The sequence below is a fragment of the Corapipo altera genome, unplaced genomic scaffold, assembly GCF_003945725.1.
Source record: "Corapipo altera isolate COAL_440 unplaced genomic scaffold, ASM394572v1 44, whole genome shotgun sequence".
NCBI lineage: Eukaryota > Metazoa > Chordata > Aves > Passeriformes > Pipridae > Corapipo > Corapipo altera.
The window spans coordinates 15075854-15220032 of NW_020884880.1; the positions used below are offsets into that span (position 1 = coordinate 15075854).

The 144179-nt window shown below is 39.5% G+C and overlaps 1 protein-coding gene and 1 long non-coding RNA gene across 9 annotated transcripts; one reads left to right on the forward strand and one right to left on the reverse strand.

The window, feature by feature from the left end:
- Window positions 1–9856: 9856 nt before the first annotated feature.
- SATB1 (SATB homeobox 1) lies at window positions 9857–101700 on the reverse strand. Of its 8 annotated transcripts, none has more exons than XM_027639150.1 (13): window positions 82868–84154; window positions 82706–82775; window positions 79774–80009; window positions 75823–75999; window positions 74931–75057; window positions 74080–74203; window positions 56134–56245; window positions 53336–53790; window positions 45049–45261; window positions 36599–36754; window positions 14661–14864; window positions 14065–14160; window positions 9857–11573 (listed from the first exon to the last, which is right to left on the reverse strand). In XM_027639150.1, exons 3-13 carry the CDS (start codon window positions 79982–79984, stop codon window positions 11091–11093), a joined length of 2358 nt encoding a protein of 785 aa, XP_027494951.1. In that variant the 5' UTR covers window positions 79985–80009; window positions 82706–82775; window positions 82868–84154; the 3' UTR covers window positions 9857–11090. The 8 variants fall into 8 exon arrangements, with proteins under 8 accessions (XP_027494951.1, XP_027494952.1, XP_027494953.1 ...); XM_027639151.1 differs by having other exon boundaries at window positions 83460–83534; XM_027639152.1 differs by lacking the exons at window positions 82706–82775; window positions 82868–84154 and adding an exon at window positions 101574–101700.
- A 132-nt stretch (window positions 101701–101832) lies between these two features.
- Window positions 101833–107737, forward strand: LOC113945408. Its single transcript, XR_003527075.1, has 3 exons — window positions 101833–101927; window positions 102924–103109; window positions 106386–107737. It is a non-coding gene; the product is annotated as an uncharacterized LOC113945408 (long non-coding RNA).
- Window positions 107738–144179: the final 36442 nt, after the last annotated feature.

Here is a 144179-nt window from a genome sequence, read left to right on the forward strand (position 1 = left end):
TCTTTTTTAATCTGAAAAATTTATTTCTAAAAGAAATATTTTTGCTGAAATTTACTTTATGTGTGAGAAAAGCATTATATTCCAATGAAAAAGTTCAGCTGCTGTGCAAGAATGCTCAAAGAAAATAATTTTTTTTGAGTTGACATGACTTTTTTGTGCATGTATTTTGAAAGACTAGTACAAAATCAAATGCAATTTTTAATTCCTCCCCTTCCCATGAGACAACAGTATTTTTCCAACAAACCAATTATTTTTCCACTGTTTTTAGGGTTTTTGTTGTGTTTTGTTTTAATCAGCTTTAATAATGATTAATACCTGACATCACATTTTCTGGTTCTTTATTGGCATGTGCCACCGTTAGCACATACATTACATGCTGGCTCCAGAAATAACCAATCCAATCCAGGCAACATTAGCCTTTGCAGGTGCTGATGAAGATAGGACAGGAAACGCTCTGCTCCTCGGACAACTCAGCTGCTCATTGCCAAGGAGCTCTTGTAGAGGGGGCCTGGCATTGCCAACTAGCCAAACTTCTCCTCAGCTGAATCAGTAACGCTGCTGATATGCCAGTATTTGTGGGCTCCCAGATTTTTGGTGGCCTTCCTGGTCACTGATATCCATGCTGAATGGAGGCCAGCTATTTTCATCGGGGCCAGGGCAATAGTTTTCCAAAGACAGTCCATCCAAGAGACAGTTGATATCTCCTGTATTAACTCCTTCAAGGAATTTTTATCCAACTTCATTGGAGCTGAGTGTTGGTTTGATTTCTGCTGCACATTTGTCTCTGTGTAAGGATGAGGCAGGACTATTTCTGAGCCAAGGAGAGGCCCATCATTGCAGGAGACAAGAGAACAAACATTCTCACAGTATAATCAATCTTATAGAGCAGATGGATACAGTAATTAGAGCAAAAACAATTTTGCCAAGAATATTAACATTTCAACAGTTTATCAGAAAGGGGGTGTTGACACCGGTCAATAATTTTCTGATTATTGCAAAAACATCTTAAGTTGTTGACTATTTTGTGCAAAATAGGACAGACTAATTTTGGCCTCCTGACCTTGTTTACAGCAGTGGGAAGTAGCATTGCCACCAAAATCTTTTTTAAAAAAACAAACAAACATGTGTTTTTCCATGATTTGAAGGTATTGTAGGCCATAAAAATGTATAGGGTTTCCAAAGAGCATATTTATTTATATTTTACTCAGTCTCATGATACTTGGGTGCGTGTTGCAAAAAATTAAACAACTGTTGTCAACAGTTAGCACAAGTCAAGCCTACCCATTCCTCCCCCTCTTCCCATACGTGGATGAGATAAACATCATGCGTATGAACCCAAAAGAAAAAATAATAATAAAAAAAGAAGTTAGAAGAATCCAAGTCCATCAAAGTTTAGAACACTCTCTTCACTGGGGAAGAAATAGCTTCTATTCATTTTTTTTTCCCTCTGAGTGTAAAACTGGCAAATCTTTGTAAGACATGAGAGGAAATACTGGAACAAAATTAGTATAGTTGAAGGGTAGGAGATTTTACTGACATTGTTCTGCATTTTAGTAATCTGCTTGTATTTTATTTCTTTTCCCTCCTCTCTTTATTGTTTCTTCCATATTTTCAGTATCAAGTCAGTCCTTCCTGTTCATGTTTTCTCCCCTGTGCTGTTCCTCACTTGCTTCTGATGCTATTTTCTCAGGGCACTTTCAGTGGTGGGCCTTTAACACAGTGTTATACAGACCCAGTGGACTGGATCATTGCTCTGTGCTGAAGGACCCTCTCATCTGCCTGCTGGAAGGGATCCCTTCATGGGCCATCAAGGTGCCTTGATATAACAGTCGCTTACACAGCTGCATATGAACATTTGAGAAAAGTCAGCACAAATCCTCTGAAACAATTTCCTCACCCTAAAGGCAACCCTATAGCTCACTTCAGGGTATTGTGAAAGGACTGAGAGTGTGGATATGAATTCACTTTGTGTCTCACTTTCCCTTAATGAATCACATGAACTGGGCTCTGGCAGAACCCAGGAGGGAGAAATGAGCAGAGGGAGGGAACTTCCTTGAAGTTGAGAACACCCTCCAGCCTACCTGCGAGACCCCAGTACTGAAGAAGTGGATAAGGGACCACATGTCCAGGTAGAAAACTGCAGTTACAGGTACTTGTCTTGTATATAGCATATAACTTCTCATTAGTACCAGTAGCACTTTGCAGCTATAACATCATACCCCTAAACTATGGCAGTACAGATTGTTTAATACTGATGACCAGTGCTTGCAGCAAAACCAAGGAGCGGTGGGGTAATATGGCCTTAAATTAACTATTATTATCCCCAGTCTCAGTGCTTGCTGAATATAAGGCAATTCCTACCATAGCAAAGCAACACAAAGACCCTTTCAGATTTTGCTTCGTGGCCCATGACCTCTGTGAGGCCTCAGCAGATTGAGAGCTCAAGTGGCTGAGCCAATGTTTTGCCACACACTTTTTTTTTCCCAAATACATTCTTATCCTTAGTTGAAGAGGTGCTGTCCAGTGGCCATGAATATGGCTTGGAAAGTGTGAAGGTTGGTATCAAATTGTTTGGTGGTCCTCAGTAGGATAATTATTTCTAACATGTAGCATGTTTACTCCTTTGTTTTTCTTCTTGATGTTATTCCAATGGGCTTGGTGAAGCCATGCCCCAAGGCAGATTGTGAAGTTCAGGAGGCAGGTTTGAAAGACGCTGCCATAGACCCTTGCTCAGCAGACAAGTCAGGAGCCGTAGGATCTCAGGTCTGAAGCTGCTCCAGGTTGTATAAATATCTGCCCCAATGCCTCTTTACAAAAATCTCAGACGTGAAAACTGACAGGTGGGAAGAGCTTTCCTGTTGTGTCTTGTGCCTTTCACTCATTTACTGGCTGGGCGCAAGGTAGTAAGGACTACCCCAGACTACTCTACATCACAACCATGCTGGGTTGGAGCTGGCTGTGGCATTTCACCTCCTTTCTTACAGCAGCAATGAGCTAAGCTTTTATATTATGATGTCTAGAAAACAAAGTAGTTTTCCCCCTTGCTGTTGCAAAGTAGCCAGAGACTATTAGGAGAGTGGCTCAGCAGCTGCAGTAGAAAAGGGGCAGCTGCTACTCAGAGCTCTTGCAGCAGCTTCATGCTGGACCCTGTGGGTTAAAAGTCTGGGCTTAAAAGTCCTTGTGAGAATAATTGTCCCATCTACTGGTTATCTGGCAGTGGTTGTGATCAACAGCTGACATTGATTAAGCAGGGGAGGCAATGGTTAAGCAGAAAGACTTATACTTCCAAAAATAAGAGCAAGTGAAATTGAAGGTAAATCACTGGAAATCTGCCCCTTTGAATCTTTAAAGGTCAGGAGTGTGGATCAAAGATCAAGTAGTGCAAGAAGTGGCAGGGGAATAAATGCCCTGAAGGGCTTGAAGCAGGTTGAGTTTTGGCCTTCAAAGTTTGTGCAAAGCATCTCCCAAAAGGAGGTGAAAAGGAGGAGGACAATCTGAAGCCAAGCCCTAGGGCAGATGGTGGCAGATGCTGCACACTGGAGCACTGCTCTGTGGGACATGATGCCAGCCTGAGGGTCTGCCTGCACAGGAATGATACATTGGATTAGGCTATTCACCCTGGCTTCAGGAATGAGCTCCATCAAACGTGAAATGCAATCACATTGCTTTGATCTGCTTTCCCACGGTGCTTTTTATGTCCAACAGTGTGCTTGCAAGTGGTGTCAGGCTCATGTTATGCGGTGCCCTGGGGAGGTACCCCCAGCAGTGATCATCCCTCTGCCTGTGGCTCCCCAGAGTTGCAGAAAGCCCAGTGACAACTGGAGGAGACATGGAATCAAACCAGTACTTTCCTCTGATTTATCTCCCAGGCATCCTGTAACACGTCCCAAAAACCTTGGGAGCAACGTCTCATGAGGTGATGATGTAAGTATATACAACATTTAGGTTTTTTTAATCCTCTGTGAACCTTTTCAGTGGGCTTTTGAAGTAGAGAAAGGAACAGGTCAGCTAAACCTGAATGATAGTGAGAGGTGCACAGGGAAGGCTGAAAGGAAGGTGGTACCAAATTATAAAAAATGTCCCGGTTTTGCCGGTAAGTGGGGTCAAAGGAGCCTTACTTTACTCTTGCTGCAGTTAGAGCACAGTTGTGAACAGTAACTGCACTGGTGGTATGGCAATGACCAAAATGATTTGGGTTTTAAATTTTTATGCTGGCATGTGTGGGAAGGAATGTTTTGTAAATATGAGGTGACCTACTCCTCAATGAAATTATTCAGATCTGTTGTTTTAAAATCTGGTTATGAACAATATAGACAATAAAGTACACAAACTGCATTTAGCATACCTGACCAAGAAAACAGAACAAATTTCAGCCCACTCAAATTTGTCTCACTTGTGGCTATGGACGACTCAAAGCAACTGACTGGATGCTGGACACTGTCCACATGGGATGCCGGACACTGTCCACATGGGATGCCATCACGGGGTTGTGGGTTGCCCAGCACAAGAGCAAAAAGCAATTCTTGGCCTGTTCAAAAGAAGGTCACATCAACCGTTTGTTTTCACAATTTTCTTTGAACTTTTTTTTTAAGCTATTTGTGCTTTTTGGTTTGAAGGGGGGTGTATAGCAGTGAGTTCAGTGTTTAAGTGTGCAGAAAAAAATGCTCCCTTTTACTGTTTTTTAATCCTGCTGATTGATAATTTTCAACACTAGTTCTAGTTGTGTTACAAGAAGTTTTGAATTTGCTTTCTGTATTCACCTTGTATGCATCACTTACAATTTTGCAGGTATTTGCTGAAGAAGCAAGCTGCCACGACCCTTTTACAAGGGTCTCTATTTAATCTTTCCTCTGAAGCAAGTCTGTTATTGTGTTCGCTCTCTGCATTTTTGCAGGACATGAAGTATGTGAACCACAAAGTAGTCCTGACTTAGTTTTTCCTGGTGGCTAACTCAGATCTCCTTCAATTTAAACTAGTCTTGCAATTCTCCAGGCATCTCTGGGTATGACAGCCCCTAATGAGTTTTTATCTAGATATTTTTTCTCACCTTTCCTCCTTTTTTGCCTCCTTCAGTCTCTCAGCTTATATTAAACCCTTATTAGACTGGGGGTATAGCATTTTGCCTACTAAGGCAATCCAACACCTGCACTTATTTCACAGTCCAAGCTGCCTGCTGATAATGATAAAGAATCATTTTTCCTTCACTTGTGAAAGGACAGCCTAGTTTACCTTTCCCTGCCCTGGTTTCCTCTAAGGTAAGTTGTTTTTTAAATTGCTTTCCCCAGGTGAAAACATTGACTACAGATGAAAGGCCATGTTTAAGTTGATGATGGGAGAGTGAAGAAGAGTTAAGCCGTTTTGGGGCATGCTATGTGCAGGGGAACCTCCTCGAGATGAGGCAAGATGGGATGCAGCTGTGGGCAGTGCTGGTAGTTATCAGGATAGTGGCCTTCTTTAATGTGGATGGGGAAGAGCAATAAAGTTTGTACTGCAAAGACTGTTCATTTTGTAATGCAAATAACAAAACAGAGTGCCCTGGTTTTTTTAAATTCTGTTCTGGGAGAAAGTCCTCTGCAAATTCAGTAGGATTATGCATGAACTTTTCTGGCTCCAACAATTTCAAATCATTGCAACTGACTATATCAGTATGAAATCTCTCTCTGAGGGCTCCTGAGGCTTCTTACTTGCTTCCAAACTTCTGAACTGTGTGTGCTTTATACAACTCTGTGCACCCACAAAGGTCATGTTTTTTCTGTTCTCTTACACTATGATAAACATCTGATCCATACTACACATTTTTTTTTCAACTCCTGTGGCACATCTGGTCTGAGGAGAAGCAGGACTGTAGGAGACAGCTCCGAAAAGTAGGTTTGAGGCTGCAGACATACTGCTTGCGTTTAGATGTAATCCTGGAAGAAAATGAGAGGGTTTACAGCCTGGATGCTACTTTAACACATTTTGTGTGTAAGCAAGTTACCTAGAGAGTCCCAACTGCATCTGCCATGGTAACATGTCAGCAGCTGATGAAAAGAATCCTGCATGTCTTACACATAGGGACAGTACCAGAGGACAAACTGATAGGGGACCATTTTTGCCATGGACATTTGAGGCTTTTGTGTTGCCCTAGATACTACCTGCCAAGGCAAATCCCACAATTGGAGACCGTTGTTCATTTTAGATCAAGAACGTTTTCCATGGAGTCTTGGCAGTAATTTGTAGTACTTTAAGTATTGCTGTAGCACAGCTTGCAAAAAGAGCTTGTTCCCCCATGCAAGGGTAGCTGTTGTGACCTTATTGATTCCCCAATCTTTATCTGGCACTTCCCTCTTTCCTTTTTTTTCTCCCCTCTGTGATGCATGTCCCCTTGCTCCCTCTACTCCATCAGCTCAGAAACAACCTGGCTCCTGTTGGGTTTGCTCCAGTTATCACTCTCTTTCCCATGCAAGTGGCTTATTCTGGCAACTCTGCCGGGGTCATAGCATAAATGGTGATGACAAAGGGTAGGTGACATCAGACACACACAGTCCTTGCTGCCACATATACCTGAGTGCTGGCATGTGACCAGGAGAGATGGCATTTGGGAGCAGGAAGAGCGCCCGGGTCAGGTCAAAGCGAAACAATACCGTGTGAGATAGTGGGAGGGCTGCCAGCAGCAGAGTGGGCGGGAGGGCTCCCGTATGAACCTGAAAGCAAACAAACTCACTGCCAAGTAGCACTACTCCTGCTCCAAGGAGGATCACTTATTGCAGTTTGAATTATTAGCTCATTTGTTGTAGTAAAAGACTGTGTGGACGCAAGGCACTGTGAGGAGACCAACCTAAATTACCTCTGTGTGCAAAAAAAGGCCTGGGAGTATATTTATATCCCTGCTTTGCTATGGGACTGTTATTCAAAGCACAATATAAATCATTATGTAAAAATCAAAATACCTTTGGTCTCTGCAATGTACCTGACTTCAAAGCACAAGTTCAATAAGCTAAGCAGAATTGGTAATACTTGACGTTCAAGTAGAGCCTCTATAATATCTAATTTATACTGCTCTTAACATATGGGGCATTTGCTTTGGCAAACGAACTTAGTAATATCTGGTGCATTCCCAGCACAAAACCAAAGTTCTAACTTAGTAATTCACTGCAACAAAATCACTGGTTTGGAGGAACCTTCCCCTCTTTCTCCATTTGCTGCACCTTCCCAACTTTACAAAAAAATTAAGTAGAATAATTTAATACATGGACAGTTTTTGCTGTGTCATCTGACCAATTTAAGGTAGGCATACAAAACACAAATCTAAACCACTGAATTGTAGGGTAGCGACTCTTTGTAATGATAAGCAACTTCTGTATGTGTGACTGGGGCGTGAGACTGTCCCCACGGCATGGACTTCTTGGAATCTGGGGCCTCTTTGGGTTTCTTGTAGGGCTGAAAAACACACACTGGGGACTCTAGCATATACATATAAATCTTGTCAGTTAAATACAGATTAATGGGAATTATCAGGGAGTAAAAACACTTTTTATGGTAAACACCATAACACATGGTAAATACGTAACATCAGTTTTATAGCAAAAGCTAAGTCCTGCCATCCCCTCTCAGCACTTGCTTTCCTCATTTTTAGGCATTTGGCTTTCTTTGCAGCTTAAATTCTATTCTTAGGAAGTTATATTCATTCCTCATACTAAGTATATACAAAATACTCATTTTACATACACTCAGTGAAGTCCTACTCAGTGAATTTTACTAACTTCCCAACTAATAATGTTTTGATGTCTTAATTTCTGTTTTTCATTACTGACGTGCAGTCTGATTTTTTAATCTTTGCAGAAATGGAAAGTTGTGGTTGTGGGTTTGGTTTTGCGTTTTTGTTTTTTGGGTTTTTGTTGTAGGTTTTTTGTTTTGTTTTGGTTAGTTTTTTTTGTATTTTTTTTTTGTAGGATTTCACCAGACAGTGAGAAAAAGGAACAGAACAGGACATAAGGTAGGTAGTCTAAGTGGACCATGAGTCAAGGTGACATATGCTTGTCATAGCTTAACTCCTAACAGTATAAATGTCTTGCATTCACAAAAAGCTGGAATCCTTAGTACCCATATCACCTTTGAAAACACCGCTAAGGATTTAACAAAAATGCTTTTGGTCACTTAGGCCAAGTTAAAAGACTGTACTCACAGCCCACCCACCGGGACACAGAAAGGCAATGGTTCAAACCCCTGCACAGGTAATGTGCGACTACAGAGGCTGAACTACTTGGAAGATAACCTCAGCTACACTAGGAGAAAGAAAAACGAAGATAATGGAAAAGAAACAGCTATAATAACCATCTGCAAGAACACATGGCCTCTACTTCAGCACCCATAAAACTTAAAAGGATAAAAGAAAAGGAAATTGGCAGCAAAATAGCAAAGACAATTTTATAAACATTTCTTCTTATACTTTTGTAGGGTTGCCCTGTTTCTGCTATTAGGAATACTGTGTGTATTAGCATTTAGTGTGGAGAGAGGGATATTTCAAGAAAGTCTTCCCTGCAGCTTCTCTCTTACCCCGCCTATGCACACACTGCTAGTTTAAAAGTGTACCCAAGGGTACCACTGGTATTGCCCTGCACATCAGATCAGCTTTCATTGCCTGGGATATGTATTATCCTGCTCCTTGGCTGTGAACAAGGATCTGTCCCAGCTTCGAGCGGCTGCAAGGCTGTGCAAAGCAGTGATCCCACTTGAAATGAGGGAAGAAATACAATGTTGATCACAGTGACTTCTGTGGACTAGGAATTAATTTTGCCCTTTTCCAACCAGCATAGCTTTGGGCTACTACAAGTCCCTTAAGTGCGGGTATAGTTTGTCTTTTTATTGGAATGCAATGCCAAATTACATGTATGTGTCCCTCCTAAGGCTTCTTTCCCTCCCAGACTGGTTTTAAGGCTCTTTTCTTTTAACTGGACTGGTTCCCAAGCCCAAATCATGGTGCAGCTCCAACACAGTCCTGGGAGCAGCCAAGAGGTGCTGCAGCTGGGAGCCGCTCAATGGACCCAAAAGAGCACTGAGACAAAGGACAACCTGCGTCAGTTTTAAATGAAAACCTGCTTTGTTGCCTAATATGGATATTCCTAAAGAAGTTAACAGAACTAATCAAAGACATTTTCTGCAACCTAACAGTCATTTGTGTCTTTGAAACTCATGTTGAGTTTTGTAAACTTTTAGTAATTTCAGAACTGAGCTGAATTCCAGTCCCAAGTCACACGGGTTATAAGCTGTTTCTCTCCCAGGAGAACAACAGTGTGTACTTCACAGCTTTCAGCTGCAGACTGCTCTTTAGCCTAGACATGAGCCTTGCATAAATTCAGAGGTCACCAATTATTATGACTTTATCAAGAACCTTATTAATGATCATTAAAAATAATCTTGCTTAGAAGGGAACCACTATGGGAAAAGCCCATCCTTCCTATTTATGACTATTAATGGTTTTTTTTAATGTTTATACATTAGTGCAAGGAACAGTGTTAGCATAATTCTAGTGTAAAATAAAACCAGCTGTATCCATTATAAGTGCATTACTGCCAGGAACTGTAAATATGTTTATGCCTGATAGCCTTCTGACTCAATAATATCCTGCTATCTCTGTTGGGCAGGCAAGTTTTGAAACCAAGAAAAGACAGGTTATGATTTTCATAACCAAACCAGGTTTCTTTTTGAAGTATGTTATCTAAATTCAAATTTTAAGAAGGTCATTAAAAAAATCTGCCTGTGATTTTAAAGGAGAACAATTGAAATGTCATCTTCAAAGTGGTGGCAAGAAAGTATGATGTGCACTAGGAACAGGTTTTTCCTCCCAGATATACACATACGCAGACAAACCCTGCCATATCATACCATACAAACAATTTTAATTGTGTAGTTACAGTCAATAACCACTCCTAGTCAGAACATTTCTGCATAAAGAAAATTGTGATACACTTATAAAAACAGCCAGCTGTAACAAAATAACTGGTGTTTTCATAGCAATAAACTCATAAAAAAGAAATACACCTTTATACAGAAAATTTATACAGCTGTAGCTTTAAAATTGATTGTAAACCAAAGGAAGACACATTGCAAACATCAATTATTTTCACATTAATTGCATAAGTTTCTAAGGTGATCTATTAGTTTTATTTACCTAAGCTTATTTGCATGATAGTAAAAATTGCATACAACAATAAGAGTGAAGCTTATAGTATGAATTGCTTGGATAACATAGAGCACTTTTTATAGGCAACTGTGTAAAGCACATTTTCTCTATTTAAAACTTTTAAGACACTTTGTTTTACTGCCCATCAAAATACATTTATAAATAGAAAAAAAAATCAGTATGATAACAAGAGAAGCAATATTACATTTAACGGAAACTTCCAAAAAAATTAATTACAACATGATGCTGCAGGATCTACAAATAAATAATGAGGACTAAATTGTGTTTCACATTTTCTTTTTCATTTTCTTTAAAACCATGTAACAATGAGAATGGAAAAAAAAATACAGTGACCTTTATTTCCAAAAGAAAACAAATCTGAATTACGGCAGTGCCATATAATACAAGGCATTTGTTGGCATATGTTATCTTTAAACTGCATTCCACAGTCTATAGTTCTTTTGTAACATACAATAGAACAAGAGTAACAAACTCTTTTTATTTTATTTTTTTAAATAAATGTGAGTTTCCAAAGATCAAGTGTGGAGTGCTACAGTAATAATTAAAAAACAAGAACAAAACAGAAACAAAAAAAACAGTAAATCACAAAAGTTGTAATGCTTGTCTGAAGGCTCCAGAATCAAAATCACTGGTATCATGCTTATTGGGTACACTCACAGTGTATCCAGTGAACACAAATTAATATCAAACAATCCTCAACGCTTCATCTGTTGCTGCGAAGCAGTTTGTAAAACAGAGTAAAACATCTAGTGCAGTCTGCATTATCCTTTTTTCAACTTTTGTGCAAGTTTTGGAAGATTCATTGGCCAAACAATGAATAATAAAGGTTTTTGACAGAACGCAAGATGGAATTTTCATTTCATTAGTAAATACCAGTGGCACTGTTGAAAGAAAATAATACTTTAGATCAGTCTTTCAATTCGGCATTAATCTCTGTGTTCCCTTCTACTGATAACTCTTCTTCTAGTTTAACTGAAAAAAGCGTGTTTGCATTTTTGTCTTGGATGCTGTCTTCCAAATCCTTGAGCAGCTCTTCTTCCTTGTATTCTGCAACATCCACCTCCAAACCAGAATTGTCCTTCAGCTTCCCATGGTGCTTGAGATAGTATCGCTGGTTCTGAAAGAACTTGATAATGGTGTACTTGGGCAGGTCAAGCTGAGCAGAGAGAGTCTGGATTGCTTCTTCATCTGGATACAGGCCTACATCTTGTATGAAACTCTGTAGGATCCCCAGGGCCTCAACAGAAATCTTTGTTCGCGGTCGGGGTTTCTGACGATTTTCATCCTCAGATTCAGCTGGTGATGCTACTGTCGGTTGCCTTGGGGGTAGTCTGGGACCTGGTTGTTGTTGCTGTTGCTGCTGCTGTTGCTGTTGTTGCTGCTGCTGCTGCTGCAAGACAAAGAACAGCATTTTTTTGTACATGAATTCTTGCTCATATTTTGTTACCAAGAAAATCCCGGGGGTGGGGTGGGGGGGGAATTGAAAAGCTATAAACAAGGGCTTAGTAAGTTTAAAGAACAAAAAGAAAGGAAAAAAAACCAAAGAATGCTTTGTCTGACTGAAAGCAGTGATGATACAACATCGGTGTGGTTTAGCCGACAAATTTTAATGAACATGCTCCATGAGTCAAGTGCAGACAAGACAAAATGCTAAGTAGGTGACATGGTATAGGATTAACTTGACCAGCTTAGCCAGAACTGTAGCAAGGGCAAAGTGAGAAAAGTGCCAGATGAGGGCAAATGTGCCAGAGCTCTGCCAGCAACAGCAGCTGCTGCCCAAAAAGAAGGGCTGCAAATCTCTAGCGATAGCTAGATGAAGGGATGGGGGAATCAGGGAGAAGGAGAGCATTTTAGCTAAGTATGGAAATATCTTACTGCTGATCTGACCTCAGCATGCACTGAAGTCTTGTCAAACTTGCAAACATTACAACAGAATGCCTTGGCTGGGAGTGCCTAATGTCACCCTGTCAAACCCAGCCTTGGCAAGGACAAAGAGATCTGGAGGTAGGAAATCTCTATTTCCCCTTCCCCTGCTCTGACCTCTCTTGCGTGTGGTCTTGGAGCAAGCCTGTGTTGCCTGTGTCCCAAAGTATAAGCAGGGAACAGACCTATTTACCTGCCTCTGTGTTTGTGCTGGGGATTATTTAGTTAATATTTATAAAGCACTAAGATGCAAAGCTCTAAATAAGTTGCACTATTATTATTAGAAGGGAACATGCTGCATTCCAAAAACTCAGGCAATAAAAATGAGTCAGTATGCACATCAGAAGAATAAGATAAAGGAAATTATGATGTAAATAATTAACAAGAGCTTAAAATGAAATTTTGCAAGCATGGATTCAGAAACATTCTTAAAAGGTGAGGCACTGAGCCCTAGGGACAGAAATGTTTTTCTCATCTACCACCAGAGTACAGTACACTATAAGATCATGTTTAAAATCAAAAGTAAATTTATCAGCTGCTGTTTGCGTTGACAGTTCTTTTGCTGCACAGCACAGGAAGCACTGGTTAGTAAGATATTTTGGATCAGCAAATTTCTTGTCATATGGTGCAAACCACCAGTTATTATTAAAAAACAACCGCAGCAAAACAAGCAGTTGCTATCACTACATTTCATTTCCCTTTGCGCGTCTGCCCTCGACAATTTTTTGTGTGTTGGTAGTGGTTTCCAAGCTCCCAGTTGCAGCTCTTTGAGACACTAAAAAGCACAAAATGCTGTACAAGTGGTATAAATACTGAAGCATAATTCTGTCCACTTTCATAGGGCCACTTATGGTTGTGGAGGCTTTGCAGAGATCTTCACAACCTGTTTAGAAGCCACTGCTTTAAGTGATCTTCAGATTCTAAGGTCTGACACAAGTGCTAGTGGAATTAGGGCTCTGTCCTCATCCCTATTCCTGCCCTTTCATGTTTTTTATGGTCCGTGAGCAGTCCCATTCAAGGCTCCAATCCTAAAGAGACTCAAGACTACTCCCAGCATATTAAATTCTTACAAGACTTGAGGTTTTGTATATACAGTGTGAAAACTTGAGACTGAGCTACATATTTATGCATCTACAACAATTACCATGTACAAGAGCAGAGACAGAACTCAGCCCCAATCTCCCAATCCTTACTCTTACAAGTCATATTAAGAGATTACAATGCAACTGCCTATGTGAATAATATTTGTGAGATCAAACACACAACTTTTATCAACAAGGCAAGAAAATCTAAGCGGCATAGTGGTTGAATGTTCATACTGTTCATAAGCTTCTCCTTTTATCCCCTTAAGAAGCGATTTTATTAAAAACAATGTACATTTTCAAACAAGTGCTGTTTTATTACTTAATATAGATCTTTCTCTCTCTTTTTGCTAAATCAAACACCAAGTTTCCAGGCTTTCACAATTATTTTAGTACTTGATATCCTAAGGGATTGTCTTATTCAGTTTGCTTTATCTTTAATATACACTCATGTTGTTTCTGGCTGCAAGATAACTCTATCCTTCCTAGCTTTGTAAATATTTTTCTGTATAGGTAATACAAATGATACACAGGGTCTCAGCTGAGGTTGGGAAAGCATGGGGTAATATCTGCCCTTTAAGAAGGAGCAGTTACAAGACTGACCTCAGGCCTTTTGTGAGAGGCGATTAAAGAGTGCCCAGCTCAGAGAGACACCAGTCCCTACTGACAACCTGGGCAACAAAGCTCAGCAAAACAGCCAGTTCTGCTCCCGGCTGGCAGCGTCTGTCTGAGCAAAAAAGGGTGGGTGCAGCCCCTGGAGGAGGGGGCACCGCCAGAGCTGCCCTGGAGCGGAAGGCAGCTGTTTCTAAGCCACGTGGTGTGGGCCTTGCATCCCCTCCTCTCTCTCCTTGACATGGTGCCCTTGTGCCAGCTCACCTGCGGAGCAGCACCCAGCCAAGGTCCAGCGGTCAGCAGGCCTGGTAAGAAAGCGCCTCTATGCTCTCCTTTCCCAAGGGTGGTGGGAGAGGGGCTCTGAAGGAAAAACAAACAGATATTGACTCACCCCAGTCTCAGCTGGGGTTAAAGCGGGATGAGGAATCCCCTTCCCGTCGCTCCTACCTGGGGCGAGCCGCCACTGCTGAGGGTTCTTGTTTAGTTTTTGAACAGCAGCGCAACAAGGTCCTCCCACTTTGCTGGGAAGACCTTTGACAACGGGCGCCACACGGCCCTGCCTTTTGGCCCTGGCGCCTGTCCAGCCAGGGACAGCCAGCGCAGGGCTCGCCCTGCCCCGCACAGAGCTGCCTCTGCACTGCCACCACACGCGTTCACAAAACACCACCGCACCAAAACAAAAACTGCGGGTGGTCGCATGGTCTCCTTTGAACCCCGGTGGTGGACCGGTAGTGTGCTCTTATCTTGTATTGGGAGACCTGCATTTAGCCTGGCCGGGAGGAAAGAAACACTAATTTCCTCTGCTCCGTTTAAAGCTTTATTTACTTAGCGCTCTGCGGGATTGGCCAAGGTAAACTAACCTGAATCTGTTCTGCTGGCACATGGATAATGTGGGAAGGCCTGTCACCATGGTGATGAACTGCATTGCTTTCTTGTTCATAAATGGCATCGCGTTCAGGCTGAGGAAGACTGAGGAACCTTCGGATCATGGAGAGATTCTCCCAGAGGGTCCTGTTCTCTGGTGAGGGATCTTCTTTCCAACGTAACAGCTCACAGAGCCACCCCTTGAAGATAACACCAGCAAAACATTAGTTTTTTTCCTCACTTTGTGAGTGGTAAAATGAGGGTGAAATGTGTATTTTAGAGGCACTGCGTTCTCTCATGCTCTCCCCCGATACCAAGGTGCTTTCATTGTGCAAGCTGGGCTTAAAGCAAACACAGATGCGCTGAGAGGCTGCCCTCCTATTTTACATACTTTTCCAACTACAAGCATTTTGGAAAGCACCTTCCCCTGGTTCCACACCACAGTGCTGCTCATTAGCTTAGAAACAAACCAGTTGATGAAGGCAGAATCCCTTACACGCTCCCTGCTTCAGAACAGGGGGTTCACCAATGCCAGTATACTCTCTGCTCTGCCTATGCTCTTTCATGCAAGGCTACACCCATCTGACAGCAAGGACACCATATTTCAGGAGCCAACAGATTGTCTGCTGAGCAATTTTTACATTCCTGGTACTACTACTCAAAACAAGAAAGTACTTCAGATATCTGCTTTGACTGCCTAAAATAAATCACAGCGGTACAGGAGCTCCCTAACATCCATTCAAAAGACTGGAATCCTTTGACCAGATGCAGCCAAGTAAGAACTTCTTCATTTCTGCTACAAGTAAAGGTGTCTCAGTAGGTGAACTTATTACAAGTGATACATGACTCTGTTTCCAGATTGTCCTCATAGATCCAGAAAAAACCATTCTCTCAGTTTTACATACAGTATTATTAGGGCTTGGAGGGGAGCAAGATGTGCTCAAGCTTCTGATACACTCTTTATACCACTTCCACATCACAGGACAGCAATGTGCCCAAGAGCTTACCTACTCTAACTCAGACGTGGTTTTGGAATACATAACATGAAGGCTACAGAATCCCCTGCAAGAATTGTAGCAGTTCCTAATTTGCTTCTGAAAGAGACATATGAGTTAATCTTGAAAATTTAATGTTTCCTTACGTCTTCTCGAAAATTTAATTGAGGATTTTTTTCTTAACTGTGCATTGGTAGTTTGAAAAGAAAAGCGCAAACCCTCTAGCTAGGACAGTGTGCATCAGCAGAAATTTTCTGGTATATTAAAATTTAGAAACATAATATTACATGTATAAAACATGCATATTTTCTTCCTTTTAGCTTCAAGGATCTGTTTTCAAAACTAGGTCCATGCAATTTTATTTCTTAATGCTGTAGGAAAGATAATGTGACATTTTATTGAATCAACAAATAATATAAATGTACAGAAGCTTTTAGATCCTTTTTACGTGTACTGGTAGTAGATTAATGGTTTATCCAGACTAGTTTACTAATAGATACAATAGATACATAGACACAATATAGATATGTATTTTCTTGAAAACATTCATACATATCTTTAGCTAACAGTTAATAAATGCAGTGTAAAAATATTGCCACGACAGGAAGAGGTGAAAGTAAACAATCTTAATGCATTCATAGTGTATACAAAAATATTTAGTGAGGTGTGTATAAAAATTCAAAGTATATTCGCTTAGATATAAGTGGAAAACTGAACAAATGACAGAGGAGAAAATGCCCCTGAGAAACAATCAAAATGACAAATGTTATAGAGATGGTGGTAGCAGAGCCGAGAAAGCAAAAATTTAAATGGGGCCAAAATCCGCCAGCTGCTCACAAGGTGTGCTAAGGCGAGAGGGGAGAGGGCAGAGAATGGTAGCAGCAGAAGGGCTCCCCTGCAGCCCAGGGATGGAGTGCACCCCATTCCTTGACCATGCACTAAGGGGGCTGCTGGGTATTCCTCCAGTAAGGTGACTGGGAAACATGGTCAAATGCCTTCATATAGAGCTGTCCCAGCTGGAATCACATGGCATGCTCTCAAAACAGTAGCAAGGGTCTGTGGAATCTCACTGGAATATGTTAGCAGGGTAACATGGAAGCTCTCCATGCTCCTAACAAAATCAACATGTTAGTCAGGGGTATACGCGCCGGCTTATGCTCAACAGTAGTATTAGTTTTCTGCAGTAAGTTAAAAAAGGTGCAATCAGAAAGTAGGGGTAGCTTGTTGGGGACGGAGGAGGGAAGATGATAAAGAGAAATCAATCTAGCTATTTTAACTGAAAAGCAGTTACAAAATTCTTAAAAAAAAGCAACCCATAAACCAGCCCCTGCCAGAGCACAAAAATTTTCCTTTGGTTGTCTACAATCTTCACTGCTTCACACTGAAACTGTTGGCCCTATTTCTAATGGTGGTGAAATAAAGAGCAGAGCTGACTATCATGACAGTTTGGTGAAAGTAAAAAAAAAAAAAAAGACAACCTGACCCTCCCATGACACCTCTCTAAGGCATACAGACAGAATGGAAAGGTAGTTGCACCATGCATTCAGAAGCTGGACATATTTTGTCTGCTGAGCATGTGCATCACAGGTTTTTGGTTTTTTTTGAAAGAAGACAGTAGAAACTCTTTATAATTAAAAAATATCCAATAGTAAAAAATTCCTAGGCAATCACATTTTACACTGATTAAACATGCTACACAACAACAGCTTTTGTTAACTAAGAAATACTTTCTCCCCTCACTGTCTTTTGTTTCTATATTTACTAGATCAGACCTTATTTTTACTAATTACTGATGGCTAACATTGTACTTCCAGTATTTTTCTGTCAACTTTTGCACCGAAATAATACTTTAGACTTCTTATGTAAAATTATTTGATTAATTTTAACTTGAAGCAGGTCCCTTCCAGCCTTTCAGAGAAGCAGCAATTTTGAGATACTGAAGACACATACTTCTGACAGGGTACACAGAATGTATTGCTATTCTACCAAAATATCTCTATTCCACTGGGTTTGTCACACTTGTAAAGAAGCAGATACACTCTCATGAAACATATGATGGACAATATGGAAACAACCAACTGAATTCTTCTATAATTACACAGATAGAAACAATTTTTTGGTATTTACTGCTTATTTCTGAACATATTTATGGAAGTTGATCTCACCAATGTTCTCAGAAAAGACAGTGAATGGACAGTAAGAGAGGCTGTAGGGGTTTTCTTTGTTAAGAGACTAAGGACTTTATACCAATACTCTTTCTTTTGGTTCAAAACAAGCAAACAAAATGATAAGTATTTCACTTAGTTTCAGGTTCAGAATTCTGTATATGAAATAAAACTCATTCATAAAAGTCAGTTAAAGGAGAGTGTATGAAAAGTTTTTATAAAATTTAGGAAAAGTAATCATCCAGACTTTTCTAATGGTGAATTTTAAGTTCTGGAAAATTTAAAGTTTTTGTTTCCATTTGATCTAAAAAGGTATGAACTGCTGCAGATAATGCAGTTGAATTTACAAGTGAACGCAACAGGGCTGATTTTTCTCCTCTTCTGCCTTTTTAAGTCTAGAGCAAATTCTGCCTAGTTCAAACAATTTGTTCTGCAGGAGGGCTTGAGCGACTGGTTGGTTTTTTGCTGTTTGGTGGGTTTTTTTGTTTCTGTTTTTTTTTACCCCCCTGACTTTATCGTCTTACAGGAAGTGGAAATGACCACAAAATAATAAGGAAATATTTATAACTCAGATTAGATCACAGCCGGTTTATACAGCATATATACTACATTGTTAAAAAAACAGACTTAAAATAATGAAGTGGATACATTTATGCAGCAAGGCAAACCCCCCAAAAACTCTGCAATGACATTGGGAACAACCTTGATTTTAAAACAGAGTAAATTTGCCAGGCAACATTACACTGAATATAAAGAGAGTACAAAGCAAAATATAAACATTAGCCACATGTAAATATGTTTGGAGAACTTTCAGGATGTTACTACTTTTCAAACTGACAAAGTTTAATTTGACACCTTCTGTTCTAAAACCTTTGTTTCTATTCAAAATCACGCCTTTAGCTGCTATCAATCACTATGCTCTCCCTATTACTTAAAATACTGGCATGGGCCCTGGATAAGCTGAAAATGCCATGCAGATGAATTCTGAGATAATATGTTCAAACCTGTTATATACAACACAAATCCTGTAAAGTTATGTATTGTAAACCTACATTTATTGGGAACTAAAAGTCTTAAATCCATCTGCTACAAAGAAAATACTGTTATGCACTTTCAAGTAACCAAGTACCATCTGCAAAGGTCTTGCTACAGTAAGCAAGAAAATGGTGAAAAAAAAAAAAGATGCTAAACCTAAGATATTTAAAATAAATAAGAGTCTTCTGTCTGGTTTTCTGATAGGGATTTAGTAAAGAAACACAAGACATTAAAGGAAAAAAACCTGTGAAAGCCGAACTGCCAAACTATTGCATGAAAAGCGCAAAGAGGATAACTGCCAAAACTTGGGCTCTGCAATACCCATGAGCATGCTTATTTTAAAGAAAGCATCTATGCCTTTTATCTATAGATCCAAATGCTATTTTATTCTGACCTGTGCTGTGTATAAATAAAATCTTCTGCTCTTTCACATGGTTTCTAACAAACTATTTGTGCATTCTGGTATCTTTCTTATTAAAAGAAACAAAAATACACTTAAGGTGTAAATACCTACCCTAATTAGATCAAAGAGGATAACATTACAATAATGAAAAATGTTCTCTGGCCAAAGCTTTCCAAATCAGCAACAAACATATCTAGTCTGGGAAGAAAAGGTTTCAAGGTAGAGCAATTGAACATGTTTGGTCAATTTGTTACAGTGGTACTAATTTGGCAAATGATGAATATTTCTTACAGAATAACAAAGACTTCAGCATTTTTTAGAAAGGTTGTAATTTGAATCGAAGAAAGCAAAACATTTTAGAGTATCAATGCTAAGATATCATCAGTTTTTCTTTTGTATAGTATATCTAAGATTATTTTGTATCATTCTCTGGGGCATATAGTATAATAAAAATATATGGTGTTAAAAGAAATGAGTCTAAATAGGGAGGTATTTGATATAAACATTTTAGCAGAAAGTGTGAATTGCATTTAAGCATCTACTGTGAACAAAGACTAAGTACATAATCCATTAAACAGTACTTCTAACTAAAAAAAATTGAGTATTGTAGACTAAACTAAAGTAGGCATTTTGAATGAGCACATTTTCAGCAACTAACTAGAAAGCTAGCAATTTATCATTCAACAAATAATTTCCTACTTTTAAAAGAATCTGTAAGTGTTACTTATGCTAATGAAGACTGTTTTTAATCTGCCCACAAACACGCTAATAGAGGGCAATTTTTTTTTTATTTACAATGCTGAAGGCACTCCAGTTTATAGAACACAGATATGAAATTACACTTGGTAAAATGGGCTCTTAATTGTCTGAGCAATCTAAATCCTTCACCTTTAACAGGAAAGCTTATAGACAAAACAAAGGAAAAGAACACATGGACTAAACTTTAAATATTGACTTTTGCCCCTTCAAAATCAATCCAACTTGCTTTACAATCTCATGATTGTTCCAAATGACTGTGTTCACCTTAGCTATTTCTATTTCTTTTCAAAACAGAATCCAAATAAAGAGGAGAAGAAAAAGGGCCAACATAGCCACGGCCATACATGCATACAGTCTTAGCCTTTAGTATTAAACTTGTAAGCTGCACATTGCACAGAGAGGTTGCTTTTGGAAAAGTCATAATACTTTGAGCGAGATACATAATGGTAGCAAAGGAGTACTGAAAGCATTTTAAATTATTTACTAGGTTAAAAGGGTGAAATGGTACTTTAAATACATCAAATTTCATCATCTGGGCCATTTTTTGGTGGCAAAGTGGTATTGATCTTTCCAAATGCTTAAAATTAACTATTTCCAGAAGGTCATTATTTGATTAAAGGCATTAAAGTTGAGGGCAAGAAATGATGCACTTTGTCTTCTTTCCCATTCAAATAATCATGTAATTTAATCAGAACTATCCCTTCATGTCCTGTAATAAAAATGTTTGTCTTAAGATATTGTTCTTTACCTAACATATTAACCTTTAAATGTTATGAAGTTCTTAAGAATAATCTCTGCTTAGAGAAGATTCTTCCATAATGCAATGAAAGGATCTCCAGCATTTAAATTGATAAGGCCAAATTTCCCCTACATATTGATTGGAAAATGCATTAAATCCTTCAACTGAGATTCCTCAGAGTGTTCAACAGGATCAAAAATTCAGAGAGATCTGAATCAGTAAACTCATGCATATGGCATTGAGAAGCAAAAATAAGCAAATGTCACTTCAGCACAAACATACAACAAATAAGTAACAATGGATGCTGCTTTAGTTTATCTGGGAAAAGCCGCTTGTGTTACATTTGTATTATCTGAAAAAATATAACAGGCACCACCCACCACAGCATAAGAACAGAGCATTTGATTCAAAATTCATTTTCAGGGTGAGATCACTTAAATTTGACTTCTTTCTGTATGAAATACTTGTGGGTTCAGCCATGGGAACAAGCCTAGATGATGAGAACAGTCCTTTTTAGACTTAGATGTTCTTCTGAAATTTCCTGACTGCAGGTTTATCTTTCCTAAAATTCATAAAGTGTCCTGGCTATCTCCCATGCAAAGCTGAATAGACCTGAATGCTTCACAGAAGAACTGAAGTTTATTAAACTGGTATTTTTATAAAAACTTACAAAAACGAATAATCTACAAGACTTAGTAGTTTTGGATACTGACCAACACATTTGTTAGTTAAAGTCTTTTAATTTTAGCTTATATTTTCAAGAAATGATAAGCACTGATTTCCTTCTGTGAGGTACATGCTTTTTAAATTTTAAAAATTGCAGTGAATGTTCAATACTTCGGGATTTCCCTATTTTTCTGAAAAAAATGTCTATCTTTAATTCAAGAAGCAAAAGCTGGTTTTCAGCTAATTCCAGAAGATTAATAGAGATCTTGATATGTGGCCTAAAGTGATAGTACGTGTCCCCAGAAAGATGGTTGCCTTAGTATTTTATTTACACTAATCAGCCTTAAGTTTCAGGCTTTGCCTTTGAGCATTCCCCTAAATCAGACAAAGTTTGAAACCTTTATCTCCATATATTTCTGGTTTATCTATTTTATTGGCTTTCATTACTAGAACATTGAAAAGGGAAGCCAGATGTGAATTTTAAATAAATCTGTATCTGCCATCATCATAGATGAGATTTAGCAAAACAAACAAACTGAAAACCCCACAACCTCATAGGGCTTTTCAGAAGAAAGGTAAACTTCACTAGCAGGAAAAACTTCCTTTGAAGAATACTGAAACAGATTATGCCATTTCCTCAACTTTCTTATCCTACCCATTATTCAGCTACACCATCTGCCTGGATGTTATCTCCACCTTTCTCTGGGTGGTGAAAAACAAATGACCAAATAGCTAGCAGTGGTACTGATACTATTTCACCACAGTTTTTTGGTGGTATTTTAGGGGAAAGGGATTCCTAACATTTCTTCATCCCTCTGCCTTTTCTTCTCTCTAGCTGTAGCATTTAGAAATTAAATACATGGTTCTTATTGTAAACATCCAAACAAATAAAAAAGAAAAAGAAACTTGCTAAAGCAATCTCTAAAATTCAATGACAAGCAACAAACAAGTATAGAAGCAAAATGATCTGGAGAGCTGTTGCTCTGCTCCGACAGTCTTGTCTGTCATATTGGACATCTGTTTCTACACGGAGCCACGGTGAGTGGCTAAAAGTCAGTGCTTCCAAAAAACTTGCTGGATTAAGGTCTGAGGCTGTATCAAAACTGGTTGGTGTGTTCCCTGTGTATGAGTACTGGAGACATACCACCAGCTCATGGAAAGAAAAAACCTAACCTGTAACACTAAACCTGATTGAAAACATAAGTATCATTATTTTTTAGCTGAGTACAGAGAGAATTCAATAATCTAAATGAAGGGCTTCTCCCAAGCTTAGTTTCTCTGCTCTCAGCTTCCTCCACTTTGTCTTTCCCTTGTTCAAATGCATGTTTCTTACAGTATTGCCTTCAATTGCCTAGCAATGATAGATAAGCATATGCCCTAATCAAAACAACAATGTGGACGCCTTTGAAAATCTTACATAAAATGCAACTACATTCATATGCAAAAAGAAGGGGGAAAAGTAATAGATGCAAAAAAAAAATAAGGGGTGAAGCTTTACTTTGCCCTCTTCTGCTCTGGATCCTTCCTCTTTCAGACATACAATTCAACTGTTATTGTAACTGCAAGATAACGTCTGACAAAAATGGACTTAACAATAAAAAACCCCAAACTAAACAAGAAAAAACAAACATCTGCTAATTATTACATAAGTCACTTAGTTTGGTACATTACTTTTTATAATACAGTCATGTGAAATGGGTCAGTGGGTTTCACAGAGGGTGATTGGCAATGTATGGCCCTTTATCTTTTATTTAAGTAGATAGAAATACTGATTTCATTGCAATACCAATGTGTCCCTTGAAAGTAAATACAATCCTAAATCCAACCATGACCCTTAATAGACCACATTTATCTATTCTTAAACATGCAATCAATTTTGTATGGCAGCTATATCTGCAGTTTAGTTAGCGTCTTTAATAGAAAGAGCTTGGCAATTTTAAAAATCTTCTTTACTACTATCAGTTTTCAAGTGAACAGCAAATGTTTGCTATTAAGTTGCTTACAGAGATTTAACATTTGCTTTGGGGGAAGGACCTCCAGTAAAAATGCCATAGGGGCAAAGCATCACTTCTGTAATTACTTATATGCGTGCCTATTGTGTTGTTAGATACTTTTTTTTATATATTATAATTTCCCAGACTGAGTAATTTAATTTTGTGGCTTCTCGTCACATGTTTTTTTCTTTCTAGAATTCATTTTGGATCAGGGGAAGATCTTCCACACATTGAGGAATAACAGGCTCACAGATATTTGGACGTCATTGTAAATTCAGTTCTGCTGACAAGATGTTCGAACAAGTGACATCATTCCAAAACATACACAGCTCAAATATGTTCTCAGACATCCCTTCGCATTTTCACAGCTTAAATAAAAGTTTTCATATAGATTTGAATTAGACATTTAAATATTCTGGGAAAATTTCTTGTCTCTTGCAGTTAAGCTGAATTCTGTAGCTTTCAGTTTTATAGTGAAGAACACTTAATGCTCTGATAATGTCAAGGGTGAGGGGAGTCTTAAGTAAATTGAAAAGAAACTTTTCTCTGACTTTCCTGCAGATTTTTTTAACCATAGAAATAGTCAGAAAATTAATAACATCCATTATCTCAAAGCAGTAAAAAAAAAATAAATCTTTAAAATCCGTATCTGTGAGAGGTAGATGCCTCCCAGCAAATGAGAAGGGAGCAGCCAGAAGTGTCTGTCTGATCCACGGAAAAAGAAAGGCAGTAAAGCCCTCAGAAAGCTAAAAAACTTGTAGCTTTAGGAACAATAGGAAAGCTGGATCAAAAGGGAAGCTGGAGACATCAGGTTTCTTACTCCTGGGTGGGAACCCACACCAGAGTGTTTCCATATAGTTTGCTGTCACAATGGGGTCAAGAACAACCACAGGGGAAAAGTTCCTAGACAGCAGTTCTTAGTGTTAAAATTTTCCTCACTGGCCAAGAAAAGTGCCAGCCCACCTGAATCTCAGCCCTAGCCATATTTCCAGGCAGCAGTTTCGGCACTACCTTCTGCCTTTAAATGAGGGGCTGCATGGAACAAGAACACTTCTTCCTGCCATGATCCTTCCCATCCTGTTCCTCAGGTGAAAAATATCAATCCTTTTAGTCTCTCTCCTTGTAATAAATGAGACTAGCAAATGATTTCTCAGAGGTAAAGCAAACTGGCTGCTCCAAAGCAAAAATAAAAAGAACCTCATTTAAAACCTTCTTAGCTTTTCCCCCCCTTAAATGACTGCTTTTACATAAACAGTAGAAAGTTCCTATATCAGTAGAGCTTTCTCTTGCATGCTGTATGTACTAGAGATGCTAAGCACCAGATGTTAATGGATATGTGTGAAAGTCTTGCTTAGTTGGGGTCCAAAACTTCAGGGAATTCTGCTAAGGACTATTCAGTCCAAATATCTTTGCTTTACAATGATCCTGAAAACTATTTTCATATGCTTCTCAAATGCCATCCTGAAGTAAGAGAACATGATACTGCACAGGAATAAAAATGAAATTACAGATAGAATCTGGCAGATTTGATATTAGATAAATATTTGCAAATCGGAATTTTTCCTCACTTAGCTAGCTGCATGCCTGCCCTAGACTATTCAGTAGATGCCAACAGTTTGAGGTAATTCACAATCAAACATCTGAAGTTTGACTTAGAAGCTAAATTTGAAGAAAGTAAAAAAAATAGACGCAATGAGAAATTGTTAGGAACAGTGAAATTAAAAATTATCTGGAACAGAACATCATCTTTCTCACCTTCCACCTAGAAATTCTGTAACATTCTTTCAGATGTTATGTGTTTTGAATTACCCAGTTTAACATTAACGGAGAAAACACATATCTATTATTTCTCACTCCTGCCTTTGCCCAGCAGCCCTTCACCTGATTTGTAATTTGTCACTCCTTTAACAAATTGCTTCTCGGACTGTTTCTGTATATTTGTGTTTGCACAAGATGCCTTTATACTTTGCAGTTATGTGTTTAGCAGCTCTCATTTTTTCAGCAGGAATTTTACCCTGTCATTTCCTGTTTAGTTACGGGTTGAGCTTGCTTTTGTTTTCTGCGCTGTTTACTTGGTACCCTGCTTCCCCCACAGCCGGGAACCACAGGCTGCTCACTAACTCCTCAGCCTCCTCCTCGCCTCAGCCACCACAGCTTTGTTTTCGTTTATGTCTGTCATTAACTCTCATACAGCTCACTCAAACTTTCCTCCTTTTTTTTAATAGTTAAAACACTGATATACTCAATCTTCAAAAGCTTCCTGAATAAGTGATCTGCGTACAGCAGGCATGAGCAACCAGAGAAATCAAGAGTATGGCTCTATTCCTGGCTAAATCCATGTCACCACACAGGGAAAGGAATGATGCTTCATCCACAAAGCCAGTAGTGCTGGTGACCAGCCCAGTGAAGGCCAAAGGCATAGGGTGCCCACACTGTGCCTCATGCACAAGGGGATATTTGTACAAAGGGATAGTGTGTGGGGGGATGTGCCTGGGATGGGACTCCAGCAGCCAGGGGACAGTGGTAGGGCAGGAGAAAGAGGCAGATGGAGTGAGAGTGTATGGTGAGGGTGTATAAGGGACAGGAAGGGGTGGAAAAAAGTCAAAGGAGGACTAAAAGGAGATCCATAATGAGAGGAATAAGGGAAGGTGGTGAGAGGAAAACAAAACAGAAGGTGAGGGTATAGAAAGCAGGAAGAGAGATTAAGAAAATCCATCCTGCCAGAAACAGCACCTCTTGTCAGGCAGACAGCAGGTGCTGCCTGGGGAAGAGCTGATTCATGCATCTGGAGTGTAGGAACTGAAACAACTCTACCTAAGGAAAAAACCCCTAAAAATAAAAGACTCAACGGAGGTGGGAGAGGATGCCACGCTTTTTTCTTTTGGCAATCCAGTGCATGACATTTTTTGAATGGTTTTGCAAAGAAACGAGAGCTGTATTTCGAGAGCCTTGCAAAAATCTTGATGGTTCATTTCATTTTCTCATCCAACATGAGCCCTTCCTGCTCTCCTCTTCATCTTAGTTCAGCTCATTTTTGAGACATTTGCAGACACAGGACCTTCGGGGCTTTGGCTGTACCTCTAGGACAAGATTTTCTCTTTGTTTGGGGTCTGCATGGCCACTGGGGGAGTCGCTAATGGAGATGGCACTGCCATGTGATGAGGGACACAGAAGGTACACCCGCACCGACCTACTCCAGCTGAGCTCTGGGGAGCTAGTAATGCAGTAACTGCTGGCCAAGTGGTATACAAGTATGGGTCTTTAATCCTCTCTGCAGCAGCCTGGGAGGCCAAATTTTCTGCTACAAACCATGCCTTTAGTGGCTTTCAAAATCTGTCCTGCCCACCTTCTTCTGACCGACTTTGAACACTATCTTAGCTTCCTGTCTCCTGCGCTTTCGATATTGCCGCTGCATCACAAATCACTAGCAACGGATAAAACAATCTCTTACTAAAGCTACCTTTTTTTTTTTAAACCTCTCCTGGAAGTCTTATTACAGATTTGATGAATTTCTATCTGAGGCACTACATCAGTCCTCCCACCTGACAATACCTGCAACAGCTTTTGGGGAATCTGCTCAGTTGCTTCCTGCACACTGATATTTTTTTTTCCTTGCTGTAAGAATTGTTTTAGTATCTTATAATTAAAACTTTCTATCAAAATTGCATTAATTTTTTCTTTGTGTAGAAAAAGTAGCCAACAGTGGTCTACTAAAGAGTACATGGTTTAAAAAAACCCACCAAGTATGGAAGGCTGTTTAATTAGAGAAAGATGATGAAAAAAAGCAAAACAATTTAGAGACAACATGTAGTTTCATTTTTCATAATCTATTTTCATAAGAAGTACTGGAATATTTTAATAAAAAAATAATCAATTTTCAATTTGCCAAAATTCTGAACACTTTTTGAAAAAGAATCTTTTCCCCAAAGCAAGAGGTAGAGGGAAGAGTTAGCAAAAAGACAAAATCCATGGTGAAAAACTTTGGCATAAAATTTTATTTCTACTAAATCTAGGTAGCAGTGAAGACTACCTTTTTCATTAGAAGCAAGGTGTTTGCTGGCATCTTATTTTGAAAACCAGCACAGGAGAATGACTTTAATAAATGGGCATAAAATCTAGAGATTAGGAAGTCTCAGAGTGAGTGACAAACCCCCATGAGGTATCTGATTTCTTTGCCAAAGTAATGAAGGTTTTTAATAAAGGTCAGGGAGAAACAATCTCCGAAGACAGCAGTGTATCTACCCCCTATATGTTTACTCTTTTATTTCACCCCTTTACAGTAAAAGGCAGACCTTAACACACGCACACACACACACACAAAAGGAAACAACAACCAAAGAGGAGGGAAAAAAAAAAAAAGAGCCTGAAATTTTAGTTACACCACATGTGGTTTTCATTTGTGAAAAATGAACAAGCTGTTTGTGGTTAAACTGTCTAATCTGCTGTTATCAATCTAGCGCTGCATTCAAGATTTACAGGATACATCAGCTTCTGTGCCACATTAGCTGTAAAAGGGAGAGGGGGTGGGAGGAAAAAGGAGGAGGAGAGAGTTTATCCTGAGGAATAATATTTCCAATGCAGCCACACTCACACTACATCTGGTTGTGCTGGTAGCGGCAGTTAAATTGAAATATTTCACAGCGTGTGTCAGAAACATGCAGAATGGTAATTATGACAGATCTGATTAAGCCTGAGTGCCACTAGCTCCCTGGCCAGCTCCGGTTGTGCAGGTGTGACCTTGTGCGTGCCTGCGTGTGTAAATAAAATTAATTACAAGCGAGAGGGCGAAGGCTTCGGTGACATCACAAAGCGGAGAAACTCCCAAGGGGGAGACCTAATGGAATATTTTCCCTCAGTCTAATAATACAGTTCATATTGACTTGAGGTAATTAGTGGGATCATTAAAGCAGTTTTCCCGGCGTATTTGGCTGCCTGATCAGATTAGTGAAAATGTTCTTCAGAACAAGCCCTGTGTGGTCTGCCAGAGAAGGAGGAAATAAAAAGCAACAAAGCATATTTTGGAATGATAAGCAGCACTGGACTTTTCGCATGGCATTTTGCAGGGCCAGTCCTGGGAGCCTGGGTGCCCGACTCTCCTGACTGATTCAATCTTTCATCCCAGGTGCACGTGCTCCTGCTGCACGTCACCTGAGACTTTTTAATTTTTGTTCCTCTAAACTTCAAAACTATGCCATACCTATCCCTCAATGCTTAAAAAAAACAGATAAAAGGCTTGTAGGACTGCTAGCCTTAGAAGAACTACATTAACATAACTGGGGAAAGGAAGAAGAAGAAATATGTGATCAGCTCCTCCCCAGGTCTCCCCAAAAATCCAACAGAATCAATAACATTTTCATTTCCTAATGAGCTTACCTCAGCAGATAAAAAAGGGGAAAAAAAAGCAAAAAGTTTAACTATGATATAAAGTCTTCCACAGTAACAGAACACAGAGCCCTAATCAAGAAATGGACCATTTGTTTAAAAACAGTCTATTGAGCATGCTCTACCTTGCAAATGGAATATGCCAAGCTCTGTCACAGATGGCAAGCTTTGACAGTTCCCATCCGTAGCGTCGATACTCGACAGTTCAGCACAAGATCAGTGACATTCTGTCTCATTAGAGCCACGCTAATTATCACAGCTAGTTTCAGGGGAAACCATGTGTTGCAATGGTCAATTTGAAGGAGTCTGTGCATCAACAAACTGGTAATAAGGATCAGACACCTTATTATATGACAGCATGCTGCCTATGATCTGATTTACTGAATCAGAGGTACTGAGGCAACACTGAAGCCTGATGGGTTATGGAATCGTGTGTACACAATTGTGTTGCTGAAGTATGCTTTAAAAATAAAAGGGAGCTACACAGAAACAATACAAATAAAAATTTTAAAATGGTGAAGTTATAATGTGGAGTTTTTTCATTTGTCATTAAGACATGCAGAGATGTTAGAGATCCTGTCAGCCAGTTTTATCTTTAATCAAATCATATAAGATAAATAATTCAAAATGAAAGCTGCAAAATTATGGATTATGCTAAATTATAATTCATTCCATACTCTGATTTTTCAGTTTCAATAACATGTACCAAACATTCCTTATGTTGTGCCGTCTTGCTGCTTTAACATAATTTTATATTTTGTAAAAAGCTTTCTCTTCTTGCCTTTTTTTTTTTTCATTTGTGCATTTAATGACTTAAACTTGCAGTTCTCCTAGGTTCTCTCACACATTTATGCTCTTTTCACCAGACAAAAACCATCCAACCAAGACCCACTCCCCCACTTTGCTGTTTCTGGACACCTGTGGGCTGCACACTGCCAGGCACCGAGCGGTCCCAGCCCCAGTGCCTCCCAGGGATGCGCCGCAGTCTGTGGCCGCAGGAGCGTTAAGCATTAACTCCCAACTTGCACAGGGCAGGTGTGCATCGCATCCCTCCAGGGAAGCTCTCCTTAGGGCTCAAACACACTCCCTTTCCTGAAGTTGCTACCAGTCCTTTAAACGGTAGTGTTTGAACAGCTCATTCTGCCACCTGCCTGGCTGGGAACCTCTAGCCGTGGCCGATTTGACCCCATGTGTAAAGCAGACTCAGGAAGCACACTTTCTCATTGATGTGTCAACAAATCCAGCCTTTGCCTTATGTGTTGAAAGGGCTGCCTGGCCCCAAGGAGCTGTTTTGAAGACGTCAATATAATCCTCTTACCATTTAAGTATTTTCCATTCTGTACCTTTTTCTTTGGCTTGAATTATTACAGGTTTTATTGCCTTTTTTCCCCCTCCTCTACGCTGATATACATGGGCATGCTGATATGAACTACCTTGGAGATTTTAAGGTGGTTTCTCTTCAGTGCACCTTTGTTGATTCAAGGAGTTGCTGTGTACTCCTTACTGGCGGGAACCCAAGGCTCACCGAAGTTAACCCACTCAACAGAAGTCTTACCAATAATGTGGGATATGGTCAGGATCAATGCCAGCCCTTTTTCAGGTCTACCCAGATCAAGTGATAAGAGAGTCAACTAAACTTAATTTTTATACCCACTTTCTGAGAATTAATTAAAAAAAAAAACCAAACCAAAACAAAACAACAAAAACCCAAGTAAATTTCCTGAGGTTTTAACCTTTATTTCTGAGAAGAGATGTTGTAAAAGAGACTAGGACATGGGGCAGAGGAAGGACCTGGAGCACTCATTTTTTTCCCCCAATGGAAACCTGAAAATCTTTTTCCCTCCAACCTGGGCAAGACAGAACACACTATGACTGTAACTTGATATTTTGTGAAAGAAACAAATCAGCTCTATCTGCCAAGTTTCACAGTTTCACTGAATGACACGCTGCTTTATGGGGCAATTCTTGATTGCATGCAAAAGCCCATCTCGCTCTCTCAGTTCACACTCTTCCTCTCCCAACCCTGCTGACACTCGATCCCATCCCAGCTCCTGCTGCTCATGGCACCTCTTCAACTGCCAGAGCAATCACCCCCAGGCAACGAGGAGGGAGGAAAATAAAATTAAAAAATAATAAAAAAATAGATGCTGTTGTGTGGTGTACTTCTGCAGCTAATGTTTTCTATTTTGCCTTTGTACCGGGGCAAAAGTTTATTTCCAGGTGGTCCTGTGAAACGGCAGACCTCAGAGTACATTGTGTTTCCACCTCGCGTCTCCCTGTGCAGCATCCCTCCCCACTCCACAGAGAATCCATTGTACACTGAGGAAGGGGGGGGGGGGGGGAGAAGGTTTCGAAGCCAAGATTTAAACCCAGGAAGTGACTCAGCTGCTCTGAGGGAGACAAAGGCAGGAGAGGACTTGACAGAGACGCTTGGTGACAGGTGAAGGACCGAGCCCCTCCTGCCCCCCAGACGGGACCCCACTGGGTAGCCTGAGGTGCAGTGCCCTGAGGAAACAGCTTTGGAAACAAATTTCAGGATCCCCTCCTAGAGCCACATTATTACCAAAGGGTTACTTTTGGTGATAAAAAGGTTTCTCTTCCTCTCGCTGGAAAATAGTTGAATAGATTGTTCTATATCTGCGGTAATGGCATGTTACATCTCCGTGCCAGATCCACAATACCGTGCTTGTTCAGTGTGGGAAGCTGTTTAAAAATGACTTTCCTATTAGGGTATATAGCTTAGTCTCTAGATGGAAAAGCCCAGATCAAAGATATAGCATTTATAAAACTGCTGCTTAAAAAGATAAAAATGAGATAACAGACATCAATTTTTCACTATAAATCTCTAGGTTTACTACAACATTAAAATTTCCAGTAAAAGCAGGGTTTTATATACCTGAACTCTAATGGCCTATTCCAAAAATATTTATGTCAGGAAAAGCATGGTATTTACATGCCAAAAGCAATTTTAGTGCCAGTGTTTAGCATTCCCTTCCCATTTAACTCCTTACTCATGAGTGCTAGATGCTCTGCCTAGTGCCTACCCACTGGATCTTCCCATGCAATCTCTTGGAGGGGGATGTTCTGGGTGCATACAAAGGGAAAAAGTCAAACACTTTTAATAGAATACCACTGCACAAAATGCTTGCCTGATGGCTTAGGGTGGACTCTAGCATGGTCTGAAGTCAGTGATTTTATCTACATACTTCGCATGTGAAACTGGTTTCCAAGGGGTAACTGCCTCACCAAAGTGAAAGGCAGGGATGGAAGGACAGGAAATTGGGCCACACAATGCAACAGCTCAGAAGTAACAGGTCAAAATTCTATGTAATTAGATGAGGTTTCTGAGGTATGGGTAGTACTCTATTAGATTTATTCTAAAATTAAAATCAAAGCATGATTCTGTGAGAGCCAAGTGTCTCACCTTCTACATATAGGCATTTTTATTTGGTGAGAAGGGAGGGCATTCGGCATCTACGTGGTCATGAAGAGCCATCAGCAAAATCGACACTGCAGAAGAGTATTGATTTCACCTGTTTATTCTACAATAAATTAAACTTGTTAAGGTAAATAGTGCAGGCTAACAGCCTTACACTGTAGTGCATGGGACTCTCAGAAGTATGGAGCTTGATATTACTTTAATTCAGTTTTTGCAAAATGTAGTTTCCTAAATTTAAGAAGCATCTGTAAGCAGATTTTCAGCAAAGTTTTGCTTTCTTCCTTGCTCGGGCCTAGCACGGGCAGGCCACAGCTTTTCAGGATAAGCCATAATATAAACATAACTTCTCAAAACACAGCAAACATACAGAAACACTACAAGTCTCTACTTGCCTTATCTCTCAGGGCTCTTAGGTTGGGGTTTTTGTTTGTTTGTTTGCCTGCTTTTATGGAATAAAATTAGATTTCAGCATCTGTCACCATCAAGAAAAAAACTCATTCCTGGTTCCCACATGAGAACATCGTAACCACTGCACAGTTACTGAACCATGATGCCTTAATGATCATTACACAAATCAACCTTTTTTTTTTTTTTAAATAACAAAATTAAGAACATTCTTCCATAATTACTTGACTCAGACTGTCAGGTCATAAATTTAATAAAAATCCAATATGATGAAACATATCGTATCATAAAAGTAACATATACCATACAATTTTATATATGTGTGGATTCTTTTGATTTAGACTTATTCAGGTGTGCTGATTAGGTTTTAGCAAATAAAACTGTTAGCATTGCCATTCTACTACTGAAAAGCAACAACCTGGGAGTAGAGACAAAACACTTGGTAAACCTTTCTCTTTTCCTTTTGCATACCTTTTTCCAAAGCTTTCTTTTCAACATAATCGAAAAAAAATATGCAGGCCTATTAGACAGACAACTTACAATAAAAACGTAAGATCTGAAACACTGATATTAGGTGCTTTGCCAATTATAGTTCTAAAATTCCCCAAAGATATGATGTATTCCAGGAATTCTTATTATAGTATCTTCCTTAGCTCCTCAGTATAACCATATTAAATTTAAAAATATATATTTTTAATTTAACAGAATTTGAATTTACCCGGTACATAATGTATCCATTCTTAAAAATACAGAAACATAAAAAAATATACAGAATACATTCATTTCTACATGGAAAAAGAATTCAACATTTGAAGGAATGTCCTAGAGCTAAGTCCCCAAACCTGTTCAAACCCATATGCCAGACAGTCCTTATCTTTGGGAAAGCCAACAAGCTGCCAGCAAAGTGCAAACCTCTGCCTGATCCTGTCACCCTGTCCTTGTCCTGTGCCATGACCTCTGTCACACCGGGCCCTGGCAGCCAGCTGGCTTGTTGAGCATCAGGTCCACACCCGATTCTCCATCACTCAGAAGGATTTAAAAACAAAACTGTTAATCAAAGCATTATTTTCTAGTATGTGTCCTTCTGACTTTTCACTATAACTGGAAGAGATTATCCCAGGATTTCCAGCTCCACTCTTGCCAAAGGCACTAACACAGCACAAGGGAAGATGCTCTTTTTTTACCTTGGCTCTACTCAAATAGAAACTCCTGTAGCACATCATTTAATAGCAATCCTGTACTAAGTGCTCTAGTCAGCAGAACATTATCTGCAGTCTCCTGGCTCAGGCAAGCCCAGCCACCTTGCAGATGCTGGCTGCTTAGACATGCAATCTAATGTTGACCCAAATCGGTTCCTTAAAAAAAAAAAAAAAAAGCCCTCCAGCAAACAACTACCTTTGTCCACTCACAGCACTGGTTTAAGTCACACACTGTTTTATGCCGTAACTCCAGAATACACTCAGAAGTTAATCAAGTTTTTATCTCCAAAATAAGATGTTCAATTTTAGCCATTTTAGAAAACAAAACTGTTAACCAATGCATCTTTTTCTAATATGTGTCCTTCAGACTCTTCACTATAACTTGAAGTGATTATCCCAGGATCTCTAGTTCTGAGCACGGACCTAATATCTTCAAATTAAAACAATATCAGCAACAGATCTTTCTCAAGAGATGTTCTCTTAGAAAATATGTTTGGACAAGCCTCGTTTTTTTGTGCAAGGGAGACTTCTTTGTCCCAGGAAATATTTATCTGTACCACTGACAAGCTCCAATGCATAATTTTTTACAGTACAGGTATCTCCTTTAATATATGTGGTGTTGCTACATATTTAAAACTTATTAATTGGGTGACTAGTAGTCAGCTAGTTAGAGAAGGCTCAAACACATCCAGTTTACCTATGAGGTTACTTCTGCAAAGCAGCTTTCTACTACAAATGACACTTTGTCTAACTACAGACCTGAAAGTTTGTTTGACACATAAATTAATACTGCTTTGCTGAAACTGGGGAGAAAAATAACCTCTGGCAATATGAGTTTAATCACTATAGTAAAAGGGAAAAGAACTACATGTTTGGTGTTGTTTTCTATACTTGGTAGCAAAGTTTGTTCAAGAATCTAAATGTTATACTAGTGCTCAAATAAGCCTATACTACATCCTCTGGAAGCTTTTGGACTTCACTTCGATTACGTGTCCCTTTTAAGGTCAGCATTGGAAGAGCTGTCCCACCTCGAAATTTTAAGGCTTTGCACTTAAATAAACATACTATCACACAAACCAGATCACAACAAAATTATGCGGGCTGACAGGTTGGCTTCATACCTTAGCTTTGCAGAGAACTGCAGTGGAAAGGGGAAGGTGCAGAAAACGGACAGTTCTCTAACCCCAAGTCTTGACATGTAAATAAAGACATCTGAGGAGCACACAGGTTGGAAGTTGCTGCAACATTCTATCATAATTAGAAACATTTCAAGAGCTCTGTAATTTCCAATCAAAATTACAGTAATTTCCAATATACAAGCCATGATTCATGACAGAATTTTTACATTCCATGGGAGATTATAGTGGCCTGATGTATGACACACTGAATACAGCACTAACATAAACAATTCAGTTTAATGTTTAAACAGCACTTGGTGTTTAGAATCCCACAATAAAAGAAACATATTATTGTTGAAATTATCACTTTGACAGTGATTGAAGGGTAGGCAGGCATGTGGCCTATAAAGCTATAATTTTTACAGTCCGCAGCTTGAGTTTAATCATTTTGATATAACATTTCCAAAATATCCCTTTAAATGCTCCTTACACCATATAACTTAAGAGACAACATCCTTTCCGTACAATGAAGTGAATTCCAAAATGTGAACAATGCAGAAGTCAAACATTAAAGGCTTGTTAAAAAGAAAACCAGCATTAAAATGTTGACGGCCTAAGAAACTATGGTCTAACTGAGCATCATCAGCTTTTCCTGGAAGATGCTGAAATTTTCTATGAAACAATTTTAGAAAAGTAAAGGAGTAGTGGATTAAGTGGACTTAACACTTAATCTAATGTGAAAATTCAACATTAGTGCCTTTGCCATTTCTTTAAGTTTTGGTCTAAACATGGTTCTAGTCTTTCCCATTTTTCTGTATGTTTTTCCTTTACTTCTTGAGTACATTCTCACTTAAATCAATGCTTTTGCATACTTCAGTGATCTTTCTCAGAAGACATGTCACTTATGATAATCACACCCAAACAGTGCTTGCTGATTTCCCTCTTGCCACTAAACTTGACAGAAACTCTTAATCTGAAGAAAACAGAATAGGAAACCACACAAGAAAGGCTTAAAACTGAATATGCAATATATATGTATGCACACACGCAATAACCAAGCAGACATCATATTCCACAAAGACTATACATGTTTTCTCAGATATAACTTGTATAACTGTAATTTGTTGAGGGTTTTTTTGGGGGGGGGGGGGTTGACATGGACAGTGCTGTCCACCTTCCATGCACAGCCTCACCAGTGGGTCTGACTAAATATTTTCACAAAAAACCAGAACCCTAGGAACTCACTGCAGCACATGTAATTGCAAAATACCAAAGCCTTGAGATGCATTTGGCAGCAATACACAGACCTTGCCCAAAGCTTTTGCCACGTACACACCAGTTAAGAACTCATCAACCTGATGCCATCTGAGCCGCACCAAGACCCATGGGTGCACAGGGAAGGTGTCTGGCTGGTGGGGAAAAGGGAGTGAGTCATCTCGGGAGGCCGCTTCGCAACTCTGCTGGTCCAGGGGGACCAGATGTTACCTCCGGACTCAGCAAGGAGCTCCAGGTTGCTGTATTGGGCTGATATGCTGACCTGGCCACTCACTTTAACTCACGCAAAAATAGATCAAAACTGGGGCAGGGGGAATAATTGCACAGGACACAGAGTTCTTTACATCCTGGGAGTTTTACCTGGCTTTTGGTTGCCGCAACCTTTGCAAACAGTGCTTGAGACACCTTAGCTCTCTTCATTTCCTGCTGAATCTCATCATAAATGGAAGCATTAATGTTCATGGAATTGTTTTCTGGTTTTCCATTCCTCTCTGTAGCAATAGTAGCAGTTTTGACCTAGAAAATATGAGACATTTTTCATTATGAAAAAGTTATTTTCCTCTCTTTCCCTCCCCAAGTAGTTCCTCTTTGCATGTTATCCCTTTTATTCAATCTTTCTCTGATATTCTTTCAGCTTTTCAGAGACTAAAAAATTGTATGTTCAAGCAACTGGGAAACAAGAAAATTCAGCACATTGTAACGGGTGAGTGCATCTGAAATATGAACTATCACTAAGTGACCACTGCGAATTTCAGTGCCACAAAACAAATTAGGTGGAAACTTGTCAAACAGAATTGTAGAGACTTTTTAAACTTTACATGATTTCTTTGCCCCACGCAAATAAAATAAAAATTGTGAATGCAACATAAAAGAATCTCTAATGAAATAGAAACCTGAGAGATATATCTTGATTCATCTTATGTCCAGTACACTCAAATGCATGATAATGTTGAAAAGTTGTGGCTTTAGACTGAACTTTGAAAAATATATCTTATCAGTTTGGTTCTTAAGCTGTTTTTAAGAAAGAGGTAATTTAGAATAATGCAATACTTTAACCACTCTTTCATGAAACCAAGATAAAACTTTGTTAAAACTATTGATTCTAGTTGTATTTCACTTACATACATCAAATATTTATTCTTCTTGCAGTCCAGGTTAAATAAACACCAAACACACGTAAACAAGACAGAATGATTACGGTACCACCTCTATGCTGCATCTGCAGCATTAAGGAAAACAACAAAAAAATACATTAGTAGTGACATGACGTGCAGGAGACTATCCTTTCCTTCCTCCTCTGGAAATGATGAAAGTGATGTTTCAACACCAAGCATCATCCCACCAAGGTTAGAGTGCAGTTTCTGCAATATCAGTTGAGAGGTACAAAAAATCAGCAGGTACTCAGCTTATCCTACAATATTCTCAGTAGTTAAGGATAACGTCTGTCTTTAGCAGTTACTCTTCTAATGCTTGCCCAGGATTAGTGAACCTAATAAACCACTAATCCTAAAGTGGACCAAACAAAAGGAAAAACTGGATTCCTGCCAAGAACCTAGAAGGTGACAATGCAAAATCAAACCTTTACATTTCAATTCAAACCTACTGATTCATACTGAGGTCATTGAGAACTGAATTAATTTAGTTATTCAAAAGTTACACATCTAGTTTAAGACAGTCATTTAGCCTAACTCTAAATCTAATGGACAGAGCCTGGCATTTCCAGAAGATGATTCAGCCTACTCTTAAGTACATGTCTAAACCCACACTTTCACTATCAGTTTGATCCAGTGCAAGTCAGCATCTTCCTGTGCTCTGAAGTCCCTTGAGGTTCAAAGGGAAATCATGACAACATGATAATTCATTTTCTAATCTCACTCTCTATGAGCTTTCATATGTCACAGGTCTCACGATACGAGAGTCAAAGGGTTTGAGTGAGAGACATACTTAGGCAAATCAGGAGCCCATTTTTTCCTAGAAGTGCCGTGCTCAATTTGTGTTAGCTATCCTCCATAGTGCTTTTAAGACAAAATAATCTAGCCCAGAAACTGGGAGTGCATGCCACTTTTGCCGAGCCCGATTTGTCTATCAGACTGTTCAGGAGCTGCGCTAACATAAGCCCATTAACTGCAAGGGGTAATACTCCAGCAAGAACACAAGGTGTCTACAAGCATTTCTCCTTGCCTCCATTCTGGCAGGCATTAGCGCTTTTTGGGATCTGAAAACAGGGGTCCTAAATAAAAAGGGAAATGAAGAAAACCCCCATAACGTGGCATACACTTTAATCATATGATTTGCTTTCATCTGAAAACAACTGGTACTTTGCAGCCATGCCCTTTTCTGCAGTGTGACATTTTACCAGCAACACTGCAGCAGAGGATGGCCAAGCCTGGGCCAATGGCTGTTTAGAAACATTTGAGGCAGTGGGCATCATGAGGAGCAGCAGCACAAAACTCTCTCCTTCCCACTGCAGAGCAGGAAAAGGCACAGCTCACACTGGGCAAATCGTTATGGAGCCGCAAGAGCAGGTGCATCTCCTGAGCATCATACAGTGAAATCATTTAAAAATACAAAATCAGTGGCAAATTTATAACCTTTAGATGAGAGTGACTTGCCAAAAGATAACTGACAACCAATGGGGATGTTAAACACGCAACTAGAAACAGACCTCTCTGCGTGCATGTAAAAATCAGGTTAAGCTAAATTAGAGAATGAAAAAGTGATGGCTTTGTTAACATGCCTTCTTGGACCTCAAGTTTAAATTTTGACAAACAGATTTCAGCCCTTCCCCAAAAAAATAATTTTAACTTGTAACTAGTCTTTGAATGACCCAATGGGAAGATAAGAAGATGAAGGTATTCAGCTCGCATACACAAGTCTTTTGGGAAGGAAACACTTTGCTCTTGTGATCCTGAACAAATGTCTCTCTTCTATAAGCACACTACCTTTTTGATTGCTACTCAGCTTCAAAAGGCAGCTTCACATTGCAGTAGTACTTCATAGACCACTTAACTGAGCTCTGAACACCCAGATCATCAAAAAACATCACACACCGCGCTGGAGACATAATTTAAACTATGCATCTTGGTCCACACTTCTCAATGTCCAATTTAATACGGATATGCATTTAACCCAGGGGAACTACTGCAAATCCTCAGTCTGGTTCACAAATCACATCTATCTTTATACAGGTACAATGAATTCAACAGCATCTAATATGTCACTGAAGTTAAAACAAACTCCTATTGCCTTCTGTTGGTATTTAATTAGGAAACCCTAACTGCATTCAGAAAACAGTTGTATTTGCATCAAAAAGCCATATTAGCCCAAAGATCTTCCGAAGAATAAAAGTCTTAAAGTTATAAAATGATGGGTTTGGGGATTATCAAGAGTTGTGGTTCACAGCCATACCCTCTTCCTCTCCAATTTACATCATTGGCCAAGTATAAAAATTCTTCCCCTGCCTCTTAATAATTTCTCTTCAAGGATCAGGTATAGACTCTGGCTGGACTAGATGGACTATTGGTCTGCTCTGGTCTGATGAATTCCATGTAATAATGCTAATTAACCTCTTGGAGAATATCCATACATAAAACTGTTTCATAATTTATACATAAGCAAGCATCTAGGCTGTTGTGTTGAATTTAGAATTGAGTTCAAGACAGAGGCTGTTTGAAGCTCGGTTGAAAAAACAACCTCCTCCTCAAAAAAACCCAACAGAAAACAAAAAAGCCCTCAACGATGCCACTTCAGGACTTTGGAGAGGAGGTGGAAAAAGTATTCATTTTGGAGAGAAAAGCAAAACAAAACATAATCTCTCATCTCATCCACTCTTAAACACAACCTCCCACCCCACCCACACTTACAGCCACATTTTCTGTTTAGGAAAGAAACCATAGATCAGCTAATTTTTTTTTTACAGTAACTAAACTTTGCAAATACTAACTGAACAGAGGAGCATTATTTTACAAATGTAACACACTGAGAATCAAAAATTCATTTAGCCATCTTCCTATCACCAATCAATTTAGTCTTCTAAAAATACCTGAAAAAATTAACACATCCATCCCCTCTTGGCCAGCCCAGATATGTCCTGTCATCAAATAAGTACTGATCACAGTAGCAAAAAATTCTGGATTAATTAATTTTTCCTAAAAAAAAAAAAGGACAGGTTTTTATAGAAGAAATAACCAATACGAAGAGGTTTTCACAAACATGGAAGCTCATTCCTTCCCCATTGAAACTGAAACAAAAAAATCTTATATAACACATTCTCATAAGTACTGTTTTAGCTTGGGAACAAAAATCTTCTTTAATCCTGGTTTAGCTTTTAATATTACATCGTACATTAAAATTCATAAAGTAGTTCATTCCAGGCAAAACAAACTACTTTTCAGTTCTGCTCTGCAAATAGCAGAGGAGGTACAATAAATGCTGTTGCTTTCAGAACAGCTTTTATCAGAACAAGGTTTACTACTCCATTATTACAGTGGCGCCTGGAAGTGCAGTTATAGTTAAGTGTCAGGGTTTCCATTAACTCTCCTCCATGGTGGTTTTTGCGGGGGTGGGAGGAGATGGTTGTATTTATTATTTCGTTCATTTTTACTTTCGTTAGAATGGAACTTGCCACAAAGACTATCAACCTAAATCTCAAATTTTGGCACCTTAAAAATAAAAATTTTGCTGGTGCTGACATATGGCATGTGTTTAAACTCCAGGGTTCCACCTTCAAGTTTCATGGAAGCTGGTGCAAGAGAGTTCCTTGCAATGGAGGTTCATTGGTCCTCAAACAACTCAAAGCAGTGTCCTCCTTGAGACCAGTCTTTCAAGAGTGACATCCTATCTCTGAGACTCAAGCTGAAATTGCTTTAGCATGAAGGAACTGTAATTTATCTGGAGTCAGAGGGAGGTCAGGATTATATTTATGAGATGAAGGTTTTTGTCAATGAGTACCTAGAACCATGACTCATGTAAGATTTGCGGATACGTCTTAAAACATTGTCTTGTTGAAATTATATTCTGCTCTTGACATTACATATACTCTGTTTTTACATAGGATGATGATGGGCCCCAACAGTTAACACAAATTTTCTTTTTGGAATATGGGTGGCAAGAAGGATTTCTTCCTCAGCTCTGTTGAAATGGAGATTACTTGTCCTGAGAAGGAAGTGTTCATAACAGCAGGCTAAAAAGCTTTAAGCAGAATACTTTGGAAAACAAAATATGTAAATTGGCCACCTGACTCCATTCTCCCTAACAATTCATACTGAGAAGGAGGGAGTCCTCTTCCCCCCACATCCCAAACTGCCCTGATGGGACAAAACCACCATCCCTAGCAACTCAGCATCCTCTAAAGCATCCCCGGATCCTCTCATTCCTATGTAGCATGCAATAGATTCATCCTCTGAACTTGATCAAGGAATATCTCAAAACGACCTCTGTGGGGTGATCTGCAAGACAAAGATGTTGAAGAGTGGGGGGAAATTAATAAAAGAAGTAGAACGTGAAACGACCTTTTTCCCTCCTTCTAGCAGAGGTTAAACTATGTCTCCATGCAGTACCCACCTGATGGAGATGCTAATACTTATAAACTCCAGTACCCCAGGAAAGAGCCTGGCAGACAGGCTTCTGACCCCTGGAGTGGCAAGACGAACAATGTCCAAGGGAAAAATTCTTGTGTACACTGTCTCTTTGTGCTCAGTCCACCAGTGTGGAACACAGTAGCAGACTTTTACAACTTGACCAGCTTAGAGGGCTATACACGCAGACCAAAAGCTCATGCATTGCAGGCTAATGATTCCAATTAAAAAAAAAAAGTAAGATTTTGCATTTTGTTTAAGTCAGAGAGAAAGGGAGAAGTAAGGGGGACAAAGAGCTTCTTAAAGGATTTCAAAAAAGAACTGGAAACAATCCAGATACATTAGCTCAAGTAGCAACTAGTAAGAATGCTGTAAAAATGAGATAAATTCAGCACAGTTTGTTCTAACTCAGGCACTAGGGTTTTATGCTTGGTGGGTTCCTACTATCCAATCAGACCTCCAAGGTCACACTTTCTGCATACAACAGTATGCAAAATTTACAGAGAACAAGCTCAGCTGCTAAATGGTTAAGTCTGCTCTACTGTCTGGCCACCAGTTGGCAACACAAAAATGCAAAATAGATCCTTTTCAGGATGTTTATTTTCACATCCTTCCGAAACTGATAACTTGCAATTGCAAAATAAACCTTCATGTGTGGCATATTAGCTCCCATTTTTCATGGTTTCATAGTTTAATTGTTTCAAATATTACACTGGTCTAAAGATTTAATATTAAATATGTTGGCTCTTGCGTAAATTCTGTTGTCAGGATAAACGGTCTGTTTTCTCTTTCAATGGTTATCCAAGAAGCTCACAACCAAGCTGGAAAAATATTATGCTGTATTCCTGCACAGTGAACTTTAAATAATTGCTTGTAATAAATTTAGTAGTAAGGATGCTAGTTGTTTTATTCCCTTAGTATCAAATATTCAATAAACTGTGGACATTTTGTGGGAGTCATCAGAGTAGTAGCTTGCATTAATAATTTTGCAGTATCCTGACTATAATTTATTTCTGCGGTGATTTGTAAAGTCATACTTGCCAGTGTTACAACTAGGATAATTTCATTATTATTTTTAGCATTAAGTATTGTAGTTATGCTACGAACATAGATATCCCAATTTTCAAGCTCAGGACTCTGAACACTTAGCAGCAGGTGGAAAGTGCTTTGGATGTTTATAGGTGGGTAATTCCGGAAACATGTAAAAACGTCATAGAGAATCCCAGCTGAGAGATTTCTACATTCTCACTCCATTTGCTAGGGCAAGTGAATATGTTTTGCTGAATGACAGAGAATAGTAAAAAAAATTGGAAAAATAACTGCTTTGTTCTCTAGACCTCAAGTATTAGTCTATCAGGTTTCCTTGTTAACTTGCTTTCCATCTGAAAAGGATTAAAACAAAAACCTATGCTGTTTCCACTTTGAACTGTCGCAATTAGGTTAACTATACTCCTGACTCACACTAAAAAAAAATGAAATGTAATTATGAACAAGATCATAGTAGAGACAGATATCCACCCCCACCCACCCCACCCCCCAAATCTGGACTTACAGTATGTTTTGTCAGTTAAGAAAACCCCTAAGTCTCACTTTCTTTCTGGCTGCCAGGGATTTATACAGTTTAAAGTGTGAATTAAAACCAATACAAGGACTACCTCTGACTTGACATCCTTCTGGAAGGTCCTGTAATTAACTCTGTTCTTTAGCTGTGAAATTGCCCAAGACCACTTGAGACAGAGTGAGACATTACCTTGGCAGAAAGAGATAAGTTAAGAAGCAGGGTTAGCCTTTGCTCTGAATTACCTGGGCTGTGGGAGCAGGTACAGATATTAAAACAAACTCAAATATTATTTTAAACACAGTTATCTCTATTTAACTATCTTCCACTGAAGCATTACTATGTAAATAGATTCTTGTCTTGAAGAATATCTATAGTGGATTTTACAGACTAAACTCAGTTAATGATAACAAAACTACACCATTAGCACAGTCTGTTCTTTCCGCTAAAATTTTTTTCTCTTCTTGTGAAAAGTACTGCAGCAGGTCAAGGTGATCTTCTGTTCTCCATTCTACAATTTTGTTATTCGTTACTTTAGTGTGGTCCTTAGCATCCATTAGCTGCAGGAAAATTAGAAAAATAATCTCGAGAAATTTATAGCATTCAGAATGGGTATGGAACATAGTCATAGTCACAAGCCTATGACTGGTTAATGAAAACCTGCTGTTTATATACTCAACCATCACAAAATTCCCACAATCCCAAAGCCTTGCTTTGTATAGTAAATCTGGACTGTGTATAAAGCACGATGCCCACATATCTGCAGATCAGATTTTTTCCTTGTATAGGTACACCTTTGAGCCACAGCAATGTAGAATATTTCAGAAAAGATACAGTTTTTGGAGTGTTTAACTCACAACCACATTTCTTCTTTGAGGAAATCCTGTGCATTCCTATGGCTCACACATGTATTTACCATGTACCTTAAAACAAGCATCAGAGTTTCCTCCATAGACACAAGGACTACACCACTAAATTTCTGGATGTCACTCTACCAAACTTTATAATTTCTGCAGAATTAAATAAAATAGATTTTACAGAAATCAATAGGAGTTTCATTTGAATATATACTAAATGAAGCTTTAATGAACATATCCAAATCTTTCAGAGTGAGCAATATAGCAAGTCTGTTATGTTACCCAGTTGTCAGCAGCTCAACCTGGTGAAAGCCTGCCTAGCATTTTGGGATGGAGTCTTCTTTTCCACATCACTTCCATTTTACCTGTTTGATTTCTGGAAAATAATTTTTAAGGCACTACAATGTACTTATACTTCTGCTTTCTTTCCCTCTCAGTTTAGTGGTCCAAATCCCTCAAAATCCCTATCTGAACCTCTAACATTAGGAACCTGAGAATTGTAGGAAAAGATGACAGCTAAAAGCCACCATCTTTCAGGCCCAGCAAACCTCTTATCTCAACAAAATAAGAAAAAAAATTCTATAGGGATCATAAAGGACAGAATTTATCTTAAAAGTAGAAAACAGGTAAAAATTACTGCTACTATCACCCATTATATTTCTTAAACTTAATTTGTAGTATGCACTGCAAATAATGACACTATGAGTGTTTAAAAAAATGCAATAGTAAAAGCTTTCTTTTTTTGTAAAAAATGTATCACACAGCAGGACAGTGTGAAAACACAACGAGCAAATCTCAAAAACAGAGAGAGCAGTTTACTTGTGGAGGCCGGCTGGGTGGTGTGCTTATGAGAGGTGCGGGGCCCATTGCAGAGGCTGCGTTCAAGCTCCTTTCCCTTTCGTCCTGGTAAATTCGATCCCGTTCTGCTTCTGGCAGCTGCAAGAAGTTCTGCATAGCCCGAAGGTTTACCAGTAAGGACTGCGAGGCAGTCTTGGGATCCTCTTCCTTTCGGAGGATTTCTGAGAGCAAGCCCTGTAGGGAGGGAAGAAAAAAAATAGGCTCGAGAGTTAGCCCAGGTGAGCTCCTGTAAAACTGTGCCCTGCAAAGTCACTGCTTATCAGTCCTTGTTCTTCTTACTGCTGGGCTGAGAAGAAGAGCAGCAAATGCACTGTTTGCTCCACATAGGAAGTATTAATGGCATTTTAGGTAGCAGAGAAGAGCCTCAATTGTACCCTTAATTTTATTAAGTACCTGTTTTACATACAACATAAACTGAATCTGCCTAATAGGTCTCCTTCCTTTTACTGGCTTAACTTGCCATGAAATCTTTCACAGTCGACAGACAATCACGAGATGTTAAGAATAAGTGAAATACACTGGGGTGTTCTCAGGCTTAACAGACAAAATGCATAACTAACCTAAAAAAAAAAGCCTTTCCACATTTCTAGCAACTTATACAGCTCTTTAAAAGGAAGTGATATTTCATAACTTATCTGAGATGATAAACTAGCAACATTCCTAAAGTACTGCTTAACTGACTCAGGGCCATGTTTTTGAAGTCAGTATTTCTTTCTAAGAACTGTATATTGGAGTTTAGCAACAAGTGAGGAAACTCACTGTTGGATGCCCTCCCCTTCCTCCTTCTTGCACCTTCCCCTCCCCTCATCAGGACAACCCTAATCCTCACTCAGTCCATCGCCTGGGATGTTTATTTGAGAACCTGCTGTGCAGGTCTCATTTCCTAAGTCCATTTACCATCAGAGCCCAGCAATGACACTGGGAAATGAAAAGAAAACTGTATACAAGGCATCGGCAGCAGCAAGCCTGAAGTGGGTAGGCTGCAGAGGATAGCATGCTGTCAGCAGCTTGTACACACCACACCAGGTTTTCTACACAATTATTTCATCTCGGCTTGCAGCAATGGAGCAGGCCTGGTGGTCTGGGACACCTAATTCCTCTAAAAGATGAAATATTTATGAAACTGTGAGCGCAACTGCAACTTCAATGTCAACAGGTTCTTGAAATCCACCCTCCCTGCCAAATTCTCCTTTTAAATATGTCTCCTTTTAAAAATGCTCTACTGTCTTGGAGTAACAAGATAGTGATAAGAAAACTAACTTTTGCAAAAGCAGATGTGAACTTCTTTTTAGAATAAATGCTGTTGCTTGCTGGGACAAGGTGAGGATTAGTATGGGAGGCTTTTACCGCCACTGTAACAATGGAACAGGCATGTGAATTTAAAGAAATAACACTGTTGTATCCAGTCAGAAAATATGCAGAAGGTACAATGACTTACTGACAAAAGTGGCATTTGGGTCACATATAAGTTTTACATTTTTTCTTAATGATTGGTACAGTAATAAATTTCCCTGTTAGCAAATACAGAAAGTAAATTTGTGTCTACCATTTTTTTCTAGGTCTGAGTACACCAAAATGGAGATATGGCAAAGCTGTCTGCAGAGCACAGGATGTAGAGAACAGAATAGAATAATTTAGGTTGGAAAGGACCTTTAAAATCATAGTGTCCATCCGTTAGCCCTTTACTGCCAAGTCCACCACTAAAACATGTTCCTAAGTACCACATTTACACATCTTCTAAATACTTTCAGGGACGGTGACTCTACCACTTCCCTGTCAGCCTGTTGCAATGATGGATAACACTTCTGGAAAAGAAATTTTTACGAATATCCAATCTAAACCTCCCCTGCTGCAACTTGAGATCATTTTCTCTCATCCTGTCACTTGTTCCTTGGGAGAAGACACCCACATCCCTACAACCTCCTTTTGGGTAGTTCTAAACCCATGGTTTCTGACTGCTACAGAGCTTAAAACAACCTCACCAGGAAAAAAGCGTCAAGAAAAACTAAACTCAAGTGGACTGATCATTGTCAGGAAGGAAGACTCCTTACAAACAGTAAGCCCACTGTCAGCCACAGGAAATGTCCTTGAAAAATACTTTAGCTCATAATAGAAAATATTCGCTTGTATAAGCCTTTGTCACATAGTGGGCAGCTAAAAAAGGTAAAAAAGGCTGGTTTTCTTGTATAACTTTTCCCTCTTCAGTGAAATAAGGAAATAAAGAAAATGGGTTTTTTTGTCTTTTTCTTGCATTTCCATTGCTGTGGGACACCTTTTGGTAATTAGAAATGTCCATAAGTATTCATTCCCTTCTCCTTCTCCCATCTCTGCCTCTTTACCTGAGATGGGAGCAGGGCAGAGAACAGAGATGTGGAGAGAAGAGGGTAGATGAAAGAGCTGGGAAAAGGCAAGGAAGAGTTTACTTCTAGGGCTCTGAACCTAAAGATCAGAATATGTGAGGAAAGAACGTGAAAAACAAGATATAGTACCAGCTGCAAGCAAAGTCTTAGCATACAGTTTGCCCGCTTCAAATATTACTTTATTGCTACTGCTTCAATTTTTGAACACAACACTTTGGCTAGAAGTTGTTAGACAAAATGTACAATGGGAAAAATCCTAGAAAGAAAATGTCAGCTCTCACATCCTGACCCCTGCTAATATGCAGAGATTTACTGTTCAATTTACCAGGCTTGAACCGGTTTGCCAAGATACTGGTCTTGGTGTGATCTGCTCATATTGCACCTCGAGTTGTTTAAAAACTAAATCTGTTTTGCATAGAGATTATAAACACCATTAGGCTCGGAGCCCTCCTCACTGTTCCTCCCTTGCATTCTTTTTGCACTGGAAATGTATTTTCTTAAAATGTTCCCAGGTTTCATAGAAAATAAAGACAGTTTACATGTTATTACAAGTATAATTCATTACTAATGGCACAAAAATGTTCAATAAATATTATCAGGGCTTTCAAAAGCTCATTACGAATTCTTTAAAAATGGAGATAAATTAAAGTGTTTGCCAATATGAACAAAAACACTGCCTGTCTGGCCCCCAGTTTGTCTCCTCTTTGAACGTAATCACTGATTCAGATAGATTTTATCAGACTGATAGAACTTCAAAGCTCCCAGAAGAAAAATGCAATTTGCCCAAACCTTCCCAAAACATGCAGAACATCCCTGAATGCTATCCCTCTAGGTTGCAGGGTGCTCCTATCCCATGTCCAGGTGGCAGATTATTCACAAGCTCCACCCACAAGCCTGGATCCCTGCCAAGTAAGTTATAAGCAGACACATTTATCTATGTCGTTTAGTAGCAAGAGGAGAGCTGTCATGATAGTGTAATAGCACCTTTTACCTTTTATTCAATAGTGATATGGATAGCGTGCTTTTTCTTAAATTACACTACGAAGAATTATATGAATACAGTGGCAATTTCTGTTATACTTAAGCAGGCAAATTTCTCTCTACCACATAATTTACAGAACTCAAATTCAATAAAACATTACATGATGGTCCATTACTGTTATCAATTTTGAATAATCCATCTTCATTTTTCATTTTACTGGAAAATGAAGTGTGCCAAAGACAAAAGGGAAGGGAAAAAAACCAGTGCCTGAGAAGGTGGTTTGTGTAAACTCAGATTTTGTTTTACAATTACATGGAGCTGTCTACTGCACCCAGGCATCCTCCTCTGACATAGCAATTGCCCAGAATTAGCATGAGCACAGTCCTAAATTCACAGAAGTTTTCATATATGAGAACAGGCATTATATAAGAATGAAAGGCAATGTGTCCTGGCAGCTGATATTTTAAACGAACATAGGGCTGAAGTAGAAAGGAGGGAGAGATAAAAGTTATCCAGCAGAAACACTGGGAAGTACTCAAAAACCTTCAGATCAAATATTGCCACTGCTGAGAAGAAAAATTACAATAGTCAGACATGGCAAAAGAAGCAAAGAGCTTTCTTTTGTGAAGATGGAGCCAAGAGATCACCTTCATACAACAGCACCCAAGTTCACACAGTAAACCTTACGGCTGAATGTGTACACAAACTGAGACAGGCAGCCTTCAGTTATAGTTCCAACCACAACCATGACTAACACAATTCCTTGCTCGCGCAGCGCGGACTCGTCACCCTGCCATGCACCAGGCTAAGTTACACCTTCGAGTCAAATGTCAGACTTGCTGTGGGAACTCAAGCCTTCCGTTTCCTGACTCATGTTTACGTTTACAAACACAAAACAGAAATGGGAGAGGAGTTTATTTATTTGTTTAGGGTGCTGAAGGTGGTTCAGCCCAGCAAATGTTGGTGCTTTGCTCCAGCTCTAAGAACAAAACAGAGCAGAGAAACTCCCGGTTTAATTGCACATGTAAAGGGGCAGGCAGAGCCTCTCTGCTGATGGGAGGCTGCTGCACCATGCTTTGCGGGTCTGCCCCAATGCATCGTCACTGTCACCCAACAGCTGCTCAGGGCTACCCAGGACAGCAAACTGACAACAATGCCATTTTCTGGCCAGCAAAGCACAAGAAAATACTGAATTTGCTCTTTCAAAACAGCAGAGGTGTCTGTAAAGTGCACTGATACCAGCCAGAAAAAATACCATGTTTATTCACTCAGTGAACTCACAATTGAAACATAATTTACCAAAATTACCCTGGCAAACAGAGAGACCCTTTGGTAGTCTTGCTTGGGGTGAAACTCAGATCTGCTAGCACAAATTGTGACTCAACAAAATTTTCCACGGTACACTGCAAAGAGGTGCTAACAGGATTCAACCTATTTCTTTATATCCGGTGAACTGGAATCACAACTCCTGACAGACAAGCAAAACTCCAGATCTGACTGTACTCTGAAGCCTTCCTAGAAGGAGTACAGAGAAATTTCTCTTGTGGAAAGGCGCTCCGCCCTTCAAAATTTTTTCTGCTTCCGATAACAGTTGTTCTATTGTGCCTGTAAAGAGGTGAATTTTCATCCAAGTTATAAATATCTGGACTTCAATTAAAGTTGACAAGACATATTCCTAAAAACTCAGTTTTGAAATTACCATTTGGAACTTAAAAGTTGGGGGAAATTATTCAAGAAGATATTAAAGTCATGCCCTCTCTTTCTTAAGGACGCACTTCTAGAGCGTGGCTAAGGGTTTTTTTCTGCTTTACAAATAGAAAATAATAATAATTTTTTTAATAGACACTCTAATTTTCAGAATTATTTTTACTAATTTCTTTCCTTTGACTGGGGAAAAGTAGAAATATTTCCAGTCAACATTTTTGCCCCCAAATCAAAAAATCTTGAAAATTAGGTCCAAGTATTGAATTACCACACTAAGTTGGTAGAATTCTCCTTCCCACCAAAAACCACCACCAAATTCTGTATTCATGTTACAGATAATAAATCTGCAAAAACAAGAGAACATCTTCAGCTAATTTCACCAAAGTCCATTTTATTGCCTAAACATTAAGTTAAACTACTCTTAATTTATAGATCATTTCCTTCCTTAACTTTTACACTGAAAGCAAATCTCTCCCCTCATCTGAGACTGTATCTTGACACCAGATCTTTCTTGCACAAAACTCCTAACCAATTTCAGTGAGTTCTTATGCCTTTAGAAACTGATGGCATGATCCGGTCCCTGGACATGGCTCAAATATACTTATGATAGTTTCAAAAATGTCAGTGGTAAGCCTGAGTTAGCTTTTTATCTCAGAAAACAGTAGATGAATTTAAACAAGCATTTTCACTTGCACTAGCCAAACAAACAAACAAACAAAAGACAAGATATTACATCAATATTAGAAAATAACTTCTAAATAGAATCAGTTATTTAAGTGCTGCCCTAATTGCAGCTAACTGTGATGTATTCTGGAATAAGCTGTGATGAGTTCAGAAGTACAGTAAACAGAACAAATCTAACAGTTTTCATCTAAGAATTGCTGGTACCTGTGTTTATCCTTGGACATTAGTTGTCACTGTGGGTAAAATTAGCAAAAGGTTTGCAAAGGTGAAATGTGCCTACAACAAACTCCTATTTCAGTGGAGCTCTGCTTCATATGAAAAGTATGCTGAGATATTTCTTGGCAAAACTGAGACTAATACTGTCTAGGCTCCTACTATTTTTCCTTTTTGCTCATCACATTTTCCACAATACATAAAAAACAATGCAAAATCTTATGTATCTAACTGCAAATGCTAACTTGATTAACTAGCACAATTTGTAGGCTATAGGGATACTATTCTGTATTCTTTCAAGTAGATTTGGTTGAAAATTGTCAAAATATATATATCTATTTCATATCTATATCTATTTCATATCTCTTCAAGGGAATTGTTTTCAAATATCATTTCAGGGTTTCCTCCCAGTTTTGGGTCACTTTGAACACCTTTTACCGAGCTAGTTAACCACAACATCTGTGGAAGAATTGAACTTTAAACAAATATCTAAGAACATTTGTAGTAAGAAAAATACACACTAATATATATTTTTAATATATATTAGTGCAAATAATAATACAAATACAAAAGTAAAGAGTCAGTATTTGCACTAGAAATCTAGTTCTACAGTTGCATTCATCACATCTAAAGAGCATCTTCTCATACTGTGTCATATAAATTCAATGCCCAGTCAGAATCAACCATCCTTGTATTTCAGGTAACGAGTATCGCTCATGCACAAAGGATATGCCAAAAGCTGTATGCAAAACTAGCTGACAACAACCGAAAAATTTGCTTCAGAGGGGGAAGAAAGTTGAGAGAAAACAATGTGCTTTTAGACAAGTCTGAGAGAGAAGTAAATATAAAATAAACTTTATTTCCTGAATTGCTTGCTTGGCTTTTTGTCCAGGTAAGATGGCAGCTGCAAACCATTGTAACATGAAGCTACAATTATTGCTTCAATACTTTATAGTATCAATACTTAAATTTTTAAACGTTGTATTAAACAAGACTCTATGTCACTTAATTTTAAATATAACAACTGAAACTACCTGGACCTAACTTAAGCAATCCTTGCATGAGTTCATGTATCTCATGAAATTTGGTATGAGACCCAGATCTTGAAAAGCTCCTCTGCTGTTAAGAGGAAAGACACACTAACAGAGAGCTCTACAGAGAATTCACACAATGACTCTCTTTTAGCAAAAGGAGTATGCAAAATTTTAAAGCAATAGTAATTCAGAACAATTACAAATGACATGCTGATTCAAACCTGGTACCAGAGCATTTGAAACGGAATTTTTATTCTCTAAGCTATGCAGGGAGAAACAAAGCTGTTTCAACAGAAGCCCAAATTACAATTTTTTTGTTATACTATAATCTGCAATGGACAAATTGTTCCCTAAATACATGTTTTCGTTTACAAATGTGGAATCCAAAGCAAATTTACCTCTGTATTTTTACCATATTTCCTATTAAAAAAAAAACACCATTAAAATATTTTATTTTCTGTTAAAACATACTTCTAAAATGTTGAGATCTTATTATTTGCATTGAATATACTGACATTTCTTCCATAATTTCTGGTTGATTAAATTCCATGCAACATGGCATTAAGTTAAATTCATAGAGCAGAATAAATTATAACAGGGTTAGCTTCTAAAACAGGTGTAAAAAATAACACATTTTAGTGTTACTTATCAGCTTTGCTAAGGCTAGCTTTTTCTGCATTGAAGAGCTGAAGTATATGTTCTGACGTGGACAGTGGCAAGCTCAGCAACTGCTGTTTTTACAACAAACTACAGAAATACATGTAAAGAGTAGATTCTCTAAAGATAAAGCTTTTGATTCTTAATCTTTTCAGAAGCCTGAAAAGATGTTATTAAGACTTTCACTAGAAAATATTAAAAACAAATGTGAACATTAATAAAAGATCATCTCCGGTACACCTGTGTATGTGGTCAGTAGGGGTACAACTGCAGCACAAAAGGTAATCTGTTGGGTGACTTTGTGAATGGTTCTGCACAAAGCTTTTCATTTCCTTTCCAGGGAAGGTTCAGTTAGTCATAAACCATCACATGGTTTATGGAGAAAAACAAGGGTTTCTGTAAAAACAGTGGCTATTTCCACAAACCAATCCCTGAAAATTTCGGTACTGTATCAACAGGGACAATGGCCCTGCAAGGAAGCATGTTTCCTTCAAAGGAACTAAGCGACAAGGTAGAAATGAGGAGAGAGACTTAAAGATGGCAATTACTAGCTGGACAGAGAGAAAAAAGGGACTCTTAGACTTTAAAAAAAAAAAAAAAAAAAGACAACTGACCTGAGTTCGGTTAAAAGCCACACGTGCAAATACTGCCTGTGAGATTCCTGCTCGTTTCAGTTCATCACGGACCCACTGGTAGATTTCGGAAGACACCTCTGTGTTTGTTGAGACCTGCTGCTCCAACGGCTTGTTCATGGATCTACTGACAGGAGGAGGGTGGTTCAAGTACTGTTGGTTTAAGGACTGCTGGGCTAGAAGTCTGTTCACTGCATACTGCTGGTTCAGCAACTGGGCCATAACCAGCTGCTGATTTACCAGCTGAGGGCTAATGGGAGTAGATACAAGTCCAGGGTGCAGGTTTGGAAGTGGGGTCCGAACTGATGGCTGGCTACCATGAGAAAGCTGAACAGGAGATGGAGGTTGTTCGGCTGTGTTCCCTGGGACTGGCTGCTGACCGAAGTTGACATGGTTGGCACCTTGCTGGGATAGTTCAGAAAGGCTATCCATCTCAACTACAGTGGAAAAGAAACATTGAAAACGCCAACATCAGACTGAAAATCACAAACTTGATTGTCCTTGCAAGACATGCTATAAAAAGAAACAAATACAAAATGGCGCAATGCAACCCAGTGGGCTGCTGCATCCCACAGTGATGGACAAAGGGGACTTTGGACAAGGCAGCAACCTAAAAAAGATAGGGCAAAGACAAGAGACAAAAAAACACTCTGTGTGCTGCAGATGATGTAGGTCAAACAGTAAGTGCAAACAGTAAGTGCATCTGTGCAGGGTAAAGAGGACTGTTATGGGAAAGCATGCCCCACCCAGAGAGATAGAAGCCCCCAGTGACTGTTTTTGTTCCTCCCATGATGTCCCTGACACGACATCTGCAGTTCCCAGCCACTGGAAATCTGTAACAAGCAGGGTGAGGTGCGGACCTCCCCAGGCTCTGCTAATTTCTAGATGCTGCATCAATTGTATGGGACTGCTAGGAACTAGTATAATTTATGTAAATTACACAGATGGGCTGCTTTATCTTGCAACCATGTACGCATGTTTTTTTTCAGTGACTTGCAACATGGTTGAATTTTTTCTTATATTAACTCATCTGCCTTGACACACCCTCCTTTTTAATTAACAACATAGTTTCTTAAACTACAAGAGTTCTTCCAGTTCCCCTCTTGTGCATGATTAAACAATTTAAAATAACTCTAGGCTGATATAAAGGAGTTTCCTTTTTATCAACATATGTTATTTTTTTTATTTTAAACTATCTCACTTCTAGAGCTTTAGCAGCTCTGGTCTGAAAACAGCCTTAAGAAAATATGATTTATTTAAAAATTCAAATATGATTTTTTTCTTAAACAGTAAAGGTTTTTGGGTTGTTTTTCTTTTTAAAGCAGTGTCTGAGCTTTTCATAGTAATTACGATCTTCACTAACAGTCATCAGCACAAGGCCACCCTTTCCTCCACAAGGATGAGAGCTGGATGAAGAAATCGGCACCTGGATTGCCACTCACATCTCTGTCTTCCTCCTCTGTCCTATCACGGGCAGAAACTTAATAGATAAAAAACAAACCAGTTGTTCTGCAGAGAGTTCTATTTTCCGTAGCCTGGATCAGTCCCCAAGCAGAGACCCTGTTACTCCTCACCCTGGTGGCTTTGGTGGCAGTGCTGCCTCTCCCCCCAGCATTAGGTTCCACAGGAATACACAAAAACACACTTGTTTCCTATTCCCTGACTTTACTGTCCCCAGATGAATGGATGGTGAACCTGTCTTGGCAGGCCACATAAGGAAAATTTTACAGGGATTGTGCCATGCAAGAGTGCTGCTGCAAAGGAAGTGGGAGAGGCTGCTGTGGAAAGATCACTCTCCCATGCAGGCACTCTGGTGCCTCACACATGGACCACCTGAAACCAACTGAAGTCTTACCACCAAATTTGGTGGTCTCAGAAGAAGGCTTTTAGTGTTGCACAGAAGGCACGAAGTAGATTAAGGAAAGAAGTTGCCTTTTTTCACTCGTGGAAAGTAGAGACCAATCCAAGTGGGCCATTCACTCGGAATAGTAATTCAAGCAATTATCACAAAAGTGATGCATTGTCTTCATTATAGCCTTAAGCTATAAAAAGGCAAGGAACCCGTTTTGGTAGATTAATGACTTTGCTTCAAATACTGAAAGCTAAGTCAAACTCAAAAGTCAATCCAAACTGAGGACCCCCCTTCTCCATTCTGTTGAAATCTATTTAAAAATTTTCTGCTATAAAGTGTTTAAAATTATGTGAACAGGTTTAAGAAAGAGAAAAGGTATCACAGAATTAATATGTCCCACTGATAGATTTTTTTATCCGATAATTTACTTGTGCTTACTACAACAAGCAAACAATTGTCACAACAAATATTTGTTAAAATGAATGGAAATTAGGGTCCAAAGTTAAGAGAAAGATACGAATTTATAAAATTATATCATTCTTGCTGGGAGGTAGTGAGAGTTATAGAAACCTGTTTCTTTAAATATACGTTAACCAGAGCAAGAAAAAAATACATACATTAAAAAATCAGTTCGTCACAGTTCCAGGAACAGGTTTTCTAAACAATTATTCTGGGTGGTAGAAGATCTCTAAATTTACAGAATGACAGCTTTACATCTCTGGCAACCCAAGTCAGCTTGGCTGTTTCGATAGCAAATATTTATTTAAATGAATTCTTTCACTATATATGTACTTTCTACATCTACTCATCAAAAGCATCTTAAACTTATTGTGAAGGGAACTGGCTTCTTATATGACTGTGACAGACCTCAATGTGACACATAATGGTATGTAACCGCCATCAAGGCAATTTTTTTTTTTTTGCTTACCCATCATATCTTTTGCCTTCTTGAAATGTTTATACCACCTTCCAAATTCCTGACATTTTGCTGCTGAGACATTTGCATAGTAAGTGCTGTTCACAATGGAAGAAATCATACTCTGTGAAAAGGGGAGAAGAAAAAAAATATCTATAATACAGAGCAGTACAAGTCAAAGCACAAATTATTTGAATTGTTGAACCATTGTATTTTTAGAGTTTGAGAACCATATTGCATTTTTAATCCTATCTTCCAAAGCATTTTAAAAAACTCATTAATTGAGTACGAAAACAAACCAAGGTATACTGTAAATGGGTGCAAAAAAAAAGCAGATGTACTATGGGAAGAACAAAGTTATTGACCAAGAACGTGCTCTGGCAATGAAATGTGCTCTGGACGAAAGATGCTAATCTTGAAAGTGAATTTTGTTCATCCTATTCCTTCTTCGAAATTTGATCGACCCTTCACATACCCACACAAGTTTACAGGCATACATATTCTACACTGCCTTCACAAATGCAAGCAATGACCCAAGTTACACATGTCCAGTCTCTCTGTGCCACTCATCACAGAGCAAACCACAGGAAACTGTAGCATCAAAGTTTACCTGAATGACTTATGGGTAGGGTAAAAAAAGGGGTTTATAGCAGAATAAAATATGTATCTAACAACCCAAAATGAACCCAGCCTTGCTTTTCCTAAACAGGGTATTTTAAGTGATTTGCAAAAACAGGCTTATGAAAAGCTTATTGTCATGTCTAATTCTGTAACTGAATATTAGCTGTAAAATAGACCAAAGGATGACAGAGATTTTTTTTTTCTCAAAGGTTCTCAAGATATCAGATAGCTACAGTGAGAAATTTACCTTCTGCTCAGTTCTGACCAATTTTAAAACAGTGGAATTTACAATGCATAAAACTTCCAGTTCCAGTACATTCTTTTACAAAATCAATTAAGACTAAGCCTTGCAAAATGAGATAATGCTCCAACTTGAAAACTATACTCAATATATGATGTCTGAACAACAAAATTAGCAAATATAATTTCAACAGACTGAACTTTGTCACCCTTTAAATTTCTATGGAAAGTAGTTACTTTTCGTTTAACTACAAGAACTGTCCAGTGTATCACGAAAATGACAGTCAAGAAGACAAAGCCATGATTATTATGTTTCTTCACTACTGAGCATGTAACATTAAGATGTATTTGTACTGTCACAAAATCGATGCACAGCATCAACCCTTTGTTACATAAACTGCAATAAACACTGGAAGAAAGAGTTTGGAGTAAAAATGCAATAAATATTACTATAAGTCTTCTTTTATAAAGCTAGTTCAGCTTCTGACTAAATGTACCTTGATTATTGATCTTAGTGAAGTTCATTATAACCATTTTCTAAGGTATTACTCAGTAACAAGCTACTTGTGGAGGCTCAGAACTGCTAGAGTGAGGCAGTATTATTTATGCCGAATGTACATACCCTCTACTCAGCAGCCAGCTATTTTAATGTTTCTCTGAATCACCAAAATTCTTGCCATTTCTTGATATTAATCTGGCATTTCTGAAATTAGCTAGAAGCCTTTTGTCAGTGGTATAAAAGGAGAGTGAAATCTTAATAGACTACTGCAACTCTAGCCTGAATGACCTGAACCAAGCCCAGCTGAATCCAATTTCAATTTCCAGTATAATAGCAGTATCATTAATGTCTAATATGTACAAAATTATCTTTTAAGCTCTTTTACAGATTAAACCATCTTAAACATGGGCACAAGATACATAAGGCATAATTTAAAAAGTCCTGTGGATCTGGTAAATTATATGACTGCACAGGTACTCTACATGCAAAACCTGCAGGTCGGTATGTGCAAAATGGGGAACTGCACCTGTCATGGGTCACTATCCCATATCAGCTCATGAATATTTTGTGGATGCCATTTAAACTCTAAGGTGGCTTTTCTCTCATTTTACTTTGCCCCTTTCAGATGTCTTCTCCTGCCCAACTAACTTTAGTAAGCATGAAAACATGTATATTAGTAATAATTTTAGTAAATTACCTATTATTGATAAAGACGTTTGTCTTAGATTTCCTAGTCCTCTCTTCCACGTCATTTTATAAAGATGATATACAAACGACATGGCAGTTTGTCAAACTCCCTGCTTCTTCAGGAATAAATTTAATGCAGTTACTTTACAACCAAATAGAGGACTGGTCTGTTTAAGTAATACTGCTAGGAATTTTAACTTCTTTGACACAATGTGAATTTCAAGCTTTGATGGCTAACATTGGGATATTGCCCCCGCTCTTCAAAGTAGATTAAAAAAAAAAAAAGGCAGACATTATAAACACATTTAAAAATGAAAATTATCCTGCATTTTCTTCAAGAACACTTCATGCAAACATTCAAGTGATATTACCTACGCTAAGAATCCTCATCAGGAGGAATCAATGATTTATTTACTAATTCACTGAAGGCAAAATTTTACAAGCCAGATAAAATATTACTACCTTGTTAACTCAGAAAATAACTTGACAACACTGAATTTCATTGTTTCTCTGCTTTACTTATTGTCATCAAACCTGCAGTCACATCAGTGCAGAGAGATGCACTTCGCTACAGAATTTCCTATTACTGTAGAAATACAGTACATTTTAATGTCAATCTACATATATGCATGTCTGGTATGCTTATGGCCTGAAAGTTAAGATTAAGTCTATGAGTTAGTGGTCTTCAGAGATCCACAGTCTAAACTGGAGGCATACTGATGTTTTTCATATTACCTGGGTCATTACGCTTGAGGAGTTCCCCATGTCCTGGCTTATCAATAATCAAAATCAAAATTATTGCATTTGAAGCACATCATATTCAGGTACTACTGCATACATCCTCCTTATCTGTGAGGCACAGAGGCAGATGCCTTCCACGTACAAGGATGACGAATATAAATATATCACACAAATATTCAAATGCATCACATTTATCACTCATAATCAGATTTCTTTTTCACACGTTGCAAAGAAAATTGATAGACTGCAAAAACTGGTCACAGATCCACAGTCTTAACTTATCTCCTAGAAATTTATCATTGAAAGACTTCAAGATCTCAAATTTCCCTCTTTCCCCTCTCCCATCCTCCCTCCCCCCAACCACATCACTTGCAGTCCTGTTCTGAGAATCGGGAGATCTCATCTGAAATGGTGCCACCTTCACAGAAATCCCACTATTCTGGAATGATACCATCTGCTGCAGCCCAAGTGCTCTTTTTTTAGCCAAATAAGTTAATTATAATTAGGCATCCAACAACTGTGTGGAGGTAGGGGTAGAATTTGTTCTGAAGTTCAGCTGAGGTTCACCCAGCGTAGATTGAACAAAATCCCATTTTCTCTGGAAGATTAAATACCAGAGATTTGAAAACCAGACACCATCTTTTCTCAAAGAAGTTGGGGAACTCCCTGGGGAAATATCATAAATCACAATCAGAAATATTTTCATGTGCCCATCAAACAAAACCCAATAAAACAGTAGCACCTTTTGAATTGTGCCAGGATCTAATGCAAGGTGTGTCCTGTCAGACACAGGGAGGACCTGAGCCTTTCATGCTGGCTAATTGCTGCAGCCACTGCTGCAGGTGCTTCAAGGGAGGCATTTCTGAATCATTGCCTCTAACACTGCTCTTCACCCAGGTGAAGTGCTGTTCGATCATCGCTAAAAGTATACTGTTGTCCTTTTTGCAAGGCAACAAAAACAATGTTAATCAGGTTAATTCAATCATCTAAACCAAAACTGTTCATGCTTTTCTGCCAAATCAACCAACCACAGCAAAATCTGTTATCAGTGATTGCTCAGCTTCCAGTCAAAAAAGCTTTTAACCCCCACAGTCCCAAAACTTCCCCTAAATAACCTTAAAATTATTTTTATATGGGCAGAATAAGGTTGTTTTCATGCCTCATGAAGGGGTACTTGGGCTGCAGTATTTACACAAAGCAAATTCATGCTAACAGACTTAGCAGAGTAACAGACACAGCAGCTTCCTAACACAACTCGGCTGAATTAGATATCGGGGATTCCTTTGCAAATTAAACATTTCCCTCAAAAGGAGCATTGTAACCAAAACTTATTTAGGCCTTCCAGGTTGTTTAACTAGAAAAAAAAAAATCCTGAGCTTTTTCGCAACTCATTCATCGGTGTTTAAAGCTTCAAGCCTGCTCAGTGGAAGGGGCAAGGGCTGCAACAACTTATTTACACAATTATCTAAATACGATTAAACAGCTGATGGACAAATATTAAACTGGAAAATGTATAGTCATTTCAGCTTAATGTAATCCCCTTTCTGTAAACACCCAAGATGATTTTTTTTTCAACCAGAACAGTCCTGACATCTCATAAGCCTAAGGGTGAATAGCAAGAGATTGTTTTTGATAGTTATAAATATTCAAAAGACATGCAGACCATCTGCTTTCATAATACAGGTAAAGCAAGACTGAAATGGTGACTGCTGTATAAAAATGGTTCTTTTAACAAAGTCTTCCTCTCCTCGAAAACTATAAAGACAGATGTCAAAAACTGTTTACATAGGGTAATCAGGAGCGTGCAAAATGTAATATTCCTTTTACACACAGTGCTTGCTAAAGAGATTTTTTTTTCTTTTTCTTCCCATCTGTGTGTTGCAACACATTTCTACAAGTTAAAAACATTTTTTCAAACAGAGATCTCATGAATACCCAAAAACATGCTATCTGGTTTCTGAATGCTAATTAATTTCAACTAAGGAATCTGATTTTTTTTTCTGTAGAAAGGAATGCATGCTTTTGAAATGGAGTACTTCAACAATGACAGACACTGAAAACAGAACACCCCACAAGTTTAATTTTGCACTAGTTTGACACCGGCTATTTTCACAACTGTTTTACATTCAAACCCGCATCTGCTAAATCTGGCTATAAGACAGGCAGCAACTATTCTCCCACTTTTGAATCAAATGACATTTTATTTACGTTTTACTATTTATCAAGTTTTTCAGTATAAAGCCTTGTAACAACATAATAGTTTTGTCAAGTGGTAAGTAGAAGATAGCTCATCTTACAAGCAGAGTATGAACAGTGCTGCCCATAAACCCTACAGTCAATTTTCAGAGCTGAAACACTAATCTTGACAGTATTCTTTAAATGTATTATATTAATGGTACAGAGGCGTTAAGCACCTTTTTTATAATTCTCAATAAAATGAACATTTACTGAACAATCTGTCAAACTACTGGCTCCGTTTTTTAAAGCCAAACTTTTAAGGCTCTATTCTATTTTGTCTTCCATAAATCCTCCGCTTTACATCTTTAGACACCAGCAGGGAAGCATGTCCCAATGCTGCAAACCTAACATGCCTTTTTAAAAAAAAAAGAAAAAGAGAAAAGCTACGAGCCTTTGTCCCTAGACCTAGCTTGAATAGTGATAAAGTTGCAGACCAGAACTTAAAGATTTGGGGTTGGGGGTGGGGAGGATCTTTTCATAAAGGACAGAGGAACTTTGTTTCCCCTATCCTAGCCACTATCAGTGGCTTTTGTTTGCGTGGAAATAGCAAGCATCAGTTTTAATACAAGCTGAACTCTTAGGAGTGCTTATTTCTCAGGAGGCTCTACGTTAACATTTTTCAAATGAGAAGGGAACATTCAAGCCCCAACCAGATAACACAAGATTATCCCCAAATCAAAAGATTTTAGCCTGCCTGAGCCTATGCCAGCCCACGTACTGCAAAAACCAAACCAGGGCAAGATGTTGTTCCTAGTGTTCTGGCATGGCAGAGATATATCATCTGCCACTCCAAATAAAAGCAGACCAAATATATCCAGCCACTAGCTGATTTTTGGACAAGGAATCATGAAATGGACAGTTTAACTGCATATGAAGAATTATGTTAAATTCCTTGGTCCATTAGCTTGAACTATAGCAAATAATGCAACGGAATTTGTTGTCATATGCCCTATAAACACGTAGGATCAGGGGAAAACCCACAGATGGACAAAGAAGAAAAAAACTTTTGTTTGTGCCTTTGGCATTGCACTTGGATGGCTATCTGACCTCCATACTGTTGCCAGGGTCAGGAAAAGTAAGGATCTGCATGGCAAATGCTGGTCATATAAGTTAAAACTGAATAAAAGGCAGATTTACAATGATGGCACAAGCTTTTCCTTCAATACATGAGCACGTCTTTCCTCCTTTCTCTTATCCTTGTAAAACCTAAATTATCTCCTCCTCCTTTTCTGCCTTATGTTGTCTTTAACCATTATCAATGTATGTATTAATGTAAACATAAAGCTACATTGAATATAATGAGGGAAGATATAAAACTAAAAGAACCCAAATAACATATACATATATACGCACATATTTAGATATGCATAGAAATATACCCACACATGGGAAGATTTTGAAAATCTGAAATGAGGATTCAGCATCTGAAGGAACTGATCCTTGCACTATATTTACCATTCTGTAATGTAAATTCCCAGTTGCTGCATGACAGAGCAGCATTCTCCCAATGTTTTCTGAGCATCTCCCACTGATGGATATAAATAAAGCTCAAATAAAAAGCTGCTTCCCAAGATACTAGTCTTATAACTACAAAGGTTAAAAGCTTAAAAGAGAGAAAGATAGGTAGGTGGGAAATGTTAATTCAGATTTGAAGAACTTCATAACTGCTTTACAAGCTTTATGGCACAGTGCCTTAGACTTTAAAAAAAAAAAAAGGGAAGAAAAAGAAGTCACAACCTCAACCTATAAAAGATAAGGAGACATAACACATTTTTGTCTTCATTGTCAGATGTCCAACATCAATCTTTTTAAGAATCCTGATTTTTATTGCACACAATTTGTAAATGGCAGGTACTTAATAGTAAAAGTTCTGGCTAAACCCTTCCTAAAATCAACCTGGACAAAGTATAAAATGCAAAACCATCAGTATTTAATAAGTTAATTCTTGGTTTACTTCGTGGAACTAAAATTAAATTGAGGGGTGAGTTATTACACCCTAAGATTTTGATTATGTAAGTGCCTTTGCCAGCAGAGCTCCGAAATTTGAGAGCTCCATGAGTAAGAAAAGCACTATCCATTTCAGCCAGGAATCCATTTGGAAGAGCTGTTATGAAGTAACATCACTCTTTCAGCTTGAACTGGGAATACGAGTTTTCAAGGGCTCTACCAATTGCTCCCACATCGGTGCCCATCGCAATAAGATCTCAGGGTGTACAGGCAGAATTTCTGCTGGATGAAGCCAAACCTAGAAGCCCTGCTCCAACCCTGGCTGGACTTCAAGTGCAAAGGACCAGAGCTAAGCTACTCCAGGGGAAGTTCCATCCTTCCTTACCAGTTCCCTCATATGGTGACAGGGTCCTCAACCTCTATCCAGAAGGCTGCTGTTCCTACTCTAGGCAATGCACTACATGAGGCCTGTGCAACTACACTCACCTTTTCTCCTTGGAATGCAACAAGCAAGACTAGAGGAAGCTAGAGCCCAGGATAACAATCCGAATTATCCAAGATGGATGTGGATAGGGCAAACCAGCATTTCTTGTACAGAAATAAAGAGGTAGGGGAGGCCTTGGAAATCTCACAAACTGATCTGGTGAAAATCTGAAACACCTTCAGTCTTCCTCTCAGGTGGACTGCTTTTCTTTCTGAACACTCTGTTCCAGCCAGGTCAGAGTGCTTCTGATTTGTTTCCTATCCAGAATGCTTATCCTAATGCACATGCTTTCAAATACTATCCTCATGCAAACGTTTTGTGTGATACAGGATATTTTAGACCTATCAATGCATTAAAGTTAGCTTTGTGTATGTCAAACTTTCCACAAAAATGGAGTATATACATTCTCTTCATAGAGATGTTGATAATTGCCCTATCTTCAACCAGCCACACGGTTGTTTTCAATACAGTTTTTGTAGAACTGCTTAATATCCACCACATTAAGGAAGATTTCCTTGCTGGGAAATAGGACGTGATTTTCAGCAACTCTCTTCTCGGATTCCACTGTTCTGCTAGGCAAAGCATCAGATGTCTGGCATGAAGTTGAGCCCTAAGGCACAATGTCCAGACAAGAAGTCATCAGACTCAGTAGCACTAACAGTTGTCTTGCTGAATTTCTTTTGGTGTGTGGCCTTTTGTTTGATCCCTTTTCCTGTATCTACACAAGTTTTTACAGATTTTTAAAGTCAAAAGAGGCCATTTTGAACATTCATTTTGGAATCTACATAAAAAGAGACCCTAGAACTTCATCTAGCAATTTCCAAGTTCAGCCAAATTACCACTGGCTGAGCTAGAGAAATCATGTGATATTTATCTGAAGACTTCTTGTGCTGGGTCTTTCACCACATCCATGCCAATCTCTTTCACTAGATATGTACCATTTATGTACCTTTCTCCTAGTTGTTTGTTTTTTTTTAACGTAGGAGTAGCTTTTAGGTTGAACTTCATTGATTTCTGCTCCTAGCAAGTGCTTCTCTCATCCCTCTGATTGCTTGCTTAAATACCCCTCTAGTGCCAAATGGAACATCCTTTACCTATCCTTTGTTTAAATGGTTAAGCATCAGTTTTATTGTTTCAGGCCATGTACGTCTTTATGAGCCACCTGTACATCTGATTATTCTTTGTCACATAGACCCAAGTTCTCTGAGGGAGGTGCTGCTAAAAGCACATGAACAAACTACTTTCTGTCCTGAGAAAAATGTAAAAATTTGTCGGGAAAAAAATAATTTATAGTATGAAATTTGCTATGGATTCTTAACGTCTACCAAGTACAATCATATAAAGGCGACATTTTAAGCACATATGTTAGCCAAGAAACGAGTTTCACCTCTGTTGCTACGTTTCACTGTCAAGAGTTTGTGAAAAGTATAAACACTCTGAAGAGTTCATAAAAAGATCCAGGATTCAATGAAGGTATCTCAAAAGAGAAATGTTCCAGCTAGCTTTCCATGAGGAATATGCACAAGCACTCCGAGGTTCTATTTACTAAATTTTTTTCTTAGGTACTCATGACATTAAAATATATACATTTTAAAAAATGTAGCTATATTAGATTTAGCACACAAAGCTCCTCCTTACAAAAAGTGAAGGAACACACCTTTAAGAACTTGGGGATGTACTAGCTGACATGTATATTTTGGTGGAATTTTATTGTAAGATATATTCATGAATATACAGATACACACACAACCCTTAAAATTTTAAGAGTCTAAATATACTGATTCAAATACAAACACCCTAAGTAAAATTATAGAGCTGAAATCTCCTGTCCATCTCTAGAAAGGCCATTGATAGGAAAGTCCTTTTGCATGGGTCTCAGTTTTTCATCATCACAAAACCCAACCTTCTCCCTGACAGTTTACTATAAAGTATCAAATCCTTTGGAACAGTGGCACAGCAAGGCACAGGTTGTGTTTTAGCACAGTTTCCCCCCTCTTTTGGTGCAAGCTTATGGAAGAACTGCAGCTTTCAGTGTAGGAAATCTTAGAACCTAAAAAACAAAATAAAAGTGAGACAGGTGCATATAAGGAGAATATTTCATCTGTTCCCACCTCTGGGGAACAGAACATTTCCCTTTGGAGCAGTTTATTCCATGGCTTGGAGTGAGGCAGGTCTAAGGTTGCTGTTGTCCTGAAAAACCTGTCCTCTGATCACAGTTGCAAGGCACCAGGGGAATCTGATACTATTTGTGCTGTTCTTAAAGAAGTGTCCAAGGAAAGAGAGACAAAGCTCACCCTCACCTTAGGGTTCTCCTACCATGATTCCTGGAAATAAAAAGAACCTAACTATTAATTAAAAAAGAAAAAAGTGGTGATGGTGGGGGAGCAAGCTTTGAGAGTTTTGCTCAGTCTGTTTGAGAAACTCATCTCTTTTAAGTTATGATTAGAGTGAAGGCATGCAATGAGTCCGGTCTGACAAGGTGAGAGTTGCTTGTCTCTGAGCATTGCCTCTCAACAAGCGGGTCCTGTTTTTGCTTTTGTTCCCGTCAGGTAAAAAATTACTACCAATTCAAGTAATTTTCTCCCAATGCATCTTTATGCCTACACTCCTGCATCCCCTAACACAGATGTACCTCAGCTTCAAATCTGCTGACAGTGACGCTACAGCACCTACAGAATTTGCTCAGCTTTTGGGTAGGTTTTATAACCATGCTGATCTCTGTGCCTCCCACCATTGCTAGTAATAACTGAACCAGTCAGGGCAGGTCTCTGCAAACCAGTCACAGCAGTGATTAAGATGTAGACATACGTATCTCCTCACCCTTTAAATAGAAGGCTTAATTGGCGATGTGGATAGCAGCTTTCTAATGGACAGAAATTAAACTCCATTTAATTCCTGAGGAGACACTTCCAATGCACAAGGTTTACCACACATTTGGAGTGTGGAGGGAGGGGGGAAGGAAGGAGCTGCATGCACAACTCTCTCTACCTCTGACAATCACTGAGGAAAAAGCAACATGAGGACCAGAATGGCATAAGTGTGGCAGGTGTGAATTGACCTGCACTGGCAAAGCTGTGAGCTGGGAAACTTGCAAATCACATGATTGTGCAATACTTGGCTCCAGTCAGTGCTATCATGTTCTTTATTAAAAAAAAAAAAAAAAAAAGTCTTAAAGACATGTACATCAAGTTAAGGGATTAACTGTCAAGTGACATTACTGAAAATAGAGACAATATATTTCTTTATTGTTAATGAAATTCAGTTAAAAGTGAAGGAAGTGATAAAGAATGTACTGTTTTGTAATGTATTTTACATAAGAACGTAATATAGAAAGGGAAGTGCAATTAAATCTTAATGTGGACTTTTTTATTTTTAGTTTATCATCTGGTTTACATTTTGAGCCCCTTTGCAGCAGTAAATTATGCTGGCATTTCTTAGGGAATAACTGCCATGTTAATTTAGTTTAATAAAATAACTGACAGAAAAGGGGGAAAAGAAGCAAGAAAAGACAGTACCCCCCCATACACACTCCTTATCTTTAGCTAAGTATTCAAATGCTTTCTATATGAATTGTCCGTGGTCCAACTCCAGCACCATGTAATAATACAATACATTACAACACAGTACAATGCAATCTTGGGTTTCTGTAGCGCCCTTCATGCAAGCATCCCAGGGTGCTTTACAATCATTATGAGTTAAAATTAAAACTGAAGCACATACAATTCCTAATAGAATAATTTTAAAAATGCTAAACAGAACAAATAACTTTTAAGTCTAGATTTAAAAGTCCCAACAGCCAAGCTTTCCTTACTTCAATTGGCAATGAGTTCCAAAGCTAGGGAGCAAAGCGACTAAAGGCTCTCTCATGTTATGTTAAAGGATCTCTCATGTTGTTTATACTTGTGCAGTACTCTACAGCCAAAAATTTGCCAATAAGGAAAAAAAAAAAAAGACTTATTTGCAATATTGCTTTAAAGAACACTGGAGGAGTGGCTTGTTAACTCTCAAAGTTATGGAAAAAAATAAATCAATCAGGGTTTGCACTTGGCCATGACTGCATTAAGAAGTATGCAAGAAACATGAAAGAATGAATACAAAATTTTGTAGTAGTGCATTATTTGACTGCCTCTCAACCCTCTAAATGTACCCAGATGAAAAAAAAAAGCATGGTTATATGTATACATATATCAATAAAAAGAACATCACTACAAATATTTAAAATGCAAGTTATTCTATACACCATTCTCAGGACCACTGAATGAACACAGAAGCTAAGTAAGGCTCAGTTCTACAATACATGCATGTTTTTGAAGGAAAACATATCAGAAGCAAAAGTGCTGTGTTCCTTTTCATTCTGTCACTTTCCTAAAACTTGAAGTCCATATGATGCAGATAATCATTCATATGACACAGTTCTCAAAATTGCTGAGATACAATCATAAATGGTTAGCCCACAACATGGGACACACAGTCCCAAAAATACATTAATTTTGTACTTTGTTCACAAGAGAGCCTGGCAGAGGACGGGTGCTTATAACTCCACACAGCTGACTTTAGCAGTGCTAAAAGACCCCCAGCAAACTATCAACACTAGCACCATTCCTCTATTGGACTCCTCCACTTTTCAGAAACAGAAATGCAAGACCTCATTACAGCACAGATACTAAGGGACACACTGACACTTTACACACTCCTCTGAAGGCAGAAACTGCATTTATTTGAGGAACAAGGCACATTTCTCCCCTCCTCCACACAATAATTTCAAACCTCATAACTGTTTTGGAAAGGGACTTTAAATCCTTATTGTACTTAATTCTAATGAAGAGACAGAAAAAAAATAGCTATATATTTTCTCCTTTAATAGGGCACTGCCCAGATAAAACAGTTGTAGACAGACTGACATAGCTCTAACACAGAGCATTTAGGTGCATCTAAAGAAAGAGTTTAGGAGCATCTTAAGAACATAGATTAGTGATCAAATGATCAAGCAATTGAAAGGTTGAGTACCCTGTGAACGTCCTCACACAGCTCTACCAACATGTGCATTACATCTTGCTCATCCCATCAACAACATGCTTTGCACTGCCCATTCTATCTGGATGACTAAAAATCATAGCCACAAATTTTAATAGTTAATCACAAATGTTTTAAAAATCCAGATACCATGTCAGCTTGAAGAGACATCACAGTGAATGCTCTTGAGCAAGTGGGAGGTGGGTTGAAAAGGCCTGCCTGCCAAAACCTGAACCCAGGCCCTCAAGGATTTACTTCTCTGAAATAATTAATGACATCTTTAAAATCTAAAGTACAGCAACTTCTAAAGCAGAAAAAGGAGCTGCATTCCTTACTCAGGTTATTAATTATTGGGAGAGGGGAGGAAGAGAAAAAAGACTTACAAGCAACAAAGAAATCCAAGGACTCGATCTCAAGTCTAGGTAGGTAAAATTGAAAGGGGAGGGGGTAAAACACACCTTTTGGTTTTGTAAAGGATGAATTAAAAATTGCTCATAAAACGTATTTATTTTGGCAACTCTTAATAGTTCGTTCCTTGATTATGTATAGGTATAGAAATTTCAGTTTTAGAAAACATAACTTTTTTGGTTAGGATTTTGGAAGAAGGGGGTTGGTCAGAACAGCAGCAAGGAAATGTAACAGGATTTCTATTGAGCTGCTTATTTGCTATGATGGCCAGGTGCCTTCAGATCAGGTGAACTGAGAAACACTGATATTCCAAGAAAGCTTTCTGCCTGTTGTCTCTGCCAGACCATATAAAGTCTGCGTGATGTCTGCGTAAAATAGCATGCAAATTCAGGGTAGGATATCTGAACAAAAAGGAAAGTATAAGATCTATAACATGCCCATGTCAGATGTAGAGAATCATTCACCACAGCATGGAAGCTTGTTAAAAATGCAGTCAGGACAGTTATACTTATCACAAGTGCAAAACTATTCAGACTTGGGTATCGTACCAGCACTTGTTCTGTGTATGCATACGTTTCATGGAATGCAAGCGTATAGCCCTCTGACTAAAAAAACACTATTCCCTTATCACCAAGAGCAAAATTATGTAAATGACATTATACGGTGGGGAAAGGGGGGAACACACAAATATCTTCAAAAAAATTTTAAAATAGTAATGCAATGTCTGTAAATTACTACGTCCCCAAATATCGCAGCCTCTGGATATATTTAATGGAAATATTGCATGTCTCGTACAAAATATTGGGGGAAAAAAGTCACTGAGATTTGAGATTCTACTATATATCAGACCTAGAATTTCTCATCTATAATGCACTGACTCATGGTTGTCCTGAGAGTCAGACTAGAAACAAGCAGTTTCAAAGGACAAGTAAAACAGGCAAAAAACCCACAAACAAAAAACACCAAATACCTTCACATTTCAGGATACTATGGGATAAGAGAAAGAATACATTGCTTCAGAAGTGTTTTTGCAGTGGTTTGATAAAGTGCCTGTTTGCGAATACTAACAACAATCATTAGGAAATGTTTTTGTAGAAAAAAAAATCAGGTGAGATAATACCAGAAGAAAAATTAATATCATTTGACCACTACCATATTTTCAAAGCAGTGCCCTGACACTAATTAATCACTATGATCTCTTCATTTGGTAGGTGACTTGTTATCTTCTTTTCCTAGAAATGGTTCTAGGAACTGAAGATAAGGGGTACACCTAAACGTTCAAAATCACACAGAGAGTTAATTCCAGAATTATCAAAAGAATTTCCCATTCTTTTCTTGGATCAATAGCCCATGTTGCTCTCTGCTTCCTCATAAAACTTGATCTAACTATATACATATATAAATACACAGAGAGAGTGAAAGACAATAATTCAACAAGGACAAAAGAAGAAAAAAACCCCTTATTAATATCAGCATACATGCAGCCTGTAGTATTTCAGTTATTAACCGTGGAAGTAATAAGAGACTTCTGCACTAAAAATCAAAATAGAGCAAAACTGTGAAAGTGAAGTATGAAAATGCTAAGACTAAGGCTGAGGAGAGACACTGAAAGACTAACATTAAATAAGTAAATGCAACAGAGCTGTCTTGCCTGATCACTTTAAGAACAGCTCCCGGAAGACTGAGGTAGAGTAGAGCTTCTGTGCAAGGGTTTGGAAATAAGAATTGATGGTAGAAAAATTTCTTTACAACCCTTTGGAGACTGAAGAGCCAAAACAAGAGGGAAATGAGATCTAGGCCACTCACAAGATAGACTAAGTTAATGGAATGCACAAGACAGCCCAAAATTGAGTCCTAGATTAAATTCCGAGTTACCTTCCCCATCAAAAGAAATCTGGAGAGGAAGCAGAAACGAAGCGAGTTGTGCGTATGAAACGCAAAACATCTTTCACTCAGCATCTGCACATGCTGCTAGTCTCTAGCAATAAATTCTGCAAACTTGATGTAAAGGTTGAAAATATCCATTGCAGCCCGTAATTCAGAACAGGCTTTGCTTTTCCATGCAAAATTTGCGGTGTCCTTTTACCTTGACTGCTTGATACCAAAAATTTGAGACCAAACCTCTGGATGCCTGTTGGCAATTCCACAGCAATTCAGAGCCATGTATTTGCTCTGGTCCAACCTGAGCACTCCAAGTCACGTCTACAGGGATTCTCCATGATGCAGGCTCATATAGTGAGTGAAAACTTGACTTTCAGGTGCGGCCACAGCAGTCACAGTGCTGGACATTTATAGTAGTTTCAAAAATCACCATGTATACAACTGTTCTAATGAGAGCAAGAGTCACAATAGTATTTTACCATGGAACGCATGAGGAGTTCTTATGTTTATGCCACAAGGTTTTAGTTGGACAAGAAAGCAACTGGTAAAAAAAATGAGAAGAAAAAAAGCCACACTCAAGCAAATAATACTGTTGAGTTCTCATGACTCTATAATTGAAACGAACTGGTTCTCAAAGTTTGTTTGCTCATGTATTTTCAAGCTATTAAATATATCTGCACTATAAAATAGTTTGCTTGGAGTTTTTTTTTTGCAGTAGACAGAATGCCAGTATTCTGAACAAATATGAGCAATTTTTTAATATAAAAAATTCAAGATTGTTTAAGAAAATCCAGTAAATTTTAAGTGAGAACAGGGCTTCAGAGATGCCATGCATGGAGCACAGCCGCTTAAATACTTTAAAACAAATCCTTCCATACCTACACAAAACAGGGTATTGCTCATGACAGTGACAGAAAACGATAACTACTCTCGTTTCCACTTGGAGTCATTTTTCTGTGGTTAATAAATTATATCCATAACAGTGTTAATAAGTTATGGTACGGTGTCACTGCATTAGTTTGCATTTGTGATGAAACACTTCATATGGAATTACCTATACCTGTGGAAGTACAAAATAGGAGAGACCCCTTCTCTGCTCTCAGAAGAATCTTCCACTTCAATGGAACTCCTAAGGAAACACTGCCTCCTGACCTCTGCCTTGCTCTTACTTCTCACCTCTGTTGCAGCAGCACGCCACTGCAGGGCAATTCACAGACTTTAATACCTTTAATAAAACACTGACACTCTTAAATCAGAATCACTTCCATAGGAGTGATATACAATGAGTTATTAGTTAGGCAAATACAGATCAATTTAGTCATGTGAAAAGGACGCTGCCAGATCAACGCGTCTTCCCTCAAGTTCCCAAAGGGAAATAGGAAGGTTTAAACTGACTGCTGGGCTCTCGACCAACCACTGTAACAACTTGTTTTTCCAAAAGTTAGGAATAAATAAATGTATTTTAAGCTTAACATGATTTGGTCCTTAAAGAAAAAAGAAAAGCAGAAGCTATTTAAATTCTTTCAATCCAACTATCTCAGCGCTGGTGAAGATAGATAGGACAAAAGTAACAAGCGCGTTTTTAATAAGAGAAAGAAGCTCACGGTTTTAAGTATATGCTTTTACAAATAAAGAAGCACAAAACAGTAAACAGTCCCAAATCAGAGTTCTGTAATCTGGAGTTTTGGTCATCTCAAGCATTAACTTGAAGAGCTGTTATTAGGCAAGATTTTTTTGTCCAAAAAAGTTATTATATAAAAACTCAGTATAGTTTAAAAGCAATTTTTTAGAAGAGTGTAATTACTGAATTGTCTTCAGTACCATGATACTGTCTATAATAAAGTTTTCCTCTTAAAAACTTTTTTCTGCTTTATATATACATATATACAGAAACTTCTATGTGAAACATGATGTCCAAATAGAAACAAGATATTCCATCTCAATAGAATTTATTTGCTTTCTATCCTTACCAAGTAAAAAGTACCACTATTAGAATAAAATGGAGAAAAATCCCAAGTTAACCGTAGCTTCCACAAGCCAGCAGTGCAAAAGCTCACATGCTTTTGTAGTAGGTACATACAAGATAACTTTGCAGACATATTACTGGAATGGTTTGCAACCAGTGAAGATAATTTTGATTATTTCCACTTCAGAACTTTCTATATTGGAGCCACATCACTGAAAACAATCTAACCGTAGGGGAAAAAAAGTGATGGGAAACAAGCCTGCTAATATATCCGCAGGAAAAACAGACAGAGAAAGAGACAAGTCCTCTATAGATTAACTGAACTTTTTCAGAGACAAAGATTCCAGAATTCTGAACAAGAGAAATAAAATCCCCGTAAAAATACCCTGGCTTCCATAATTTCCCTTTTTCCCTCCCTGCCACAACTAGCATTATTTATTTGTATACTGAATTAGTCTCCACTGCAGCACAACAAAATACATTTTAAATTTTAAAAGGTAAAAAATAATACCATGTTCCCACCACAGCATCATTGGGCACCATTGTGCGTAGAAAAATAAGTTGCGCCCTTGCAGTAATTTGACAAGAGAAGAACAAAAAGAATGGTAAAAATAGAACAATACAACTAAGGCTTGAGGAAAGCATCGGTTCAATATTTAGCAATGCATAAATTGAGGTTTCATTTTTGTTTAGGTATATTTTGATTAGAACTAATAAATGACTGATTTTCCTTTGGTTGTTTGCAACAACAGCACATCACCCAAAGAGCTTTATTCTTTATTCCCTTCTCATATAGCATGCCAAAGATTGTCTCATTTTATGAATTAGCATTTAAAACTACTGTAGGTTATCTAACAAGCATTCAGATTCAATAGTACTTTTGACAGCAGTAAGTAAAGAGCCTTTTAACATTTTGAACACATATGCTTGAAAAAAGTAGTTGCATCAAAGCAGTTCAAAGACTGAAGACAAAAACCAGTTAAAATCCAGTTTGCTGTGAGACGATTTTAGTGTGGTGTAAACAACCTTTCACGACTCCCCCTGGGAAACATTGTAAGACTATGTTCAAAATGAAGCAGGCATATTTATAAAGATCATGAAGTGGTCAAATGCATTTGCATTTTTGGCAGATCCACTCCATGGCTACTACTTGCTACAGTCTGTAGAAATCTCAGATCTCACATCAGCATTGCCTATAGTGCTTTATTATTTATTATATGTTATGCTAAGTACCTGTGAAAGGGGACATTCCTTGGCCAATGAACTCTGGTTCATATCCTTCAGTAAGTCCTTCAGAGCATTTCTTACTGTTGTGTGAGACCATTGTTCAGGAGGCAAGTCTTCTAGTTTAGGGCAACTATTTGAAACACAGATTAGAAAAGGGATTATTACAAGATTGCATCCTGCTGCAGAACATTCCTTTAAGACAGACAGATTTCATTTTGCGCATCAAGCAGATGCATCTGGAGATTGCTCTCGGTCTCCTGATTGTTCCGATTAGTTAATTACTTTATACAACACATCTGCTGTATTGATGCATGAATTATACATCAGCTGCATGTGGCGACTATTTTTTCATGTTACTTCTACCTTCCTGCTCTGATGCGCTTGGTAAAACAATTTAAGGTGTAATGCTTTCTCACGACTGATCATGAAAAGCATTAATATATTAACCGTTTTTTCTTTTTTGTTGCTGTGAAATTTAAGAACCTAAACAGCAACAATAAGTGTGAGCAAGTCATTCTTTTACAAAATGCACACAGATGGTACTGTTCATGATATGCAAAAATATTTTTCTCTTAAGTAAACTTTATGTAAAATGCCTTCTTGTAATGCATCATTTAATTGACTAAAATGCAATATAGTTTTAATGAGATATCCAAAGAAAATCTATGTATCAGAGCTATAAAAGTTTTCTGGAATAGTATACTGTAAGTTAAAGAAGAATTAGAGTAACTAAAAAAGAATTTAGGCAAGCCTTTGTACTTTGAGCACAAAGCACAATGGGAATTAAATACAAGCAATATTAACAGTTAAGAGCAGACAAGTAACAGTTCATGTCCCAGAACTGGAGTGCAACTCACCTGTGTAACTGGATTTTCAGTGTGACCACATGATACACGTCTTGCAGCATGTCTGCTACTGTAGCATCAGGGGCATCTGTCACATAGGAGAGTGGAACTGGATTCCACTTCCCAACCTGGATAAGCCCTGTAGGATTGTTGTTTTGTGACGGGAGGGACAGTGGGCAAGAAAAATTGAAAGAAAGTAATTTACCTGTTAATTCATAGGGGCAAAAAAATTCTCTGATTTTAACAGGATCACCACCTTTGTTTCTAGGCTCTTAAATCTGGCAAAACACAAGAACACGCACCCCCCTCAAAAACCCCCACCCACACACCACCAAGGATATGCTTTATCTATATTATGAAATTATACAAATGCATTTCTTAGTATGTATAGAAGTATATTTTCCTAAGTTCCCATGAATTCAATAGGACATGATATAATAGTTAGCACTCATCTTAATAAATTAGAAAGGATTTTGCAATGCAAGAACTGAGCACAAAAAAAATTACTTTGCAGTCTATAAAACCATGAGGAACAAAATAAAAGAAACAGAACTGGATATTCAGTCATAAATGCAAGTTGACTCTCAACAGTCCATCTGCTCAAATATGCTTTACACTTCCTTGTAGATCCTCAGTGGAGCAGATTATTAAGGTCAATAAGCATACTAATGATTCAGTTGAAGTCTTTTCTCTTCTTAAAAAAAAAAAAAAAAAAAAAGAATTTACCTCCACATTCCCCACGAACAAAACGCGCACTAACTAAAAACACATCAAGGAAAAAAAATAGACTGAATTTACAAGAAGTTTAAGAAGTGAAACCTGCATTCCTGAAAGAAATCCTGCCCCTCCCCCAAGACCCCACAAACAAACATAATTCATCGAACAATTTCATAATCTTATTTACCTTTAGCTTGGGCAGCAGAGCTGTGAGAATATCCAAGAGATAGCAATGCCATTTCAATCAGTTGGTTGAAAAGCATATCCTTCCTCACCAACACAAATTCTGCATGCTCCTCCTTAGAATCATACTCAATGGCATTTTCATAATGTTCCACTACACAGAAAACTGGAAGCATACTTCCTATTAAAAAAAATTAAATTTAACATATTAAACTTGAGTTATAGTAGAGTAGGTGGGTCTATACAGCGTTATGTAAATAAAACCTGTACGAACAGGCAGAGGAGAGGCATCAAGAATCATCACAAATATTTGACAAACATATTCCCCAAGTCCTTTCCCCTCACCCTCTCTGAAAAAGAGAAAGTTCTACAAAAGATACATCTCTCTGAAAAGCAGAAATGCAAATTTATCTCGCTTGATCAGATACAAATTTAAAGAATTACCTTCTATAGAAATAACAAGGTTGACTGAAGAGAAGTTGATTCTCTCGGTCCTGCCTGATTTGCTGTGAGTAGCAGGCAGCATGAGAACCTAAATACATACTGCAGATGTCTTCACTGTAAGCCATTTTAGTACCAGCTACATAATTTTGTTCGTTAACATTAAAACTTTCTTAGTCCTGCCAAAAACATTTAATTGCTTTCAACATCAACAACAAATCACCTTGTGTGTTATACATTCGCTCTGAAAAGAGTACACAAGGAAACAAGGCAAAAGTTAACACTAATTCGTGCTTCATTCACTGAGTGCACTTGAGCACTACTTTCACTCGCATCTTTAAGAAACAAATCATGATTTCAATGCTGCTTTAAGAAGTGTACCTGCAGTTTGGGCTTTTTTTGTTGCTGCTGTTGTTGTCTTCTGCACTGTACATCCAACAATGCTATTTTGGCATGCCTGAAAGTTAATTACTAATTTCCAGTTTTGTAGCATCATATGACAAACCCTTCCATACGCTGCACAGAATATTAAGCAAATAACCTCTTCTCTTTCCTTTAGCCTTTTTTGGTTTTCTGGGGTTTTTTGGGGTTTTTTTTCCATTTCCTCCCTTTTGACAATAGACAGAGAAGTAACAAATGACCCAAGCTGTTTTAGGGACAAAGTCTCTCCCAGCAATCAGATTCCTTGACTTCATGCAAATCCCTCCCGGCCTCCCAGATGGACACGGATGACATGATGACCTTGGACCTGTGGTTTTAGATCCCAATCCTGTTCCACTGTCTCCAGCGGCACAGGTTAGGATCTCTTAATGACAGAAAGCAAAAGGGTTAAAAGCAGATGTACAGAACTGTCTTATGGCAGCCTGCCAGAGGGGTATCATCTTTAGCATAAATGATGACAAGGGTTATTTTAACAGGGCACCCAGGAACTCCAATTAGTCCTACAATGTTAATGCCTCTATAACCACTGCCCTCTAGACTTACGGAAACCTCCTAACCTGCTAGGATGCACCTGACATGCTGTAATCTAAAAGAAAGATTTACTCTTGACAATAGATACACACTTTAAGACCATGTCTGTTGATTTGTGCTCTAACGTATAGCAAGAAATCATGATAAAAAAGATACCTCTTTAAGCACGTATATTTAAACTACATCTGTTCACCAGAGAGCCAATCTCTGGCAAACAAACCCCTTCAGGCTTGCTTGGAAAAGCTCACAAACTCACTCAGTTTGCCCAATAGGCTCAGCATGAAAGACGAGTAAAAGCTTGCCAATATTTATGTAGTGCAGGAAGACGCATTTCTGTCTTGATTTTTTTTGTTTGGTTGGTTTTTTTAAATGTGAGGGAGACCGGTCAGGAAGGGAAAGAAGACCAAAGCAAAAGCAGTACATGCAAACTGGTGTTTTCTTCGTTGGTTTTAATTAAGCTGTGGACACACATGGTTCATCTGCAAAAAGGTGGTGTTTTGGTTTTTTTTCTCGCTTCCAGGCTCTCACAAGTGATGTTTCACCTATTGCCATCTGACTCAGAGTAAGGGCTCAAAATTCATAAATAGTTTTACCAGTAATTCCTGAAGATAAACTGTAAGCAAAGCTTCATTTTAACAAACAGTGCAGATACACTCAAACCCAGTTAAAGTATATTTGTTTTTCCCCTTATCGGTTCCTATAAATTAAGTTATGATCAGACACAACACATAGGTATTTCGCTGCTATCAGCACCCTTTTTGCCAGGTAAATGGTTTCCTGGGTTGCAGCATTCTGGAAAATGAGGTACTTTAAACAACACAGGAGAACCTCTTGGCCAAATTTTGAAGCACAGCATAGATTATCAGAGGTCGATCCCAGCAGTGCAACACAGGTATCATCTGACTACAAATCAAGACACTAAATCTTTTAGCAAACTGTCACTAGTGTCCTTCTGTTAATGTGAAAAATGTTATACAGGAGAGCACAATCTCAGCTGGCTGATCACTCCTGCTAGTACTTGGCAAGACCTCCAAGTGCAGCAACTTCATAACCTTCTAGTATTAAAGGGGAGAGCATTGGTCAGTTCTCCCTGCTAAAAATACAGCATGATTTAAACCTGAAGGCAGTGTTAGAGCTTTTGCTGAAGGTTTACGAGTCTGTGTAAACAGCACGTCTGCCATAAGGAGCAGTGAAGTCTGTAGAATCCTTGTCTAAAACTGTCCTGGCATTAAAGTTTGCTGTGCAAATATCACATAATACCAGAGACAGCTGAAATCTCCTATTTAGGAATTTATGGAACTTATATGTTTGCAGGCGTCAGAAAGTCCTTTTTATAAAGCCCCACTGCTTCACTGTACAATGTTAATGCACTCTGCTTGAAAAGCCGTAATAAATTATATTTTTAATGCTCTTACCCTGGCTTTCTTAAGATGCATACATTCTTGGCAAACAATCAATAAATAGGGTAATCATGAGCAGAGGCCAAAGAATTTGCTGAAGTGCTGTTTTTCCATTTTTAATAGATAAAGATCTAACAATACGGACTGCTGTGTCTGTTCATTTCAGGATCAATATATTCTTTGTTTTCACCAAACCGAGGAAAAAATAAATGATTGTACGATAAATGTTATGCATCAGACACAATGAAATTCCTCTGCCTTCTAACTTTGTGCGTTTAATAGTCCTGGTTCCATTTTGCACTTTGCTTAGCAAATACAAGAAAAATCTGGATTACAAGCATAACCAATTATGCTAGGAAAAGTAGAGGATGTTTTAAGACATATGCCAAATTACATGCAGCATATTTTGATTTAAATTAGCAAGCCTGTACGACACGGTCAAAAAGACTTACACATTTTGATAAGTAAAATTTCTATATTATTGTCCATTGAAAATATTTTCAATGCAAACAAAAGCCATCCATATACGAACATCAATGGTTCTAAATGTGCCTTTTCCTTGTGTAAATGTCTAATTACAGCAAACCAGCCACTGAAAAATATGACACCCAAGTTGTTCATTGTTCAATAATGAATTGTACTTAAGAAAATAAACTGCAAAGATTGACATCATAAATGACTTTTCCAATGTGATACCTAAAGATTTACACTCTCTTCTTTAAACCAACTTGCAACTGCTATGGTAATACTGCTGCCCTTCCAATCTTAGGACCACCATTAAGAGGAAAAGTGAGAATTTGTTTTGGGGGTTCGCTATTTACTCTTGCACATTTTTGCGCTTCTTAACCCAACACTTACCCGAAGAATTAATATTACTTATATTTCAATGTAAGAATTTGCTTTAACCAGAGCTAGCCTTTACCTTAACAAAAATCAGACTCCACCCTGAATAGCAAGATGCTCCACCCAAGCATGAAGCTTACATTTCCCAAATGTGATTTATATCAGAATTGGGAATATATAGTATTTTAGAATGGAGATTTAATCCTGAAATATAAATGAAGTAGAATCTGCAAAAGTATGCTTCCCCCCCAAATATTATAAATCATATTTCTCTAATGCAGAATTAGCAAAAGTGTTACCTTTTCTAATATTAGTTTTCATCAGGTGTCCAGAGTGTTTTAAAGGCACTCCTTGCATTTTAGTTCCTGTACTTCCAAGTCTTCCTCTTCCTAATGGGCTCCCATTCTGTTCCAAGCGCGCAATTTTGGCTGGTGGACCCTTCGGATCGCTTACATTGTTAGACATTTCTGAATGTTCTTTCCCCTGAGTTGCCTCGTTCAAATGATCCATACTCAGTCCCGCCTCTAAAGATCACCTGCCATGATTCAAAAAAAAATATATATGTTGTACACGTGTGCGCATATGTATACGTACACAGCCTGCACATGTACAGAGAGATATATATGTATCATAACCTCATAAAGAACAGATAACTATTTTAACTAGAAAGAAATGCCTTTTTCAAAAGAAACAAACTTATTCTTCAAAAATGACCTCACATCCCATTTTACAGAGAGATTGTATCATAATCTGGTGGAATTATTTTTTAAAAGCCAACTAGAGTACCTCTTTAAAACAAAAGAAAAAATTCTTCAGAGATATTCTACTGAATCTGAGAGACACTAAGACTCTCATAAATGATCATGATTGTCAAGGTATGTGCTCCAACACAGCTATTGTTACAAATCTCAGAGAAAGGTTTGCTTTTAATCACAGGTATTTTTATTGTGGGGACAGAGAGAAGGAAAAAGACTCTAACAAAATATTTTTTGATCTACTTGATTAAAAAATAAATGAACTACAATAGAGAATTTGTTAAAACTTTAGTTGAAGGAGCAACAGATTTATTAGAGATGTAGAATATTGTCCATTTACAAATCCACATCCTCCCATAAAAAATAGAAGTTTGAAAAGAATTTAACATTTAAGTTCAGAAAGCAGTGGCGGGAGACGATTGCTTTTGAGTTTCCAGACCAATATTATACAAAGAGTTTATCAACTCTTGCTAAGTTCAAAATATGCAATTTTTCAGATGTTGAGCTTCAAGTGTTAAATAGTTTAGTTTATTGAATTAGGAAAAAATAACTGAGAAGTAGTATGTCACCAAACATAAAGCTGGGGAAATAACTCCACAATTTCTGCAGTACCTTTGAAGCTCTTAAATATTGAAAAAAACCCAAAACCTGGGTGATGTTGTCACAGCTATTGGTAACCAAAAAAACCAGAATTTAAATAGGGAATTGAGAAAAGGTATATGTTAGCGTGTCTGTACTTCCCTTTTTACAAACTTTTGAAACCTCTGTCCATGAATAACAATTACAGTTAAATCACTAAAAATCTCCCAAGCCTAGAACACAGAGGAAGTTTTGAGGATTCTTGTCACTCATCAGAATCTGTTTTACCAACTATACTAAAAAAAAAAAATCCCTTGCTGAGGGCAGAGACATCTTTCTGGTTATGATTTCACTAATCAATACTCTTGTGATTGTTAGGTATTTTACCCTGCCTTTCTCTGACTGAGAAAGGATTAGGGTTTCTCTGACTGAGAAAGGTGTAACTACGCAGACATATATTACATATAGATTATATATATAATATAATCACTAAGGACAGGTGACTAGACATTAATTCATGAACTAGTATTTACATTTGCAATTACAAATACTGGGGAAGTCATATTTAGAAAGACTGGTGTGAATCTGATAATTGCTACTTTCTTTCAGTTGCCTAGTAATTCAATACATTTTCCGCACATTTCAGAGCAAAGCTATTAGAGCCTAAATATCTTGGATTTTTTTATGTATATACACTTAAACTGGTATACATGCCACTGACAATTTTGTAAACCATTTTTTTCTTGTTTGAACATCATGCTGCTTTTCCCAACACGGTGAAGAAAGAGGTAATGTATTTATTCAAACGTTTACAAGCAACCTCAAGAATGCCACCAAATACATTAAGTTCAGACAATCATTATTTTTTCTTATGCTGTAAGGTGACAGCTAAGGTTTACCGTTCATCTTTATCCCATCTGTTTGAGGTCGCGTGTCTCATTAACAGTAAACACGCCTATTTTAGCCACTTTTCATAAAGATTTTTCTAAACTGTGCTAAGTGCAACCTAAGCAAAGAATTACAGACTGAAACTTAACATCTTCCGATGTTTCTGACGGTGCTAAAGTACTACAGGGCTGCTTTTCCGAGACTGGTCTCTCTCAAGAATAAGAGGATTAACAAAAAAAGAAAAAAAAAAGGCAGAGGGGGGGAGAAGAGTAAAAGAATACACACACAAAAAAGCCTCGAATAAGAAATTCCTCATTACTTTTGGCAACTTGAGAAGTACTCTAAGGCACCGAGGTTCTTTGCTACAAAAAGTATCTAGTCATCATGAGTCAGAATCAGACTACATCATGTACAGTGAATAAAAGTGATAGATCGCCACTCAGTTAATACACTGACTATAACCAAAACACCAAATGGGTCATTTTCGCTTGGCCTGAGAATACCCACCCATCGGCATCCCTTCACCGCTTAGTCATCTTGTAAAAAGCTTTATGTTACAAAGCAAAATTACATGCACATAAAACACCTAATTTACTCATTTAAACTCCATGCCCAAGGCTAAAGTTCACTGAAACCTCAGTTTGAAATAGTGATGAGCAACAACCAGCATGGCCTGCCCAGGGAGAGGGTTGCAGCAAAGACCTATCATCTCCGCGGGTTCCAGGCCAAGAGTTTCCCCGGGTTTCGCATTTAGGCATCTTTCACAACTACAAGTTTTCATCACAGATCATTGAGAGAAGAGCACAATTTCAAGGCACAGTTTCCCAGAGCCAGCGCACACGTACGGGCACACCGCGCAATTTCTGAATGAGACTCGGTGCGGTATCTCCTTTTGTCGCGACGTAACGCAGCCGGTATTATATTATTTCTTTCTCTCCTCCTGAATCAGCCCCCTCCCCATGCCTTTCCCCTCCTCTTCCCTCCCTCCCCCATAAAAACCCATAATCACATTTGAGAGAGGCTCCGCACTTATCCGTTCCATATGGCTCTCACAATCCAGGCCAAGCTTTCCCTGTGACCTTTTAAAGAGACAAAGAAGCAAAGTACTTATCTAGAAACAGAAACACTGCAGTTTTCTGAGTGAAATTAGCAAAACCGACCCGAAACTCACCACTTCAAAACTTGACAGCATATAAATAACAAAAACAAAGGAGGTTTCCTTTGCAGCCCGAGCTCTTGAAGAGGAAGAAGTTCAAGACTGATGTTTTTTAGGTCCCCCCCTTTCTGGAGGGGGGCAAGAGAGGGGGGGCAGCAGACCTGAGGACTACTTCCCCTAATATTCTCTTTTTTTTTTTTTTCCTTGTTGCTATTTTCCTCTAGACGGGGAGGGGCAAAAATAGATAGCGAGAAACAGAGTAGCCATGAGCAAAAATGGCAATGGACAAAAAAAATAGAAATTAAATATCTTTTGAGAGAGCCAGTTTTCGAGGTTTAGCAACGGAAGACAGAGCTGGAGATCAAATTGATCAGACAAGTGTAACGCTCAAAACGAGTAATTAATAATAATAATTAAAAAATAAGTAGCAGGTTTAAATGGAGGTGGAGGGTGACTTAAGTCTAGCTATCCTTTCAAAAATAAAACCAGTGCGTACAGGAGCAAGTGAGAAAGGGGGTTATTAAAAAAAAAAAAAAGCAAAGAAAAAAAAGGCAGCTTTTCTATCCAGTGTGAAGAGCAGAAAGTCTACTTCTAGGTTGTCACTTACACTGTTATTCTCCAATAGGCACCCAGAGGAGCAGCACACACAGAAGGAGCCCGCTCCCCTCCCCCTTCGCAAAAATACACACCGTAACAGCCCCCAAACTTTCTGCGGAAACCTCAGCCTCAGAGATCGCTACTGGAGATTTAAAAAAAAAAAAAAAAAAAAAAAAAAAAAGGTGTAGAGAAAATTGCAGGAAAGGCACTAAAATGCCACTTTTAATCTTGCCTTTGCGGTCCGGGGAGGGAAAGGGAAAAAAAAAAAAGGCAGAGAGGACCTGTCTCCTCTCATTTACCGGGGGCTGTTGTGCGAGTGAGGGGGGAGAGAGGGAGCGAGAGAGGAGGGGAGAGAGAAAAAGAACAGAGGGGAGGAAGGAAACACACACAAGGCACACCACCACCACTACAAAAAAGTGACGAGGTTTCTCTCCCTCCGAGTCCAAAACCGGGAGAAATTAAAATTTTGTAAAAAATCCAAATCTTCTCTAATGGGGGGGGAAAAAAAAGGAAAAGAGCCCCGAACAACAAAAAACTGGTTCTGCTTCTGCAAAAAAAAAAAAAAAAAAAAAAAGAAAAGAAAAAAGAAAATCTGGGAACTCCGAGAAGAGTTACTCGCAAGAAGGGGTAAAAAATATAAAACAGAAAGGTTGCAAAAAGCCAACAACAACAAAAACCAAGCCAGCAAAAAAAAAAACCAACCAAAAAGCCCCAAACCAAAACCCAATAACAATTGAAAAAGATTAATGGTAGGCTTTGTTTTTTGTCTTTTTTTTTTTTTTTTTTTTTTTTTTTTTAATTCTCGTTTTCCCTGGCTGGCTGGGTATGGTTGTTATTTAGGCCGGTTTGGTGGTTGTTGCTGGATGTTACACGGATATGTGTGTGTATGTGTGTGTGTCCCCGGACGGAGCTGCCTCGCTCTGCTCTGCTCCCCCCCCCCTCCTCTCTCTCTCTCCCTCTCTCTGTTTCTGTCCCCATTAAATTATTAGTTGACTCATCACTACTCCTCCTCCTCCTGCTGCTGCCGCCGCCGTCCCCTGCTCACAGCCTCCTCTCCTCCTCTCCGCTACCGCTCGCTGCCGCTGCCGCTGCTGCCGCTGCTTCTTCTTCCTCCTCCTCATTTTAATACAAAATAACACCGAGGCCACCGGCTTCCCCCCCCCTCCCCCCCAGCCAGAGACGGGAGGAGGACGCAGCCTCCCTGCTGCTGCCTGGAGCCCTTCCCCGGCGGCCCCGGATCATCCGACGCGTCCTGGGAGAGAGAGAGAAAGTGGCAGAGCAGGAGGAGGAGGAGGAGGAGGATGAGGAGGAGGAGGTGGTGGTGGTGGTGAAGGAGAAAGGCATGGGGGAGGGGAGGCCGGGGAAGGGGGAGGGGGGGTCGAGAGAAGTGCGGTGGCAGAGGGGACCGCAGCGAGAGCGGGGAGGGGGCGCCGGGCCGAGCCGGGCCGGGGGGGGGCGTCCGCCGCCGGTAGGTGAGCGGGGGGGGCCGGGGGAAGAGGGCGTGCGGCTTCCGGGCGCGCACGAATTTGCAGCCAGCCGGGTGCGGGTGAGGCGGCCCTGCCTGCGCCGCCCCGCGCACAATGCCCGCCGCGCACAGCCCCGCGCACAATGCCCGCCGCGCACGGCCCCGCGCCGCGCAGGCTGCGCGACCCGTGCGCGCAGACACGCGGCAGATGGGGCCTGCGGCGGAGGGGGTGAGCGGGGAGGGGGGCGACGAGCACGGCGAGAGAGGAGGAGGAGGAGAAGCAGGAGGAGGGGCGGGCGTGAGGGATGAACAATATCCTGCTGGCGGGCGCGCCGCGCCAGCGCAGCGCCCGCCCCTCGGCGCGGAGCCTGCGCGGGCCGCGCCGGGCAGGGCAGGGCAGGTGCACGGTGGCGGTCCCGCAAGTCGGGGCGCGCCGCGGGGGGACACCCCGGGGAGCTGCAGGGCCACGTGGGGGAAAGAAGTTTTTCCTGCCCCCACGTTCGATACCGACGGAGGTGAAGGTAAAGCAGCAGGCACGTTGCTTAAAGGTGACCGGGGTTGGGTGGAACCGGCCCCGTTCCGTGGAGGGCATCATCCACGCGGCAGCCCGCCGCTGGCTCTGGCAACCAGAGCAACCCCCAGCACACAGTGGGGTGAGCGCGGTACATCGCTCCGGGCTCGGGACGGCGAGATGCCACGTCCCCACCAGCGTGCGGGATGTCACAAAACTGTCCCTGTGTCCTGTCCGCAGCGCGGGGCCGAAGGCCACCCCTGAAAGGTGAAAGCTAAAAGGTGGTAAAGTATTGACAAATAACTGCGAGACAGACATGGCTTTTTCCCATCATGCACTTGGAAAAAAAGTAACCCGACAAGCCAAACTTGAAAGCAACAAGTTTGTACAAGCTACGAGATAAGAGAAAAATTAAACTTCTTTATTGATAAAATGCATAGTGTTTAAATAGACTATGCCTAAAAGGAAAGTTGCATCATCAACCAAAGAAAACATGAACTATTGCATAGACAGATGCATAACCAAAATGTTTAGGGTAGTAACTTTAAAACGACCAAAAACAAAAAACCCCAATACAAACATGAGGCAGCAGCAAAAGTAGGCAAGTGGGAAGGCTAATACTAGTTCTGTAATACACAAAATAATACGGCTTCTGTACATAGAAAAAGCAAATCATTATAAAGAGGAAAATTTTCACTACACATATTTATTACTTATTATAAAAGAAGAAGAATGCATCAAGACTAGGTAAAGAAACACACTGACATTTACCAAAATAAGCACAAATAGCTTATAGGGCATGCAGGAAAAAAGAAAATGGTAATAGCATGAAATGCATGAAATATGTATCGTATTATGCAGTGTATAAAATAGATTATAATCTCAGAAGCAAAGAAGTGCAAGGCTGGAAAATGAATACACTCTTACATAATACTATTATTCAAAGCAGAGCAAGTGGAGGTGGCATACGTAGGAAACGATAAAAGTTGTATCTATGTTGTGTGTCTTGAAAAAAGGTTACTAAGGTGGTTACCGAGAATGCTGAAAAGGGGAAAAAACAAAACAAAACAAAAAACTAAAACCCAAGAAACATGTTTCTCAAAGAAAACAAGGGAAAATATAGATGACATCTTCCATAACATGATCAAGGGATAACTGTCTAGAGGGTTGTTTGTTTAGAAACCAATCTTTTTCCAACAAGATAGACTATCATTCAGTCCCTCTTAAAAAAAAAAAAAAAGAAAAAGAGAAACAAAGAGATAATTATTATTTCCCAATACATTTGAATACTTGGAGGAAAACCAGTCTTAAATAGTTGAATTCAAACTTTGTGGGCACAATGAAAAATATCAACATTGTGTCATTTTTTCCAACCTTTTCAAAAAAGCATGATTCAGTAAACTTCAGCAGTAAGCAAGACTGACCACTAAAGAAAGTCATGAAGGATGTGAGAGTTTCAGCTGGCAGTATGCTGCCTGCAGCATGACAGAGGAGAAGGACACTGAAGATAATGTGAGAGATGCAGAGCTGATTAGAATAGAGCAAATATGATCTGGAACAAGATTTGGGACTAAAACACCACCTTATCAATATGATTACCAGACATGACAATAACAAACAACAAAAGATTAAAATCTTCTAAAATAAAGTTTGCTTTGGTGTTCACAAATCATTCTCTTCATGTTAAAAAAAAAATAAATTAAATGTTTGGATTAAAACAAAGTGATTAATCCAAAAAGCAGAGATGGTGAATTAAAGGAACAGGGAGATAACAATCTGATAATACAGGAGCACAGAAGGCCTAATAATGATATTATTACACACACTAACCAAACACTGACAAACAAATATTCTGTTAATTATATAATTGTGCATATGCTTCCTATGCTTGGGATAAATGATTATGGAAAACAACTCTCTTCTTGAAATTGCTTATATGTACTAAACCTTATAAATTTCCTACCACATGGATTAATCTAATTCCCATACACCACTTATGCCTGGTAAAGTATTTACTACAGACTTGGAAAGCTGAGCGTGGAACCCTTGCTTTGACTAGAAAGCACAAATTACTAAAGGCTGCTATGTCTTGACAGATAGACAACAATCAGATATCTCTTATCAATACCAAAGTACTTGGAATAAATTCAAGATACAGATATCTGATTTTCATTTGACCTATTATAATTTGCACTTCACTGTGTCAACTTTGATATTAAAATGTTCCACTAGAAGAAAGTTATTTATAATAAAAATATATATAAAGAACAGAAGATGAATAGATATTGTCATGGATACATATGCAGCCAATCATTTAAATATGCGACAATAGTAACATCACATTTTTCATAGCTTCTAGTCAACATACAGCAGCAAATATATCCTTAATAAAGGTTATTAATCCTTAATAAAATTGTTGCACTATGTTTATGATATATAAATGCATTTGCACTAGGTTGTGTTGAAATAAGACAAAAGTTGGACTGTGTTTTTTCAACCTCATGGTGAATTAACTCTCGAACAGTGGTCTCAGTAGCTGCAAAGCAAAACAAATTCTCCAGTGTGGCACACTGCCTTAGTGCCTCCTAAGGCCTCTATTCCAATCTTTTCTTGTTCAAAATAAATTAGGAAATATGGGCCCAAATCTTGAGGCTTGGCTCTTGTGCAACACAAACAGAAATGACCTGGCAGCAGAGCAAAACCAGCAAGGCCGTGTATTTTCTTTTATCAGATTTCTTCGGGGAGATAAGGCTGATTGGGTTTTATACATATGTACTCCTGACAACACTGCGGCAATTTGGGTAACTCTTAAGCACCTGTGCTGGAGGTGATGCAGAGAAGCGCAAGGGCCAGGGGACTGTTAGGAAACTCCCTTTGGTGGGAGTTTGAATGCCTTTCCCCCACTGCTAGGGATGATTGGTGCACATCTGTGGTTACTGGTAACTGCTGGACAGCAAGGCAATGAAAATACCAATCTGTGGCTTTCTGAAGGTAAACATCTATGGCCGAAAGGTGAATGACTTCTTGGTGGGCTTGTGCCTAACTGCTATGTGGGTTGGACAGAATTGTGGGTGAAGGGCAAGGATGCGCCCTACTGTCTTATCCCACAGCTACCTGTGCAAACCTCATCACAGTCACTGCTGCTGTGCCAATGCAGTCCTGCAGCCCTACAAGTTTCGTACCTCTGACTGAAGTTTTTCAGTCTCCTCAGACTGACTTCCCCTTTGCTTTGCCCTGAGCAACAATAGTTGCCTGACACTGCCTGAACGCTTTACCCAACCTGACTGCAGCAATCTCAATTTACATATGACCCAAGAATGTGATGCACACCGATGGGAATCACAGCATTCTGCAACATCCCCCACGCTGAACTCAAAAGTTACATACCAACCTAGATTTTTTTTTGACTGCAACCTGCCCCAGCCTGGATAGGATGCCTGTCAAAAAGCAAAAGTGCTATGAAATGAAATTCATAGCACTGAAAGGCATCGCACACAAGCTGTCGTCCCCTCTCACATTTTGCATGAGCAATTTCTGCTCGTTTGTGTTCTCTCACACACCATGTCCTGAAACAGTTACGTAAAATGAATATTTAACTTACGATAGTCAGCTGTATTGAACTGCACTTAATTGCTTATTAAGTGAAGTAAATTATCCTTACCATATTCGTCAGAGGTGAAAAACCTACATATATGGCTACATGTAGTGCATTCATTAGTTTACAGACCCCAAACCCCCTGGGAAGTATCAGATATCTACACAGTGTCCCATGGTGCACTATTTTGTAGTTGGATGTCTCAGCTAGCTTGCAGATATGTAAAATCATATACAAACAGACATCTCCCTATTGATTGCCTCTGTGACGAGGCTCGTTTACTCCTGCAAACATTATCTGCAATGTACTTCAATCACGGAATCTTTTTTTAAAACCAGAGTTTAATAAGAATATGCAAAATGTGGGTTTGGATAAAACAAGCTGCTTTTACTCAAACTACCGCACCATTTTGTGCATGTCATTTCACACCTGTGTGTCTATTTTGACTAGGACACTTGTACAAGTGAAGTATATACATACTTTTGCAGATGTGACCGCAAGAGTTATTTCAGTTCACCCCTTGGTGAGTCACAGAGAGGCAAAATGATGAAAGAAAATTAAGGAGTAAAACCCAACAAAAACGTTTGGCATGGTGAAGGGTGAACGAGACCGCTAATGAGGACAGCAAGTCTTTTACCTCTGGTTGCCACAAGAAATCTTAGCTGCCTAGAATTTTAACAGAGATGTGCCCACTTTCCCATCAAAGATCACAGCAATGAATATTAATGGTTAATTACATATATCTTACTCTGTAGTTGCAGTGTCTCTGCCTGCTATGTGGACAAACTGTAGTAGGACATGAACTCCCACAAACACTATCTATATGTTATTTAATATAAGCCAATATGTTTTATGACTGTGGATTTCACAACTACTTCAAATAATAAGCTTTCAACTTTAAAAAAAGCATTTTGGAGACCATGTCCTCTTCCATCCTTAGAACCTAGACTAGAACCTTGATGAGTCATGCTCGCAATTTCCATGTGGCAACTACAGCCAACTACTTCCACAAAAAAGAACAAATAAAAAAATGCAATGGAACTTTTATATAATTATATTTAATGCAATTAGGCAGCTGGAAGAAAGGAGGAGAGTTGGTGTCTTAGGATCAGTCAAGTTACCTCTGTCATAAGTGTATGTTCAGCAGGTCACTAATTTCACAGCTTTCTCCCCAGAGTTATAATTTTAAGGTCTTTCCTATGAAGTTGTTTAATATGGGACATGGGGAGATGAAAAAAAGTGGTTCCTGTTGAAACTCTGATCATCACAGCACTAGTTAACTCCTAGGCATGAGACAGGCATATAATTGTTACCTAAAAGAAGAGTCAGTTGATAAGTGGTTATTTTAGGGATGTGTCTGAATAGAAGCTCTCTTAATTTAACAGTATGTAAACCATGATCCCTGGACATATAAATCCATAGATCCAGTTATTTTTACTGGCTAAGAGCAAAGGTATAGCAAGTTATCTCCAAAGTGGTTTGCAATGTTGTTGACTGATTCTGCTTTTTTCCAGTTCCTGACTCATTTTCCATCACTTATATGCTGTTAGGAACACAGTAATTTGATTGAACAGTTCTGGATAAGAATGAATTTCACACAGCCCAAGAAAAGCTGTGCATTATGGTAGAAAACATCTGAACCACTGCACTTAGCTCTACAGAGGGTTATTCAAGCATTATTATCTACAGCTTAGATGTTCCTGCTGCTGAACTCAAACCACAGTGATTTCTTACACAGGAATACTTCATCAACGGAAGAATCATCTCCTTCATTGACCTGATAGTATGAATAAAAATCTACTGATACAAACTGAAAACATGGAAGAGTTTTAAGTCTAAGGAAATGGTTAGAACTGATTGATGACTTAACTATGTCAAACTTTCATTATGAAACGCAAAACCACATGAAATGTCCTATTTCCAGTTTCATTATTAACTCAGAACTCTGCCCAGGTTCTGCTACACTTTTTCTAAGGTTCAAAACCTTTAAACTAAAACTGTGCATCTAATTACAGCCAAACTTGACAGGAGTCAATATTCATTGTACATAAAATACATGCAAAATGTGTGGTTGTGGTGTAAAACAAATTGAAAGTTGGTGGTTTTGGCCGAATTAGCTTTTTCTTTTAGGGCTCCTTCCAATCTCAATCTCAGATGATTCCACAATAACAAAGACAAAATGAATGAGTTTTTCACAGTTCTTTTCAGGAACAACTAGCCGTTAATATTCACAGCTCTTTTAAGGAACAAGGTACCTGTTAATATTCAGGCACTAACTAAAAAAAGGTTTAGCATATGCAGTGTCACTAAGATAAAGGTCATTTATACATATGTCAGAGTATGCTTAGTTTAAGGCAAACAACATAAAGCAAAACCAAATAACTTCAAAATGTCACTCCAAGCACCCTGTACATGTTCAACATACTTGTTCTGATTTAGGAAAAAACAACAAAAAATAAATGAGAAATTAACAAAAATGTATTCATATATTTAATGTATCATTTGCTAAAACAACAATGTTTCTAGATTTCCTGCTTAGTGGCCACAATGGAAACAAACTGAGATGGAAAGCAGCAGTTGGGAACCCAGTAGAATACAACATTTTTAGGGCAAAATTTGCTTAATATTTAGGATAGTAATTTATACTCATGAAAGCACTTGAAGGAAATGCCTGAACAAGTGTGTAAAATTAGTTCCTGCATTAAATACCAAAATTTTTACTGAAAGATCTCTTCTCTATAATTTGCTTCTGGCAGGTTATACTACAAACTCTTTCCCATATTAGATTTTTTCCTTCACAAATATTGGTAAGATGCTCACAAGAAGTTTTGGAATATTCTGCTCATGAAAAAGATGCACTGCATTCTCTCAACTTATTTTTCCTTTATAGGTATACAGATGGAAAATCTCTCTGCACCACATCTGCAAATATGCCACTTCCAAGGTGGGTGGAGCCAAGTGAGGAAATGCTTCAAATTATTGCAATCATAGAAAAGTAATGTCCAAATTAATTTACCCCCATGTTTTTGAAACATGGGACACCTTCAAATATAAGAATTGCTCAATTTGCTGCCAGGAATGAGCTACACAGAAACCCTGCCATCTCACATCTAAGCCCATGCTTAAAGTTCTTTTAGATATTTCTGTGTAAAAAAGAGAAAGAAAACATATTCAACCTTTCGTTTACTTAATACTAAGTGGTCATTGCTGTGGGCATGTCACAAAGTGTATTGTCTTTTTCACTTGATTTAGGTCTATGAAACTCTTCCCATGGCCAAAAGAAATATTATGCCCAGTCCATACTGAACTTTTTAATAAAAAGCAGTAAAGCAATCTACTTCATGGTCAAATGATAGAAAGCAATTTAATTAATGCCTTTGGAGGGAACGCCTACATAAGTATCACAATCACAAGAATGTGTGTATATGCATATATGCATATATATGCCCAACCTCAGTCTATCCTGTTGCTTTAATGTCATAACACTATAGACCATGAGCAGCTGAAGGCAAAAGTGAACTCCTCTAATTTAAAATATTGTGCTGACTCAATTTTAAGGTTAAATGACATTGTGTAAGTTATTAGAAGATTAAATGCTGGCTTCATCACAAGACAATTTAGCCCTAGAAAAAGCAGGCAGTATAGAGATGCTCACAGACAAACAAATTAAAAATAGTAAGTTATGAACAGGGGAAAATAAGTTTATGCCACACCGACAAAACCAAAAAGAAACAAAAAACCCAAACCCAAAAAGCAAAACACACAAAGACGCATGAAAAGCAGTATGCTATGTTAGATGTTTATCTATACATAAGAGACAGGTGTCACAAAAACAAAACAAAAAAATCACGAAGCTAAAGAGAAACTTTAACTCACCAGTTTCCATCTGTTATATCTGAATTCATGCATAATTGATTATCCATGACTGGTAAGTTCTTTTTTTTCACTAGCCTAACACAGTTTTCTAAACATTATGTGTTAAATCACCACCAAAGTAAAGGGTGTTTGAGAAACCGTAAGGGCAGAATAAAAATTTTTTAATGAAAAATAACATGTCAGTTAATAATAGAGCTGACCTATGTTTAAGAGAGAAATTTTAATCATGTGCATATTAAATATTAATAACCTATTCTGTTATTGTTATAATAAGGTTAAGTAAGCTTCTCCATGCTTAAGGAAAGAGAAAAAGTAGGAATATATAACAGTGAAAAAAAAGCGCTGAGAAGCAGAGACATAAGGAAAATATGTCAACAATAAACAAGAGGAAATGAGAAAGAAGGAAAAGATGAAGGTGGAAACTAATCTCTATGTGTCATTATGACTGCCAGAGTACTGGCAAAGAAGCAGCATCCTTTTATTTCAATTTTAATCATTTCTGAATTTTAATACCCTGCTCCTTTTGTAATTCTCCTGGCATTCCCTATATGCATCCATCCCAGCCAAAACACCAGTGTAAATTAAATGGCACACAACCACACCACTGATGTAGTTCTCCCAGTAGAACCAACTGAGTGACCAAAAAGCAGAGAAGGTATGACTACTTTGTGTCCCTGTAGACCACTGGCCAATTAAGTGACTTAATGTTCTTCAATTCCTTTAATTTTGAAAAGAAGGGCAGTGGTTAGGTAACCCAGCAATACAGAGCCATTAAAAAAAAAATAAAGCAAGCCAGTAGTAATACAATAATCAGTGACCATCAGGGCCTGGAAAAATGAGTTTGCTCTCACTGGCACTAAGGAGCATCACATGATTATTTAATTACAGCTCTAATTTTTGTCTTGTGGATGGCAACATATCAACAATTAATAGGGCAAATAGAGGAGACTGCATTTTTAAAGAGACAGGACCTATATGAAATAGTGCTTGGTAATGCAATTTATCAGACAGTATAATGCTTCTTACGGCATATCTGTCATCCTGCCAAATATATAAAGAAATTCTACTGGTTCAATTCTCTTGCATGGTATCTATAAAATTCTTCTGGAATGCTTAGAAAACAATAACTACACCTGTGAGTATCCTAATTATCATTTTAAGTGGCAATGCAGAAGTCAGTTACTTGTAGTACTTGCAGCCCAAATAAAGTAGTGGAACCACAAGTTTCAAATATAAACATGTTATTATAAAATTATCTTAAAAAGATTATAGCAAAATTCATCAGGAACGGCAAAAAGGATTATGGATTCAGTGAGTCAAGTGAAGAGAAAAAAAAGAAAAAGAAAGTCAACAAAATACAGTCAATGGGACAGAGACTGATTTCGATTGATTGATTTGACTGTGAGATTTTCTTACGAAGGATACCGAAACTAGGGCCTCAGCACCAATATTGCACCATTCTTGCACAGAACTTCTAGATAAGAAACGAAAAACAAGACCTAAAAGAAGACATATGATACATACAATCGATTGAAAAGCTCTGCTCTAAAACGGTTGGATGTGGTCTCCATTGTGCCTCATCCTGCAATGACGGCAGTGCAAAATCTAGGAACTGTGGAAGAGCACTTTTCACATTTAGGGGAATCTGCAAATGTATCACAAGAAAAACTAATTTTCTCCACCTTCTTGCACTTTTCCACAGCAATGTGTGGACCAAGCTATAAATCCCATAAATTTACATTATCCAGTATGTGTTTCAGACAATACTCATTATCTGACATAGAAAAAGCAGGCCCCAAATTTCCTCCCAGCAATAAGCTGTACCTGTGAAAAACCTACCAATCTACTCTTGGATTTTTTTTTAATCTTACTTCTCAATATAAAACTTAAACAGCTTTTTCGTTTAATAGTCTAAAATCTATCCTTTAAACAAGCAAAGAAAGTTTGGGCCCTTGCACAGAAAAAAAAAACCACTGCTAAGCAGCAGTTCAAGTATTATTGCAAAAAGTGTGACTACAGAAGCAGTACTATTACAATAAATGCCCCATTCCACCCAAAAATTGTGTCAAATTAAGTTGTTTTCATTGAAGACATGAACATTCTGGATTGGAGATCTTAATCTATAATCTTAAAAAGAAAGCTGGCAAGCAAGAGCTTGTATGTAAAAGTAAATATCATTCTTTTTATGCACTGGTTACTACACAGATAACATGTCTTACAAAGACTGTAATTAAATGTCTAGTGCAGAAGTAACACTAAAAAGCATACAGTATTATTATATTACAATGAATCCTTAGAAGCTAAAACTGTCATTTTTAAGTTTTAAGATGCCTTTAATTATTCTTGAGACTTCTTACATTTATCAAGGAAGCCCACCTATGATGAAAAGCATCAATAATTTAAAATCTTTTTAAGACTGCTCTCCACAAAAATATTAATTTAATCTTTGATTATGAACATTTTAAAACTCACTGTGCAATTTCTCCCCACTTCATTTTTTGCCTTTGGTCTTTCTGTGAGTTTTTGTGCATGTACGCTCTCTCCCACTCTCCCCTCCTCTCTTTCTGTCTTTTATTTAATGTAATAGAATTAGGAATTCAGGGCATGTATGATATTTAGAATTTTTCTCTTGTTCATTGAAAATGTTTTTAATTACCCGGCTGTTATGACCAGATGTATATTCTAAGTGCATTTACTGAAAAGGATATATACCTTTGTTGCACCTTTGCATGTGGGTTTGAGTTCAGAGCAGCAATTCTTGGCACTTGTGCTGAAAATGTTTTCCACTCTAGGACTGATCTACAAATGCAAAGAATTACTTAATCCTTCGGTGTTCTATGAAACAAATATATTACTAATTTTATAGCTAAGTAAATAAACCATATTAAAGCATATTAAAGGCCACATTTGTAGAAGAATAGTGCACGGCAGCTTCCTTTTCTTTCATCTGAAGTTGTGACTACTGAGCATTTTCAAAATCAAGGTCATAGCATTAAGGATGGCAAACACAGCATAGACAGTTATGAACCCAAAATCACACATTTTTGTCAGGGCTGAAACCAGAACCAGGAGTCCAGACACTAAAAAAAAAAAATACAAGACACTCCTCCAAGTATATGTGAACTGAGTGCATCACCACTTTGTCTAGTGAGCAGCAAGTGGAATGACCCACAAATGATTGCTGCTGGCCAAATAAATCCTGTCAGAGCAGGATCCTCGGAAGATGAGATGCACTCGAGGTTTAAAGCACCTCCCTTATCTCCTCAGGTCATATCATGTCATAATGTCCCAAGGGAAAGATAGAGCAGATAGTCGCTGGAAGTTATGTAAGGCCAACACAGCTGATAGATGTGGCCCATCCTGATGTTCTGCACCCAGGTGCAGCTGGGGTGACTGAGGCCCATCTGCAGGCAAGCAGACTCTTCTGCCTATCTAACCTGCAGTTCACAACAGAGAAGCACAAGGTGGCGAGAGCTAACTCCTGTGAGCCTACATCTGGGGAGAGGTGTCTCCAGTAATGCTTTACAACAACTCACAGAGCAAAGCTAGCATAGGCTCCAGTGAAAGGAAGTCTTCTTAGAGTCCTAATCCCAGCATACACAGATGTGCAGTGTCTCACAGGACAACCAATCTCCACAGAGATCACTGTGTTGGTGTTCCAAATAAATAGCTAAGAGGTGGACCTTGGCATAAATACTAAGTGTTAGTGTGTTTCTCAGCCCATCTGAACACCTAACACTGATACCCTACAAAAACTGTAAAAACGAAGGTTTACCAACCTCTGCAGTGACACACCAGTGTGGATGGGAGCAAAGTCAGGCCCAACAAGTTTAAAAGGAAATATTTACTATTCAGACAGTGCCTGAGGTATGTTACTACACTCTACTCTACTATTACTACTACATTGTATTGCCATTCCTACTACACTGCACCAGATAACACAGATTAAGAGTAGATTACAGCTGGTACAGGGCACGAGGACCAGATCAGAACATATGTACAAGATCAGTACTGACAAGTCTCCTTAAAATTAATCTTTATCAAGACTTATACCTACTGAGAGCAATGCAGTGCAGAAACCATTAGAAAGTAGACATTTGCAAAGCAACAGAATGGATACCAATTAAGTAATGAAGGGTTGGCGAAAACTGTGTTAACTTAGATGCCACAGGATGGCAAATATTCAAAAACACCAACATTTTTGAAGGAAATTTAGTATTACTAGTGTATCCTTTATACATTGTAGTATATCCTTTTGGAAGTAACAGTTAAAAGTTATGGTCAGGGTTGTTGAGAGTTAAGGATACCACTGCCACGGGAACTGACAAACAAGTCAACTTAATGTTAACTAATAATTTCAGAATCTGAGGAAAAAATGGACCTCTCATGTAGAGGTTATTAATGTAATTCTCCAACAGAGAATTTAGGGAAGCTTTCTGCAAACTATGGGTTATTCTGACTACAGTTATCTTCAGTTCAAACGCCAGGTACTTGGATGCATTAGTCCAAGATTAAAAGTAATATCAACAGGGCTTTCTGACATGGACTTTATAAAGTTGCAGAATTTCAGTATAACAGGCAGTAAGAACAGTAAGTTACTCTTTAACCGTCAAACTGTTTTACTTTTTTTTTTTTTTTTTTTAGAATCAGTAGCAACTTTGTGACAACTAAAGTTTAAAAAATGCACTTGATTGCATAGTGACAGATTTGCAGAACATTTTTCATCACACACACATATGTGCTTTCAGTTATTAATAAAATGCTTCTGCCCTTAATCTGCCATTGCCTGAATATACAATTTCAGTGTCTTGGATAGACAAATACTGTTAAGGAATTCTGTTTTCCCTGTTTGAGATGTAATTCAATTACACCAAGTAAAACAGAATACTATATCTTTAAAACTGGCTTCGGCATGCCACAGAAAGGAATACCGAATCACTTTTCTGTTAAGTTCCTCTTGGAGTGGAATGATAACAAAACTTTCTTCTCTTCTTCACCCCCCCCCCCTTCGTTTTTTCCTCATTTTAAACAAGGAAGAGCCAGCAGCCCTGGGTAACACCACAGGTAGATATTAAACTGGAGACAGCCATTATTTAGTGGCGACAGGAATATAAATACATGCACTAACCTATAAGCTGGTGTTTACTTCAGGAAAGTAAGTCATATTTTTTCCTCTGATTGCCATGCTGTCAGTTTAATGCAGCGTAAATAAACAGTAGGTGCATGATAGCTTTAAGTAGAAAGTGTTCATTCCACAAGAGGAGCAGATTACTGAAGCCTGATGCCTATAACGGCAAAAGCAGAACTTCCATTTTACCTGAAAATATAGCCTTCCATGCTAAGAGACTTGTGGCTTTTCTATTAAATTAATTTGTCAGAATTCTATGAAAAATATTATGTACTCAAAGAACTTTACCAAAAACATTCATTTTTGCAGCCCTCAACTTGAACCATTTGAAAAAAACAAAAGCGAATCACTCCTCTGTAATTTCATCATCTCATTGCTCTAAATGAAAGCTTTATATAATCAACCTAATATAACAGAAAATAAAATGATATATAGAATTGCCTATACTTTGAGTTATTTTGTTCTTATAAATATATTCCCTGACTGAAAGTAAAAAAATTCCCCTCTGGAAAAAGCAATGATGTCTGAGAAGATTGTATATACACTCTACATCTATTAACATAAATTATAAGAAAGTAAAATGTTCCAGATGTGTTTAAACTGTTGTAGAAGGAAAGTTTGTGGCTTCATTGGTTATATATTAAATATATCTAGAGAGAGCAATGGCAGTTATACACAAGAAGGCAATAAAATGCTTCACTAGAGTCTATGTTAAAATACCATAGTTCCTAGAAATATGACTAAAATATTTCAGAAGTCATATTTCCTCAATTTTTAATTCAGAAATCTGCTTTTAATATCTTTTTCTATATATTACATGCTATTTTGTTAATAAAATAATCTTGATTTTTTTTTCCCCCAATACAGCTGGAAACCTAAAGAATTACTTCAAATTTCTCCGACAATGCTTAGATTAAAAAATAGATGACAATAAAAAGGTGACAATACTTCCAAAAATTGAATAGTTGATATATGTAAAAGATTTGGTCGTTTGTTTTTTAACAAGAACGTCAGACTTCAGCTGATTGTCTTCTAAAAGGCAGTAAACCCCTCTCTAGCCCAAATCTGAAATGCAGGAGAAACCTCTGTAAGAGGTTTTTGTGCTGCGGGGGTGGATTTGTCCATGTCCCCAGCAGGGCTGAACGTGGTGGTCGGTGCCTGTGGGATGCTGGCAGGGCTGCAGGAACGGCTGCAGGCAGGGCTGGCGCTGCCTGTCCTGCCTTGGGAAGCACATGAACAGAGGGCAGGTGCTCATCCGCTGACCTGCTGGGCCTACGCTGCAAACCAAAAAGGTGTCCTGCTCACATACAAGGTGGGGCAGTCTCTCTCTGCTTTTCATGCTGCCAAAGCACTATATCCCATCAGTGAGTTACAGATCGACTCTGCTTTACAGTGTTTTCTTAGGAGCACAGCAGCAGGTTAGGAATCATGCGAATCACTAAAATAACAGGCGAGGGGAAACTGCAAGAGTTACTTTCCTATTTAAAGTATTAAGAAAAAAGAATATAAAAAGGAAATGGACAGTTTTTCAAAGTGCACGCACAAAAAGCATTTCATTTAAATATTTTTTGTTCCAGTAAACTCTTTTGCATACAAAGGACTTATTTATTACATATTTGGACTTGTGGGAAAAAGGGAAGGAATGCACTGATTCCTGAAATAACTCTACAGTCTTTTTGGAGACTTCGCTCTTCTGTGCTCTTGTTCTACTCTGAACAGTTTTATTCCAGGGACGGAGGAATTCCTTGGAGTCAGTTGTTTCTTTTCCACTAGCTGTATTCAGGAGTGGGCATACATAGCATACTAGCCAGTGATTTTAATTTCTCCTCTGTTGCCTTATTATGTGTGTGCGTTGTCTGTTCAGACGCATGCTTATACGTGAACACGCATTTTCTGTCTGCTCATTTTTTTACCTACTCTATGTTATTTCACATTTCCATGGAAAACCATTGCTTCAACTTGAAAAGCAAGGTACTACCAACAATAATCTCAAATAGAAAGTGAATTAGAAAATTAGTGTATGTATAAAACATATTAAAGAGCATATAGGAGTACGGGACTGAAAAGAGCACTCTCAAATTCTACAAATAGTGCTGCAGAGTAATTAGAAGATGGAAACTGCGGTGAACATCTTACATTCATGTCTATACACTCTACACTTACAGTTTCAAGTTGTTTTTGAATAGTGCGCCTGATTTGACACATTTCTATCTGGTGATTGTGTTAAATGCTTGAAGAGACAGTGAAATATCCAAGCATTCCTTGTGCTAACTACAGCTGAAATTTTACACTTATTGTAACCTTTTCTAACAATGTGAGAAAAACAGAGTAAATATATTAAATTTGTTTCACAACAGATGCTTAGGTTGTTAATATTTAAGATGCCTATTCATGCTATTCCTGTCTGCACATTTGTCAAAAATGTAAGCTTGAATGCTAATGTTTGCCAGCAGACTACAGCAGACAAATATACGAATGCACTGTACCAAAATAATATAAAGTAGAAATAAAGGGCTGCTGCTAACTCCCACCCAAGCAGCACGGACCAGAATGAAAGGGCACCTCCAGATCACATGCCCTGGAGTCTCTGCATCTGAATTTGAGAATTATTTTCTCAGAAGTGCCGCGCTCATTTGGATGGACGAAAACCAACGGAGAGCTTTCCTCAGATTAAACTCATTTCAGCTTAGAAGCTGGTGCAAAGTGTTTCAGCAAACTTGCATTTTAGCGAAGTTTCTCTCGCAGTCAGAGAAAGCTGGAGACTGGCAGAGGGAAACTCCGGGTCGGGCAGGTGCCTGTCAGGAGCGCTCCCCCAGGCAGCCGGCAGGGACGGCGACAAAGGGGCGAGGGTTTAGCAAAACCTCGGGTGGCGGGTTTGGAGAAGAAGGAGCGGAAAAATCAAAAATAAAATCCTGGAGCACAGAGGCGAGCGAGTTCCTGGCACCGCTCCCCGTGACAGCGGCAGCGCCGGGTCGCGCCGCGGGCGGGCGGGGGGAACGTGCCACCCACTGCCACGGGCGCGCCCCCGGCTGGGCCAGCCGCCGCCGCTCGGCCGACGGGCAACCCCGGCGCCCCGCGGAAGCACCACCCCGCGACCCCCACCCGGCTTCCCGCGACCCCCCAGCCCGCTCCGAGCCGCCGCCTCGCCCCGCACCTCTCGCCGTCGGGGGCGCCGCCGCCCCGTACCCGCCGCTGCCGGGAGGCGCGCGGGGCCGGGTGAGAACTTTGCCAAACTTCTACGTTTTGGTTTTTTTTCCCCCTCTGCCACCCATTCCCCCTGCTCTCCCTGTGCCGGTGGTGGATGAGGCGGCAGCGGAGCGGAACGGGGTCGGCGAGCGCCAGCGGCGCGGCGGCAGGTGTGAGCCCGTGCCGGCCGAGTAGCTCCTGCAGCGGCAGCGCCGAGCGGAGCCACCCGCCCCGCGCCTCCCCCCGCCCGCCCTCTCGTGCCGGCACCGCCGGTCTCGGTAAATCAGCGCGGCGGGTGCCCCCGGCACGGCCCCGTCCCCCCCGTCCCCGAGGAGCGACGCCGAAGGAGCGGGACCGACTCACTCATGGGAGCGCGGCGGGCGAGGCCGGCGACACCTCCGGCTTCCGAGGCGCCGGCGAAGTTAATTGCACTGAAGTTCAAGTTGTCTTTTCACCCATCAGGAGTGGGCGTTTAAAGGAAGGAGAGCGAGGAGGAGGAGGGGGAGGGGTAGGGGGGAGAGTCTCTCTCGCTCGCTCGCTCTCGCGCACACACACACAGGCGCGCACACAAACACACACACGCACACACACACAGGCACACGCATGCACGCACACACACACACACACGCACAAACACACACGCACCCGCCCGCTCCGCTCCGCTTCCGAGCTGCCTCAGCAAGGAGGAGCCCGGACGGAAAACACCAGGGCAGCAAGGTACCGGCGTGGGGCAGCCCTGCCTCTGCCTGCGTGTCTGTGCGGTGTGCGTGTGCGTGTGTGTGTATATGTGTGTGTGTGTGCGTGTGCCCGCGTTCCCCCCGCCCGCTGTCTCGCACGGCCCCTCCGGGCGGGGTGGTGCGCGCTGCCCCCGGGGAGGGGGCGGCGGTGCCGTCGGGGCAGCGCGGCCGCGGGAGGCCGGTCCGACTGGGGCCGGGGGACTGCGAGCCCTGCGCCGCCGCTCGGCTCCACGCCTGCTGCTTCCTGCCTGCGCGGCGGCGGTGGGGGAAGAACCGAGCAGCGGCTGGAACGCGGAGGTGGCGTGTGTCTGTGTGTGTGTGCGCGGCGTCTCCTCCTCTCCGGCGGCTCCCGGCCCCGCGTGGCGGTGGGGCTGACTTGGTGGAAGTCCCGAGGGGTGGGGGTGTGCGAGTGTCCAACCCTACCGCCCCCCATGCCCCGCCGCCGTGCGACTCGGGTCGGAACCCTCCGCCGTCCCCGCATTGCCTTCCCCCGGCACCGCGCCCCCGGCCCTCTCTCCGCCCTCCTCGGCCCCCGGTTTCCCCCTTCTCTCCATCTTTCCCCCTTCTCTCCATCTTTCCCCCACTCCTTTATTTCCAGACCTGCCCCCGCGCCGCTACTCCCAGCGCCCTGGCGGCTGCCCCTTTCGGGCAGGCAGTGCCCCACGGCCACCCGCGATTTAAAGTAGCTGAGGGACCGATGCTCCGCGACCGCGCTGCTGGCCTTTCAGGGTTGGGGATGCGTCCCCCGGAGGCCTCTGCCCGCCCAGCACCTCCGCTTCCCCATCGGGCCGGGAGCGGGGTCGGGTCCCGCCGCTCATCACCCCTGCTGCTCCTGACTGGTGTTTCACCCGGCACCACATGCTCCTCGGTAACGCTGTTTGAGAATTGCCTTTATTCGTGAAACTTCTCCTTGGGGAAGTACTTGTTCTCTTTTCTTTTGTTTTTAAGACCTTCTTCTCCCTCTTCGTCGATGCAGGATTTGGAAGCAGAGTTCCTGGAGAAGGACCCTGGCAATGAGTGCAGGTTTCCCTGAAAGCTGAGGCTGTTTCTTATTCCCTAGGAGACTGAGAAGAGAGGGGGCCCCGGATGTCAGCCCAGTCTCCGTTTTTTATTTGTCTCGACTTTGAGGCAGATTTCCTCTTTCAGCTCTGGGAACTGACAGGTACAATTCCTGTAGGCACCTTTGCATGTCTCATAAACAAGACCAAGGCCAAGAAGTTGATAAGTCAGTGCTTTTCCTAGTTAACCAGCGGTATGCCCTTCTATTAATTGCTATTAGAAAGTTAACCTTGTAGCTCAGTTATTGAATAATCATTAATCCATGGAGGATACACAAGCCCAAAGGTTAATAATAGGAATAGCAATTAATAATATTGACCTTGCCAGTGGGAAGAGTATTTTTGTCATAGTTATTAAAAGGCACTCCTATTTGTACTGTGTACAGTGGTGCAAATTTGGACCCAATATACTGAGTACCAAATTAATGCAACAACACCAGAAATTAATTTACCCCATTATTTCCATGTTATCAGTCCTCTGACTTTTTCTCCCTTTAAAACATATCATTCACTACTCTCAGTTTAGATAGAAATGCTAGGTCTTTAATCAGTTCTGACATTTCCACTAGAAAATAACATCAAGCTCACTTACACAGATAAAAATTTATTTGCCTGCAGCTGATTTGTTGTAGTGCTTTGGACCTATTCATTTCTCAGAGAGAATTTAGATTTCTATGGTCTTTTGATACCATGGGGTAATAAATAGGAAATCAGTACAAAGGGGACATTCTCACTTTTATAAGTCCAACTCCCCCCTCCCTAGAGCTGCCTCCTCACAGGGCTACTCAGACTGACTGACTGACTAACCTGCATCTTCTATTGTCAAAGATCCATCTCCTTTATTTTGTATCACATTTCTGACTGGCTGGTCAGTAAGCCCTAATAATAATCATGTTTCATGTCTCAGAAATCTAATGGTCAAGTTACTCATTGTTACAAATTGCAGCGAAGCTATGTGGGTTAGTCGCGTTATCCCTACTTTAAAGGCAGGGAAACTGAAACAGGAAAATTAACACATTTGCCTGAGGCTACACATGGATTTAAGAGCAGATCCAGGACTGGAACTGAATTTAGACCAGCTCCCTCTTAAAGATTCTTAAGTGTGCTATGGAAAATGCTTCTTTAAAAAAGAAATGTAACGTAAACCTTACTTTTCATCAATTTTGTACGTTAGTCAAAATACATTTTTTTTAGCTCACATTTCCTTTTGTAAAGATAAGATTTATCCAGCTTTAAAAAAAAAAGTGTGGTGGTACCTTTCAACTACATAGGCCAGTTTGCTTTGGAAAAAAATATTTAACATGAGATTGTGAGCAGTACTGGGAACAGAGTTGCTTGTTATTAGGCTACTGTAAACAATATTTGCTGAATGTTACGGTATAGATACAGGTCAGCAAAACATAATGAGAAGTCCAGCATTAGTGTAGGTAAGGTGCTCTTGCTTACCTAGTGTGCATCAGTTTTCACTATAATGCACTTTCAGTGCTTTCAGTATCAAAATACTTAGCATGGGTCTAAACATTAAAAAACATATGGGCCAACCATATACTGTGTTTGAGAGTTATGTACCAAGTTGTGTCATTCATGTCACTGAAGCAAGACATATATTGCCTGCCCTTTAGCTGTGACATGTCATGAAAGCTGTATGGTATGACTGAGCACAGATGGCATGCCTAAAAAGCAGGCATACAATATAACTTTCCTATTACTGACACGTAGACATTTCCTCTTCCTCAGTGTCCACCCCTAGATGTTTGCTTGCCCAGCCTTCTATAGGAACTATAGAAAGTCCTGCTCATCCTGCTCTTCCCTGGTGCCTGGAATTGTACAGTCAAAACCCTATACAGAATAAGTGTTGACTTTTGTTTTTTAATTTTTTTTTTATTTATGCTGACAGCTCCATTCTGAGCATTTTTAGAGTCCTGATTTGAGGGAAGTGGGTGCAGATCTCATTCAAATAGTCATTCTCCAATACCATTAGCATTACCTGCCAAAAATGAAAGTGGCATATGAATCACAATAAGCTACTCATGAATTTGTGGATTTAGAACCTGCCAAGGAAAGATATACATGAGATTTCAAAGTCCCACCAGTTGCAGGGACTTTGAATAGTATGTAAAAGTACGTTTATCCAAAGACCATCTTATTGATGACCCATTCTATAAGGGCTACAGACATAAGTGATTCCAGGGAAGGGTAATACTAACTGAAAATATTTCTGTTCTCATCTTTCACTTACAAGTGAGATAGTGAAAGTGATGAATCTGCTAATTGTAACTATGTCAGAGACCTTTCCTGAGGTGCTCCTTATTGAAGTGCTACTGTGACTCTTGTGTGAGAAGAACTTTAAAATCCTCTGGGAAATATCCCAGTTGCTTTCCAGTTCCTTTCAGACATGTAAATATCTTTATGTTTAGACATGAGTAGAGAGGGGTGGAAAACGAAGTTCAGCGAGGAGTAGAATGGGGTTAAAAGCATCCACATAGATCCAGGAACCAAATATATGTGTCTTTTTTTTTTTTCTGTATCTGATGTTAGCTGGGAAAATGAAATGTTCATTATCAAGAAGAAACACTGCATAAATGTGTGGATACTTGAGATTTATGTTTACCCATGATTGACAGAGAAGGCCATCTTCTGCCTGAAATTACAGATGAGCAACAGAACTCTCAGTAATGCTCAGATACTTACGTTGTTCTCAAGTAATATGTACATTACCAAATATGGTTTATTTCCAGCTCGTAGTATGTGAATAATGCTATATGAGTGAAAAATACTACATGCCACCTAGCATGCCCTATGATTGTTTGCTTTTTTCGTGGTTTGCTTTAAACTAAGCACATCAGAAACTGAAAATAACATTTGGGACTTTTTTTCCTTCTTAACATAAAAAACCCACAGCCAAGGTTTTGTAAACTATTTATATGTTGTTACTTGTGAAACATAACAAAGAAACCTGCATACTAGCATGGTCTACACATAGATGTCTCAGCTGGTTGTTGAAATGTTAAGACGTGGTTTGAGTAACTGTGTTCCAACCGGTTATAAGCATTACCTGTTGTAGATGAAAATGGTAGTGAACAAATACAACCATGCATTGTAGCCTTCTGTGCATATTTTAGGTGCAAGTGGCCATTATCAGCAGTACCTCAACCTTGTCTGGTGTTTCGTCTCGCTATTGACTCAGTGGAAGGTAGTCAGACTTTTTCTGAATGTATCGTCAGGGTATTTCTGCAGTCTTGATTATTCTACTCTTTGTTGGTTAGACACCAATCTCCCAAGCTTAGGCCTATGCCACCTCACTGTCTGAATGTCTCTCCTGAAAATTTGTTTTCTGAAATGGGAATCTTGTCAGTAATAACAAATTCATCTGTCTCCAGACTGGCTTAAGTGTCCTCCAGTCACCTGTGTTTTCCAGCCTTGATGCTACACATTACCTCAGTCCATTCAGCTTCTCTCCAAGACGGTAACTACTTTCTGTTCCACATCTCACAAGATCTTTGGATTACTTAAAAAAATAAGCTGCATCCTGCAGATTTCCTCTTAAAACTTCTCTTTAGGAAAAAAGTCAACTTATTGTGCGTACATCGGTGATATGAAACTCACTTCTGTTTTGTCTGACTGCTCTCTCCATCTTCTGTCAGTCTAAAAAGTGTAATTTTTGAAAGGATTGAAGGAGTTATATTAATATTTGTGTGAACCATTTTTCCTGCTCATTGTCTGTTCTTCTTTTCTCCTTCCCCTTGGTGTCTGGTTCATCTTGGCTGCTTTTAAAAATTCTGTTGCCTCTAGTGAGGGACTGCCAGATTAAACCAGTGAAGAGAAACCAGGTGACTGTCTACTTTTATGAATATAGGTTGTGTATAATAAATTCAGGTTTTACATCTATGCAAATTAAATCATCATATGATTCTGACTGCATGCATTTTTTATCAAATATGGCATATATTTCATGAATTATATTTAACTTGTAGTCATGTTGCAATTTTAAATACATAACTAGGAGTTACAAGGTGTGCCACTAGGTCTTGGTAAATAGGTTTACAAACAGAGAAGAAATAGAAGAAATTTACCTTTTTTCTTGTATTCCTGGTAAGTTCAGTGAAAAAGTTTTTCCTGCTATAGGTGATAATATTAAACATCTCACATACTGTTTGTCTTTAGAGACAAAAATACATTTTGTTACTAGAAATGTAGAGATTTTGTAGGGGCCTAAACAGAACATGGCCAGAATGAAGAAGTTTTAAAGCAACATGTCTTTGGTCTGGAGTTTACAGCATCTAGTTAGTAGGGTTTTTTGCTAATGTTTCTGTCATGGAGTGGAAGTCAAATGTCAAAATAAACTTTTTACTTCCGCAAAATTATATATTCACCTTGGGAATATTGTGAAGTGAAAATAGGATTTAGCAAAATTCTTTCTGTGGGATTTATCGACAGACAGGGCAGTTTTAGTGTCAAGCCCTAAGCCTTGCAATATGATTCCCAGCCATAGGTGCACCATACTTTGAATAATCAGTCTCTCAGCTGAGCTATGACAAGGATTATGCTGTGAAGGTAACAACTCAATGCTTTCCATGTCAACTCTCTTTGGTAATTGCTGCTGTTTTTTTCTTAAATAAAAAGATATTTTGGTGACCACAAAGATGTCTCTGTCAATACTTGTGTTTTGATCAATAAGAGGATCTGGATGGTGTGAAATGTGAGACTCAGTTGGAATTGAAACCTTTGAACAAACAGCTGTGATTCACTGCTAAGCAGTTGCCTAAACCTCAAAGCACTACGTTTGCCTGTCATGATTCATGCCTTGGAGTTAGTTCCTTTTCCACCTCTGGCTCCCAAGTGGCTTTTAAGGAGTGTTCATGCCCACCCAAGTCCTCTGGACATCAGTACCGCGATATTCTTCCACTCAAGCGTCCTGGTCATCTTGGCCTCCTGGTCACTCCTGGAGTGTGCCCAGATTCCCTGACATGACTGGCTTTTTGACAAAGTGCAGCAGTGTCACAGTGGTAATGATAGGACTTATTCACAGGACTATTTTTACTTTTTTTTTTTTTTTTGAGGGGGATGTTTTGTGTATTCCACAACAATTTAACATAGTGAAGACAGAAATAATCCCGAGAAAACTCACTGTGTGCCCCAGCCCTGGGAATAACCTAAACATTAGATTATGATCTTGTATTCATTTGTGCTCAAGGGCACTGTTTCAGCAGAAGGGTCGAGACTGCCTGTTCTAAAATAACCATCAACCTGGTGGTCAGAGTCCTCCCTGGGGTGAGAGGAGTTGTGAATTGGGGCCTTTCAGGGCAGGAGAGATGAATCCCATGATTGTGTGAGTGCTCTAATCATACAGTTGTTATATAGAGGGAGATGAGAAGCCAGCTTTTCCTCCAGCTATGTTTTAATAAAACATAAGTTTTGAAGGAAAGATCACAGGAACCTATTTTCATAAAAAGAATCAGGGTGTAGATACTGAGTGGATGGAGGCACCTCTCAGACAACCCTGTCTTTAGAGGTAACCCTCAGGTAGAGCGCTGGCTTAAGAAGGAGGCAGGATTTTAGATTTGGGACAAACCTCATGTTTTCCCTGTTGAGTTTTCCCTCAACTCATCTTATGTTGAGGTCAAGACACGCTGTGCTGGCTGTTTTCCAGGCCACCCAATTGTCTCCCTACGTATGCCACAGGAGGGTCACGCTTTTAAACATGATACTGGATACCTGGTAGGGAACCATGGGATGAAAAATTTAGTTTTGGAGCACCAAAAGCCTTTATAGGGTTAGGCCATATAAATCAGTATCTGATAATTCATACAGTTGGTTTCATATTAACACCAATACTTGATATCTGGTGGTAATGGTTCTCTGAGTAGAGTTTCTTGTTCATTTTTACTTTGTATTGCAAAGGACCGCACAGGAAACTGTTGGATTGCGTTTTATTTATAATGAAAATTCTCACTGTGTTTCCCATTAGATGCTCTAATGGCTAGCATGGCTAGACACTCATATTGGTTTTGAGTCCTGTGGGATACGAGGTTAGAATTATATTTTTATGGAATTTATCTAAATTAAAATTTTGACCTTTTTTAGGGAAAGTGTAATTATATTCAAAGATGCTTATTCCTCTTTTAAAAATAATTTCATTTTGCCTACTTGAAAACTTGCAAAATCAGGGGGCAGTATATTCCTCAAAAAATAGGTAACAACATGACAGCAGTCCAGTGCACAGGTTTCTTCTGCTGTGGCATAACTGACTGCTTTTGCCACGTATAGGATGTATGGGCATAGTTGTTCAGGCAGTCTGTCCCATGTGTGTTCCCTTCCCCAAATCTGCTTGATACAACTGAAGAGGAGGTTACAAAGCTGTCCTGGAACCCTCCCATTTGTGATCTACATCCTACAATATGGATATTCTAAATATCTTGGGCTTTCCCTAGCTAACAAGCTGGTTATTCTGGCTATGCATAAAGATACAGATTTGGGTTTTAATTAACATCTGTAGTTTAATCAAACCATTTATGATCCTGAGAAATCTGAACTGTAGACTTTCCGGTTTTTCGGATGACAGACAAATACCATAAACAAAAAGGAACTATGGCTGTGGTAACTTTTGTGGAAATCTGAGAAGTCTGAAGACCGTATTTGTCAATGTCTGATGAAGAATTAAAAACAATAACTGATAGGAGAATAAATACATTAGGGACTTCACAGAAGTTTTTGGTGTTTAAACAGCATTCTATGTCGTTTTACAGGGTCTAGCTCTCCTGCAGTGACAGTGATGTAAATCTCCTGCTAGGCCCAGTTTTATTATAAAAGAAGTTGGCCCAAAAGAGAAAATCTGGAATAAATTGCCGTGAAAGTGGATTGGCCTGTTTAGTCTGGTGACCCAGTGAAACAGTGGAGGACTTTATAATCTTCAGTGCAGACAGGTCTTCATTGTTGAAGGAAGCAGGAAGTGCTAAGAGGCTATAATTGCATATTCTTTAATAAGAAATATAATTGTTGCTTTCTCCAAACAGATCTCAGACAGATTTTAATAGTGTGCACCATTGAGAAGTCTCTGAAACACACCCTTCTACACAAATTTGTTCATATACATTGATATATTCTAGTGTGTTTACACCCTCTAAAAATGTAGTCCATGTAGAGCATTTCTGAATTGTAGGGTTCCTTACTCTTTTTTTTCCCCCCTTTTTAGATTGACTATGATGTAGACAAATATAATTGAGCAAGATTCAGTAAGAGAAAAGAAGGTCCAGTAGATGTGTTTCTTTTGAGACTTTGAAGTCTCTTGTCTTACAATAAAGGCTTATCTTTGCCATGATTATAGTGGTCAGTCTTTACTGCAATGTCAGGGCCTTGGCATCTTTCATTGTGCAGCATGTTCAAAAAAAACCCCACAAATAACTCAGATTTGTGTTTTGGTTTTTTTTTTTCCCAAAAAAATCAAATTAGGAAACTACATTTGTGAAGTAGTATAATTTTCTTTGTTGAATCTGAAGGTATCGAATCTTGTGTTAAACTAGTATTAATGTAAACTTGGTCAACACATGGAAAAGCAGTGTTGTGCAAAGCCTATCATAACTACTGATTGTGAAGTCAGCAAAAGCAGACATGAGCTTTTAACACAGCTTCAGGCGGCTGAAATTCAGTTTTCCTCATTTCTTCATGCTCTATACTCTTGTTGTAGTCATTACAAAACAAATAGCTTTCTTAACTGGCATTAGGTGTATGGCTTTCTGTGAACTGTGGTAACTGACGCTTGAGATCTATGAACAATTGTTTAGTTTTCATCAAACTCCTTCAATGTGTAGATCTAAGCAAAATCATGCCATATGTTGAAAATGAGTTCAGTCATGACTGTCTTTCAGCAGCTGTACTAAATTTGTATTGTTCTGCAGTGCTACGTACAGCTTTTCTCAAAACAATTGAGATCACAGATATATATTAAATTATTACCATTGAGTATCATATTTCAAAAGCCTTGAATTCTTCTTTCTGTGAAATGTGAAGTTAGGAAAATACTAGTTTTTTATCCTGGGATACTCATAGCTTTGGTTTAGTTGAAGAAAAGATGCACCATGGAAAGACAGATTCTCCACGATGGCTGAAAATGTTAAAAGTTTCAAGCTCTGTACTCATAAAATCCCAAACAAATAACCAAACAACCCCTAACAACCAAAACAAAAATAAAAGTGCTGCACTCTCTTGTAAATTGTCCGTCGGCTTTAGAATATAAATGCTTATCTGATAGTAACTTGTGTGAGATCATAAATTCCTTTTATACCTCCCACTAATCAATCATCCTGCTGATAAAGGCTTCCATTGTTCAGGTGGCCTATGTGTGAGGTATTCCACTTTAGTTTAAGAGGGGTATTCAATATCATTTACCTGATGCAGGAAAGAGTAGGACAGTCTACAGCATATTCATACAACTGGGGTTTAGGAAAAGATTTTATTAAAAAGAATATCTGCAGAAAGAAAAAAAGGACCAATACTGTTTGCCATAGTTAATATGATTTGTCTTTTTTAAAACTGCAAGTTAAGGTATCTGGGCAAGCAGGAAAATGAAATCGTGGTTTGCTACTGCTTGGCAATATTCATGCAGTGAGTCAAGTCAACAATACTGAGGTTGAGCAGAACACAAACCAAGGAGGTTGCCCATGCAAATGATACATCCTGGTTGCTTCCTCATGAACTCTTCCATGAAATCCTGCTGCACCCATCTTGATTGCATATGCTAATCCTAGCTTCTTAATTGACTCATAACAGATTTATCTGGATTTCCAACTTCCTCTTCTCTTTAGAATGTTAATTAAAAGAAAAACGATTACATTTAAGATATTCATGACAGTAACAGAATTTTCTGCTTAGAGGCATTCAGGGCCAAATTTTGCTTTTATTTAGATAGGAGTATTTAAAATCAATGAGCTTAAACTGTTTTGCACTAGGGACCTTTTGATACCCACATAGTAAAAAAATGGCCTTAAAAGCAATGGAAGACAGTTCATATAGTATATTTTCTAAATTTTACCTTGTACAGTAAAATTGAGAAAAAGCCCCCAACTTTTAGTATAAAATACATATAAAAATCAAAAGCCAATTTGTTTGGATGAAAATGGGCTCAGAAGTGCTTATACAGATTGTATATTCTCCCTGTCTTCCCCTAAATCACTCACTGTTACTATTAGGCCTGCAAAAGTAGGAAAAGGGTATTCTCTGTATGGAATATGGAGATTTTGAGTCATGTCCCTAGTGTAAACAGATAATTGTCCTTTGTTATTTCCTAAGCCAGATGCAGAGCTTGTTTATTTTTACTCAATATTTAGGAAAACTTTAAATAGTAGTTATGCTTTTTGTCATATGGACAAAATGAGGTTTAATTAAAGAAGAAGTAGAATGAAAATTCTCTTCCTTTTTTTTTTTTTTAAAAAAACCCCTTCATTCCTATTATGGACTTCTGCAGGGCCTTTTTTTCCATATTTGTGTTGTTGTTTTTGTTTTTGTTTCTCCTTAGCAAGGCACTTTGTAATCATGCTCTTGCTTGGTAACCCACCATATTGTTGTTGGTAATTTGGGTTTTTTTATATTCACTAGATTAAATCGTACTATCCTATTTAGGATCTTCCCACCATTACAGCTTTTGCCACCCATAAGCTTATTTTATGATCAAAGGGGAAATAAAGGGAAAGCAGTAATGTTAATAGGCTTTCCCATGCAGTCTCTCTGGGAATGGTCTTTTTATAAGTGTCTTGAACTTGACCTCTTCAGAAGGCCCAGAGGTCCAACACACATTTTTAAAGTTGCGTTTAAATTTTAATATTTTTATTCTGTGAAGCCATTTAAAACCTGGCCCTCAAAACACAAAGCATAAATCTTTCAGGACAGTCATACAGTAAAATTGATGTGTGCGGAAGAGAAATTCCGGAAAACCCCTACAGCTCTGTTGCTTTGCTTTTCATGTTGTTTTATAGATACGTTCCCTACAACACTACCAAATAATCAAACAAAATCCAATGAATAATATTGTGATTTCATCACTCTGGCATTTGAACTTGCAAATACAATTTAGCAATGAATTAGGAGAGGAAAAGTTTTGCATTGCCCCACCCTCATTATAAAAATGTTCTTCTGAGCCAAGCATTTGAGGCATTAGAAAGATTTACAGTAATAATATAAGTAGCAGTAATGAACTTGGGAACAAGGGAGTCTTGTAAGAGATTCTCAGAATGAGAGAGAGGTTTTATAAGCAATTCTATCAACACTAAATAAATATTTAGGAAGATTGTCTTCTCTTAGTAAGTCTGTATAATAATTGTAGTGCTAATAGGAAGTATATGATTTGGATATGTGAAGATACGTATCTCTGAGTCCATTCAACTTGTTTGTGTAGGTGAATCTAGTTCTCATTAAAGGTACTGGTTTGACTGTCCTGATTGCTACAGTCTTCTTTCCATGAAAATGTCAGCTTTGTCACCTGTTGTGCAAGGTTTCCAGCCATCCCTCAGTTCATCTGAGGGCAGTCTCTTCTGTCTGAAGTCTCTTTTTTTTGGGATGGTCAACAAGGCAGCCAGATGTGACAGAGCAATTTGCTAATATACTTGGAAAGGAAAAGAGTGTGTGTTAAATAATTGAACTTGACCTGTAGGTGGAGGTCACACCGTTGCCCACCACTGTAATGTCAGTGTGCACTCCACAGAATTCATGTTTAATTTTCCTTTTACTTGTGCAACTTTCCTATCCTCCATTCTTAAATTCAAGTCTCTGACCATACCAATAAACAGAGAAGACTGGGGAGCAGGGGAAGGCAAGGCATGAGGGAGGTGGGCAAGAGTGGCTACCTGTCTGCCCTGCCTCCCTGCTCAGTGTCCTGCTGTGAAGGGAGCAGCCAGGATGGAGTGTGACCTGTTGTTCCCGACACTTACCCTGGCTTCCCATGTGCATGGCTGAGCCGAAGATGTGGGCACAGAAACAGGGAATCCCGTTGAAATTGCTGGAAAAAAACTCTCATTAACTTAATGAGATTTGGAACATTACAAGGGAACTCCAGCTGGAACCAGATCTGAACCCAAGTGCGAAACATTCCTGAATACGCTACCACAAACTTGTTTCAAGGAGAATATGTGCTCAGACATACAAATGGCTAGATTCTGATCTTGGTAATGCCAGCGTGAGTCTCTTGACTCATACAAACTGCACTCAGAGGACTAGCCCTGAAGACTATAAAATGAAGATGCACACATGCCACAGGAGACTGTGAAAGGAGGGTGGAGCTACAAGGTTTCAGCCACACACCTTGCTGGAACACCTTAAGACAGGTAGACCTGGCAGCAGTTGGCTGAGACGGGACTTTCATCCTGCATAATCACTACTTTCCATAATTAAGTGCAGAGTCTGACTGGGTTCACACTTCGTTGTGCTACAGTCTAGCTATGCTCAGATCCTCAATACCAGACTTCTTGCCCAGCTCTCGACAAACACACTCTGCTTTCATTTCTTTAAGATTAGTAGCTGAGCTGCTATGACTGTTGGACTTCTCAGGGGGAAGAGGACTGCCTTGTGAATATCAAAAAGATAGATGGAGGAGAGAAGAAACAGATTCTCCCTTCAGCATAATGTGATAAGGCAGCAGGCTGGGCTCAAAATAGGCAGAGAAAGTGCTGAATGACCCAAGCGATGACAGGCTTGGTGGCATTCTCCTGCGTGTATAGAAGACACTTGTTTTGTCCATATGTCTCCATACTGTAGGTGAGAAACTACTGTAGAGTTCCTCTGCAGTGATATTCAGACCACAAGTTTAGTCTGAAGGGGAAAGCCAGTCTGTTTCCATCTAGTTTATAAACTGTTGAAAAATGTCATTAGAATAAAGATCTCTACGTTAACTACTCTGTATTCTTTTCCATCTGTGGAAGGACCAAAAGCTCTTGCTTCGATCTAAGTTAACGTGAGATTTCCTGGAATATAAATTGGCCCTTGATAGAGCTTTGACTTGTCACCTATTTAAGAGAGTTTTCATTATTTTCTGATTACTTACCTAAGGTTGCCAAACTTTACTTTTCTTTTATTAAGTAATTTAATACTCAGAGCTCACAAAAAACTAAACATGTCATCCATCTCTTTCATTTTAAGTGATTCAAAGCAAACTCCATTTCTTAAAGTAAATCCTTTTTTTTTTTCATGTGGCACATCTGAACTTGCAGTGAGACTAATACCAAACAAATAAAAACTTTCTTTTTTGAAACTTTTCAACAAGTTAAAACACATCCAAAACTCCATTCGCAGTAATTGATACTAATTAAAATGCTGAAACTGCATTAACAAGAAATGAAAAGGACTATTTTGGGTCTTATCTTTTGCAACCTGAATGTTTTTCATGCTCAGCTTTTCATAAATGCGGAAATATTATACCTTGTATTATTTCCGTGGAAAATGCTATTGCTGTTTGGCATTTTATGGGGTGTGGTTTATAATTTTATTAACACCATCTGTTGTTTAAAAGATAATATAGAATGTTTAAAAATTACCAAAAATGCTGGTGTACACAGAATCAGGAGCAACATTTGCAATTTGCTCTTTGCCTGGCAATTTATCTGTACATAAAGCTGATTCATATTGAAGATCGTTGAATTTAACTCATTATGGTTCATGGAATGCTTTAAATATCTCCACTGGACTATTAGTACCACAAACATTCTGTATCTGAAACATCCTTTCCTGCCAGATCTCCTTAAAAATGCTAAAGGATAAGAAGGAAAATAAAAGGCTGTATTATGAAAGGACTAAGGACCCTGAAGATCACCCTCAACCAGAATTGCAGAATTACATATCTTTAAAAGGGAAAGGCAGGCCAGCAAGATGAATGAGAAATGGATTCATTTGCGTGACTTATGTTTCTGCTAGAAACACTTAGGCACATCTAAAGGCAAAAAAAGAGTTTTTAATTACTGAATAAACCTTTTTTTCCTGAAGCTGAATGGAAACACAGCATCATGGGCAGGTGGTTCTACACATTTCACTCCACCCACAGCCTGAGAGCAAAGCCAGTTAAAATACAAAGGCAGGAGAGGTAATAAATACAGGAGATAGAGGATGCCTGAGTGAACTTGGAGAAAGATCAGTGCTACAAGACCAGGAGAGATGCCTGTGTTTGGCCTGTGTTTTGGCCAGGTGGAGAGCTATTTCAGCTTTGCTTATCAGGCAAAGCATCAAGGCCTTCTCGGATCTTTGTCTATTACCTAATTGCTTGAAATAAATAGCCAGTTGCGTTTAGGGAGAAAGGAGAGACAAAACACTATTAGGTATGAGTTTGCCAGTCACAATTTGAGTCTTCTGGATTTATGGGCCAGAGACAATTGCTCTTTTTGCTAGAGATGTACAAAAGAGAAGATATATTCCAGCATGATCCCACAAAATAAAATTTGTAACACTTTGGCTTCCAGCTACAGATTTCCTATCTGAAGAGTATGCTGAGGAGGACAAATCCTCCTGTTACCAAGGAATAGAAAATCCTTGTCATGGAAAGGCCCATTAGCCTGTTACTATCTGCCAACATAGCTATTTTGGACTGACAAAAACTACATTTCAAACTAATAAGAATCCAGGTGACAGACATTTTATTTAGCTCCATACCATAACCTTATCTATAAGGAAAAATGGACTAACATAGCTAGTCGGGGGGGAAAAGAAAAATGTTCTACCTACTCCTATACAGTATTCATATTCTGGGGTAAAAAGCCCAAGTCCCAAACAAACAGACAAAAACTCCTGCATGGGTGTATACACTTTATCTTGGAATTAGACTGAATTTTATTCTAGAATAATTATTCCACTACTCACAATGCACAGTAATTATTCCCAAATAAAGTCTTTTTTTTTATTGCAATGAAGTGTCCACAGGGAGCTATCACAGAGTAGTTATCCTGGAATTGCTATGCTGCTTAACTTCCCCCGTGTAGACAAGCCTTAAGAAATCATATCCAGAAGAAGATCAAGGAGCAAAAAAAAAAAGTGTCTGTGCATGCGTTACAGCATAAAGTGTGAGTGTTAAAAGTTATACATTGTAATGTAGGTGCTGTAAACCACACATTTATCCCAGGAAGGTACACCATAATAGCAGCAGAAAAGGATTTTGTGTAAACGTGTAATAAGAATTCACGCCTTTTCTTTTTTCTTTAAAAATTACTTTCAAATATTTAAAATTGAGCTTTCATCTTTATTCAATGAAGATGCACTGTTTACTCAACAATTTTATGGTATTCCCTCTCTGGATCTGCTGGAAAGGTGTGATTAACAGCGATGTTCAGTCTTTTGGAATACGGTAGCCTCGATATGGTGCTGGGTCGTAACTCCTTAAATGAGCTGAAATACTCAGCTGTGGCATGTACCTCAACAACAAATTAAGCTCAAGGACAAGAATGAAGAATGTTTTATAAGATGAGCTGGTACACCTCCTATTATCTTAATACTTTACTGAGATGCGCAGTGCAGTCCACCCTCTCTCTTGCTTCAGGTTGAGTGATGTATTCATCTGTATTCATTGTACTTAGATCATGTTTTCATGCTCTTGGAACTTGTAAAAAAATCCATAAAAACTACGTATAAGTCACAAGACTTCTGGAGTTTGTGGTTCTGAGTGGAAATCTGAATATTCTGTCACTTTATGTCACTCTCAAGGCTTCTTTAACTATTGGTGATCCAGACGATCATCTTCTCTGATTCTTGTCATATCCTCGTGAGAGAGGTACCCTTGCAGTATCCCTTGACTGTCTCAGTCTCATCCCTGGGGCACACACTGTGTGACATGCCATTGGACTTGTTCCCACAGTCACTGTGGTATCCCTGGTAAACCGATTCTACCACTTGGTACCACGTACATGTCCCACCAATACGCGCACATGCCGAAGCATGTGGCCATACACAGGGTGGAGAAGCAGGGAGGAAGAACAAAGTGTTCAAGCATAAGGTAGAAAGTGCTAGCTCTGTTGGGAGCATCAAAACCCGTTGACCAGGCACCATATCTACTGGCCAAGGCCCCTTGACAAGCACCATGTCTGATGCACAGCACCTGGCTGGTAAGAGCTGCTGCCTCCAAGCCCAGATCCAACATTCCCAGATGCTCTGGGTACATATCACTAGCCAAACAATGCTCTCTCTGGGAGTCTCCTAGGCAAGGAATGACTGACCCTGAGCTGTAATTTTGGGATAGGTGGAGGAGCACCACTGTATTCTTTTTTACCCTTTTTTTTATTATTCCTGGAGCAGGCAGGTTGCCCATCCTAGGGCAAAGGCTGGTAGGCACTGTCTTCTGGAAGGTCACCAGGTAGCCCTCCCCAGATTAGGGGATAGCAGCTTGTTGTTTGCAAATCCACTGGCCTTCCAAATCCAAGCTCTGTAAGGTGTCTGCCAAGCCTTGCTGTGACCTTAGGTGCTGCCTCAGTAGACACGGCTCCAGCAAGAGGAGAGCCATGTGCAATGCCATCTGGACCCATGCTGGCGAGGTGACCCTCCCTCCGGCACTCTGGTTGTGGACACCTGTGCCTGTATCTGCCTCCAGAGCCCCAGCCCCTGCTCCTTTCAGATCTCTCCCTGGGAACTACTCAGGCATCTCCCTCTGCCTCTCCTCTCTGTGGACAATGGTGAAGAGCCACGGTCTGCCCATCCCAGCTAGTCCAGGGCTCAGCAGTGTGCACAGTCGGGATGTGGATCTCTGTGGTTCCTGCACAAGGATAGTGGGAATGTCTGTACAACCTCCTGGGACCCCTACTTGCCCCTGCAGCCACATAGTGGATGTAGGCACCACTAGGGACTGACTTGTCCTTTGCCACCACAGGTTCTTGCAGCTCTCCACAGCTGCTCCAGAAAATGGGGCGGAGGGGGGGAATTAGCCTTAATGTCCCTTTAATTTCAGTCAGTTGGAGAGGACTCTCTCAGCAAGTATACATAAGTAATAGTCTAATAATCAGTATTGAGAAGAACATATCAAATAATGTAGGGATAATTTCCTAAATATAAAAACACTTTTCCCGATTTCACATTTGGAGAAATGTAGGAAAAAAAAAAAAAGACACACCAAAAAAACCAGTTGGGAGGGGGTGTTTGTTTTTGTGAGTCTTCTAGCTCCTGTTGTGTTTTCATCTTGCTCAGCAGGACTGCCAGACCTTTCTCTTCATGTTCCGATGCTTCTCCTTTGAGATCTAGATGAAAAAAGTAATAGCAGAAACATTTGAATTTTTAAAAAACATATTACTGAACTTTTTTTAAAGAATTGTCAGTAATGTTTGGATTCAAATTTGAGAGCTGGCTCATGAATCTCATGCTGGAGTGATAATATTTGTATTTTTTTGGCACCAGATACTTGTTTCTATTGCTTTCAAGTATTTTCAGGCAGGAAAATAAAATATTTGTGCTGTTTCTGATAATCAGCCTGTTCTTGCACACTTTCTTAATTGTGATATTGCTAAAGATAATCTTGTTACCCATTCAAACACCATGAGAAGATGTCCCAGTTAAAGCCTTTGCAATAAATAGGGCAGTCTGTCCACAAACATGGAGGTATTCCCATATTGGCTTGCACTTAGTTTATGGTCTTTGTAGTTTTTCCTCCTGCAATCATGATCATTAGCACTAGAAAAATGAGCTACACTAAAACCCCGGCTAACTACTGTGTTTTAACACATTTTAAGTAAGAGTAGTGCTGTTTAAAACCATGTCAGCAGGTCGCACACTGATGGGAATATAACTCACCTTTTTACTCTGTAACACTTGTATTACTGTCCACTCAAACCCTTCTCTGTCGTATCCTATATACCTCACCTTATGAGCAGCTTGCCCTCAGTTCATCAGCCACTGTGACTCTAATAAAAAGAATGTCATATATTTAGTTATGAATTCCCTTGTCTTGTTTCCCCTCGCTGTTGGGGTTTCTCTGTAACATCTTTCCAAATCTAAAGCCTCGGCAAAAAAAAAGGTGAATAAATGTTTTTCTTTGTTTTAAAGCTTGGTTCTTTTTGTTCTGCTGCAGATCAGGGAAGTATATAATTCTGACACCTTAAAGGTCCAGGTAGTACACAGAGCTGTAAGAGAATACCTGCTGTAGTTTACCTTGCATGACTGAAAGGAAAGGTCTTTTCCTTCCAGCACATTCCCTGCATTTCTGTAGGAGGCTTATTTTGCAATTGCAACTTCTTTTGGGATGCATGTCCCCAACAGTCTTTTGCAGAGAAGTGTAAGGTGATCAGCCTGATATCTCTGACTCTCTATTTGCATCAGGGGGGTTGGTGCATATGGACTAATCTTGGCCTCGTGAAGATAAAGATGAGGATTGCAACAGAGACTATATATACATTTTTTTCTGTTTTGATCCCAAGTTGAAACTGGTTAAGAAAAGTCAGCCTCCATTTTCAAAGTGGTGAATGACTGGGGTAAATTGGTGGCCAGGAATCCCTTGGTGATGGACCTCACACAGTTCATGTCCATTCTTAAGTTCTGCTTGTCACTTAATGTAAAAGAAAAACAAACAACCTTAATTTAACTGTGATGTTTTTCCAAAACAGTGTGTTGCCATGTAAATCTACTGGCCCAAGGACAGTTACAGAGGCTGCCTATGTAGCATAGCTGTGTGGAGACACCATAGTCCCTATGGACTGTCAGCCACAGAGCTAAAAATGGGATTAACCCTGGCATGGCAACTCATGTACATTAAAGTATATTGGTTTTGGTGGAATGTCTGTTACACCCTTTATTCCTTGTTACTCTTGATGTTTCACCTCCTGATACTGAGGTGTATCGGAATGTAAAAATAAGCTTCTTTTGTGCACTAGATATAAACAGAATCGATTTAAATGTGCCATTTCAGACCCAACAAAAAGTCCCTTGAGGTTTAGCTTTATCCAATGTGCGAACTTTACCCAAGACCCATGGTGCTGACAATTCTGTATGATTCATAAAGAAACATTCTGTTTACACATCAGCATAAGCCTCAAGAAGTAGAATTTAAACGTGGCTTGAAATATAGGACAGAAATTGAATGTAATAATGAAAATCATTTGATTTTCCCATAAAAGTAGCAGATACAAGGTCAGCAAGTGAAACATGAATATGTGTACTAATAACAGTGCTTCAGTCAGGCTCCCAATTCCAAGTTTTTGTTCAGAGGCTTGTGACTCATACATAAATATTTACCAAGGTGGCAAAACTGGCACCAGGAAGCTTGCACTTAAAAGACCAGGTTTTTCTAAACAAACATTTTATCTGAGGAATAGGTGTTCCATCTTGAAGTTTTGTGAAATGATGTAGGAAATTTCTAATCTGAGTTGGGATATCCTAATGCAGAACATTCACAGGACTGCAAAACAACAAATGCAGAAATGGACAGTTTTACATTTAATTTACTTTGTTTTCTTAAAACCAAAATTGGGTCGAGATAGATTTAAAAGAAGAAAATAACCAGCTTTCAAATGTTTAAGAATAATTTAAGCATAATTCTACTTAAAGCCATCTATCTTGAAAATGGTCCAGTCCAGAGCTAGGAGATATCTCTACATGCCACTCTTGGCTTTGCAGCTAGTTGAGTCCTGAATTTTCAGGAAAAAAAAAAAAGTGTTATTATAAATCTCAGAAGCGTTATTTCACTTGGAAACACATTTGAAAGAACTGCGTGTTCTCAGAAGTGTAGTCACATTAGTAGTAGTTCATTAAATGGTTCTAACTTTTTGAAGCGTGTTAAGTCTGCAGTATCTATTCATGTGAGGTAAAATTGCAGACTGAAAACTTGTAGATGTCTGATAGTACAGAAGTTACTGTTGTTATAAATCAGTCTTTTCTGTGGTTAAACGATAGGGTGGAGAAGGGTGAGGGTGAAGCAGGTAACTATCTTTTCTCTCCATCTAATTTGAGGGGATATTAAAAGATGAATGAGAGCAGGATTTTTTAAATTTTACAGCAGCTCCACAGCTCTCCGAGTATAGCTATTTTATTTATTTTTTTTAACTTTCTGATAAAATGAGACTCTATTGCAAGAATGCTCTGTGTAAGATACTGCCTTTTCAGAGGCAGCATTTTTCTAGACTGAAAACGCAGGATTTCCAAGCAGCATCAGATGCTCTTCGGGAGCAGAATCCTGGCTCTCTCTGCTCTACCTCCCATATGTCGGCTGCTCATGTTGTAGGACACTAATGAACTCTAATAGACCTTAATGATAAGGAAGTTCTGCTGAAATCAAAGGTATACACAGGGCAGCACCACTTCTTTCCACAGCAGGACAATAATCAGAATTGATGTGCAAATGGCCACTGGCAGATGCTTGTTAAAGATCGATCACTTTTCCTTTTTTTTTCTTTTTTTTGGCAGTGCTTGGTGGCTTTCTAATTTAGATGACAAAATGTAAATAGGAAATGAATCTTTTAGTTGTAGGCCTGCACATCCATGATCCTCACTTTTAAAGAACAGCACATGGCCAACATTTCTGAATATTTACAAGATTTTATTTCGGTATCTCTTTTTGGGAAGCTGTAAGAGTGTTATCTGATTTGCCATGATCTGAGAAATTGCATCCATGAATTGCCTAACCTTTTTCCTTTTTTTCTTTTTTTTTTTTTTTTTTTCTCTTCACAACTCTATATTTATTATTTAACTGCTGTGGAGCATTTGGTCAAATCATGTTTACATTCCAGCAGTGATATGTGGCCTCAGTCAAGGATCAGGGCTAGATGGTGGGGGTTTTTTTACAAGTTGTTTTGGTTTTGTTAAATTACTAGGAAAATAGATTATTCTGACCCAGCAAGTTTACAATCAAAGTCTACATCAGGATACAACAAGGTGCTGAGACAGATAAATAGGCAGTAAACATGTTAAGAGGAAAAGGAGGAGAAGAAAAGCATATTTTTGCCATGAGAAACAGTAACTTCCACTCTTTACCTGTTTGATCACTGTTTCTTCTGGGATATAGATTCCAGGAAAGACTATCTGCAAGTGGATGAGTCCTCCATCCTGCAAGCACTTGTGCAGATGACTAAATCCATACATTTCCTTTAGAGGATTGAGACTCCAGAGTTTTACGCTTTTGTAACTTCAGCCTCATGTTTGATTCTGTTTTTTGATTACCTTCTTATCTAGTGTCATAGTGACAAAAAGGCAATCAGGCATTTCTGCTTTTATATTTACAGTAACTTTGAGTGATCATATGGGGACTCACACAGGAAAGCGTAACTTACTTTGAACCTCCTACCCTTTCCTCGTGTTTGGCTTAAAATAAGTAGGCACAGTTATCAGGCTCTTGTCAGGACTTGTAACTTGTCTGCAATAACAAGGTTAACCAGCAATAGCTGTCTATGCTCTGTGGTTGCATGCCAGTAAAACACTGACAAATTGAAAACTGTAATGAGAATAAACACATTATGAATATACCAAGCACATTGACACTTTTACATTAGAAACTGCGGTCATGGTAAGTTGCCTTGTCCTAGCCAACCCCTGCCTTTTGAAATAGGGCCCCATTTTAAACTTATCAGGTGCTCTAAAACAGTGGTAATAAACGTGTCCCATGTGCCATAATCCTGTGTTTTCAAGACGTGGTTTAAAATGATTTGCCTGCTTGGTGTATTCCTACTTCCCTCAGTAAACAAGATTGAAAGTTAATAACAAGAATGGTTTCATAAATGAAAACATAAATTGTCATGGAGCTGAATAGAGTTATAATTTATAGGCAATCAGAATTTTCAAGCAATAATTGTTCTATTATTTCTGTTTGGGTTTCTTTTAGATTTTTTTTTTCCCCCTGCAGATATGATTTGGCATGTGTTGATTAATAAAAGATTCACTGAAAATCATTTTCCAGCGCTGGATTCTCCTAAAATGTGCTCAGTGATGTTCTGTAAATCACGTAGAGGATTCTACAGACACAAAAGCGTGACTTCCGGCCTTGGTACATAGCACATACACAGGTGGCAAGGATGCGAAGAGTGTGTTACTACACTAGGACTGAGAGCTATAGGTCTGAGTTTGGCTCTTTGTGTGTCAAAGTGGAGTGCATGGGGTTGTTTGATTCCCCCTTGCTGCTTGCATTGTTTCGGAGCGCAGAGCAGTCGCAGGCAGTCGGTGCAGTGGGCAGCCCTGGCACGGAGCAGCACAGCTCTCAGCAAGCAGGTGTGTCACAGTCAGGAGCGAGCTGCATTGGCAGTGCCGTGTGGGGAAGTTTGTGCGGCGATTGCTAGAGCTGGCTGGAGCAGTCATTATCTTTCCGCTTTATGTGAGCCTTCTCAATGACTGTTTAATTTCCTCCTCCGTCCTACCCCTCCAACAGGTGAGGTTTGGCCAGTACTCCTAGGGCTCCTGTCACGCAGGAGTGGAGTGGCAGGGTAGGAAGGAAACTTTGGACCCTGAACTAATTCAGGTAACCCAGGGTGAAGCTGCTAGTGACTGGAAAAGGAAGCAAGTGCTTTTGAGTTTCCAAAGCTGTTTGTGTTGCAGAGTATCTGCTCCCAGCTGAGCCTTGGCATCCATGCAGACAGGCTGCCTTGTGGGTGTCCTAGGCAGCCCAAGAACTACGGTACTAGCCTTTGTTGTCACTCAGATTTGGGGAGCAGGATGTCAAAAAGGCAAAGGAAGGAGGTGGGGCCGTAGACCTATTATCCCTCCCTATCAGCCTATGGAGCTGGGCCAGTACCTGAGGGAACAGTGTGGAATGAGATTGCTCACCTCCCATGGAGAGAGGGTGCATGCCTTGAGACTGTAACTGGGTGGTTTTACTATCCTGCCAAAAATTCAGAAATTTCCCTCTTTGTATCTAAGTGTTCTAAGGCAACTCTGGAGAAGCCAGTAACCTAGAGGATATTAGGACACTCACATGGAAGATAAAGACCCATGCTGCAAGCCCTGATTTTACTTAATTCTAATCGAACATTTGAAACTGCCAGAGGCCATGTACAAAACATGATCCCTTTTCACCATCTTTTCAAGGAGGGGATTTTCCCCACCTCTCTGCACAAATCTCTCCTCTGTCCTGTGTGAATTGCTTAGGCAGTCAGACAGAGGCCCAGCAGAAGAGGTGTGATACAGCAGCCTGTGTTAAGAGAGCCTGTAGCTGCAGGCTTCAGCATCAAGCAGTTTTGCCATTACTTCATTTCAGTAGAGTTTCCCTCCTGGGGAAGGATAGGAGTCATCAGAGGGAAACAGACTGCACCATTCCACAAGAGTAGAATCAATCCCATCTTAGTCTTGGTGGCAGGGGTGAGAGGTCACTAACACTTAGGATGTGTATTTGCAAGGGTGAACAGGCAAGGCCACCTGTCTCTGTAAATACTTTCTAAGGGCTGTAATCATGTTCTCTAACATCAGTGCCCTGAACTAACTGATGCAGGTGCCTACATATTCCTGTGGCTTATCCAAAGAAATTAGGCTCTCAAATCAGTTGCCTGGACACAGGAGATACCTCCTGTCATCTGCCTAGCCTGCAACTGCTGCAGCAAAAGGGTACAACTCTCCTGTAGTGCCTGTGTTACACCTGGTAGCCTTGGGCTGTTATCTTGGCTATCCCAAATTATTCCAAGAACTTGAGGCTTAATTCTGAAGAAAGTAATTGAATCCTAGGCTCCTACTTTTAATTACTTTGAATTGCAACTGGTCTAAGTGTCTGAAGTAAAGCATGCCTGTATAGTGATATGACAATCTCCTCCGTCACTGCAGTCTCTGCAGATCATCTGGGAGCCCTAATCTTACAGTCCTGTCACCCTTGAAAAGAGCACAAACTTGATTTAGAAAACTCACACAGGAGCTCCCATCAATACTGGACTCTGCTGGATTTAGACCATGTTTCCATCATATCTCTTCTTATGTTCCTCTTTATTTTCTCATCTCTCCCTGGTGATTGATGATTGATTCTGGGTGACAGCTTACATTAATACAAGTTCTTGGACCACCTTCAGATTTGGCTTCTTCAATAGAAATATGGTATTCACTTTTTTTTCCCCAATCAATAGAATTAAATGCTTTCCACTTCAGTAATTTACAGACTCAGATAGCATTGAACTGGCTCTTGGAAAAACCAAATGAAACAGATAGAAGTGTTGAAGTAAGAGTATTCATCTACTCTTTTTTCCTTCTCAAGGTGTTAACTATAGAAACGGTGCTCTAGAATAATTTTCTTTTGAGAGAGCTGAGGTTTGAGCTTTTATCCCAGGAACAACATTCCTAAGAAGACTAAACTGTTTTAACTACCTGTTCTGTCAGGTCATCTGCCATATTGATGTGTTTGGCACACATGTAATCTTTATTGCAGCTAAAGAAAACATTTTCGGTGATCCTCTCCTTTTCTATGGCACTGCCTTTGGCTACTCTTAGTAGCCAAGCTAAGGGTAAGACTGTGCTGCACACAGCAGCATTGCATGGAGCTGTGCAATAATGTAGAGTTTCATGGAGGTTAAACTACTCTGAAAATAGACTTTGGCTGAACAAGCCAATAGCCACTGTCTCTTATTCAATTTATATGATTTAGTCCAAAACCAACTGTCAGTCACAGTAGGGGCTGTGTTACTAAAATATCTGTGCACTGTCAAAAAAAAAAATCGCTTCAGGTACATGGCAAAGTGGTACCCACTCAGCACTTTGCTATAATTGCATGGATGTAACTAATAAGAGAAAAAGTGTTGTAAATATTCTTTTCACCCAGTCTTTCACTGTCCTCTTGTCTTTAACCAAACAATGGTCACAAAAGGCCTGGAACCTAGATTAAAATAACCGGAGTCACAATTCAACATTTAAAAGAAATAAACTCCATTAGTAAACTTAAATGAAAATTGACCTTCTTACATTGTCTTTTTAATTGATATTTTCTTTCCAACTTTTAAAATTATATTAGCATTTTGTAAAGATTTTTGATAAATATGGATGTGGGAAAGAAATACTGCCAAGGTATCTGCCACATATAGCTTAGTAAAACCATGTGTGTATTCATGTCAGAAGGAGAAATATACTACCTGGCACCAAGGCAAAGAGTTTGCAGAAGATACAAGTGCTCTAATCTGAGTTCAAAATTTTTTTGATTTAAATATTGTTTTGTTCATGTTAGATTAGGTCTTAGAAGTTATGGCTGAGAACAAGACGCTAATGAATATGCAAAGAGTAAAATGACACTCTAAAGAAAAATTTATTATTAGAGCTCAGCAATAAATGATTTTGAAATGGCACTAACATTTTAAAAAGTTGTATTTCTGCTCCAGAAAAAGATGAAGTGTCATAATCTGAAACAGTGAAGCATCTTAGTTACTATATTGCATTGTAGATAAGCCCTTCTCTGCTCCTCCTTTACTCTAAGCTGTGGTAGGCTTATAAAATTTCCTGCAATCTAGAAGAGTTCAGTAAATCTTGGGTTTATTTTCTGTCTCGAAAGATATAGATCATCTTTTGCTCTTCTCCTAAAATCTCTGTAGAAAATGGTGGAGGTTTTCCCACCACTATTTTTTTGTAACCAAATAAGTCCCAGCTACCCACCGTGTGGGAGGAGAGACTTTAAAACATAAAGATGTTAATACTACACCACGCCATCTGACAGTGATGACGCCGAAAGAAAGAGATGGTTGGAACAACACTGGTGAAAGGTTGCTTCAACTCAAGCAGAGGAGAGAAAGTTGTCCAAGTAAGTGAGTGGAATGGAGAAGCAGATGAGAAAATGATGCTGAAGTTCCCTAAGCTGCAGGAATCAAAATGAAATTTCCTTGAATAAGCTTTTTGTAACTGCTCTCTAGTCCAGGAAACTTTACAGACTGAAAGCAGAAAGTTGCAATATTCAGGTTAAGAGCCAAAACCCCCTGTTGAGACTACACTTTCTATCAGGGCACTTTTGATGATTTTTTCTGCTAGCATCTGGTCACCTAGTCTTTCACAGACAATTCTTTAATTGTTCTATCATAAATAGCATAATATGCATTTAGTGAAAGTAACAGAATTACAATACAGTGCACGTTATACAAATAATTTGGGAACCAAATGCCACTGCTGTGTTATTGATGGACTTGTGTCATTACTTACCATCTTCTCTTTTGCATGATACTGAGCACTGCTTTTAAAAGTTATCCCTGGCAAGCATTTAGAAGACATTGATTATTGGGAAATCTGCTTATTCTCTTGTTCCCTGTTTCACTTGTATGAAATGTACACTTTTTCATTTCTATTATTTAGTATTTTTTCATCAATCTATTTAAACTAGGCAGAGACAGCTTTAGCAAGCAGCAGTAATATGTAAGAGGAATAAAATTATCTTTCAAAAACTTACACTTGGTCTTGCATGTTTTCTTGTTATTAAGGTTAGCTCTCACTCTCTTTTTTTAAAATACTCAATATTGCATTTTTAGATATCCTGCCAATCTAGTTTTAACTTTAGAGTGTCAATTTTTACGTCTCACTCAAAATTCCATTAGTTTATTCTCCACAAACTTAAAATCATCTTCATAATATTTAGTCCCCTTCTGGCTGTAAAAAAAAAATCTATGAATTGAAAAAACCATGATGCACCACTCTGTAATGCTTAACAGTAGTGTTTTTCTGATAAAACAATCATTTTTGTCTTATTTATTTTAAATAAAATAAGCATTAAATTAGTCTTCAAGAATTATACTTCAGTTGTAGACAGTCAGAAGGGTTATTTTTACTTTGATCACTTCAGGGATCTGGTTTATTACACAGTCCAACATCTAGTTGTGTTGTCATGACCAGGGGGAGGCAAACTGTGAAGCGGGGAGGGGGAAGGAGGAAATAGAAAGTTTCTTCACTGCCAACTCCTCTGTATCATTTAATGACAACTTGCATCCCTCCCTAATTTTTTTGCACCTGAACTCTTCTACTCCAAAATAAGGGTTACTTTTCATAAAGTGACCATCTGGATTAACTAGGGAGGGCAGTTGAGCATGGATTCTACTTTCATTAACCTTTTCGCAATGAGGATGCAGTTTTTACCACAAGTGATACGTGCTTTTTCACAGCTCTCCCCACACATCCACAAGGTCAGATGAAGTTTTTATCTGATTACTGGGAAAAAATCACAAGGTAACCAGCTCATCACACTTTAGCCCATTTTTTTATAAATAACTTTTATCTATAAGAACAAGGAGGAAAAAAAAAGCCTTCATTCTTGTGTTGGTTTGCAATATGGTTCTCAGAAAAGCATAGTTTAATCTCAGTCGTCAGGTATTGGTCACCAAGACTAATTTTGATGTGGCCTCAGGGTTTCCACCTCTCAAAGGTACTGATTTAATCACTGTTTGCCCTTCACAGACATTTGGAGGAGAAATTTTACAGTAAAATCCCTAAGAATGGCTTAACCAACAACATGTACAGCAACAGTGATGAGCATCACAGAACAAGCCACCTCTGACACAGATGAAAATATCTGCTTATGGATTACAGTTTTTGGACATTGTGAACACAAACAGATGGCTGTTACCCTGTCTTTTTTTTCTGATAGGTTGCTTTTTTAAAATTGTGTACCTGACTTGGTGTATGTAAAGTACTTTTACTGCCACTGTTTACGGGAAGCACAGGAGAGAAAGAACTTTTCAGAAAGAAACAGGACAGAATTTATTCCCCGTATAAGAAACTACAAACTTGTTGGCATTTAAAGAACCTGCAGGATGCCTTTAAATGAAGCTGCAAAACTTGGAGAAACTTTAATTTTATCATGGGCTGATGATACTTGAAACTTCTTGCAGCAACTAGAGATTCACAGGAAGATGGTGCTGTCTTTGTGTTTCTTGGTGAAAAGAACATGTAAATATGGACATAGTTCATTACTTTTAAAAGGCTTACTTTTAAAAGAATTATCACATTATTTCAACAACTAAGTAGCTCCTCACAAATATGGTAAGTTTAGGCATTTGTTTAACTTGCTGTAAGTATTTCTGAGCCTACAGTTTTTCAACCTCTTTAAATCAATGGAAAGCCTAACAAATTTCTTTTTTGTGAAAAAACAAGAATTCCCTTGTGTTGTACCACTACCACACCTTTCATTTAAAATCAAATAGCAACTAGATTTTACTGAGAATATTTCTTTACTATCACCACCTTTTTGTTTTATTCCTTCCTTGTGTAAGTGGAAATGAATGTTGGTAATTAAATGTTGCAATGGTATTACTGGCCTTTGCAATGCTGAAAAATGCTGGTCTACATCACCTAATCACTTTCCAAACCTAGTGGTTGTGACTCACGGTAAAAATTATTCAAATATTCCCAGAACACCTTTCACAAGCTAGCAGCATTATCATGATAGCAACAAAACCAGCTCGATCTGTTCTGGTTCCTATTGTTAGAGTAAACACATATGATATATATAGACACACAGTCTGGCATTTCCAGCATAGTGTGATACAAGTGGGTCAACTGGATTCACGTTCTCCTGTAGCAGGTGAAGTACATTGCACTAAATGATCTGTATTTACTACCAAATGACAACACAGGGATGTGGACATGTGGCATATCACAGAAAGAATATTATTCACTTCCTACATGTCCAAAAGACAGGAGAAAAGACGTAATGAACCTTAGCTGCTCAGTGCACCGAACAGACTTTTGGGAATGTGAGTTTAACACCACTAAATGCATTTCCAACCCCAGTAATACAGGAGACAGGTAGAGATGAGGATATAGGTGCAGTCTGGTCATGGTAAGGCCAAACTGGGACTGAGCTGTTACTAACAGTGTCTCACTTCTCTTCCTCATAAAACTAAAAAGCTCTTCTTTGATGCATGCTGTTGCAGGCAGCTTTTTGATTACTCGCAGACTAAGATTATGCCATGTGTCTTTTCCAGTGATTACAGTTCTTTAGCAACTGTAATTGAAATTTGATCCTGAACACATATGGGTAAAAATATGGTTTTAAATGATTTTACACCATGCTTCTGTAAAAGTTTAATATGCTATGTTAAGGTTGCAGGACTAATGACCATTCCTGGTTTTCATTGCCCTCTTTTGTTCTGGCATGTCTGAAACTACAGCTAGATCCCTAGTCTTCTCAGGTCTGTGAGGGTCTTCCCTTGGCACCAGAAGACTTTGGACCAGTTGTGTCAGTTTGTCAAGAAAAGAACCCTATCCGTTGAATTTATCAGTGCACGTTGAATTTATCAGGTCACGTAGAAAGAATGTCAGAGAGATGAAGGCAAGATTTGAACTCAATCTTGCCACTTCTGTTAAGGAAAATAAAAAGTCTTTCTTTAGATACATCAGTAGCAAAAAGAGGGACAAGGAAAACCTCCATTCTTTAGTGGACATGGGGGGGAACATAGTTATTAAAGATGAGGAAAAGGCTGAGGTATTTAACACCTTCTTTACCTCAGTCTTCAACGGTAGGACAGGTCTCTCTGAGGACAGCTGGCTTCTAGAGCATGTAGATAGGAATATGAAGCTGAATAGTCCCCCCGTAATCAAGGGGGAAACAATCAGCGACCTGCTGAGCCACTTGGGTCCTCACAAGTCTATGGGACCAGATGGGATCCACCCAAGGGTGATGAGGGAGCTGGCGGAAGAGCTCACCAAGCCTCTCTCCATCATCTACCAACACTCCTGGCTCACTGGGGAGGTCCCAGATGATTGGAAGTTGACAAATGTCACACCAATCCACAAAAAGGGCCGGAAGGAGGACCCAGGAAACTACAGGCCTGTCAGTCTGACCTCAGTGCCTGGCAAGGTTATGGAGCAGACCATCCTGGGTGCAATCACACAGCACCTACAGGATTGTCAAGGGATCAGACCCAGCCAGCACGGGTTTAGGAAGGGCAGGTCCTGTCTGACCAATCTGATCTCCTTTTATGATCAGGTGACCCGCCTGGTGGATGAGGGGAAGGCTGTGGATGTAGTCTATCTAGACTTCAGCAAAGCCTTTAACATTGTCTCCCATAATATACTCCTGAAAAAACTGGCAGCCCATGGCTTGGACAGGGGCACTCTGTGCTGGGTTGGGAACTGGCTGGAGGGCCAGGCCCAGAGAGTGCTGGTGAACGGTGCTGCATCCAGCTAGTGACCGGTCACCAGTGGTGTCCCCCAGGGATCAGTGTTGGGCCCAGTTCTGTTTAATATCTTTATCGATGATTTAGATGAAGGGATTGAGTCCATCATTAGCAAATTCGCAGACGACACCAAGTTGGGAGAGAGTGTCGACCTGCTGAAAGGCAGGAGGGCTCTGCAGAGGGACTTGGACAGGCTGGAGAGTTGGGCTGGTTCCAACGGGATGAGGTTCAACAAGGCCAAGTGCCGGGTCCTGCATTTTGGTCACAACAACCCCCTGCAGCGCTACAGACTGGGGACAGAGTGGCTGGAGAGTAGGCAGGCGGAAAGGGACCTGGGGGTGCTGATCAACAGGAGGCTGAACATGAGCCAGCAGTGTGCCCAGGTGGCCAAGAAGGCCAATGGCATCCTGGCCATTGGTCATTGTATCAGGAACAGTGTGGTCAGCAGGACCAGGGAAGTGATTCTGCCCCTGTCCTCAGCGCTGGTGAGGCCTCGCCTGGAGTACTGTGTCCAGTTCTGGGCCCCTCAGGTTAGGAAAGATGTTGAGGTGCTGGAGCAGGTGCAGAGAAGGGCAACGAGGCTGGTGAACGGACTGGAGCACAAGTCCTATGAGGACAGGCTGAGGGAGCTGGGGTTGTTTAGCCTTGAGAAGAGAAGGCTCAGGGGAGACCTCATCGCTCTCTACAACTACCTGAGAGGAGGTTGTAGCCAGGTGGGGGTTGGTCTCTTCTCCCAGGCAACCAGCAGTAGGACAAGAGGGCATGGCCTTAAGCTGTGCCAGGGGAGGTTTAGGTTAGACATTAGAAAGAAATTCTTTACAGAGAGGGTGATCAGCCATTGGAATGGGTTGCCCAGGGAAGTGGTGGATTCTCCGTCCCTGGAGGTTTTTAAGATGAGGCTGGACGTGGCACTTAGTGCCATGGTCTAGCAGCTGTGGTGGTAGTGGATCAAGGATTGGACTTGATGATCTCAGAGGTCCTTTCCAACCCATCTGATTCCATGATTCTATGATTCTATGGTTTACATTGGTAGCGCTCAGTAAACAAGGTGAGTTTGCTGGGTCAGGGACAGACTGTTGTGAATTCATAACTGTTCTCAACTGCACAGTGGAGACCTTGTTCAAATCGTGGTTCTATGAATATGACAAAGAATAAGTGAAATTCAAACTCTGAAACTATGCAATTAATTTCTGTTCCAGAGAACTGAGACAATCCAAAAGAATGGGTTCTCAAGTACTGAGGTGACCAACAATTCTAAAATACACCAGTATGCAAGCTTTTGCTGAGTAAATTATAAACTTCCACGCTATTGCAGAATGACTGTCAGTTCCTGCCTCATAACATCTGAACTCCATTTTTTTGAAGAGTTAATCAAAGTACACCACCATGAATAAGTCATTCCAAGAAGTATCATCAACGAACTCATTTGAACCCAGCCCAGATGCTGTCCTTCAAACAAATGCACTGTTTATTTCAGGTGCTCTCCCATTTCTCTTTGTCCATCACACCTTTCTGGAGCAACTGTCACAGCTACAGAAAAGTGCAGAGAAAGGCTGACACCAAAGATGTAGTATTCCTTCCTCAATGTGCTAATTTTCTTTTTGCTTTTACACACAGTGGCCAGTATACAATTTGGCAGTCTTGTGTTTCTGGCTTAATTTTAGATCACCTATGGTTAGGGCCATGGATATTACAATGAAATAGTAGGTTTGGTTTGTTTATTTGCAACGTCTTTTTCTTCGGGTCTTTTTTCGTTAAATTAAAATCTCTATGCCCACAGGCAAGCTAGTAACTTTCAATGGGAAAGTAACTTTCTGTCAGTAGTTTTTTGCATTTCTTCACTTAAAAAAAAAAATGTTATGAAAAGAGCTGCAAACCCCAGAGCTGCTTGCAAGGGAAAGAAATTGTAATTTTGATTCCTTAAACAGAGAAACAATTCTTTGGTATTTGCACTATTCACGAGTTCATTAGTGTAACAACAGCACATCCTGTGAATCACGCCCTAACCTTATCAAGTTTTTTTACAGTAAAATAGACTAAGGGAGAAGGATTCATGTAAAGGGACAAGAATGTAACTCACACATTAGTAAATGATTGTGTATCAAAATTACTCTGGATAATTAAGTAACTCTGAAGGTGTTTAAGTACACTGAAAAAAAAAAGCCAAGACCGTATAAAATACTTTTGGGCTAAAGAGATCATAGATCACACCAATGTACTATTGAATTCAACCAAACCACTGTTTAAGATACAGTACTGTATAAATCTATAAAGCCAGCTACTACAGGATGTCAGTTTTTAAATGCTTTAATTAAGGGGATTCTATCAAGGTATTTCTCACTATTAGGAGAATATTGTATACAAAACAACTAGAGATGGGTGAACTCATTTTGCCTCATTACAAACCCATTCAAAGACCACTTCTAATCATGGAATATTATTAAATTCTTGTTCTTTTTAGAAGATGATCACATAGAATAATACCTCATGATAAAATAAGGGAAGTAGAGGAGAAGAAAGCAGCATGGGAAAAGAAATATGAACACAGTGTGAAGAATGATTAGATAGTATGGATGGAGGACCTGAAAGGAATACTAGTAATACCTTCTACTCATGGTCCAAAGAAATATTTGGCACATTAGGTAGCTGTGTGTTTTTTCTAATTTTTTTCTAATTTTTACATGGGAAAAATAAAAAAGGTTTAAATTACATCAAAGAAATGTCTGCAAAGTCAAGATACCTCTGCAAAACCTGTGGACCATGAGAATAATGTAAGATGTTCACAGACACTGAGTTTGCTCAAGACTAATGATAATCCCTTGTGAAATGCAAACTGAAATTTGTTTGCCTACTAAAACAAGGCCGTTTTCTTATCCCCCTTCCCATTCACAGACACAGGCATGTGTTGGCTTGTTATTGTAGTTTATAAATGTTGGCCTTTATTTCTGTGAAATTAGTGTTATCAACTTCATTTGACAAAATGTAAAATTACATGTAAAGCTGACAGACTTGGAAAAAGTAATAGAAATTAAAAGAAGATAAACATAGCTTTAGGAAGCTGTGTTCTTTTAAACAGTTCTTTTACTTTGAAGGGCTACATAATTACACCAAGCCATATGTGTGTCTTTTTTTTCTTTAATAAATATTCCTGAAACTGGACAAGTGCTAATAGCACCACTCAGGAGAGTGACATCTATCATCCAGAAAGTTCTCATTATAGCTTGCTTTATCAGTTCAATGATGAAAAAAAATTAGCTATAAATTAGAATCTCCAATTAATATTTTAGCTGAACTTAAAATAATATTCTAAAGTCTCACCATAAAAGTGTGGGATTAGGCAACACAGTCACACAAGGTGTCACTTCTCCTTTACCTGGAGACCTACATGATGAATTATACTGTTCCCACATAGCACAGGACAGGTAGAATTTGAATAATATATACCATAGCACATAAATCATGTAATATAAAGTAAACACTCCATAGATTATGGGGTTTAGTATTCTGGAATCAAGATTTCTTATGCCAATTGGTAGCTTTTTATGTTCTTCATTGGTCTTTTAATAACAAGCTATTTGATCTTTCTGTCTAATTGCTCTCATGTTAATAATTATTCAGGATTAGGAAAGCTTTAATTCTTAACCGTGCATATGGGAGGATGTATAGTTATGACATCCCCGTAAAATCTTTGTGAGAAAGACATGACCCAGGGCAGTGAGGAAATGCTCTTGGAAGAGCAAAGTGCCACAGTGATGTAGCTGGTCTGTGGCAGCTTGCTGGGCCAGCATGGGTGGTCACCATCCCTCAGAGCCAGAAATCCTCCCCAGAACCCCTCGTCTGAGGGTCGCAGGGGACCTTCCAGCTCCAGGGCTTTTCTGGGCTCCATTTTGACTGTGTCAGAATACGCCAGTCTTTTGCTTACTTGCTGTCTCAGGCAAAGAAGCTCATTTTGCAGGTGGCAGGCTGAGGCTCCATGGGGCTTGCAGGACTCCCTGAGAATTACCAAGCAGGGACTTGAAGTCCATGTCTCTGTATCACATACAGAAATTATAGGAACATTTTTCCTATCAGCTGTGACTCTGATGCTTCAACAATGGTGGAAACTAGCAGACACTTTGACTTGGAAAGCTGGCTGAAGAGTTGTATCTTTCTGCTTATTCCAACAGCTCAACGAGGAAATGCAGTGGATACAAATGTTTTGGGGACAATCACTCTTTTTTCATTTTCAAAGCATTTCTTCAGGCTGGGCTACTTCAGTTACTGCTTTACTAAGCAGCTCCATAAACACTTGCACAAGCATGATGGAAGTGCAGAGATTGATACAGAAGTAGGAACATGTCAGACCCACTTTGTTTCTACAGTAATATGTTGGAATAACAAGATCCTGTTGTTCTTGTTTAGCCACACTGGCTATTGCATAGGGCAAGTTGGAAGCGAAGGGGGAAGAGAAACTTCTTTGCCTTCTCCCTGACTGCATGGGAAGCTGAAGTTCCTGGTAGGAAGCTTCTGCTGCCCCCTCACTCCCAAGGCCAGTGGCATGGCTGTATGGCAAAAAGGCACTGACCATTTCATTTCCCACTAGACATAAAATCTTGTCCTCTGTGTGGAAGACCATGTCCATTTTGGCTGATTAGGGAAGGAAGGATCTAAGGAGAAGAAGAGGCCAAGGTGGACATAAATGTCAAAACAGTTAGGGTAATCAGCTTCTTCCATCTTGCTCCTGTTTGAAGACATGGGGTTTGGGGGACTCCTGTATTAGCCCTGCAGTGTGTAGGGAGCCATCTTTTATACCCCTGTGCTTGAAAAACAGGTCTGACAGGGTACTGGCCTTCAGTGCTCTGAAAGAGCATGAGGCAGGATTTTTCCAATTCCCATTTCCTTATGCTTTTTCATTTGCTATGTGGAGAATGGGGCTGCAAGCACCCTGGTGTGCTTGGGAGCAGGTTGATTTCTCTTTCCTTTACATAGGCTGCTCAGGTGTTTGCGTGCTGGCCCCGCTGTGAGGAGACATGGCAAGAGTGGAGAGAGCTCCAGGCACTGCTCCTCCTGCTCCATTCATTGCAGCCCCTCCATGTGCCCACTGGTTTAAAAAAAAAACAAACCAACCACACACACACAAAAACCTCAGATGACAAAAAAACCCAAAACACAACAGTCTGCCCCTTCTAGCAAATTAAACCCTTTTTGACCGAGCCATTCTTGAGGTGTTATTTGTACAGCATTCAGTTTTGGGCCCCTCACTTGGAAAAGGACATTGAGGTGGTGGAGTGTGTCCAGAGAAGGGCAACAAGGCTAGTGAAAGGTCAACATGTCCTATGAGGAACAGCTGAAGGAGCTGGGGTTCTTTAACCTGGAGAAGAGGAGGCTCAGGGCTGACCTCATCACTCGCTACAACTGCTTGAAAGAAGGTTGTCGTGAGGTGGGGTCTGGTCTCTTCTACTGTGCCTGCAGTGAGAGGACCAGAGGCAAGGTCTTAAGCTGAGACAGGGGAGATTCAGGTTAGATATTAGAAAAAAGTTTGTCACCGTTATCGTGGTCAGGCATTGGAATGGGTTGCCCAGGGAGGTGGTGGAGTCACTATCCCTGGAGGTGTTTAAGAGGTGTCTAGATCTGATACTGGGTGATGTGGTGTAGTGGTTTAGGGGTTACAGTGGTAGTGCTGGTTGATAGGTGGACTGGATGATCCTAAAGGTCTGTTCCAAGCTTGGTGATTCTATGATTTGGTAATTTTTCACTGTAGTTGCTTCTACCTCTCCATGCAAAACACACTACCTTTTTCATACCCTTGTACTATTCAGCATAAGGCATATTTCACTTAACAATTTTACTTTATTTTCCTCAGAATGGTCTTTTCTAAGCTGATCCTTCCTTCCTATCTGCCCTCCACTCAGCCACAGAAAGCGATGGTGCAAGAATGGGGCTTGTGAGAGACCTGTCCTGCCTGTGCTCTCAGGCAAATAGTGAGAGTGCCTTAACATGAGCCAAGAACTTCACCTGAGAACAACCATTACCTTTTCCCACCCCAGAAGCAGCTCCTTCTGCCACTCTGCTCTGCCTGCTCCTCAGTGTTGAAACTACAACACCCAGTGTGGATTCCCATCAGCACTGCTCTTGGCTCTGGCTCTTGCCAGAACCACGGTGAACAGAGCCACAGAAGTGTTTGGACAATGCTCTCGGGCACATGGTGCGATTCTTGGGGATGGTCCTGTTCAGGGCTAGGATCGCTGATCGCTGTAGGTCCCTTCTAACTCGGGAATATTCTGTGATGCTGTGTTCATGTGCGCGGGGGACACGGCGGCGGGGAGCACCGAGCGGGTACAGGGATAGGCGCGGGCGGAGCAAAGCCCAAACGGGCATGGATCACCATTCCCGCCGGGAAGGAGAGGAGCGCGGGGGAGGGCGGGGGCCGCCGCCTGCCGTTCCCACGGCGGGCCACGAGATGGCTCCGCGCGGGGTGACCGGGAGCCCGCGGAAGCCCCGGAGGCCGCGCCGGGTGGGAAAACCAACTCCGAGTTTCTCGTTCTGTCACATTTTAGAGGCGCTTGCTCATCGGCGGGTCTGCCGGAGGACAGGCACACCCCTCCGGCAGGCCTGAGAGCTGTGCTTGGGAAAGAAGGCGGCAGCCTGAGCTGCCCGGGGAGGATTTAGGGCTGAGGCGAGGCTGGCAAGTGCCTGGCCCCTGGGAGGTCACTCACGGCTGCCGTCCTTCCCTCACCTGTCCCGGGGGGCAGCTGGTTTCCACGGTGAGGGTGCTTGCAACCTATCTGAAAAATGAAAATCTGTCCGTAGGAGATGGGTGGGGTGACTCACTAGGTAAAGGCGAGAGAGACATTGCAAAGACTTCCAGGGCTTTAAAAGTTGGAACAGAAGTTTTTGTGGTTTTTTTTTTTTTTTTTCTCCTTTCCTCACTCCTTTGAGGTGGGCTATTTCTTCGAAGAAAATTCTGCTCACATTACAAAAGGGGGACGTCAGGGGGTTTGACTGTCATTGAGGTTGAAATGAACTTTGTCACCCTGTTTAAATATTTAAGTCTCCTGACACAGGCAAATACATCACGAAGTGCTAAAAAATATATTTAAAAATACAGCTGCCTTTGAGATGAAGCATTCGTATTCCCACTGTATCAGTTCACTTTGCTCAAGCAACCCTGAGGTGTAGAATATGGCAAGAAATTGTGGGCCAGAGAAGCAGCTCCATTATCAGGATCTGACTATTTGTGCATTTGAAGGGGTAACACTGTTTTATGCTATTTTACCCACTCTGTTGATTGAACTGATTTCCAAGAGCTTAAACATCTTATTGAGATGCATTTGTATCAGTTTTCTGTCTTAATTCAGTCATATTAACATCCTATTCCCTTAGGTAACTGTGGTTTTATTGTAGTTTCATACCATTTTGCATACTGGTAGTATTTAGGGGATTTTTTTGGATCTTCTCTTAAGAGTCTTACCTTTCCTGCACGTAGGCAGGGTTTCCACTGTTACATCACTACTTTGGTTGTATTAAGGTGCTAATTTAACTTAGAAGTCAGAAAATGGTCTGCAAAACCCACTTTGTAACACATCCTTGCTTTGGATGCAACATTGAGGAAGGTAGTGGATGCACATTAAAGTAAAAGATAATTTCTTTTAGGTTAAGTTTGGCAGAATCATTATTTAGAGAAATTGTAATGTGGTTCAAGACAGAAACCAGTTTTATGGTGGTGTATTTTGTCTGAGATGATCTGAAAGGACAACAGCCTCCCAGGCAACTGTGAGTGTGGAAGGCTAAAGCTGGAGGCATAATTTAAAGTCTTATCTCCAGTGCAAACCATATGGACAATATGTCTTTTGATTTAGGTTCATCCCTTCCTATGGAGGTGGAGGGACTCAAGATCAACATGCTGTTTTCATCTCTTGTGGGTCACAAAAACAACCCTCTGAGAGGCTGGAGCTGGGGATTGCCATGGTAAAGACTTGCAAGAGCTGAAGAGACCAACTCATGGCAGAAATGATACCATAAAGGTAAAAGAGCCCAGCATGAAAAACAAAAACAAACCTCCATTTTGCTGATGGTTTCTGAAACTCCAACTCTGACCCCATGCCAATTTGGTTGTGGTGGGCTTATCTGGAAAAGCACAAACGTCTTCCAACCTCCAAGTATGTGGAGATGCTACAGAATCCTACAGCTAATGAGTGAGGCATTTACACATCTTTACAGATTGCTTTGAACATTTCTTGAAGGCAGAAAAGTATCGAAGATAGTTTGTTCACAAACATTGAGAATAAATCCTTCCATATCTGAAAGAGGAGATCACTCAGGTTGTGTCTCTGTCCTTACAACTTTTCATTTTTTTTCAGAAAATCTGAAAAGTGCAGAGCATGTGCTGCACCTGCTGAGATAAACAGGGGTCGAAGATTTTTCCAGGCACTAGAAAAATTCCAGTTTCCTTACTACAGTTCTTTTTTGAATCTGTGACTATATAAACCATACATCACATATTGACATTTATGTCCTTCAGCACTATGGCATCACTTGTCACTTAATGTAAATTTGTTCAAGCTATACAAAAACTAAAGCAGATCCTGTGTCTGAAATCTGAGCTCCTAGTTATGAAGAAATATACTCTTACTGACTGACTCATAATGTTTTTGCTCTTATGTTCAAGCTCACGAAAAAAGAAGATGAAGCCAGGAATTAAGACAGAAGTTAAAACCTGTGTAAGAGGTTTTAAGCAAACTGTGCAAACTGTAAAAGTCCACAGCCAGATCCCACCTGCTCTCAGTCACAGAAGTATTCAGCGTATAAATAAACGCTTTCAATGAGCACAGGGGGATGGGGATTCCTTCAGTGTGACACTGTTGTGTTTAACCTGTGATTGGCCTATAGGTACATGCCCGTGTGTGAGCTGTGTGGACACTATCTGCATGACAAAGTATATGCATGATAAACACATTGGGCCAGTGTTTTAAGCAATTTAAACGTGAGTTTTGGGTATATTTGTTAAAGCTTTATCTTTTGTGAATAAAGCAACTAATGCTTTTAATCTGTCACTTGTAAATACATCTATTTGTCCATCCATCTGCCTTGCTTTGGTTTCAGGCAGTTTTGTTGTGAAATGTTGCTTTAGGGATATGTGGTGAAATCTATGTTGTGGGATATGTGGTGGGATATATGTTATGTGTGAGGTAATGACTCTGTGGTCCTACTGTGCATACCAGAAATGAATTCCTTTCTAATTATGCACACCAGCTGCTGGCCAAATCCTGTCTCCTGCACTAACACGTTTCTGCACTGGGAGAAACACTTTGTTCACATCTGGAAAGTAGCTGATGTAATGTGTCATGATTGCAAAGGACAAAGAAATCCCACGCATAATTCAGGCTAGTTATATATGCACCTTTGAAAATGCAGGCTAAAATCTTGAATAGTACTTTGTCTTCAGCAGGAATCCAGTGGAAGAAATGAAGTAATGGTGTGACATCTTTTCAGCAGAGAGGCCGTTCTGATCTAAATCAATTATGCTTGTGAATTTTGGTTACCAAATATAAGTGGTTTACTATAAATCTATCCACAGAAGGAAGAGAGCACTTTTGAAAACAAGAATGAGTTGTGCAAAGAGGGAGGTGTTCAACGGAAGCCCGAGTCTGGGCCCATCTGTAGTGATCTCAGAGGAGATGTTGTGGGGAAGGGAGACCCTATTGTGTGGGTGATGGTGATGTCTTCAAAATTCGCTCATGAGGAATGCGGTATGTGATCACATCTGTATCTCCACATGGATGATCTGATTGAAAACATAGAAAACATTTGGGAAAGGACAGATGTGAGTAGCTCAGTAAAGAGGATTGCAGGAAGAGAACTAGGAAAATATGATAGGTCTTCAGATAAGAAAAGAGTAAAGATGAAGAATTAAAAGTTCAAATTGTTTTGAGTCATGCATGGTTTGTGTGTTTGCTTGTATTTATTCGAACAAAGAGAAAGGATAAAAGTAGAAATTCTGTGCTGAGCTCATGAATCCTCATATATAAAACAGCTGCAAGATGGGAAGGTGTTCTTAGGTCTTAGATTTGCAACTGTGATAGAGGCACAGACAACATGAAAATCAGTTTTATTTTCAGCTTTGGTCACTGATATAGTTAAGAGTGAGTGTATGTGAACATCTGTGTTTGGTGAGTATATAAATAGAATAACATACAGTGAGTTTACCTCAGATTTTCATAAAAGTTGTAACACCTAGATTTGCACAGCAAATGCATGTGTGAACAGGTTTAAAAGTGAACATAAAACCCTTAAGTTGTTTTAATTCATTGTTTTTAGATGTGTGTACTGAAACAGCGTACAACATTATGCATTGAACATTGGATATAAGGGGGTTTTATGACATATCTTGCTATAGTTCAGTTGCAGAAATCACAGCTGTGATGTATTTGGACTAAATTACAGACCTAGAGTATTTGAACCATTGTTTGCCCACCACTGAGTACACATTGCCTCCTTTTAGATAACAGTGATTTTATCCTCAAAACAAATTATGATGGTGGGACCTTGGTAGTGTCCAGTATGATGATATAGAACAGAGTATCGGATAAGCTATTCCTCTTCTGATTTGATCCTGAAATGGGGGAAATTCAGTCAGGTTGTTCAGTCAGTGACCATGTGGATGTGGTGAGATTTTTTGGGATGAACAGGGTGAGAACATGTGTGTATTTATATTTGTTTCAGAGTGAACAAGTACAAAAAGTCCAAGATATCATTCTTACAAAAAAAAATCAAAAAGCCCAGCAGCAATGGAATCTATTTGGTCTTAGGAAAACTCACTGAAGAGCATAGGACTGGCTTTATCCAAAATCTGAGTTGGGGCTTTATCAGTGGGAGTGTCTGATGGGGAGGAACGTGTTTCACATCATGGACATGGGAGATCCTGCATGGCTCCATAGCTTTGGAAACTTGGTGACTTTTCTTGGTTCTGAGAGCCCCTATCTTGATAGCAATTTTGCCTTCCACCAGTAAGAGACCAGTTTCCATAACTGGAACAGTTTCCTATGGAAATCTGGACTTTATCTAGCTTTGTAGTATGTACTGATAGCCAGATACTTCATATCACACTATTCAGGAAAACTGCATGAAAGTAAGGAAAATAACCCCATTGACTTTGGCTACATGATCTTTTGTGATAAACACCAATTTAACTAGCAAAGTTACAGAGGAAAAAGATACTGACCTTCCACAAAATGAAGCTTGTGTTTGGGTAAGAAAAGAGAGAAAAGTTTCAGAAGTAGTTGGGCTTGATTCAGTCACCATTGCTGCAAGCATAGATGAGGTGTGGGGTTCAGCACTGGCTACAGTCAGTGCCAGCAAATCCCACGCTGCAGGGCATAAGAAGAGAAGTTGGCCCAAAGAAGCTCATGTTCCAACATGTTCCAGCTTTAACAGCTTCAGGGGCAGCATCCCACTTCAGGATTCCCACCTTGTAAGTTAGTGTTTCTGCTGGATTTCTGGGTGCTGGGTAAGCAGATGGCCTGTGTTCTTCTTTCCCATCTTCCCTTGTGCCCTGTCCCACAAAAAACAGGCTGTGGCAAGGTTACTCTCCCTTTTTTGTTTGCTGAAACATGGAAGCAAGTCCACCTCTGCCACCTCTTTCCTCCTCTACCCATTCTAACTGTGAGCTGTTAGAGGTGTTACTGCCTGACTTCCTCCCTCCCTCCCTCAAATATGACAGCAGGTTTTAGAGGTTGTGTATGGGCAGGGGCATGCATCCTTCTTTTCTCCTTGTTTACCCCCATTTCTTTGCAATAATGCAGCCATCACCAGATCTGAGTCAGCCATGCCTTTCTGTTCCCCAGACTACTCCCATTCTCTCAGAGGAAAAGCCAGGCTGACAAATGAGAGTAGGGTACCTCTTGTAGACCAACTCTTGGGTCGGTCTAACCATGTGAACATAGTACTTATGAAACATATGAGAGACAGGAAGTTTCTAGGAACCCAAAGTGAGATATTTAGATACTTCTCAGAATGAGAGTCTTTCCTAGACATTACAAGATCTTCCCTTTTCTTAAAGCAAAGTATATGCTTCTGAGCAGGGTCCAGTCTTTAAAATTTCAAATATGAGAGGTGTATTGTCTCTAGCAATAAAAGGGCAATATGGTTTTGGTGAAAATATTGATTTATGCTTGTTGAATACAGATTTAGGGCGAATCTGTTTAACTGTTTATCTGT

Bases quoted from the DNA above. Each gene is read 5' to 3' on its own strand.
- SATB1 (XM_027639152.1), bottom strand. From the start codon at position 79,984: ATGGATCATTTGAACGAGGCAACTCAGGGGAAAGAACATTCAGAAATG. The intron at 56,246-74,079 runs GTACTTAGCATA...CCCTTTTCACAG, and splicing joins AGGAATGTCCCCTTTCACAG to AGTATGATTTCTTCCATTGT. The intron at 14,865-36,598 runs GTAAAACTCCCA...GTTATCTTCAAG, and splicing joins TTGCGGCAACCAAAAGCCAG to GGGTGGCTCTGTGAGCTGTT.